The sequence below is a fragment of the Lonchura striata genome, chromosome Z (assembly GCF_046129695.1).
Source record: "Lonchura striata isolate bLonStr1 chromosome Z, bLonStr1.mat, whole genome shotgun sequence".
NCBI classification, from domain to species: Eukaryota; Metazoa; Chordata; class Aves; order Passeriformes; family Estrildidae; genus Lonchura; species Lonchura striata.
Window position 1 is genome coordinate 22,220,554 of NC_134642.1, and position 144,179 is coordinate 22,364,732.

General features: G+C 38.0%; 1 protein-coding gene across 2 annotated transcripts; it reads left to right on the forward strand.

The window, feature by feature from the left end:
• Positions 1-18,571: 18,571 nt before the first annotated feature.
• Positions 18,572-109,382, forward strand: SH3GL2 (SH3 domain containing GRB2 like 2, endophilin A1). 2 transcript variants are annotated; one of them, XM_031507295.2, is made up of 9 exons: positions 18,572-18,757; positions 89,883-89,951; positions 92,165-92,237; positions 97,339-97,482; positions 99,281-99,414; positions 100,467-100,625; positions 102,028-102,131; positions 105,348-105,478; positions 107,886-109,382. In XM_031507295.2, exons 1-9 carry the CDS (start codon positions 18,713-18,715, stop codon positions 108,083-108,085), a joined length of 1,059 nt encoding a protein of 352 aa, XP_031363155.1. In that variant the 5' UTR covers positions 18,572-18,712; the 3' UTR covers positions 108,086-109,382. The 2 variants fall into 2 exon arrangements, with proteins under 2 accessions (XP_031363155.1, XP_031363156.1); XM_031507296.2 differs by lacking the exon at positions 18,572-18,757 and adding an exon at positions 18,853-18,875.
• Positions 109,383-144,179: the final 34,797 nt, after the last annotated feature.

Consider the following 144,179-nt stretch of genomic DNA (forward strand, 5'->3'; position numbering starts at 1 on the left):
AAAAAAAGTATTAGATAAAATTATTTGACCACAATTATGTTTATCATCCATCTTATTATTTACTGCTTACTAGTATTTATATTAAAATTTTATGACTGTAAACCCAAGAAAACAATCATCAACAGGAAATTTTTAATGAATAATAGGACTGAGCTCTAGATGTTGATTCCTAATCAAACTCAAGTCACAGGATAAATAATTGTATTAATTTTGAATATTGGATAATGCTAAGATCTTTGAATTTAGAGAATCAAAAGCACCAATGTATACTTTGCTAGTTGTTTGGAAAGTGCCAAGAACATAATTAATTTATTTAAATTCTGGTGGTATTGCTACATTAGGATAAACTCATCACTGTATTTTATTGTCCTTCTTTACCATACTTTCTGGTTTGCTGTGACATTGTTTTTACCTCCAGTTCTGATGCGTAAGTGCCACAATTCAGCCTTTTCCATTGACAGAGCTCATCTGAGCACATATACGTACAGTCAACATGCTTTGCTGATGCTTGTAAATTTATGAATTTTATTTCTTGGTTGATGATCTTGGCTGATGAGATTGAGAGAGAAAGAGGGAGCAAGAGAAAGTTATCGTGTATTTTATCTTCCCAAGTCATGGCAAAATGTGATGGGGCCTTTCTTTCCTGGGGATGACTGAATACCTGCCTACATGGGAAGTAGTGAATGAATTCCTTGTTTTGATTTGCTTGTGTGCACAGCTTTTGCTTTACCTATTTAACTGGTTTTGTCTCAAGCCATGACTTCTCTCATTTTTACTCTTCCAATTCTCTCCTTCATCCCCCCAGGGTGGTAGTGAATGAGCAGCAGCTTGGAACTCAGCTGCCCATCAGGGTTAAACTCAGCACCTGTCTTCTTCAGATACTGTTTCTTTTCAGACTGGATGCTGAGTTACAGAGTGCTGTGAACTGTTGTGTAGCTTTGTTACAGACTCTGACTTCCTGCCCCTGACAGTGTCTTTTTGTTCTGTCAGAAATTCATTGTGTTCACCCCGCCTCACCTGATCCATGATGTCTCTGACGTTCTTGTCCCAGAATCTTCTCCTGATCTGCTCTCTCAATAGTTGTTCAGTCCTTCAAAATCATAAGACTATTTATTTTTTAATGAGGTTAGCCACATGCTCTTTTTTGCACTTTCCTTAAAAAATATTTTTTTTCTTATATTTCACTTCTTGTATAGAGTGCTATTGTCTCTGGTTTCATAGAATTCAGTTATCATTGCCCAACAACTAAAAGGCATTTAATTTGTCATGTGCTTCAAATCCAAATATCCCTTATTCTGCTTGCAAATTGAGGTTTTGTTTAAAATTTTTCCAACAGCCATGTCTACAGCCCCAAAGTCTCTGTACCCATCTGCACAGAGTTTAAACTATATTTGGGGTTTTAGCTGCTCCATCTTTACAATTAGGGTTTTTTTCCTCTGTAAGTGATGACCAGGCAGGGTGGTTTAACAGTCTCCTTAAACCAACAGAGTAGCTGGCTGCCATTAAATCACTCCATTACTTCCCTGCTTTGGCTGCACATCCTGCTACTGTCTATGGCCTGGTGCTAGCAGCTATTTAAATAAAAGAAAACTCAACCTTTTTTCTTTCTTTTGGCACCTTTTCAGTTGTGTAAGTTTCCTGATCCAGACTCTTGTACAGATGCAGAAATCCAGCGCTGCCATAGCAAGCCTGGGAGGAGGAAGAAGTGTCAGAAACTTTATTTTTATATCTTTATATCTTTATCTTAATCCTTCTGCTAGAAATCTATTTACCTTGTGTTCACCTTGTATAAGCAACATGCCCCATCCAGATTCAGATGTAATATTGAGCTTTTAAATTTCAGTTTTTTCTGTGTGGCAACAATTAGAAAATAGAGCAGATTCTATTGATATCAAATGTGAAATCTCTTTTTATTTAAATATAATAAAGATGTCACTTTGGGCAACACAGAAATCAATGTAGTCCTTTTTGGTTGTTGTGTGCCTAACATCTTTCAAGCTGCTTGGGCACGTTTAGACTGTGCAGGTGGGAGAAGATCCTGCAAGCAGAATTAGGAACCTGTAGAAAACTAATTATTTTGTATATGACATGGGCAAAGTAGTAAAGGCAAACTGGTCCCAATGTTAAAATACTGAGCTTTATAAACACAGCCCTCAGTTTAGCTTTTGGGTGTGCAGATGGCTCCACTCTGATTCGGACCTTGTGGCTATGTCTACACTGCAGATTTTATAGGTCACCTCACAGCAGTGTAATGGTGTGCTGGGGGTTGACTCTAGGTGAATACCTGGTGCCCTCCAAAGTTGCTCCATCTCTCTCTCTCCTCAGCTGGACAGGAGAGAGAAAATGTACTTAATGTCTCATGGATTTGGATTAGGATGGAGAGATATCACTCACCAATTACTGTCACAGGCAAAATAGACTCAGCTCAGGGAAACTGACTTAATTTGTTGCCAATCAAGTCAGAGTAGGATAATGAGAAACAAAAACAAATCTTAAAACATATTCACCCTATCCCTCCCTTCTTCCCAGGCTCAAATTTTCTCCACTCTCCCCAAGAGCAGCACAGGTGCACTAGAAATGGAGGTCATGGTTAGTTCAAAACTTACCTGTATGGCTCCTTCCTCCTGTCTCTTCCCTTCCTCCAGTGTGGTGTTCTTCCCATGGGAAACAATTCTCTATGAACTTTTTCAACATGGATCCTTACCACAGGCTGCAGTTCCTCACCAACTACTCAGTGTGAGTCCCTCATGATTTGCCATCCTTCAAAAACAGGCTGTTCCAGCATGGCTTCCCTGTGGGGTCAACAGTCATGCTGCATATCTGCTCCAGCCTGGGCTCCTTTCCATGGGCTCACAGCTTTGGTGTGGGATTTTGCATCAGTTGTAGCTGAGTATCTCCTCCACCATGGAGCACAGAGCCTCATCATGTTCTGCACCACGGGCGGCAGGGACATCTCAGCTCTGGTGCCCAGAGCACCTCCTGCCCCTTTCTCCACTGCCCTTCGTGTCTGCAGGGCTGCTTCTCGCTCATGCTCTCACTCCTCTCTCCAGCTGCAGCTGCTGTTGTACAGTTTGATTTCACTTCCCGCTCTGCTCCCCCTCCTCACACTTCTTAAACAAATTATCTCAGAGATGCTGCCACTGTCACCAGTAGGCTGGCACTGGCTCTGTCAGACGGGGACACGTTCTCAGAAAGCCAAAACCAATGAAAACCTTGCCAAGACAAATGGCAAAAGTACAGCAGGAGTATCACAAGACTTTTCATGTGCCTTCTGCAAGTGTACCATTACTAGAAATTCCCTGTGAGGTCCTAGTTCACAAAAGACAAATCAGTCTTAAATTCAATAGCAAAATTGGTGTCTCCAGGAAGTTTTGGATTAAGCATCCAAAGTGCTATTTCCGTAAGTTCTTAAAATAGTGACTGCATCATCTCATTAAGAAAAAACAAAAGCAAAAACAAAAAACCCCAAAAAACCCCAAACAAACAAAACCCACCAAAACTAAACAAAAAAAAGAAACACAAGAACAAGACAAAAAACAAACAAACAAACAAAAAAACCCCAAAAAACCCAACACTGTTGCTACAGCAATGTTTAAAAGTACTTTGTGACTTTTAGTTAATGATGTTGTAACATGTCTTAACTCAGCCAGTTGTTTTAATTTGAAATTTGAACACAGGACGCTGCTGCAGAATTTGTAAATATACAGGGCATAGAAATGAAGGAAAACTATTCTTCATATAATTGTTTAAAAAGGCAAATAGAAATGTTTTATTTTTCTATTTCCATCTGAAAAGCAAAGATGCTTATCCACTAATGAATAGTGTATTTGAAGTTGGCAAAGGATTTTTCCCTTCTGCTCAGTTTTCTCTCTGGTGCAGTGATCATAATCTGCATGAAGTCTCTCTGGATAATATTAAATTCCTTATATTTAAGGAAACATTTTGCAGTATTCAAAATCTCTCACTAATCTTTCTCTCATCCAAAATAAGGCAATATGTGAATTTCCATCTGAAGCCTATCCATATACTGGCTTTTATATTTAGAATTAAAAAAAAAAGTGGTTGGTAATTACATCTGATAGAAGCATATACACTAAATGTATTTAAATGTTTTACTCATGAGATGAAAGAGACCAGACATTACTGAAATCCACTTCTTTTAGATGCTAATGAGTTTGATGTCACGTATACCAGTCCTTTATCTCTCAAGGAATCATAAACATAGGGCATTATTTTAAAGATGTTTGTTTGATGACTTGGACATTAATTTTTCTAATTTTCTCTCTACCTACCATCAGAAAGAAAGGTATCAATCTTTCAGTCATCTATCTCAGGTGCAGGTAACTTCCTACTGCATCCTCATGACTGAAGGGAAAGAAACAGAAAGATCTAAGATGGCATACAGATGAAGTAAAATCTAACATATAAACTGGACAGCAAAACAGCTGGCAAGAAGAACCAAGACAAAAGTGTAACAGTGCACCAAATACATAAAATATTCAGGGAAAGAACAATTATGAAAGAACAAAGAAAAAAAGACAGTAAGAAAATAGTTTAGTGAATGAGGGTCAGGAGGAAATGTGCAAGGGAAAACAGATTTCACGGTTGTGAATTTGTCAATGACTGCTTTGAAAATGTATGGAAAGACTGTTCCTTGAATGACTAATACAAGTTGATGTCTGATATGATGCACATTTTTATCTTCTTTCTACAGTGGCATAACTGAAATTAAACATATGATTTAAAAAGTGTTAAAAGTAATGTAGTAGATTAATCACACAGAATAGTAATTGGAAAGATTTGGATTTGGGCCTCTTTGTAATACTTCATGGAATAATGATTGTGCTTGGTCTTTTCCCAAATGCTATAAATAACTTCTGAAAGCACAATGCTGAGATTTTGGAAGTGATTTTAAATAAGGGCTTGTGAATAGATGTAAGAACAAAGCTGAAAAATTTTTAGCCTAATATTCTTGGAGGACAGTATCACAATATACAATTTCAGTACTTGATTTCTCTGTGGCAGTTAGTCTATGCTATTTTTTGCCTTCTAAACTTCTCTACTAATTGTGATGATAAGAGAGTTTAATGCACTGAGGGTTTTTTGCTGTTAATGCTAATCCACTGACTTTAAGCAGCTTGAACTGAAGATATTTATAGTTTGGTACTGTCTGAAGTCTTGGATGTTGAATGGGAAAACAGTAAGTGCATCCTTCAATTGTTCATTTCTGGCTATCAGCTTAGACTCTTGGCATTCCATCAACATCTAGGAGCAGGTGGCCTGTTTTGTCTTGTATTCACTAATGTTGCTGAAGTATTTAAAATTACATTAGTGAGAATGGTGTGATGACAGCACTGTGCTACATGACCCAAGATCCAGGGTCAGTTTCCAATTTTCAAGCATTATGACAGGGGCAAGTGCAGCGCAGTTCCACTTTGAGCAGTTCTGAAGATCCTAGGGGGCTCTGAAAGATCAAAAAACAGATGGAAAGGAGCATTTAAGCATTTCTCTTTATAGCAGGCCTAAGGCAAGTCTTATTATTTTTCATTGTTTTTCTTTAAAATAAAATCATTAATTTTTAATACTTGGATACATTTATTGCAGATTCTGCTTTTTTTTGTTGTTTCATTTTGTTTCTTGTTTTTTTCCATTTAACCTCATGAAACCAAATGAAATTTTGGGAGATAAAAGTGATTCTGCACAATTTCTATCTCTTCTGCAGCCGGTCTGACTTTCTCACTAGTCTTAAATTTCAGTTTGCAAATGAAACTGTGCACAAAAATATATCTAAGTTTTAATATGGCTGTTTAATTTAAGAAGTATAGACCAAGAAGTAGTAGGAGAGTTTGGGGTAGAATGTCCATAATACATTATACTTAATGTGTTGAATAAGGGCTTCAGCCCTGAAAGTTTAAAATCATCTTTTAGAAGGTCCTTCAAGTCTGCAGAGAAAGATATTCCCTTATATTAGATTTCTGGACTGGCATACTTGGAAAAAGAAGCCTCCTGCAAAAAGTTATGGACACTTTAAATGTACCAAAACCCTGCCTGTTATCCTTTGTTCTAACAACCTACCTATAAAATATGGTCTGTGTGTATTTCAACAAAACATTATAGGTACTTAATTAAATACAGTTTACTTTTTCAGTTTACATACACATCTAATGAAAGTTTCATTGGGACTTTAGCAAAGCACACCTCTATTTGTTTAACTGGGAGAGGAGATACCTCCCATGTAGCCAGATATCTCCTTCCTTTTGTTAGTTTATCTTCCTCATTCCCATATGATATTTCCTTTAGAAAATATTTTCAAAACAGTTTCCACCAAAATTATTTTTTAAAAATGCTGAATGTTTATACCAGCATATTTTTATTGATTCTGGGCTATTGTTTTGGCAGTTTAGCAAAGCTTCAGTGTAAATTGCTGCTACATTTAAATTGACTCATTGCAGTGAATGTGATATTACTAGCAAAGAGGTTATGTTGCAAACATAACAAACCCACAATGATCTTTCTTTCAAACCATGAGGAAAAGATATGATTAGAAAGAGATACTTGCTTCAAAAAGTGTGTCCTGGGTTGTAAGATAAGCTTGTATTCTATTTGCCATCTGTCGAAGGTTGGGCAGGTTTGTTATCTCTCCCAAAGACAATGGTTTGCCCCGTAGAGGCAATGGTTTGTTTATACACTATTGACTGACTCACTGCCGGGCTGGTAAATGTAACACCATCCCATTGTGAGATGTCCCACCCAGAGGGGGAAGCCAAGCACTATTTTATTGTATAAAGGGGTAGCTCCTTGGGGAGAAGCAGCTTGCTCTCTCTCTTTGGGGGGATTCAGAGAGAAGCAGCTCCTTCGGCAGGACTCCTGAGAGAAGCGGCTGGAGCGCGCTGAGGTGGCGGCGGCGGAGCACGGAGGCAACCCCAGCGCAGAGGAAGACCAGCCCCACTGCCACCAGATCTCCAGAGAAAACTATACCCTTCTAAAGATCACCACTGCAGCTGCAATTCATCAGCCACTGCAAGAGGAGCAGCTGTCATTTCCACCGACTACCAACACCCCGACTCCTCAGGTTGTGGGCATTATCACTAGTTTTGTTTGTACCGATTGCATTTGCCTTTTTAAATTGTTATCTAGTTTTCTCCTAGTAAAGAATTGTTACTCCCATTCCCATATCTTTGCCTGAGAGCCTTTTAATTTAAAAATCCTGGTAATTCGGAGGGAGGGGCGTTTGCCTTCTCCATTGCACCGGAGGCTTTGCCCTCTTTCACAGACTCCTGTCTTGTCAAACCAAGACAAAGTGTCATAAATGTTTAAGTAATTATCTTATTTCAAGATTTTGTCTTCTAGAAGGCAGCCTTCAAGACTTGCCGCTCCAAATTTACTATTAAACAAAAAATAAAGGTTACTTATAAGTTAAAAAACATCAAAAAAAGATTTTTTTTCTACAATCATCTGCAGTCTTCTAATGGGACATTATGAACACTATCTGAAATAGATGAAAACTAAAAAAAAGTATTAATGAAAAAGGGGGAGGAAATTTCAGATTACAAGGATTCCTCAAATATTATAAAATAGGCACCTCAAACTATAATGCTTCTGCCTCTATTTCTATAATTAGCTATTCAGTTTCTTTCTTTTTCCCTCCATCTTTACGAAGATTTAAGGTTATTTTTGTAATGAATTAAATAATCTCCTTATAGCAATTTACAGTCTCTCTAGGAAAACAATAGCATTGGGAAAATCCTGTGCATTTATCACATAAGCAGTGAATTCTGTGTCTTGAAAACCTAATATTATCTGCTATGTGAGTTTCAATGACTGGTTTAGTTATACAACCTTCAGTTAGTAAGAAGTGGAAATATCTGTCTATATCTATCCCAATGTAACACTCTGCCTTCTGCATATCTTTTGTATATTTAATACAATAAACAAATGTTCTTCCCTCCCTCTACCCAAGAGAAGAGTCTTCTCTTCTACTCTGCCCCCAGCAATACTAGAATTAGCAAAATGCCTAATTTTAGGCATTTAATTACTAAAGAGTTCCTATCTAAGGTGACAATCTAGTTATCTTTTAGCAACTATTGACAGAATGGAAAGCAGTCCTGTCATGTGAAAACAAACAAATGAATCAGCTAACTTCTGATTTAGAAGTAGATCTATCTCTCTGTTGATTAGATAGAGAGATATGGAGATAGCTTAGATGTATCCTCAGTGACTTTGCAGATGACACCAAACTGCATGATGTGGGTGATACTTTAGAGGAAAGGGATGCCATCCAGGTATACAGTGACAGGCTTGAGCAGTGGGCCCATGTGAACCTCATGAAGTTCAACAAGAGTGAGCGTAAGAAACTGCACCTGTTTTGGGGCAAACCCAAACATGAATTAAGACTGGCAAATAAGTAGGTTGAGAGAAGCTCTGCAGAGGACTTGGGGTATTGATGGACACAAAACTAAATATGACCTGTAAAAGCACTCATAGCCCAGAAAATCAGTTGTGTCCTGGGCTGTATCCACAGCAGTGTGTGCAGCATGGCCAGGGAAGGGACTCTGCCCCTCTGCTCTGGGGAGACCCCCCGGATATATATAATGCACCAATAACTTGTAAAAGACAATTTTTCCCTCTTTTTTTTTTTTTTTTTTTTTTTTTTTTTTGACTATGAAGGAATAGAGAAATGTGATAATGGTGTGTGGAAAAAAATGCATAGTTTTCAAATAACAGGTGGAAGTGGTTGTGAATCCCTGCAACAGCTGGATATTAAAACCTCTGGCATAGGTTTTTAACTATGCCTTAACATAACCTTGAGATCTAGCTAATTTCTGAATTGTTCTCAAAAATAGCATTATGGCTCTTTGGGATAAAGATGATTCTTGTGGGTCTATATGTTGGTGATAAAACAGGAAACAAAAAACTGTACCGTTTGGCTAGAATCTGGACAGGAAATACTGAAAAGAGCTAGCCAGTGCTTCAAAGAAACCATCGCAGAATGCCAGAGATGATGTAATATTAGAGAATATTGTTTACGCAACACTGATGACGCCTTTAGGCTACTCAGAAAGAGATGGGTTGAGGAGTTGGGAGAGGGTTCAAGATTCCTTCTTTTCTTGTTGATATTCTGCTCCCACTTCTTGTGGGGAGCTTTCACTTATTGCATTTTAAATGCTAAAAGGCTGAAAATTGTTGTCTTTCTGAAAAGATATTGTGCTCTGACAGGCTCTGCTGCCTGCTTTTATGATGCTCTGTCTTGCCTACAATGCAGTGCAAGCTTAGAAAAAACACCAGGACCCTTGCTGGCTTCGCCTTGTCTTGGCTTCTGAGGTTGCATTGAGTTCCTCATGCAGGTATAAAAAGGTTTATGAGAAAATACAGCTTGATAATCCCACAACATTTTTGTGAGTTAATTTGTCATTTTTTTGGGGAAAATGCCTGAGAGGTCCTGCAGCAAAGAAGCACAAGCTACAGAGAGACAAGTAATTTTTGTTTCTGCAGGGTAAGACTGGTTTGGGGGTTTTTTATAGTCAGTGGAGCAAGGGGAACAAGTTTTTTATCTATTTTGTGTTTGTAGAAGCAGAAAAATTAATTCCTTTTTCGTCTTCTCTCTAGTTTAAGCCTTGAGGTTAGTCTAAACAGTGGTTCCTAATCAATTAAAATAAGCCAATTTCATTAATATTATGACTTAACTTTAGCCAGAGAGGCTTTGGCAGTCAATCCGTCCCTTTCTGTACAATTGTACAAACTCTGTTACAACTCAAGCCTAGTCATACCAATGATGGACAAAAAAAATCTGCATAGGAATTCTGAAAGCCCCTTTTGTGTAGGGAAGAGAAGGAATATGAATCATCTTGATAGCTGAGAGAAGCATAGTGGTTACTCAATTAACAGAAAGGAATCTATAAAGTGAAAGCCATGTGGGTGATGCCAAGCTGTGGCTTGGATGCTCTCCCTGTTTCAGTTCCTCTTACTCAGTGAGGGGATGGAAGCACAAGGCTGGGAGCCTGGGACATTCTATGCTCATATTAACACTAATGCTCGTACAGTAGCAAGCCTAGAGAGTGTAGAACAGTCCACTTAATAAGGGCATGATGTATACTGAATAACACAGGCTTCTTTCTTTCCAGCTTGAACATCAAGGCTAAAGAACTCAAGGCACATGTGTTTGTGACTGAGGTCCCTGGCTCAGTGCTTACCTGGGATCAGCTACATGGTGCAGTACATAGCATTATTAGTTGATAATTATTGCAAGATTTTTTGTGAAGCTATTAATCTTTGCATAACTAGTGGAAAGAAAAAAACCAAACAACATGAGCTTAGAATGGAGGGAGAGGGATCTGGATGTAACATCCAAAGCAACAGGTCAAAATCAAGATGTTCAAGGATCGTTTTATTGCAGCTGAAGCATTTGAGTGCACCAATCACTCTTGCATTGTCTCTTTTGTCCATTGTCTGGCCTCTTTGATCTATTCAAAAGTCTCAGAAAATATCTTTCTGCAATTAAGCCAAATCCATATTAATTTCAAGCTTGTGGAGCCATGGACTTGCTTTAATGTCTTTCAGTAAGGACCTCTGGGAATAGGTTGCAACATCTGTGAACTTTGTTGCTAATCTCTGTCAAGGGTGGCAGATACTTCTCAGTACACCAAATGAGCACAGATGGGGTAGCCTCTAAACTCATGGACAGCAAGATGAACAACTGGACACAAGACTCACAGTTATTGGATATTCCATAGTACAGAAACTCCAGTTGGTGCCCAAACCTCACACAGATTTGTGGTAATTGAAACAAAATATCTGGGCAAGAAAATGTTATGACAGAGGTTAATGGCACATCAATGAATCAGAATTAATTGCTTCAGTGACTGCTGCAAACCTGAAAGATCTATGTTATTTAAAACTCATGTTCTAATGCAATTGTTGTAAAACTTTGGCTGTTTCATGCTGACAGCACTGGTTATTTGAATCTGTGAGTATTATTTTCACTGTAATGAAATCCCTAAGAAAGGATACATTGGAAGGTTCTGCAGTTTCATCTAGTATTTCTGTAATTCCCTCCCAATACATCTTGTCTGTAATGCTTTGTCCTTACCAAACAACATATGTTTCCATAAAAGAAAAGAATTTTGAAAAGTGAGCAGAGTCATAGACTTGTTTTGGTTGGAAAATACCTTGAAGATCATCAGTTCCAAATTCCCTGCCATGGGCAGGGAAACTTTTTGCTAGACCAGGTAGCTCAGAGCCCTGTCCAGCCTAACCTTGGACACCTGCTGTAATGGAGCATCCAAAACTTCTCTGGGAAAGATGTGCCAGTGCCTCACCACCCTCACAACAAAGAATCTATTTTTAATATTCAATCTAAATCTACTCTCAGTTTGAGGCCATTTCCCTTAGTCCTATCACTACATGATCTTGTAAACAATATCCATGTTTCTTGTAGGTTCTCTTCATGTATTTGGAAGGTTGCAATAAGGTTATCCCAACCCCTTCTCTTCTCCTGGCTGAACAATGCCAATTTTCCCAGTCTTCCCTCATACAAGAGACGCTCTATCCCTCTGATCAGCTAGATGGCCGTTTCTGGATTCACTCCGACAGTTCCATGTCCTTCCTGTGCTGGGACCCCAGAGCTGATGCAGCCCTGCAGGTGGGGTCTCAGCAGAGCAGAGGGGCAGAATTCCTTCCCTGCCCATGCTGCTCAGGATGAGTCCAGGACACAATTGGCTATCTGGACTGGGTCATGTCCAGCCACTCATCCCTCAGCACTTCCAAGCCCTTCTGGGCAGGGCTGCTCTGATCTGTTCAGCCCTAGCCTGCGTTGGCAATAGGGGTTGCCCTGACCAAGGTGCAGCACCTTCCACTTGGTCTTGTTAAATCTCATTAGATTACCTTGAGTCCACTTCTCAAGGTTGTCCAGGTCCCTCTGGATGGCATTTCTAGTGTCCTAAGGTGTTTTTTTCATCAAGAAGAAATGGCCTGTCACTGATTCTCAGGCCTAATAGTCTCAAGAGACAGAATTTTCTTTAGAAGGTATGCACTGGCTTGTTTTAGCTGCTTGTGCATCATAATGAGACAAAGACAGTAGGCTAAAAGTATCTAAAGGTTGAGACACTTAGAAACATCTCAGATGGGATTAAAAAATAAAGTAAATATAAAAAGTCATTTCAGTACAACTGGAATTACAGCACAGAATTGAAAAACTGAGTTAAAATTTTTCAACATGAACATAATTGTGAAAAGTTCTCACTCTGTATGATCTCTAGATGAACATATTGCTGTTGTACATCTATATGTAATGAAGCTGTAATTAAGCAAAGAGATTAAATATATATCACTATGCCCACATTAGAATAAGTAATCTGAAATATGTCTACCCTTTCTGCAGTGCTTTGTTTATGACAATCTTGCTGATACAGTATTGCGGGGAACTGCTTACCAACACAGAGATCAGAAAGAGCACTCATTAATTTAATGAAGAACAAATGATGCTTACCTTTTCATGTGCTCGGTTTCCTGGGAGTTGGAGATGTGGCCATGCTGGCATCTGTGCAGCTTAGTAGCTCATAATCTGTTGCAAGGAGATAGGGACAGAACATGAGCATTTTAGCCTAACTGTTCTGCTGATTAAAATTTTTGATTCAGAAATCCAAGTTAGCTGATTACCTAAGGCATGCTTCTTGTTCTTCTGTATGCACACAAACACAGGGATATTTGTGCATGCATCTTTTCTGCACTAGAAACAACCTGAAGATTTCCAAAACCCACTTTCAGGATTTCTGGTCTACTATGACACCAATGCCTAGACTATGCATTAAGTATATAAGCAACTGTGCAAGGTGCTCCAGCATCTCTGAAATTGATCCAAGTTATTCTGTGCTGCTAGGTGACCTGGCTGTAAACTGGTGCTAAATTCATTGGCCAAAGACTGTGTCTTGTCTGCAGGTATTTTTCTGATATTTCTTGGTTGTTATACTGAAGCAGCTGCTTCTAAAAAACATAGCTAAAAATTGCTATTCAAAGAAATGAAGGTGGCTGAAAATGAATTTTAGATGTGATTCTTAAAGATCTATTTATTACCCAGACTAGGCAATATTTAGTAAATGAGAGATTTAACTACTTATTTAACTTCTTGCAAAATTCAAATTATAGGAGATTTGAACCTTGGAAAGAGACATTCTGTGCTCTTTCTTCATAACTATTGGAGCAGTTATCAAAAACTTACTAGCTTACTGCTGGTGGTTAACCACAAAGCCAAGATTAATGATTACATTATCCTGCATTTTTTAAATGTGTAATTATAATGGACAAGGCGCAACATTCACGCAGGACAGCAGGATTAATAGCGGACCTCATAGAACATGGACTAGAAGTAAATATGTATCTTTGGGAACAGACAGGACAGAGCTCAGCAATAATCTTATCAAAAGTATCCTGTCAGAAAAGGCTCTCATCAGTCAAGAGCTCAGCAATAATCTTATCAAAAGTATCCTGTCAGAAAAGGCTCTCATCAGTCAAGACAAACAAAAAAGTGCTTGTTACTATGTTAAGAAACACACTTACTATGAAAAGAAATACAGACCTTGTTTTCTTTTGAGCATGGGGACCTGTTGAGCTTTAATGAACTGTGTTTGAGGAAAAATACTGTGAGAGTAATGGTATTGTGTCCAGTCAAGCTTTTTGTACTTTTATAAAGAGGAACTCTTGGACATTGTAGGAAATCTCATATATTGATCATCTATTAAGAAAGAAAAGAGATGTCATGAGTCCATGAGACTGGAGATAGATAATTTGGAAGGGTAACTCTACCAAACCTGGATAATCTATGTCATGCTTGACACACACAAAAATTCAGCCATTCAATCTGTATCTTCAGTGGTTGGAAGAGTAATACTACTTAACTGATAAGAACAATGCTGTTAATTCTTCTTAATTTTATTGGTTTGTGTGAAATGAAATTAAAGGGTTCCTGTAATTCAAAAAAAAGGATAGAGGTTATTGATATTTTTCTACCTTGATTCTTTCCTTTTTAGGTGTTTCCATCTTCCCTTACTTGTAACTTATTGTCTATGTCTTGTGCACCTTTTTATAGTCATAAGCTGACAAAATATTTCCTAATCAGTGAATGAATTAATTTTTTAAAAGATAATTAAATAACAATTTTTTTGCTTGCTTCCTTTATGCCTCACACTTAAATGACCATCTTTCAATCTTTTTTAAAGTCAGCACTATTTTAATGCTCATGCAATTATTCATTGCCTGCTGATTTACACAGCTTAAATTTAGATGTCTTTGCCACCTGACCTGTAGTAGTGTAGCCCAGATTAGATTTCAACTGAGTGGTCTGATTTTTAATTTCTGGCTTAATTTCTGTTAGAAACACAGTTCCTGATCAGTTGTGGGTGAATGACCACACCTTCTGTGGAGCCTTTCCTATTCATAAGGATGTTTATGTTTTTCTGTCTTACTCAATTATTGTGAAAATATCAACAAATATTTCATGTAAAAATATTGACATAGCACCATAAGAACTTAATAAATACCCAAATTCTTCCCCAGCAAAATATGAATGAATTCTCTAAGAAATATTTAGGGGGTTTTTCTTTTTGGTGTTACTTATCAAGAAAAAAAATTGTATTCATAATCCTGTCTGGTTTCTTCTTTTTTTTGTTTGTTTGTTTGCTTCTTTTTGTTGCATTATATTTACTTTTGGTTTTCAACGTGATTTTATTACCTGAGTGCTAAACAGAGTGATTTGCTTCCACTGCAACTTCTGCAAGGACTTATCATCTATGCCACCTTCTCCTGCAATTAGATTTTTGGTTTTACAAACACTTTTTGCTAATGTTTAATTGTACTTTTAGCATTTTATTTTATTTTGGTTGACAACTTATCAAGTGGATTTTATTCTGCTTTACATGACTGTGTGCTGTTGAAGTATTACCTACCAGCTTTTTTAAGAGAAAAAATCTAAAAAGCTGTATAAATTGAAGTATGAATCAAATTCTTGAAGACATATTGAAGTGAATATTTCCACTTATTTCACTAAATGACTGTCAATGAGAATGCAGTTCTAAGTTTGCAGAGTCAACTGTATGTTATGTAAGAACTATAGTGATTTACAACCTAATGTCATAATAGTCCATGAAAAAAAAGGACTAGGCTTGCACCTACAAAAGTCTTTGTCTTTTCTGCACTTGATTATTCCTTGCAGCTGCAACAATGGGGATATTTTAAGTTACTGTTAGAATTTCTTTTGTCTGTGTGAAATAAAACGAGGTGCTTAGCCTATCATACTTACTCATTTTAAAATGGCATTTGGACTTACTGATATAGATCTCATTATTACATAAAAAAATTTAGAATCAGATGTAGCACATCATAGGCAAATATTTGTTGTTTGCTATAGTTTATTAAAACCAGAAGTCATTTCACTAAAGCTGATTTCAAAGCATTATTTAGATACCTCCAGGAGAGGACATCACAAATGACATGATATACTGAAGAGCAGTCACTAAATTAATTTCTCTTTGTCCAAGAAGTGACACTATTTAATTTACAAAAAGGGGTTTTAAGCCCATTGACACAAGCAGGATACACATGAACTGTGCTTTAATAAAGATTAATAAAGATTTCCACTCCCAGAAACATAGATATTCTAGAAGAAAAAAAAAAGAGAAAGAGAAAGAGAAGGAGAAGGAGAAGGAGAAGGAGAAGGAGAAGGAGAAAGAGAAAGAGAAAGAGAAAGAGAAAGAGAAAGAGAAAGAGAAAGAGAAAGAGAAAGAGAAAGAGAAAGAGAAAGAGAAAGAGAAAGGAAAAGAAAAGGAAAAGAAAAGGAAAAGGAAAAGGAAAAGGAAAAAGAAAAGGAAAAGGAAAAGGAAAAGGAAAAAGAGAAAGAAAGGAAAAGGAAAAGGAAAAGGAAAAAAAAAAAGAAAAAGAAAAAGAAAAAGAAAAAGAAAAAGAAAAAGAAAAAGAAAAAGAAAAAGAAAAAGAAAAAGAAAAAGAAAAAGAAAAAGAAAAAGAAAAAGAAAAAGAAAAAGAAAAAGAAAAAGAAAAAGAAAAAGAAAAAGAAAAAGAAAAAGAAAAAGAAAAAAAAATGTATGAGCAGAAGTGAAAGTGCCAGATTAAGTTGTGAGAATATACAGACAATAATATAGGTGAGTCAGGGAATTCAACTACGATTTGGGCTGATTTATAGCCAGGTATCATTTCAATCAACAGGCAGTGGGAACATCAGAGTTTCTAATACTCTTGAAAATGAGAGATACGTTGTATCTCCAGCTCATCACCCTGACACTGAATTTGGCAGACATTTATATATTGATTTATTTGTTATTTATTTATAAAATTTTCACATAAATTTGTAGTGGAGAGGAATGTACTCTTGAAATAGCCAACAAAAGTTAGATTCTGAAATGTTACCACTGAAAGCCAGTTATTTAGTAACATACTTAATTTTATAAAAATTATTCAAAATTATGGCTTTTATCATAGGTTTACTGTTGTATTGTGTTTTTAAGTGTCATGTTTTTGTATCAGTTCTCTAATGGTTCATCCCTTTAGACCCCCCCCCCATTGGTTTTACTGCGAACTACCCCTTTCCTTGTATGCCAATCCCCTCCTCCTTCCCTGATGTCAATCCCCCTCCCGTTTGCTGGATAATTCCCCTATCCTCTCCCTGGTGCCTTGTCCATCACTCAACTCCCCATCCCACTCATTCAGAACCTTCCACAGAGAGCATTGAGTGATTGGACAGGGGCCAGGGGTCCGTCCTTCCCACCTTCCCCGTTGAATTCCTCACCTGTCTCTCTCCCCACCTTCCACTCCCCCGAACATTCCCATAGGTGGCTGATCTCCTTCCCTGTTTCCATCCTCATTTATGTTGTGCCACACAGCCTAATCCGGGGCTTCAGTTGCTTGGTTCCCCTGCATTATGAATCTCCACGGAGATGTCCTCAATAAACCTGGACTTAACCCCTGATTGGGGTCGACTCCTTGCTTCCACCATCGTTGCAACTGTCTCACCCCACCAGGACAAAAGCCTTAGCTGCCCTCCCGACCTCCTGAAGCACGGGAGAGCATGGGACGGTCCCCCACTGGACACAAGGATTGGCACAGTGATAGTTGACTTTTTAGTTCTCACTGTGTTTCCAGACTGAAATTCCTTTTCCCAAGTACTAGGTACAATGGAAGTTTTCTATTAAAAGTACAATGGCTGGCACAGGAGACACCCACTCTCTCCCTAGTATCTTCATATGATCATATTTTTCATCCTTTAAAACAATATTACTACTAGAGTGGATGGAAGTGTTTCTGTGCAGACCTGGAACTAGCCCAGAAAGCAGTGCCTCCTACTTATGCTCAGGATGAGGTTATTGCCATCTCACACTCTCCAGGGAGAAGAGAGGTATTCTTATTTTGTCATTCTTGATGATGAACAACTTTGATAGCGCTTCCAAAAGTGCCCACAGGAATTCCATTTAAGATTCTTTTCTTCTCTGCAAGTAACTTCCAAGAACTGCACTGTATCAGTGATCTGGAGGCCTGGCTCTGCCTCTGGATGCCCAGAGGTGTGGCATCAACCCTTTCCCCCATATCTGGTGAGGTTGATGGTATGTGTGCCTGAAGCCTGCAGCAGTACAGTTTGATTATGTGCAAAAAGTCTGCGTGAAGCACCATGGCAAGCCCTCACAGAGTTTATAAACAGCTTTAGAGGCTTCTGAAAATGCTGTCTAACTAGCTCATGTGATGAGTGTTTGTTGTGATGGAATTAAACGCCAATGTAGCATGGCTGCCTTCAAACAGCTGAGGAGCTGTGAGTGTGCATCTCCGTTGTGCCAATTTGCAGCACACATATGCAGTGACTGGTTCAGCCTGCAGAGAAGGATCATTGTGTTTGGATCACATTGCTCATGTTGTTTAGTCTTTTGCTGGCAGAGCCTAATAATTGCTAATTACTGTTCAGCTAGTATTTGTAACACTAAACTGCTAAAGTACATGACTTTTAGATGGGTTCTAGGCTTTTACTCTCCAGCAAACAGCCACACCAGAAGGCTGGAACAGGCGAAATTTAGAAGTGCTTTTCTATGCATCACTGACAATCTGACGGATGAAGAAAACAGCACTTGTTGAGAGAATCCCAATTAGCCGGGGTTTGACTACCAGCTGTGCTTCAGTGAGGCACGATCAGGCCCAAATAAGCTGGCGTTGCTAGAAAGGTTTTTTTCAGAAAACTGGCCAACACTGACATTCCCTCTCCTACTGCTTTCCTCTCTTGCCCCCATTACTGCTCCGCCAATTTCTTTTCGGGTTCATTTCCCCGGATGATGTCCCGCGGGGACGAGTATCCCGATCCCTGCTGGGAAGGCTGCTTAGGCAAGACCGAGGTCCGCGGAGGGCGGGGAGGACGGAGAACACCCGTGCCCGTGCCCGGGACCGACGAGGCGGGGGCGGGTGCCCATCCCGGGGGTGTCCGCGCCGGACAGCGCTCGGTCCGCGCAGCCCCGCGGCGCCGCTGCCGGCGCACCTGCGGGGCGGGGGCGGCCGGAGGCGGCGCGGCCCGCCCTGACGTCACGGCGCTCCCGCTCCGCCGCCGCGCCTGACAGCCTCCGCCGGGCGCGGTGCGGTGCGGGCAGGCAGAGCGCTCGGCTCGGCTCGGCTCGGCTCGGCTCGGCTCGGCTCGGCTCGGCTCGGCTCGGCTCGGCTGCTGCGCGCTGCCCTCGCCATGTCGGTGGCCGGGCTGAAGAAGCAGTTCCACAAAGCCACGCAGGTACCGAGCCCTTTGCTCGCGCGTGGAGCGCGCTCGGCTGCGGCCAGCGGACGCGTGGGCATGCACGGCTGTGCGCCGTGCGGGATCGTGCGCGGGGCTCCGCTCGAGTGCGTGCGGGGTGAGTGGGTTTGCGCGGATGCTGTGCCCGGTCGTGCGTGATGAGTGAGCGTGCGAGGGGCCGTGTGTCTGGCCGGGTGTGCGCGGTGCGCGCAGGGATGTGCACGGAGGGTGCAGGGTCTGCAGGGGTGTCCATCTGCGGAGGGCCGGGGCTCGCCGGGCGGCCGCGCCTCCCCCCACTCGCTCCGGCCGCGTTGCGGCAGCGGGCAGGGGCTGCCGGGGTGCGGGAGTAGCTCCTGGGCTGCCCCGACCTCCGCGCTTGGAGCCCGCGGGGGCAGCTGCTGCAGCAAACACCGGCCGTGGGCTCAGACCTTCCCTGCCCAGGTCTCTGCACCGTATTTCCATAGGCGTTGTTTGTTTTAGCCTGACTTTGGGAAAACAGCAATAAACATGACCTTTTTGTTTCGTGGGTCTAGACCACAGCTGAAATCCGAGTAATGAGGTTTGGTTCTGTTGCTTTAGGCATGGTGTGATATTGCAGGAAGGTCAGTCAGGGTGAGTGTTTCACCAGTAGTTGAGTTGTTTCATAATACAAAATTTGTGTGTTACAGTCTGCAAGTCAATTTCTGACTTAGTGTACTTTGGGGACAAATCTAAAAATCTAATAAAAAATGGTCTCATAAAAGTCAGAGGAATTGATTTAGATCCAGAGAGCTGACACCAAAACCCATGCAGTGTGGGCGGGGTTTTTTTGGTTGGTTGTGTGTTTGTTGTTTTGTTTATTTGGGTTGTTTTGTTTGTAACTAAATACAAAATCTCCAGTTATTTCCTATTGCTTGCCATTGCAGGCATCTTCAGCTAGGAATCTTGGTCACTGCAAGCAATCTGTAGGTCCAGGCATACAAGATGTATTAACCTGTTAGACTTTTCAACACCTGTGTATTTCCCCTTCTCATGCATCTCATCTCTTGAGCACTATGGGGAAATATTCTGTAAAAATTATCCTTCATCCAAATATTTGTCCAAATTCTGATTTTCGACACTTTGTAGTTACACCGGTACACACTATAACTCTGAATGCAATGGTTTTATACCAAGTCCTGCATGGGTGTATGAAGGCATTGAATAACACCATGTCTCACCTTTCATGCCACATTGTGCTGCATCATTGGTAAAATAATCCTTGCAAGAAAACGGCTGCACTCAAAACAGATGCCATAAGGAGCAGGTAAGGGTGCCTGAGCCCATCCAGCAGTGCCCATCTGCTGCTGCTTACTTTGTTGTTTCTTCCCCTGCTGCCTATGGTGCTATGAGCAGCCTAGGAATCATCATTATGGCAATGAGTTCTGGTACTGAAAAGAAGAATTTCAGTGTCTGTGGTGTCCATGTTTAAGAAGCAGGCAAGCTGAAATTCACTTTTTAGTACTAGAAATCTCAGTTCTCCATTATTGTAAGCTAATGAGAATGCATCTGCAGCAGCAGAGGTAAACTTCTTTTTTGGAGGGAGAATGGTGTGAAAGGTCTGTGCATGCTGTTTTGTCCTTCAGATGACACTTTCACACTGATTGTCAGCAGTACTGTCATTCAGAAGGAAGGAAGAGTTTTAGTTGTCTGGAACCAAAATATTTAAGTCTCTGTTACCAGATTTAGCTGTCTGACATCTGATGACCCAGGGATTTTTGGCCCCAGCCTTGACTTTCACAGTTTGTTTTCATGCAAGCCATGAAGACACATTCATATATGAGAATGACTCACAAGTATGTTGAAGAGTGATCTGCTTATTGGCTTGTTTGCATTATGAGTGAGAAATCTGTGACATAGTTGTGCTGACCTTGCTCCAGGGAGTAATCCTTTTGGCTAGCAGTTAAACACCAGGTGAAATACAGATTGACATTGCTGGTATGAATTAAGCTTCCAGATAGGACCAGAGAAATAGGAAGTTTTAAGAAATCTAAATTACTGATTTGATTCTTATTCATGTTTATTTATATGATGTGCTATTTTAATAGTGTCCTAAGTCATAGAAAGGGTATATCTGTTTTATACAATGTAACCATTTTATTTAATTTCATTTATTGTTTTCTGACATGTGAAATGTCAAACTAACCTGCATCAAGTACTGCCAGTTTGGCAGCCGTGCTGAAGAACTTAATGCTTGTCAACTTTCATGGACCAACTGCCAACAGCAGTGAGACATTGAAGAGCAGGATACTTTGCACCTTCTGGAATGAGTCGAGTGTTCACCCTTTCAGAAAAACTAATGGATTTACCTGTGTGCAGCATATAAATAAAGTTTAGAGAAGACTTCATGAGTTTATAAAAGCAGTGTGAGTCTGGAAGTCCTGATATGAATACAGAATTGCATTCATACACATTAGACTGACCACTGTGGAACAGGTTAGGTTGTTAACTTACTTCTAATATCCACAGAGCAGGAGAAATAGCCCCATTTGAATGTTAACATGCTGCTGCAGATCTGTCATACATCCTGAAGCTAGGAAGATCTAAAGTGTGTTTTTCCAGAAATGGGCAACAAAGTGCTGTGCCACCTAATGGTCTCTTTTCCTTAGGCTTGCAGACTCCTTTGCCAGTAGTGTTATGCCAGTTTGACTGATAGAATATTGCTTCCTCCAGGTTTACGTACAGTTATAAAACTACCACAATCACTTTGGGTGATGGAGTTGACAGTCTGGGGCATTTAAACAGACTTGTTTTAAAATAGCTTGAGCTTTGTTTCCACATGACTGCATTCATTGCATAATATGGCTCTTGTGAGGCACAGCCAAAATTAAGCTTTCAGAAAGTAATATTTTCATAGGGTAAAAGATTAACAAAAATTCTGAGAGTGGTCACATCTGATGTTCCATTTGAAACAACTGAATAAATGTGACTGACATTTAAAGTACAGTATGAATGTGGTGATTTGAACCAAAAGCCTGTATGGTTAATTTTCTGCCATTGTATTCTTCTTTCATAGTTAAATTTACCTCAACACTAAGACCAAATTAACCAGTTTATACAGTTCTATAGAGAAATATGTTTGATATTGAAAGAAACATCTGAAGAAATTACTTCCACTCCACTCATCATTGTCAGTGGCTTATTAGATGCCCTTACTTTAGATGGAAGGTACTAGGCTTCTGTCTTTAATGAGGTAACCTGTGAATGGCGCAGTTAGAGAATGACTCTGCTGGTTAATAAGAAGCAAGTAAGACTCCTGCCTAGCTATGCTGTTGTCCACAAAATTCTGTGGTCTTCTTAGGGATTCTGTGTGAATTCAGAGCCTGTCTACACAGGTTCTCTTGTAAAAAAGAGAATATTTGGGTTCATCTACCAGAAAATTTTTTAAATTCCTTGGTCAGAAGTATGTAAAATGTTTTTATCTGTAATGTATGATGCAGTCCGCTTACTAAACAAACTGTAGATAACCAATTTTTACTGTTCTCTGTTGATATTAGTATTTTCCTTAATCTCTAGCATACTCTGTATTCATCACATGTTCCTGACTGTCCTGCAGTGTTGTGTGAGAACTGTTTTTTGCTTTGCCAGTGATAGGACATCACCTGTCTTTTCCAGCTGACTATGCTTGAAGCAGGACTCACAGTGGTCTGCTTTGTCTCATGTAAAGGTACACGTGGGAGCTGGTCTGGAAAGCTGGGCAGTGTTATGTTTTCCTTAGTGCAAATGCTGAGCTAAGTCTTGCTTATGTGGAACTTAATGAGCTCCCTTCTCATGTGGTGTGGAAACTTGTGAGCGGTCTGAGGAAGGCAGAAGGAGAGTAATTTGCAGGCTGGTGTGGCTCTGACGATACAGCCCAAGAAGGCTGCTAGAAACCTCTGCCTGAGAGGCATGCACCACTGACAATCTGCTGGTTTCTCTCAGTGTGCAGTGCTACCTTTTGAGATCAAGGAAAGGGAGCGAAATTTTGATCTAGAATAAGGACTATTTTTAGAAAACAATAGTTATTTAGCTGCAGAGGGGATTATTTCCACAGCAGGTAGGGAAATTCCTTCTGTTTGTGCACTCTAGCTTGATTGCCAGATACATTATTCACATTTGGCATCATTCCCATGCGCCCTTTTATTGATATTACATAATTGAAAGGGTGAAAAATTGACTTTAATCTAAATTGCTCTTTAGTTGGATACTGTGTAACCCTTCTCAGTTGTTGATAGCTTAAACAGTCTGCACCAGTTTCAAACACTGTTTCTAAATCTGATGGGAAGAACTGCTTCTTTTTGTACTAAAAAGATCATGCCTTTTTTTTTTTTTAAGATTGCTCAAACATCTATTACTGTAGTAACTTTCCAAATGATGGATACATTTTCCATTTTTATCTGTGTATATAAAAGCTGGTGCACTAAATAACACCAATCTCTAAGTTTTCTCTCAGCGATGTCTGGAGGCAAAGAAAACCCATGGATGCTGTGCTCAAAACACAGCATCCACCAAATTTTTGTTTCATGTCTTGACTTCCATCTTAACTAGAATTATAACATAGCAAGGAAGCACTGGATGCTCTTGGTCACTCATGCAAAACTGTCTTTGAATTTTAAATGTGTCCTCATGACTAGCATATTGATAGCATGCTGCATTAAAGTGCTGGAGCAGCATAACCAATTTTAATTGATGAAGATTTTGCAGAGGTTACTGCGCAGAAAATTCAGTAGTTTTATATAGCTCCTGATTGCAAATGGAAGGGATGTGCTGGGTTGGTCTGACGTATTTCTTGAGAAGGAAGGAGGCTTGAGGAGCTTGAGCATTGACTCTCATGACCTAGTAGTGTGCCAGTGAAATCTTTGGCTTTTAAAAGCTCGACAAGAGGGATGGAGTTGAAAATCTGCTTTGTGGGCCCCAAGGAGCTGCTGCCACTCTGTGAGGACATGTGAAGAGAAACTGTATGGACATCATTTAGTGGGAAGTGCCCTGATGCAGCAGACTCATGGCCCTCTTACCTGTGAAAGTCTGTGGTATGTTCAGGGACAGGCAAAACATCCTCCAAACCTCTTACCTTAGAACTAAAAAAGGTCTTCCTTCTTCTGCTTTTCAGAAACTTCTGTGGCTCTGATTCTCAATTTATTCTCAAGCAGTGGCCCCTGATGGAAAATGGCAGTGCTTAACCTTTTCTTAACTATATGTAGATAAGCAGACAAAAGAAAATTGAGTTACAGCATGGTATTATTTCAATGATGCCTTGCTTTCAGTGCATATCTAATCCTGCACTTAATCTTGGAGACAAAATAGTAGCATTTTTATAATCTGAGGTTATAGCACATCACAGGAATCCATCCAATCTGTCATAGAAGTGCTAGGAGTTTAATTATTTTCTTTCTTCCAAAAGTAGATAAAAAAAGAGAGAAATTGCTATTTACTGTGCTTACATTTTTTCATAAGATTTCCCTTTATGGAAGCTCTACAGACCTGCATGGTAGAAAATTGAAAATTAGAAATGGTTGTTCGGAGTTCAGCATATTTTCAAATTGTCTGTAGATGGAAATCATTGTGATGCACTTGGACAGAATGATTTGTGGGTATGTAGTTGCACTTGATGTAATGGTGACGATGTTCTTGTGTCTGTGATGGAGGATATGTCTTTATAAATAAGCATATTTCATTTTTTTTTATTCTGTAGACTAAAATTTGACTGACGTAGTTGTTGCAGCATCATACAGTTCACAATGAATGCAGCAGTTTTCACTTGCCTTCTTTGCCAATCATAATTTCTCCACAGAAATGGAGTGTTACTTGATCCCAGCAAAGGTGCTGCTGAGGCAGCAGCAGTATAACCTTGTGGTTTGGTGTAATGCCAGAGGACCTTCTGAAAGAACAAGAAATTCAACCACTCGTTTGGCTATTGCACCTCTTACTGGAGGAGAATAGAAGAATTTAATGCATATCTATTTCAGAGTAGATAGGGGTCATTAGCTGGGATCCTTGTCAGCAGTGGTGTGATTTTCATCAGCCTGTGTTATGGTTTTGTGTTCCTTGGATTTGTTATCACTGTCAAAAGGGGTTGCTATGCTGATTCCTTTGTAAGCAGAAATTCTAAAATAGAGAAAATATATTGGCTTTTCCTGCCTTTCCCCCCACAATTCTATGGTAGCAGAACACTTCATACCATTAAAGTGTTTATATTCCCCTCTACCTCCATAATATTTTTTGTGGATTTCAGTTTGAAGTTTTTAATAACTTGTGCTATTTATTCACCAATAGTTAATCTTTCTGATTGTCTAGTTTCCAGTTTCTATTGGCTGCAAAAGGTCTTTACATGTGAAAAGAGTTTATCTAAACATTTTGATATAGAGCTTGTTCACCTTTGTGTTATGAAATTTGGTGACTGTTGTGCAGAAACACCAGATACTGTTTATCTTTCAATTTAAAGTGCCATTAAGCACTAGACATCACTTTTGTTCTGCATCTTTGGGAAAGAGAGAAACTACAATGAAACAGAGTGGAAGGCGAGCAAGTTACATTAGAGATAAAAATTGGGTTTTTTTCTCTAGAAAGAAAATTTTCCTGCAAACGTTGATTTAGTCTTTTATGACTTTCAGTAGACTAACAGGATTTGCTCTTTTAAGCAACACTCAGACAGATTTTGCTGAGTTCTTTTCCAATCTGTACACTTTTCAGCTTTAAGGTCTGTGCCAGAAATTTCTTTTCATGCAAAATCATTCTAGATGCAAAAAAACAATTAATAATTCATAAGGTATAAATGTCAAAAATAAATGGTGTTTGCCTTTCCAGATGAGTCACTTAGAGCTTGTCTGCCTTGGAAAGTTACGGCATCGTAATCTAAGGGCTGAATTGGAAATGCTGCAATTTTACAAGTATAACTCTGCAATGGATGGGTTTCTTTCTGCTTGTAGAAGAACAGCTTTTCAACTTAACTATTTTTTTTTTTTTTGAAAAGGGAGTTGAGGGCATCAGACTGAGACCTGTCCTTCCACTGTAATGAAGATGTTTGCACAGACCTGGCTAAGGCATTAGAGATGAAAAGCTAGTGTATTTTTCTCTACTAATTCACCCTATTATTTTTTTTCCTCTGGGAATGTTGTCTTTGTCATCTAAACACAGCTAAAACAGTGTTTTGCTTCAGTTGAAGGAAAAGGTAGTTTTAGTACTTATGAGCAGGTCCTAATTGAATCTTCTGTTGGTTGCTTAATCCCATTTCTTTTACTGGTCAGGAATAGATGGAATTTGTTTTTATTTTCTACTGTTATGAAATGAATTAAGAACTTTTGAAACAATGCCGAGGCATGAAGAGTGTTCCAACCAAATGCAAACATTTTTAGGAATCGGAATATTTGAATGTGGAAATGTGCCCTGATGTGCAGAATAACCACGTGTCCACATTTACTGACTAGACTCCATCATCCAAGGAGACTTTCACTAGTATTAACAAATCAAAGTTTGTCTTTCAGGAAGATTAGTTGGATCTTATGTTATTCTTTGCAGTCTAGATTTGGGTTTTAAATATGCACATGGTATTTTGAGGCTGTCAGGGAATCTTCTTTTCTCACAAAATTGCTGAAAAAGATATTGTCAAATATGAGGCAAATTCACCCCTGTCAGAAGTGGATATGACTGTTGCAAGCAGTAAACATAATATGCTTTTCTTCTATGCCTTTCTCCTTCTAGTGCTATAATTATAAACAGGTAAAATGCGAATTTTTGAAGCATGGGAAGATGTAATTGCTTAGGCAAATTATATAAAGCTTTAGCTTTTGAATGGAGAAAAGTATTTTTTCCTCTATCAGAGTCTTTCTGTTTTGTTTCACCTATGTAAGCTGCTACAAAAAAAAAGCACATAGGAACAAAGTTAAGCTTTGCATGGTAGGAATGGGATTTTCTTACTGGAGGGAGTAAGAGCCAAAAATATATAAAATATCAAAACATACAAAACATCAAAAGGTAAATAACTTTTTTGTTTTGTTTGGCTTTGTCATTCAAAATATGTAATTCAGGGTGATTTTGGACCTGTGACTTTCTAACAGTCTGAACTGGCATTTTTTAGGAGGCTGTGCTTTTATAGCCAAAAATCTGTAACACTTGAAGCAGAATAACAAAAGCTCTGCAGCTTCTGGAAACTATCCTGGTTTTTTATTTAACAGTAGGCTTGGATGGGAGTAAAATACTAGAAAGGAAGATGAGTGAGGATGAAAGACTGGAGAGGTCCAAACAGGGATCCTTGAAAACTGAGCAGAGATAAATTGTCTGCTCTGCTATGTATGGGTGGGTGATTGACTAGAGGGAGAAGGAAAGGCAGAAGTTTGTGAGTGAAGCTAGCGCTTGCTGTTTCCTGCTCCATTAGCCTGCTATTTCCAGAATTCCAGTTCCTGATCTGGACAGAGTGATAATGAGTGTTGTTCCAGCCCAGGAGCAAAGACAACTGTTCCAAAGACACATACAGCTTAAGTATTACCAATAGGTTAATGAGGTCAGCATGAATTTAATGGTGTCCGTCAGTATAGGTGGAATCAAATGTGACTAACAAGGGAAAAAGCCAGCATTGTTTCTAAGATGACAACCCCAGCTGTTGCAGATTTCCTGTCTCACAGGGAGAAAGAATAAGAAAAAGGCAATACTCCTCTGCTGCTCTGATTTCAGGATAGTCTTTTAATAAGAACTGTTTGTCAGCCACTGAAAAATAAGCTTTCCATGACTTAGTGCTTTATCCTTTCCCTAGGGAGAGTTTACTGTTCAGAGTAGACTTGACAGAGCCTTTATATTTTGTGTGTGGAAAGTTTCCCTAGCACTGGCTGCCAAAGGTTCTGCTAGGTTTTGATCAGCCAAGTCCCTGCATCAAATCGGTGACTCATTCAAACATTCTGGTGAAGCTCAAACCCCTCCTAGGCAGAAACTGAGCTCTGGGCTAGTGTGTTCCTGAGGCTCCCTGCAGTGCCATGCTGCGCTGAGGCCTGAGGTGCTCTTGGTGACTAAAAGTACCGAGCCAGGCTGCAAAGGCAGAATGCAGTAATGCATATAATATATTATATGTAATAATATATGGCTATGCAGATGTATACCTTTCTGGGATGAAAGGCAAGATTGTCCCAGTGTATCTTCCTTCTCCATAACCATAAGGAGGGGGAAGACCCTTGTACTTCAACATAAGAAAAATATTGCTGCAGACTCTCAAGATGAGCAATATATCTGCAGAAAAGGAGCTGTCCTCTGTGCTGTTCAGTGCATGTCTTAAGTGACTAAACCACATATGATCTGGTTTTCAGAAGAACATAAGTCTTTGGACATGTGTGCAGTTGTGGCTCTTGAGGTCTAGAGAGTCTCGATGGCAGGAGTTGGGGTTTGACTGTCTTGTTTCTTGATATGCAGCCTGAATGTACTAGCTGGGAAAGAGTGCCTGGGTTGAGCTTTTGACTGGGGCCTGCTGGTTCCAGTGCAGAATCTATTCTAATAATAAAAATTAGTTCCTGAGATAAAAGCAAGCTGAAGTGTGGGTGGACTTCTATTTGAAAATGTCTGCCAGACTATAGGAGAAAATTTAGGTGATGCCCAAGGACTAGATTTACACTCATTTCTTTTGGGTGGATAGGATAATTGCTGATTTATCCCTCTCACCTTAAGAACAAGACCACTTCCCAAATGTGTTAAAAACAACTATATGAGATTTCTAGGAAGTTTTATAAAATGCAGGCAGTCTTCCTGAGCAGATCTGAAAGCTTCTCTAGAGACATACAGACACAATGCTGTTATATCATGCTCCTTGTAAATCACTCTTTCTCTCTTTTCTTCCACAGCACTTTGGAGCAAGAGAGATTTGAAAATTTAATGAAGCTGCAATAAAACTGCCTATTCTAGTTCCATATTTTTCTCATTTCTGTTTGCAGATTAACTACATGTGTGTTTTGGGAAACTTCTTGACCTACTAACAGATTGACTGCTGTAGACTTTTTTTTCCCCCTATTTCCTCCTGGTATTTTTTCAAAACCTTGGAAAGTATTGTTACAGTAAATTGCATTTAATTTAAATGCTATATTAATTTTCTTGCAGTAAAATTAATGTTGAGAAGGTAAATTAAGCAGCTGAGGGAGAAGCCATGGATGTCAAATGAGCGGTTTGTTAAGGAATGAAGACAAGATCAAGAGTTTAAGTGACAGCCTTGTGGATGGCTGAGCCAGAGGGCTCAGGGATAGAAATTTAGGGCTCTTTGAAGCATGTGGTGGAGCAGATCGCAGGGAGCTACAGTAAGTGGGGAGAGTGGGATCAGATGTTTTCTTTCTATGCTGTGTTTTAGCAGTTTTATTAACACTACACTGAGGACTTAGAAGAGAATGTGAATTTTTTTCCCCCTATTCTCTATTGCAATGTCGTGTATGTAGTCATGATATCACAGCACACCATGCTGTATCACTATCAGAAGTCATCAGGTGTCTGGTGTGCCCATTTCCTGGCCTAAAGTCCCCACTGTTGCCCTTGAAAGTGACTGGGTTTGTGGTTATAGGTTTAAAGATGTGAAATATTCAGGCTTTAGAAGCATTAATAACCATGTCTGAGATAATGCCAACTTGCTCCTTAGTATTCCCAGGTGAGAGATGAGAGTGCTTTAAAATGCTCTTGCCCTGTTTTTGCTTTCATGGTCTTGCATTTGAGGTTACTTCCTATACATTGAAGAAGAAAGTAGTAGTCATTTCTGGTCATTTCTCTAAGCTACAGAGAAAACTTGTGAGAAAGGTATAGGAATTCTGTTCTATCATATCGCAGAGAAACATAATCTGATAGAAAAGCCCAGGGAAAAGTGGAAGTGGCAAGGGGAAAAGATAAAATAAAGTATGTTACAGGTACTTGGTTTCCTGCCGCAACCCACCTGAACCAAAAGAAAAGCTCTGCAGTGTCCTTTTCTGCAACCATTCCTTTTCCCACATTTCTGTGCAAAGTGACCAGGAGGGCAGAAAAAAGTCTTTTTACTCTTTTTCTGTGCCATCCTTTGATATCTGCAGAATTTCTGGTAGGCCTAGTTTTGGTGGGCCTAGTTTCCTCTGCAGCTGGTCAAGGTGATCAAGAAGCTGAGACTTAAATGATTAATTTACTTTTTCTATTATTTTGAGTCCTTGGCTCTACTGAAATAATGTATTTGGTTAGCAGGCTGGAAATGTTGGATTTTCTTTTTATACCTTATTTGTTTTTAAACAGCAAGAGTCCTGGCATTAACTATTGCTCTAAATTATAAAATGATGTAGTGTAGCTCTTAATTCTTTAATGTAATATTTTAAAAGGTGTATAAAGCAGTTTAGGAAAGCAGAATGCATTTATGTATTATCACAGGTTTTGCAAGCAAGCAGTGCATGATCAAGATTTATAAAGATTTTCGTACGATTTTGTTTCCAAAAGAGACTTGATGCAAATGTACGATGGAGATGACCTTGCTCTTAGTATGAGACATTCACTAATGCATGTGGTATATGCCTTTACTCAGCAGCAAGAAAACATATTGCAGACTAAATTCTACAGATCTGGGTATTTTTGCTCATTTATCTTAAGCATTCAGAAATCGTTTTTAAGCAAGCTTTTAGCAGCATATAATTCCAAATATTAAGGAGACATTACAGAACCCAGGTGTTTTAAAATTAGTAATGCAAGAGCAAAGCCTAGGGTTTTGTTGTAACTATGTGGTTATAAGACGTAAGAGTTTTGAGGGGGAAACAATACCTAGCAGCAAAGAAATGACAGATACTGCAAAGAACCATCAGCAATTCCTCTGAGCCATTTTATCTTCTTAAAGTTTACCTCCTTTGAGAGCTGTTGCAGTTTAAAATGTGTTCCAGATCTTTGACAGTGTGTGATCTTGCTTTCTTTCAGACAGGGTGATGTAGCAGCTGACCTGAACTTTTCAGGCAGTGTCTATATTGGAAAGTCACACAGTGCAAAAAGCTTGTGAAAATTGCAGGAAATATTCCAGTTCCAGACAGATTTTTCTATGTCACACAAATATTTTAAGTGGGTTTTTTTTTCAGACAGGTGTGAAGAGCTCTCTGTTCTGCTTATGGGTTGACTTGAGTTTTAAATTTAGTAAATTGATTGGCTACTACTAACTTCCTTTGCAAGCAAGGGGGTGGGTAGATGCAAGAAGAAAAGTAACATTATCCACACAGAAATCATGTAGATTTATAGACTAAGAGGGTTGTATTTTAAGAAATTGTGTAATAATTAACAGATGTGGCAGAGCAGGTTTCTTTACCTTCATCTCATTTTAAAGAGCTTGATTGTATTTTCTGAGGCACAGGACTTTAAGGAGACCAGGGTGGAACTCCTGAAACACTCCCTGTCATCTCTGGTGGTCTGATTTGCCATCTAGGAGTGTCATCTTCAGGAAATCTGAGGTACTGTGTACCCTTGCTGCAGCACTGATCATTCACATCTCCAGGGTCTAAATAATGCAAGCCAGGAGGCTGGGAAGGAACCACTTCTGTGCTCCATCATGAGTTTTGATGTTGGTCATAGTTGGCCTAAGTGAAGGATGCTTAACCACTTTTTTTCTGTGCACCGAGACATAAGTAGTAGATGGTTGTAGTAACCAAGGGATCTGTACTGGCAGTGCAAGCTTTGCTCAGAATTCCTCTCCCTGCTTTGCATCACTTTTGTCTTGCCAGCGTGCAGAAGTTGTGACAGTGGAAAAGCAGCTGTAAACTCATCAGGAAACTGTGAATACATTATCTCCGGGTATGCCAAAGAGGGTAGTTACTGTAAACGTGGCACTGAAGGCAAATGTCTACTTATTCTGCTTTTTTTCACTTGGTATTTCTTTGTATTTTCTGATCTGAACCATTGCTCTCATTCAGCCAGGACCCAATGACTAGAGTGGTATATGATCTTGGCTGATGCTGGTCTCACTGAAGTATTTCTGACTTGCTAATTTACCCCAGTGTACAGCGCTAGTGAGGAATGGTACTGCCATACCTGTTTACTGTCAGTGTTTGAAATAACGTTTTCTAAAACCTCGCTCAGCAGACAAAGACAGACCTGTGATTTCTCCTTGACGTGACAGCTGGGGTTTTGTGGTTGATCAAGTAATAAGTGGGACTGGAAAATCTGATTAATTTAATCTACACTCAGTAGGCAAAGCTCATTGTAGAAACTGAAATATTTTAGGTGAGTGTGGGAAGATCCTGGATTCTTCATTCCTCTGAAGAGTCAAGAATATGATACCTCCTGACTTCTGGAGGCTCATCTTTCCATATACTTCCAATAAAGTAATGCACTTCATCAGAGCCACGTGCCATGAGTTTTAATCACCTTCAAATTCTTTATTTGCACCTCAACCTTTTTTTGTTATGTGATAGAAGATGGTAGGAGAAAGATGTATATTTATGTTACTTTTAAGGTCTTTTATTTAATTTGTTTGAAGAATTAAAGATTTAAATGAAGAGAGTGTATTTGGAAAGGTAAATTTTTAGCACTGCTAGTGAGTTGATCATAATTCATAATCTTTTTTAAATCTAGGCTGTTGAGCTACACTTCCCAAAGTTCACACAAAAGCTTGATAAATTGTAATAAATACCATTTCTCATGAATAATATTTTAATCAATCAGGAATTTATATTTTTGTTAATATACATGGGTGAGAGCCATTCTATATTTAAACTGATTGGTGTACCCCCTATTTAATCATAACTTTGCTTATGTCATTATGTATCTGTCTGGTTCTGTAGAGTCATTGCATAGTCTCTGCAGTCTCGCTTGCTAGGGGCATGTGCATGGCAAAACTTCCAAGGCTGCATGGACTTTTGAAGTTTTCAGAAAGCCCTCTTTGTTACAGAGAGCAGTCATGTAAAGTGGATAGTCTGGTTTCTTTCCTTTAAATCTTTCTAAGGCAAATGTCATCATTGGGGTACTTTACTGTCATGCTGCGGAAAGAATTCTTATCTGTACTTATGCAAACAGTCTTTGTGAGTGCTCTGTTCCTTCTGTTTATTTTTGTTTCTAGGGCTACTACAACTTTTCTTCCCATAGGACCTAATGACACCACTGAGCAGCATTACAAGTGATCTTCATCCTTCAATATGAACTAACCAGTAACACAGAATTGTCCAAGGAGTAGACCACAATCTGAATAACCTGTGCTGTACTTTTTTGGTGGAGTGTTCAACAGAGTTGCACACAGCATGGTCCAAGGTCATGTGTCTAAATAACAACACAGAGATTGTTTTGCCTTCAGACTGCTATAGCTGATGCTGCAAATAACTGTAAAGATTGGTATATCACAGTGGAATCCTACTTATACACCCAGCCTTGCTACATATACACCTGTGTCCTTGCTGCTGTGAGGACGAAACTAGACAGTGACAGACACCTTCTTTATACACTTCCTTCAGACTGAACATACATACATACATACATATATATATATATATATATATACATATACATATACACACACTAACATGGTATGCACAGTTTTATATTTTGATTTCTTGAGTGACATCATGAAAAGTAGCTGTCCCCCTGAGACTAACCCAGCTCTGCCTGTGTTCAGATATCTAAGTATTTGTCTGCTTCTGGTGATGTGTATGTGGCAATTGCTCTTCCTGTCTTTTGGTCCTCACCTTCTCTCAGGAACTGTGAAGGTCTTAGGAGCCATATAGATTACTTTTACTTGCTGTTTTACACTACAAATGTGTTTGGGTTTATAGCATTTCTTCTGCCCACATAACCTGAATTTTTCCTGCTAATTTCACATATTCATTCTCTGTGGAAAGACCTATGAGTCAGTCTTTGCTTTTCTGCATTTGGAGATGAATTTGAAGTTCTTGAATCCAATTAGAATCTCCCTGTAGACATGCAAGCCTTCTTCATTTTTTGTTCTTCTGGTTTACTTGTCCTTGTGGAACTAGCAGTGAAATTATTATGGAGCATCCCTATTCACATATCTGTATATGATTATGTATCAAGCAGCCGCAGCCATTAGGGATATGAATGTAATATTTAGACAAAGGAGATAGGTGATTTTGTGTATATGTCCATATTATTTATACATCAGCATAGGAGATATTTAGATATGGACACCCACTCTGGTAATCTGAAGTTCCTCTGTAGGTGATGAAGTGGTACGTCAGAGAAAATTACGAGACATTGTTACCATCTGATGAGAGCAGAATATCTGAAAATGGTGCATCCATTGTATATATGTGTGCTGCAAACATAAACAAAAGGGAAGATGTGGATACTGGTAGAAAAGGGATCATCAAGCTTTTTGTACAATCTCAAGCTTCAGTATTCAATTTGAGGGATGAAAGTGCCTTCTGAAGTGATAATTAATATTTTATGTTTTATATCCAAGTAGAAAATCATGGTAGTTTAATGAGGCAAGCAGTAGTATTTTTACATTTATAGTGTAATCAGCTGTGAACATTTAAAAATCTTGAGGTGGGCCATTATTATACTGAGAGACTGAATTAAAAGCATGATTTAAAAAAATACACCAAACCGGGTTTTCATTGTTCTTGATTTGAAACTTTATGTGTTCGTGATTCTAAACCTTTCAAAAAGTGCAGGGGCTAAATGTTTAGTTTAAAACTCTGTGAAATAGATATTTTCAAGTAAGTATTTGCCTCCAAGTTCTAAAGCTTTTATGAAAACAGTAAATAAAATTGCAAGATTTCAAACTTTAAAAATCACAGACATTTCATAATCAAATTAATTCCTCTGTAGACTAAGTGTAATATGTGATCTTTTCTTCCCAGCATTGGCATTGGGATAATGAGCTTCACAGTAAAGTGACATCAGCTGATCTTTGTAAGTCTTTCTCTGAAGATATTTCACCCCCTTGGTCACCTTCCTCTGGACATGTTCCTTGAACTGAGCTCCCAGAACTGCACACAGAACTTGAGGTGAGGCTGCACCAGCACAAAGAGGGACAATAATTTCTCTTGCCCAGCTGGCAATGCTGTGTTGAAGGGACCCCAGAACACAGTTGTCTTCCTGGCTGGCAGGGCACTGCTGGTTCATATTCAACTTGCCATCAATCCAAACTCCCTCTTGTTTTTCCATGAGGCTGCTTTCCAGGCTCTTGTCTCCCAGCTTGTATGTATAGCCTGGATTACCCCATCACAGGTAGAAAATCCACCACTTGCTGTTGTTCAATTTCATGTAGCTGATGATTGCCCACCTCTCTAGTTTTATCCATATCTCTGTAAGGCCTCTCCACCTCTGAGTAAGTTCACAGATTTTCTTCTTTTGATAACATCAGCAAAGTATGTAACATACTTTCAATTTCTGTATCCAGATAATCTAAAATAAAAACATCAAAGAGCATGGCTGAGAACTGAGCCCCATGAAGCCCACTGGTGACTGTCTGCCAGACTGATGTGATGTTATTTACTACCCATCAGTCAAATCTCACCCAACACATTATAGACTTTCCTAGCATTTTGTCCAGCAGGCTACTGTGAGAGACGGTATATTAATCATGCATAATGAATGTTTTCATTAAGTGCTGTATATCACATCCTGTCCATAACATAACATGTTTTATGTATTTATATTCACAACAGAGCATGAAACTTCTTTAGCCATTCTTAAGACTGTTAAATAAAGTTTTCTTGAGTCCTCTATAAAATTTACATTAAATCTCACCTCATTAGTTCTACTCTGTGAATCGTTTTCCTGTGTCTAACACTGCAGAGATGACTCACCTATGCTGGATGATATTTTGACCCCAATGAAGTAGTTTTATAAAAACAAAAGTATTACTTTTTTTTTTTTTCTGCAGTGAGAGACAGACAGCTGCAGATGCTCTGCTTGTAGGGTGTTGTTCAGCTGCAGAGGGAAAGGGAGACTCTAGCAAATGAAGGGTCACTGTACCAGTATGCAAATGTTAGCATGTGGCACTGATAAATAACTGTGACTGCTCTACTAAAAACATGCTGGGATTAAAGCCATTATGAAGCTCTTATAAGTAAAATGACTGTAGAAGAAGAAATTGCTTTGCTGCTTCTGTGTGAATGGATTCTTTCGGCAGAGGTCTGGAGATCAAGTGTCAAGTCAGTTCCCAGCCAACACTTAGCTGTGTTATGGCAAGTGTGCAGTGTACATATGCCTGGATGGTGAGTGTGAAAAAGGAAGAACAGGAGTGTGGTCACACAGTGTTACACATGCTGGCCAAAGAGCCTGAAGGAGTAATGTGTTATGAGACCAGGCTGAAGGAGGCTGCTGAGGGCTGCTGTCAGCCTGTGTCGTGGGGATCAACACAGATCTTCAGGTTCTTGGAGGGTACATGGTCTGGTCTTCAGGTATGATTCAGCTAACAAAATAGGAGGCTTTCTGAAACATTCTGTTATCCTTTCAGATTTTTCATTTAGGTTTAAGGTTTTGATTTAAGGCTAGGAAGACAGATGTAGCATTGAAGTGAGTAGAAACTTGTGACATAGGTATTTATACATAACATATCTAAGATTTATATATAGGCAATTTCTTGAACTTAATTCAAACTACAGAAAATGTGGATGTTTTAAGTTGCTAGTATCCTAATTTTATTATTAATTTATTTTAATTTATAATTAATTACAACATATAGGACTGCTATTTTACATAATTGGGGAAAGAAAATACATTATTTTTCTAACTCAAGTTCTACACATTGATTTTCTTTGAACTTGAATTCTTCAGTGAGTGGTTCTTAAGCTACTTCAGATATGTTAAAGAATATTCAAAACCCAAATACTTCTAAAATTCAGTGAGGACATGAAATAATATATCCAGTAATGGTGCCAGCTATTGTGATTGTAATAGGAACAACTGACTGTGCTTCTGACAGAAAAGATAAGTGAAACGGAAAGGTTTATGATATCTTTCACTATAAGTGAAAATTGAATAATAATTAAAGCCTTGTTATCTTGTGGTATATTTAAAGCACAGGTATGTACAGGAGATTAAGAATGCTTTTTTATGTCTGTGTGAAATACAAGTTGACTGTTAAGTTCCTTATTCAGTGTTTCTGTTTCTGGTGGAGCCATTGGCTGATCTGTCCTGTAGAGATGGTTCTTGCTAATAACTGATCCATGACACAGGAGTAATGTTTTAACACCATCTGTAGAATGGAGCAGATTGTATTCTTTTTGCAAAGAAATACAAATTTTCACAAAATTTATGACAATTATGGATAAACTGTAACATTTATCAGAGATCTAGAGGATGTAGAATAAAATCCATACAAGAATTTGATCGGGGAGCAGAAGTTTCTGTTTGTGTTTCAAGCAGTTTGTAAGCCAATGTTTCTGTTTCAGGTTTTCTGCTCTTCTTTCTTAAGCAACTTCAGTTTCTTAGAGTAGAAGAGGTAATTTATAAGTGAAAGGCTCTGAAGGCAAGAATGACCTCCAGTGATACAGCCTACTTGTGAGTAAGTAGGGCTGTATTGTTGTAAGAGAAAAGAAGCTTACCTGCTGAAAAATTCTGTCTCTCCTTCCACAGTGGCAAAGAGGACCCTATCATCTGGGCCTTTGCCTGAAGTCTTCATGCTGCTGCCATCTGCAAAGTCAGTTTTGGTTCAGATGCTCAAGTGAGGGACCCCCTCACCATTAGGGATGCAAGTGGCAGCAGAATCATTGTTGGGAGAAAAGAAGGAGAAGGCTTAATGGAATTATCACTCTGGAAAACACTTGTCAGGAGACAAACTAGGTTAATGATGAGCACAACAGTGAGGATTAGTGGACAAGGCTGGTAAAGGAAGCCTCATTGGCATTTAAAACTAAATAACAATATTTATTATCCTTATCAGCACCTCATGGGGTGCTGTCTAGTTGTGCAAATGTGAGAACTGGGGATTTAATTCCACTAAAAAAGAGATATTGAGTGAGCCCTTTCATGTAAATAGCAGCTTTCTCATATGAATAGAAGAAAGACCTCTTTTAAATTTGTGTTTCCATTCTAAACTGACTAAAAGGGCAACACAGACATTCTAGAGACAAATGCTAGGATTAAAAAATGCATTTTTATGCATCTTTTTGGAGTCTTTTGAGGGAGGAAAAATGCTGATGCATTTCGAAATGGGGATGCAGTTTTTATAGGAACTTCTGACACACCACAATAATCCCCTTAATGCTCACACAAGTAACTTTAGGAAATGGTACTAAACAGTTAGTTAAGAAATGAGTAATCTGTGGTAATAGACAAATAGTTTTGACTGTACAGTCCAATAACAATTGGCCTTTCAATAGCAGTCTTGTTTTGTGAGATGAGAGTGCCTTTGTGACGTGATGATGGCTAAAGTTCTGACACATACCAGCCTTGAGACAGTCAGTGATGCTCATTATCAAAATGCCACAGCACAGCTAAGTCACAGTCTGCAACAGGCCCAATCCAACTTAATTTGGTAAATTACTGTAAACTTCTTTTGAGTACTCTGCTGAATCAAGCACTGTCAAAGGGGTTGTTCAAGGCTCTGTTATGTGAACGAAAAAAATCTTTAGAGGAAATCTGAAGAAAGTGGATGAGAGATTCAAGATAACTATGTTTTGTAGGAATGGCATATCTAATTAAGACATAAATGGAAATACTTTGCTGGATATTTTAGATGTTCAACAGTGTAAAAAAAATAATGACTTTGTAATTGAACTATATATAGCAAATTCCATTTGACATTTCATTCATATTCAAAATACCTATTTCTTAGTGTGCATACTTAAGATTTAGGTAGTTACTATGCCAAATAGAGGAATTATCAGTGAAGTAAAGGTTAAATGAGCTCTGATTTATTGCAGTCCAAAGGTAGAGAAAGACTAAAACAGTTACCACAATTGTCACAGGAGTTTTCATATGAGATGATAAAATAAAATACATTGATTTGTTGGGTTTATGGACAAGACTATAAACATGGGATTTTTATTTTATTTTTTTCTCTTTGGTAATTGAGAAATCACTGCAAAAGATATTCAGCAGAAAAGCCAATACTGACCTGAAAGGTCATCATTATGGTAATGATCCCTGTCTGTGGGACATTTCAAGATCACATTTCTTCTAGGCTTCCCCAGAGCATTGCTGATTTGAAAATTGAGTCTTCTACTGTTTTTTTCCTTTCTGCTTGCTTGTGCAGACATCATGACATTGGAGTGATGCCTTTTCTGGCACTCCTATCAAATCTGTGGTTTCCAGAATAGAATGTGCTGTATGTTGGAGTTCCAGAGCACATTGCTCCCCTGTGGCCACTCCTTCAAATAAGTTTCACTTACTTTCAGCTGCTGCTTTTATTTATTTCACCCTAAGGAAAAGTTCGCTGTGGAGAAGTTTGTCTTTAGTCTGTTTTTTTTTGCCTTCCTTGCAGCAGAGCACTATTTATTTTACATTCCTTTTCCATTCAGATACATTTAAAATGTCCACTAAAAGAGGGACACTCAAGGAACTGCTGTCTTGAATTTCTCTGTTCCATCTTTCCTTTGAACTCCCTTGACACTAGTCATGAGGAGGCACTGAAAAAGTATTGATTAGCAGGAAACTTCATGTGCTAAGAGAAGAAAAGTCACTTTTTGGGAAGTCGGTCTAGACACAGTAATGTTGCAACAGACTGGAGCTGACTACAAGAGTGGCTAGTGCTTTGAACAGCTATGTGAACTGGGGCTCCCTGAGGGAAACAGTGACACAGTCAGTGTTCAATATTGTTTTCCATTCAAACCTCACACTCTTGCAAAGGCATAGAAAGTTAATAACACTTTGCCATTCAGACATGGAATTTTCAGGCTACAGAGAAAACATCTATAGGTCCTTATCCCTGCTATTTCTTGACCTGCTTGGAAGCAGAAGCATTTGGGAATTTGCATATAAACTTGTTACAGCAAGGTGTCACTAAGATAAAAGGAATTCTCTGCAATACTTTTCCTCTCTTTGCATTTTTGGCTATAAATGGATGAACACCACATTCAAAACAATTTTTTGAAATGAAAATACCACTTTTTTTCAATGTTGAGTGGTCAATTAATTTTATATGCATCTAAACAGAAAGACTTATTACAGTCTCAGCCAGAAATGATGGCTCTGATTGCTACTTAAATGGTGATTATTGTTGTGGCTGACCATCAGGAACATCTGTCACTAAAGGTGCAAGATGGTTTAGGTTAATCTTGGATCTGTAGGCTCCGTGACCGAGTTTATTGTCAGTTTACATGATGCAGAGATAGAGGATAGGAAGGAGCCATTGTTATCAGGATCAGAGCTGATTATTCTGGTCATCCCTTCAAAAAAAAAAAAAAAAAAGTACTCTTTGTGGTTGGCTCAAGCTGGGATGCTGACAACAGAAAAAAAATTGACATTGTTTTTCTAAGATGCACAAGTCATTCAATTCCTGATGAGCTGTACTTAAACATATTTCTGCTGTAAAGGGTTTGTCAGCATCCTCATCTCCAGGCAGGCAGATATGCTGTTGAGGCTGTGTCAGTAGCACTAATTAACATGCTCTCTCCTGCTAGGAGTTACACCAACTATGCTGAAATCTTTTAAACTCACTTCTTGAAGACCCACATTGGGCCATTTTTAGAGTGTCAAGCAGCACATCAGCATTGTTAGAAAAGTTTTAAAGATGACATCTTTGGTGCCTGCAATGTCTGTGCCTGTATAAGATTTATTTCCTGTGTCTTGCACTGTGAGCACCGTGTTTGGTGTGAGGTGAGGCGGCAGGAAGCAGGGGCTGATGCTGGTGAGTGGCACTGCATTGCCTGGCAGCTGGGAGCTGCTTGGTGACTTCAGCACAGCATCGGTTCAGGTGCCCACTTACACAGTTACCATCAGATACGAGTGCCGAGGGAGAAGGGGGGCACGGTGCCTGGCCTTTTCCAGTTGATATAAGAGTATTACAGTGGTTACATAATGCAGTGTCCCGGGAGGCATGGGCAGCAGATTGCGTGCAGGAGGTTTCCTGATCAGAAAAATTCTGTCTCATGAGCCATTGTTGGCAGCCTTGTCCCCATCCTCCTGAACTGATTTATTGTCAACTCACAAAGCAGTACAAGCTACTTTTATTCTCTTGATTTGTGTGATAGGATGTTAAGATTGTATTTAGTCACAGGGTATGATAAGCTCTATATGGCTTATCTGTCAGTTATGTAATGCTCCACAAACACAGGCTGTGGTCTCAGTAGGTCCTGGGCTGGTTGTGCAGGGCTTGTGCTGTAACTCTATTGTCATGGCCCATATTTATCCATTTGTTTAGAAACAGCTCGTCCATTTCATATGGTCTTTATAAAAGATGCTAAAGACTATTCTTAAGAAGCCAAGGCATCTGGAATAAGTAATTTTTTCCATTTTTTTTAAGCTATAATGCTACATATATAGAAAGTGAAAAGGTGATATAATGAAATAGTTGTTGTCAGTGTTATGCCATTCATAAACTTCCATGTACCTTGGTGAGATCCATTTTTAAATATTTAAGAGCATCTTTGTTACCAAAAGCTAATACAGTATTCAGTAGTAAAAACCTGAATTTTTGAACAGGTGACTTAAAGATCATTATTGAAATTTAACCCTGATAGGATTTTTAAGCTGTTTTCTTTGTGCTTTATGAACACTGCTCTTTGATGTTTAAAAAAATCTATTTAATAAAACTTAACTCAAATCAGATATTGTTAATATTGTACTTAGGAACTTTGTATTCCTTCTGCACTTCATATATCTTATTTTCTTCATAAAGCACTGTTTTTTAAGGCAACTTAAGTATTTCCTTAAGGTATTCAAAGGCTGCCTAGAAGACTTTTGCTCTTAATTAAAAGAAAACGAATAATGGAAAGGTGTGGAAAGAGAACAGTAGGTATGGAATGATATTGTACTGTTTGGATATTGTTTAAAGACATTTTTCTGCAAGGAGCTTGTATATGGAAATGTTTTTCAATACATCTTTTTCTCCAACTTGATACACACTGTGATATAATTGCATACCTTTTGAAAAATCAGTTTTTGAAATATGTTTCTTGCAAATACAGCATCTTATGACATGGCACTACTGTAATGGTGATGAGGAGGAGGCTGTGGATGTTGTCTGCCTGGACTTCAGCAGTGTCTTTGACATCATCTCCCACAGCACTGTCCTGGAAAAGGACAGGTGCAGCCTTCATTTCATTAGGATGGCCAGGCTGGACAGCCAGGCCAAGAGAGCGGTGGCGAGTTCAGTTGGCATTCACTTGGCATCCAGGCACTGGAAGCATTTCCTAGGGATCAGTGCTGGGCCTGGTTAATATCTTCATTGATGATCTGGATGAGGGGGGTGAGTGTGCCCTCAATAAATTCACAGATGACACCAAGCTGGGCAGAAGTGTTGATCTGCTGGAAGGCTCTGTGAGGGGATCTGTTTAGGCTGGAGACCGACCGCATGCCATTCAACAAGGCCAGGTACTGAGTTCTGCTTTTTGGCCACAACAACTCCAGGCAGTGCCACAGGCTGGGGCCAGAGTGACTGAAAAGTGTCCCAGCAGAAAAGGACTTGAAGGTGCTGGTGACAGCAGCTGAACATGAGCCAGCTGTGCCCAGGAAGGCCGATGGCATCCTGGCCTGTACCAGCACTGGTGTGGCCAGCAAGACCAGGGCAGGGATTGTCCCCTGAATTTTGGCACTAGTGAGGCCACACCTCCAATTCTGTGTTCAGTTTTGGGTCCCTCAATTCAGGGGTTTTTCCAGGCAATTAGTGACAGGACAAGAGAATATAGTTCTAAGGTATACCAGGGAAAGTTTAGCTGGGGCATTCTCCCCAGAAAGAGTTATTAAGCATTGGAATGGGCTGCCCAGGGAGATGGTGGAGTCACTGTCTCTGGGGGTGTTTAAGGAAAGACTTGACTTAAACAATGTAGCATTCAGTGCCATGGTCTAGTTGAGATAATGGTGTTCAATTACAGGTTGGGCAAAGATGTCAGAGGTTTATTCCAGCCTAATTGATTCTGTGACAATACAAGTATCAGCCTTAACAATGTCCTTTTAAATCTGTTGGCTCTTGAGTCATTTCTCCTGTTCCTAATTTACTAGAAAATGATGCTTCAGCCACAGATCACAATACTAATGTGACTACTGTGAAAGATGAAAAAATGTGAGAATCTGCTCCTGTAACATTACCAGTTAACCAACTGTCAGCAAGTTACCTGTGTGCAGCAAACATTTATTTCTCCCAGGATTATTTCCATTGCAGCCATGAGCAATGATAGAGCAGTGGCCCGTCCTGCAGCTACTTATAGATTATTAGTAATGTTTCAAAAGCCTTCAGATCTTGTAGAAATTCTTTTCATCAGGTTTTTACAGATGAATGTTTGATAGTTGTAATGCTAGTGTACATTGGAAAAGTACAGCGTTTGAATGGAAATGAATTGCTTACCTTTGAAGGCTTACCTGTGAGCTTTCTCTGATCTGATTTTAAGAGCTTAATTATCTTATGAATATACTACTTTCTGTCTGAAAGAGAAAATTCTGTGTTGAAAAGCTTCTGTTATGCAGATGCTGTTAAAATCATAGTTTCCAGGGAAGTGCCACTAGACTTAAAATATGAAAATTAAGAATTTGTGATAAAAATTATTATTTTCCTGTAATTTAAATGATACTCAGATTCAGACCAGAAATTAGTTAATACAGAAAAGACTGTTCCCATTCCTGAATATATGGAAACTTTGCAAACAATAACTGCACTAAAGTGACATTCTAATTTGCCATGGACTCTGATTCTTAAGGTACTGGCTTATTAATTGATGCTTTGAATACAAGTTATCAATGTGCAAGCATGGAGGTATAAGATTTACAAATAAGATATTCCAAAAGTAGCTATCAGATTGCTTGAAAAATTAAAAGATGAGTGAGCAGTGGAAATGTGAAAAGTTAAAAAAGTTCAAGATGTCACGAAAATATTCTGTTCATATAAGAAAATGTGCCATCACTTAGGCTTTGATCAAGTTACAGGAGCCACATTTTTGTGATGAACTGTTGCTTTAGCCATGCAGTAGTTTTATTCAGCCAGTCCAGAATTTGTAATTATCTTCTACAAATAAATTAAACTGCAATAAACCAGTTGGATAATCTTTCAGCAGTCTTTATACTTTTCATTTCTCAGCTGTGTCAAAATATTCTGAGGAGTTACCTGTGATAGGATGAAGCCTACACACTAAAGTGGACTCCTGATGTGGCAAATATTTGGGGTCCAATATGTATAACCAATGAACACATTTTTCCAGCAGAATCTAGTGCCTTGCTTGCTGTGTTCAGATGGCAAAAGAAAAATCTCACTAAAATCAGAAATCAGAGGATTGTTGTAAAAAGTTGGTGGGCTCAGTAAACTCTAGGACTTGTACTTTGAATAAAGATTTTTTCAAGTAACCCACTGAAAATATGACAGTGAATCTTCTGCTACTTTTGTGCAAGCCAGTGTATAACCACTTGAGATTTCTCACAGGAAAGAACAAGATAGACATTGAAATTGAGAGAGCTAGAAAATGGAAGTACAAAGATTGGAGGCATCTATTTTACTTGATAGAATACATTATGATTATAGTGCTTGGGATGTGTCTCAAGTAAACCCATTTCCTACCAGAACACATTTTTGAACTAAATAAGAAAACAAATTATACCATTGACTGTAACAATTGTTCCTTCATGAAGTCTCTTCCCCACGTACAGAGATTTTTAGATGGGAAATAACAATCAGTTACAGAGTAACATATAGACAAGGTGTGCTCTACAAAAGTTGAGAATGTCAAATTTCTATGCTTTTAATTAATCTTCTTAAGAGAGATTAAAGTGGGTGTTCAGAATAGTAATTATTTTTGATACAGATTTGTTTATGAAATAATGTCTTTCTCCACTTTCTCAAAATATTAGTATTTTAGAAGTATTTTCTTAACATTCTAAATAGAAAAAAAAAGCTGGACATAGCAAAGGGGTTCAGTAATGGCAGCAGTTGTGGCTTTCACCAGCCTAACAGTGGTTATCTTTTTGTGTGTATGAGTAATCTACAACCTAAATTGAACCCAGCTGTCTTAGATTGTTACTTAACTGCTGCAGCTTCTGGAATAAGCATGTGTTCGGCAGAAGCTTCCTGGGGATTATCCATGCCAGTGAAAAGGAAATTGCAAAACTCTGATATGTGCCTCGCAGTACTGGAAAAATTAATTTTCGCTTAATAATCTGGGCCAAATAGGTAAAGTTGATTTAACTGCCTTCTAATTTTGATGTGTTATGAATATGCCACTCATTTTGCGAGCTTTTCTTGACATGTCCTCTTCAGAGGTCCTTAAATTTTTGGTTGCTTTTTTTTAGGGATTGAACTTTAAAAAAAAAAGCTTATTTACAAAAACCCAAACAAAAACAAACAAACAAACAAAAAAAAGGAAAAGAGAATAAACGTAGAAATCTCTGCAAAAGCAAAATTCCTGGAAAACTGATATCTTAAAGATGCCATTTCCTTCCCTCTCTGGTTCTCTGTGTCAACTGGTATCAAAATGGAACATTGTTTCCAAATAATTTGTATTATTATTTTTTAAATGAAAGCACAAGTTTTGGGAAATACCAGAAAGCCATGTTTTAGAATTATTTTGCATACTTTCTAGACTTAAAAATGTACGAATTTATTTTTTTTTTATTTTGAGTCTGTGAAACCTACCATATGTATAAACATTTCTCCAAACGTCTCATATCTCGCCTCCAGTATATGCAGTTTAAAACAACATTCCTTTAGAATGGCTTTTGTAGTCTTCCTAATCTCCTGTCTGTTAATTTCATGAAAGGATTTTTCCCATGGTTGGTCTTCATTTTAGATTTCTCAATGGTGCTTCATTTTGAAATTATGTTTTATAGCAGGAACTGTGTGGATTGCATGCCACTCCATTATCAGTTAGTGATGACTTCTAGTTATTGGCAAAGTCTGACTCTTCCACTCTGTTAAATTTTTAACCTGCATATAAATCAGAGCCACAAAAGGATGTTTTCCCTTCTTATTTTCTGAGATTCTGATTTATGTTTCATCTTAATTACAACCATAGCCAGAGGAGAATTGAGAAGATGATGACCCATACAGGTTTTCCACTTTATAGTAGTACAGTTTGTGTTCTTTATTTGATAAAATGCATGGCAATTATAGACCTTGGGATATGTATCTTTTACAGACACAAGCAACTTTCTTCAAGAAAGATTGGTTATTTTGGAGTTTTTACCCCCCTCAGCATGTGAATAGAGGTGGTATTTTGGACTTTTGGGCTAGTAGGAGGGCAGGATTCAGGGTTTTTTTTTCACTTAGTGCAGCGTCAGTAATCTACTCTGAAAATTAATTCACAGATCATCTTCAGTCAAGCTGGTAGATGTGATTAAACAAGCGGAGTTGACATGCTTGTGGTAAAATTCCACTTCTGCTTAAGTTTTTTTTATTTTTCCTGAAAATAAAACTACTAGGTCAACTTAACTTTGACAAGAACTCTCAGCTTCTTAAGTGAAACTTTAACTTCTTGTATAAAATATAAAAATGCATGATCAGAAAATTTCAGGGAATTTAACTCCAGGAGATATATTTCAGATGTGTTTTCTCCTCTATGGGTTAAGTTCTCATGTGGGACTAAGTTGTGTAAAAATGGGTATGGTCTGGTATCCTGTGAGTTACTTTACTTAAAGAGCCTTCCAGAGAAGGTGGGGCTGTATGAGGCTCTTAGATTTTATTTCTTAAGGACACCATGATACTTTTTTCGAGTTTTCTACCTAGAAAAGTGTAAAGATATGACTATATTTGGTTTGATGCTAATAAGAACATCTAAGGTAATTATCAGACAGTAAAAGTAGTTTCATTCCTCAAGTCTACTAGTTCTATTAAATTCAAGACAGGGAAAGATGAAGATGATACTTTGAAAATTATGTAGATGTTACTTCTTAATGAAGTCCTTTGAATAAAAGTATTCATAAATCTTATTTTTTTTTCTTTTTGCCTTTTATCAACCTTTATACAGGAAGCAAATCAATTTGCTTCAGTAAAACCTTGCCAGTTAGTAACTAAGAAAAACTCAGGACAATTTATTCAGCCGGGTGCGCAGCTCTGAGTTTAAATCACCTGGTAACATGGTGGAAACACCACTTTTGTGACATAGTATTTGACTGTATTTTCTTCTCCTTGCTGCTGACTTGTTTCTCAATATATGCAGACAAGTAATGACTGTGTCGTCTCTGCTTTCCTAAAATATAATAGCTGCTAAAATAGTGTGTCATGTAGATGTCTTTAAATGTCTGCCATCCTGTAATTTCTGCATTTATCTTCTGCACGGTAACAGAAAGAGAGACATAAAAAGAGACTAGCCCATTTTTTTCTTTTGCACTGTGGCTTTGGATTTACCCACAAAAGTCACAAAGTCAGTGTGTGTATCTTTTATCTTTGCATTCTCATACTCAGGTCAAGTGTATTCCAGTACTTGGAAACATGTTTGATTGTTGGAACCTGGGTCATTTCAAGAGATGTAGTGTTGAGTATAGAATTATTTAAATTGCCCAAATGAAGTTATTTGAAATCTGCTACTAGCTACCTCTATCTGTTGCTTTATTCAGACACAGGTAACAAAGAACCCCAGCTGATGGGAAAAACTTCTTTTTAGCACTTAATATCAGAATCTATTAGTAGCATGCTCCTGATTTTTATATCCAAGAGCAAACGAAATCATCCATTTTTCCCCCACTTTCCCACTTGGAAAAATAGTGGGATGACAGTAATTCATTTTGAAATTCTATTTGGACATCCTATTTGGCTGTCATCCACAGTACCTCTAAAAAGAGGTACTTTTACCACTTTCTGCAAAGAAAAACATAGACAGAAATAATACTAATGAAATTCCTCATTATATAACACAATGTGGTGATACAGTTAAAACATTAGGGAATACAGCAAGGTTTATCTGCTAGAAAAGTAATTTTAATTGCTTATACAGCTAAGCATGCACTTCCTTGTAGTTCCTGAGAACTACAGAAAAACCTTTTGGACTTTTTGTCCTTAATTTTTAAATTTTGCAGGTTATTTGTTGTTGTTTGTTTGCTTGTTATTTGGTTGGTTTTGGTTTTGTTCGCCTGTTTGTTTGTTTTTTTAAAGGGGAAGTGGAGACATAGTTATTTCCTTGGGCTTTTTGTTCAGACACTAATAATAGTTGAAAAGCAAGGGAGAAATAGACATTTTTACTGCAGTGTTGTGAAGTTTAAAAATGTAAAACATCCTAGTATCATCTGATACAGTCTTTTCTAGTCTCCTTTGAGATCCAGGCTTTCTACCATTTAGAGACTTTGATAAATATTTATTTTGAATTAAGAAAAAGGAAGAAAAAGTCTGAAACATTAAGGTTACTCCAGAACAGATCTCTGCGCTGTACAATAAGAAACTTTTTGCCATAGCTACTCTGTTAGGAGGGAACATGACTTACCATACTTGTAAGTTATATTAGAGGATCCATCACTTGTTATGAAGTAATTAATATTTTTGGACTAAAAAATTGAGTGTGGTTTTGAGATATTTAGAGTTTTATCCAGCAAAATAAAAATGTGCTATGGAGAAAGTGATACAGAGTTTATTGCTTGGCTGATGGCAATATTTCTGCAAATAAAAAATAAATTGAATAAAAATGTTGTAACTCACAGTAAATTATTGTCTCACTACAAACTAGCGTGTTTTGTCTCACAAAAAGCTTTCAAGTTTTTTTGTTAGCTGCTATATTGAGCAGACAACAGCTGCTAGCTGAGATGCATATAGGTCTGTACTTACGCTCGTAGTGAGTCATTCTGATTATGCTTACCCTTGGGTTGATTAAAATAAATCATCTCACCTATTCATTCCTGTATCTGACACTCATCTGCTTCATTTCTTCAGTCTGAATTTCTCACTAGAAGAGACATTGTAATGGCCTCATAGCAATGAATCTTCTTAAATTGTTATATTTTTAATTTCAAGGTTTAAATGCTTATAATTCTTTCTCCATCTAAGTTTTCTCCATCTAAATTATTTTACCATCTAAGATGGTAAAAAATCTGCTTTTCAAACTGCTAATATGAACAAAATGTCCATTTAAGCATAAGGTTTGACTAAAATTTAGGATTCTTAGCAATTTTATAATACACAATGGTTTATAATACAAATTCAGTGGGATCTGAAGTAATAGATACTCTGGATATTTTGGTACTGAGGAATAAGAACAGAAAAAACCCTGTCTCAATGACTAGGCTGGTTCCTCTTTGGTTTTTCCCCATCTGTTTGGATGTAGTTTGCACTAGTCTTGGTCATAACTTCTTTTGGGTGAAATCATGTCACTTTTGCTTCTTCCAGTCAGAAGATGAGTCAGCCACAGTTGCCTGACAGTTGATGTTTGGGTACTTCTTAGAATAAGGTCAGTCTTATTTTCTTTGACTGAAGAGCTTGTGCTCAGGCATTGATGAGCACAAAGATCACTAATGAAAAGAGCCATCTGTTATTTTTCATTTGAGGCAGATCAGGGATAAACAGATGATTAACTTATAAGCCAGTTTTGTTTCTGAACAGGTTTATCCTTCTCTGAGTGTATGGAAGCATCTTGAAATTCTCTATATAATGTAACTTCTTTGCTAGATTTTGTGAAGGTGCTGCATGTCAGTATTAGGAGATGCTTACAGTGTAGTTGTAGTTTGACTTTGTAAGGTAGCTAAAATTGTCTTTCATAGTTTGGATTTTTTAACATCCTAAAAGCAGTGATTTTTCTTACTTAAAAGTATTAGACTTATTTTGATACATTCAGACAGAAAGTCTTTTCCAGTACACACGTATGTAGGTACTGTTACATGTTTTGAAGATCATTTACCTTGCAGCTATATCTGAAAGCAGGTGTAGCAGTAAGCTGTCTCTAAACTTTCAAAATTTAAATCCTGAAAAATTATATTCTGCCTACTCCTGGGCAAGAATGCCTGCAAAATTTTACTGCTTTTAAAACCTTGTCTCACCTAGTCTTTAGTTTATTGACTACAGACTGTCAATAACTTTGGTTCTGTTTCTACAACCAACCAGCTGAATTTTAAACTTTGGGCAATTTAGTAGTTGAGCACTTTGGTTATAATTCAGAAGAACAGAGGTTAAAAAACTTGACTCTTATCTATCTGAGTTAGTCAATGCTTCATGCCTTCCATGCAGTAAGAAGATTTGGTCTCACACACAACTAGAGAATGTTATCTCTCTTTTTGTAGTGGATTCTTTGTACACTTCTCTTGCCAGGACATAAAGTACTCATTCAGAAAATGAGAGAATTCTTCTTAGGACTAGTAATGTTCATCGTCTGTGCCTCCTGTTTTTGTTAGCAGTCTTTCAGTCACCAGAGTGTGAATATTATACTTTATTTCTGAATCAGATCTTACAAACAAGTGATCTTTTGAGTGACTGGAAACATGGCTGTGAAATGTAATCTTCTCCTACCTGGTTTCTCCATACTGGATTTGGAAGATTTGTCTAGGGACTGAGTAGGGCAGTGAGTCAGCATTTGTAAGATCTCTGCCTTAAGCTATTTTACTGCCATATAAGTTTTGTTATACCAAATTTTAATTTAATGCTAACGAAGACTCTGCAAAGGGTCTTAAGAGTTAGTGTTATAATTAAAAACCTAACATAAACTACAGATGTGCGCAGTTACTGAAATTTGTTTTCTGTACTCCCTTCCCTTAAGCTGAGGGTTTAGAAAGCTGCAAATGGAACAAAATCCTGACTGTAGGTGGAAGGTGACATGTGGGAAGAACAAACAAAAAACTATAGTTTGAAAATTGAGCTTACTCTGGTGGGTGTTAGTGGAGCTTCAAATGGTCTCCAGATCTGTGAATCACTACATTTTCTTCTTCAGTAAACCATAATAAATAATTCATTTCACAGGACACTAGGACCTGCTGGTATCTGTAGGGGTAAAGCAAGCAGGTTTTAGTAGCAAATGCTGTAAGAAAGGGAGGATTGGGGTAGGGGAAAGGAAATGTAATGTTTTGGCTTCCTCACAACAATATTATATGCTGACTGTGTCCTAGGCCAGCTGGCTATAGTTAAGCCTGTGCATTGAGAGCAATTGTGTCAAACATGTTCTGGAGACATCTGCTGCAGGACAGTGGGACATGAAGGGAAGTCAGTTTGCAGAATATGCATCAGTGTGTCCAGATCCTGTGACTCAAAAAGTACCCCGTTGGACAAACAGTCAAGCAAGGAATATATATATATCTTTCCTATGCTCTTTTATCATGCTAGTGTAGCAAGGCCTCAGAAGTAGAACTCAGCTTCTTTTCCTGAGAGGAAAGTGTGTAACATAGGATCTGCTGAGTCTTAACTTCACTCACACTTTGCTTTACCTGAAAGTATTTCCTGTATTTTCCACTGCTTCTGTGAATATTTGTGCATGCAAAGTTCTAGAAATCATGTGCAGTAATTTTTGTAAAGGCTGTTTTTAAAAAATGAGGAGAAACATGAAGAAAATGGCATCAAAGGAGAGTGGGAGATTTAATTGAGCCACTACTCTTTCATAGAACAGTATCACTTTTCTCCTACAGTGCCTTCTGTGACAGTGTCTAAAAGATTTTTATCTCTTTTCAAAGATGAGGAAACTGAGGCAATGGTATAGGCTATTTATTTGGCCCTCCTGTGCATCATTTGTATGGGATGTGCATTTTAAATGAGTAAAATCAAAAGCTATTTTGTTGATGCTTTTAGTGGAAAAATGGGTCATGCAGACCTCTCTAAGGATTTTGGACACAACCTCACTGAGATTAATTTATGTGTATGTAGAATACTCTAATAAACATGGTTTACATAGCAAAGGTACATCATTACTACTGATGTGCAGGCAGAGAAAATGCTTCACATGTAGTTATTGCTTTTACAGTTTCATCCGTAGAGTTAAAAAGCAGAATAGGTTAATGACATAAAGACTACTAGCATGCTAGTTTTACCCTCCTGGACTTGTGAAGACCTTAACAGGGAAATTGATGTTGCTAATAATGTTTCAACCTTCAGTTTAAAGAGACTGTATATAGCGGAAGAAAGAGAAGTACTCCTACTAGTTCTTGGTTTTGTTAAAAAAATGAGCTTTTCCATTCTGATACTGCTGTCATGGTCACACAGACAACCTGCACATTTATCACTGTTTCAGTTAAGCTGCATAAACTTAGCACCAAACAGAATCACTCTAACAGAAGTTTTATTTAAAGAGTACCGTGGGCCTGATAAATTCTGTTTTCAGAGGAATGGGACAGACATAAGAATACAAGTGGAGGTGTGATTATCTGACAGTTATTTACATCTGTATTAGTCAAAATCCCTGGTAAAATGTCCAATCGTGCTTGTTCCTTTCCAAATGAACAGACTTTACATGTAAGTGAACAGCTTGAGTTAAGAACATCAAGCTGCTAATTAAATTCTGCAATAGTTTTCACATTTATTTCATTTAATTACACAGTGAATGTAATCCTAAGTATCTTCCAAGAAGGAAACTGTACTTTGGGAAACTTCATATCCCTGACAGAACCAGAGCAATAAATGGTTCTTGATATCCATCTCCCCACCTGCTTTAAAAAAATTGCATTTGCAAGTACCTGACCTTACATTTGATTATTTATGTATCATCCATAACAAACAGAAGCAATAAAATGTGTCCAACTTGGATGATTCTTCATAATATTTACAAATTCTGAACCTGGTTCCTATGTTAAAACTTTCTAAATATAACCATTCAACAAGTGAAAGGAGGACCACTCTCTTTTCTGTGGTTTTTCTTTGTGATCATGAACTGGATCAATGAGATTGAAATTAACGAATAGGTGGCACTGAGAACTCATTAAGAAATCAGTCTCTTTGAAATTTAACAGGAGTAATGTCCAACCCCTTACAGATTGTGCCACTTGAGGACAGTAATTACAGACTATGATCATAGGAATTACCTTATGATGAAGACATATTGCTGTGTAATTGAAGACTGTGTCTCTCTTTCTTAAGATCAATGGAGAGTATCAGCACCCGTTACCAGAAACTAAATTTCCACTTGTTATTTAAAGATACCAAATATTCCAAAACAAGTCTGTTATTTAAAGAGACCAAGTATTCCAAAACAAGTCTGTTGAGTAATTTTATCACATGGAATATCACAGGAGAGCATGGTACGAAGATAAAGTTATGCAGACAGGGAGTCCTGGTAAGTATTCAGTTTCTTTTGGATCTGTCTTTAGCAGAAAGATTTCTTCTGTTTCTTTTCAAGTAAAAATTAAAATACCTATTTTCTGAAAAACATTAAGGACTAGTAAGGGGTGCTTTTTCCCCATCTTGCTGTTATAGCTTGTGTCCTCAGAGTATTTGTTTTTCCCTTGTTGCACTGTATTTTGAGTGTGTTATTCCAGAATAAAAGGAAATTTATGGGAAGTTTGAAAAGCATCTTCTGTCTCATCTTTAAAATGTAACCAAGTAGATATGGAAAGAATATCTGCTATTGTGGTGTTGTACTATATATCATAAATTAATTATATTTGTACTTCATGCACTGGCTTCCATTATGGCTGGCTACTATAATGAATGGCATGCTTCCATATGAATCCATTAAGAAGGAATAACTGTGAAATAGGTATTTTGTCATTCATCCTTCAGAAAGGAGATCACGACATCAGATCTCCTTGAGCAAGACATCCTTGGGAGCTGTATCACACCAGTATAAGTACAGTCTTTCTACAGCTGCAAAGCACAGTGCCCTACACCTGCAGGCTGCAGATGACTTACCTAGATGGCCAAGACACATTTTAATACGTATTTCAAATGGCTGGCTGGCTGAAAACTCAGCTGAACAGCAATTGGCATCCTTGATGCTGACTCAGTTTAAATGAGGAGGACAGCAGTTTTCCTGGGCTGAATGTCACTAGATTCTGCTCCTGGCCGTGAGTTCCAGCTGCTTCATCACTTTGCTTTGTTGTGGGATTTTTCCTTTAATGAGGAAGGGGACCATGGCCAAAATGATCTCTTTCTGAGACAGTTTGCCTCAGTTGAATTCTTGACATTTTTAATAGAAGATAATGTAGTTGTATATAATAGCAAGAAAATGCACATTTCGTGGAGTAACTGCAGATCTACCCGCACCTTTACCACCAATAATAGCCAATATGAATTGGCACATTTTTGTCCAGATTAGTTGCATCTGGAAAGAAAACCTATTTGGTTGATAGTGCTTCCTATCAGGACGTTCACAGCTATTTAGGATGTAAACTCATCTTAGTGGGTTAATTTATGTGTCCTGAAGATGTGGGTTTGGTTTTCGGTGCCTTGTTCATATTTGTTCTGGTGGTATCCTGAGAATGACAGCATCTCTATGTTGATATGGTCTTAGCGGATTTAAAAAGCAGTTAAGATTTTAGTGCTGCAGTAGGACATTTGGGACCCGTAATGCACTTCACAGTAGCACTGAAGCCAGACAGTCTAATGGGACATTGCAGTGCAGTTACTCTCACTAGGACCAGATGGAGCTGCATGGTCACACTGCAATTGCCAAGGGTAACTGCAGTAAATCCAAATTCAATCTTTGGAGGCCTGAGTTCCGTATCTCAGTATTCCTATGGGGTGTCTGGACCCAGTTTCTCTGCTGTCCTCTTCCTCCTGTGAGCTGTCACTCATTTCCTGTGCTCTATATTCTTACAAAATAATGCTTTAACTCACTATTACAGTCTTTCAATAGTATCTAAAGGTATTTTGCACTGATTTGAAGAGCAATACCAAATCATTTAAGATAATGAATGAACGTTGCACAGTGCTGTTGAAGTTGTGAAGAACATCATAGGTCAAAAAGAACTTTGCTTTGTACCCTTTGCCTTCATCCAAAGTCAGGAGTAGCAGTTGAAGTTAGCGCTTGGGATTCTCATTTGCTGTTTGCATCAGGAGCATTTATAAGGCTAGCTTTTGTTAAAGCTGATCAATCTGAAGCAAGATGTATGCTGAGCAGGCTACTCTTTTGATACAGTATCAGTTGATACAGGTATCAACTGCAACATCCTAATCAGAAATTAATATATACAAGTATTAAAATTTATCAAGATATAAGATGCTAAGAGTCTTAAACCAATGAATAAATAAACCTTTACTGTGCCTTTACTTAGCATGTCTCTTTTTCTGTGCTTTGGGCATTGTCCCCTAAACCAGAAGAAAACAGAACAAGAAAGGAAACATAACTTCTTCATGGAATATTTTCAAGCCTCCACAGCTTATAAAAACAACTAGTACAAACACTTTATAAAAAGCATATTGCATTATCTGGTTAATAATTCCATTAATCATATAATTAATCATATTCAGAAGTGCAGCTTGCTTTTCAGCCCTTTAATGGTGAAGTTAGATGGTTCTGTAAAGACCTTCCTGTAAAGTCCAACATACATCTACCAAACCTAACAAAACCTTGACCTCAAGTGATTTGTTTTCACCTCAAAATATCAATCTTCTTTTTTGAGTAGTAGCTCTCTGGCTTTTCTGCATGTCAATATTCAATATCTCTCTAAAAAAAAGAATGGTTACTGCAGATGTCTAGCAGCCATAATATCCTAGTATGTTTCAAAGATTGGTAGTTTTGTGCTGCAAGCAACATCCATTGAGTAATAATTATGTATATAAACTTACTGCAAATTATATATATGTATAGTTACAGATCCACAATATTTCTGGAACATACTCTCTTTTAAAAAAGGCTTGTTTTGGTTTGGTTTAAATAATTGTAACTTAGCTAATTTAAAATCCCATTAAATGTTACAAATACTGCAGCCACATATGGTACACAGACTCTTCTTAGAGCTAGATAATCTTTTTGATTTTGGTTTGGAAAACACTGCAGAGAAGAAATGTCTTTATTTTCCTTTGATACACAAAGATAGCCCCCCAAAACTCACAGAAATGCTTCTGCACAGCTCTTATTGTTCTGTGGAACATACCTTCAGCAGGTAAGGCAAGGGAAAATTTTAGCAAGGAACAAGAATAAAATAGCATAAATAGTAACCAGCCTAACCAAAAAAGTGGGTTTAGGTTTTCTCCAGCTGTGACTTTGTTGGAGTTCAACTGATGCAGAAATAGTACAACTGAAATGGGTATCACAAGAGATGGAGTCTCACAGAACTTCAGGTGGGAATTGAACTCTTAGATTCTAAACTCTAATTTTACTGACTGTGGATGTGCTAATATCTTTAAGAGGAAGAAATGTGCATTGAAAAGAGTTGAAGGTAAATTAGGGTCAAGACTTAGGATAGAGTAACGTACCTCAGTGCTGTATTGAGTAGCAAGCTTTTACATATTCCATTAAAAGGTAGGCTTCAAAATTGGCAGTTCCATAAGGGAGACATCCCCATGACTCATCTTGCATAAGGAGAGCTGAGTCCTCGTGCCAAAAATAGAACAAAGTACTCCCATTCTATGAAGTGAATGCAACATAGTTGAGAAAATATAATTTTTTCCTTTTTTTTTTGCCCTTTAGCTTTATTTTAGTTATGATTTTGTTGCTCTTAATTAAGCAAGATTTTCACAAACTCATAAAGTCTCAACATGGCATTAAAAAAAAAAAAAAATCAATCAGATGTTCTTGTATGTGTAAGAAATTGTTAGCTCAACCAGATCATTCAGTACCAACTATTTTAATTGTGATAATTTTAAATTTAGAGGGCATCTTATTAAAAATGGACATCAATTGCCTTATGTTCCATCATGATTTTAGAAACTCTATCTTTTTAAAGACATTAAGGAGTGCTTTTGTTATATGCATGGGAAAATAATCCAAGTAAGTTTTTTATATTGTATGACTGTAAATGGTTTAGATTTTAAAAAAAGTAATATTTTGACTATATTTTCATAGCACCATACCCAAAGATGTATTTTTATCTCTTATATATTTTGTCATAATACTATTTTTAAGCATAAGATGTTAGTCATAAGAAGTCAAGACTTTTGAAGTAGCCGTAGCCATGACAACCTTCACTCTTAGGGGTGCAGTACAGGGTTTGTCACTGTGTGGCTGGACGTACACTGCATGTGACTGGATGAAATATTGCTATGTACAGTAAAATTACTTATGACTTCATTAAAAACTACTTTTTCTAGGTCATGCAACAAATTAGCCGCAAGCTGCAATTCAAGAAATTAGTTGTCACTGCTCTGCTTGTTCCATCAAACAGCGATAAAGACTCTCTTGTGCAAGCAAGGACTATTAAACAGGGCATGTTTTGTGAATTATTCTTTTTATTTCATTCTATTTTCAGTTTTCCTCTCACATTCTGCTTACTTTTCTTTATTTCCTCCCTTTGTTTTGCTTATTTCTCAGTTTTTTGGTTTTTTTTTTATTTTCTGTTTCTCTGTTTTCTACTCTTGATCATCTTTTGTACTGGTGAATTTGTAAAACAAGTAAATAGACCTTTTTTTTTTAGCTTGCTTGGAAGATGCACATGTTTTTAATCTCATCTGAGTTGTACTGATCTTTAACTGCATAATTCTCACTGCAGCCAGTTGGAATAATTGAGATGTCTTGTAATAACTATCTTTAAGCATTTCAGAATTAAAATACAACGTGTTTTCTGAAGATGTGTTTTTCCTGAGGACATGTGGGGCTCACCAAGGCAATATTTAGATGAGTGATGTTCTCTTGAGCATCATAAGTATTCAGCAATGCAGTTAGAGATATCTGAGTGAAAATCTGAAGCTGTTGTCACTACTAATCTATTGCAAAAAAAAAAAAAAAAAAATTGTGAGCAGGGTTTAAGCTTTGTAAATAACAGCAAAGGTGTTTATGATAATGTGTGCTTGTCAATGTATAAATACCAGACTAAAATAATATCCAAACTGTATATAGCAAACACTGAAAAAATAGGCTTTTCTACAGAGATTTCATCAAAATAAATTCAAACATGTTTTTTTAGCTCTCAGGTAACAATTAATATGGTGGAAAATTATATTATGAAGAATTTAATCTTTATGCAAGTTACGCTTTTGTTGTAAGACGGTTCTGTAGAGATTGCACAGTAGAGCTAAAAAAAGGAAAACCCAAGGGTTTTTTAAAGTAATGCTACCCATTCTATATAATGAATGAGAAAATGGTAATGAAACTGCAACTAGTTCAAAAATAAAAAAAGTTTATATACCTTAGTGATATATGCAGAAAGCATATTAGGAGCTAAATTTAAGTTACTTAGAAAGTCTAATTCTGCCATTTCATGTATTTCTGAATGCATCTATAAAACTTGCCTTACCTTCAAAATAATTTTATGCATGTGATTTAGTTGATGTTTTTATGTCTCTAAAATACAGTTACATAGATAGTATTTTAACAATAAATATAGAGACAGTATTTCAGATATAATTTTAGGTTGCAAATAACTTATTAGAAATACAATTTATTATTAAAGATACATTCATTATGGTTACATACTATTATAAGCTTACAAACTCTTATCAGTTTAAAATATTTATTTCATTTAAACATATATATAAAATCAAAGAATTAATATCTTCAAGTTAAGACAACTGCTGTGTTATTTCTCTGAATGTTAAGGAATTTTTATTTTTCAGACGGACAATTAGAACAAAGCTAGTCTAGATATTTTATAGAGTTGCTTGGGAATGAAATAGGAAAAAATAGTATCCAGGCAACGCCACCTTAATAATTTTACAACATTGTTGCAGTGTGTTGCAACTGGCTTCATCCATCGTGCCCAGGGAGGGTGCAGCTGCTGGCACCAGGCATGGGAACAGTCTCCATTTCAGAAACCTTGAGAATCCATTTATTACCCGCAGGAAGAGGGAGGGATGGAGAAGAAAGACCAGGCAAAGGCAGGGTCATGGGGTTTTATAGGGTATTGCAGGGCTAGAGTTAAGGTTCGGGTAAAGGGAGGAGTTATTAAACAAGACAAGAGGGGTAGAGATCAAATTCCTGTCTCTTAGGAACAGGGGCATTCCACAAACATCTTAGATACACTTATTCAGTATTGAAACCAATTTCTGTTCAAAAAATAACTTATATAAAGTACTTGTTTTGTATGCTGTTTATGTGTCTGGATTTCTGGTAAATATGGGAGTTCCTCAGCTAGCAAGAAGATAACAATTAGATCACTTGTGCCTGTATTTTCACAGGTGTGCACATCAAACTTCACTGTGTAAAGTGAGATGTTTTGACAGGCAATGACCTCTGTATATGAATGTAAATATTACATTGGATTTCAAACAGCAGGAGGAGGTAGTGTAAAAACTGTCCTCCCTTTTAAGGATCTGGTGGCACCTGCTTTTTGAGGAAACCAGTGTAAGGATGTTCTATTTTTTTCTCTGTTGAGGTAGCAGGGACCTGGGGTCTCCTGTCCTTGAGCCTGTGCATGGTGACCCTGACTGCTAAGAGGGAGGATGGTGGGGCGTTTGCTCTAGTCCTCAGAAACAGTCTTGGAGGGCAGGGGGCAGGGTAGTAATGTACTATGGGCTATGACATTTAATAAAGTTATATGTGCTAAGCAAAATACTTGGGAAATGCCAGACAGGAAGGGACAAAGAATTTGGAGAAGAGTTAGGTTTCACATTATGTAGCGTGGGGATGGATTTGGCATGGGAGCTCTTCCCCACAAGGGAAATGAAGGAGACTCTGGCAATTTAGGGTGATGGTATCCAGTACCAACTTCTCCTTTGACCTGGTCAGTTTGGTCTCTAATGCAAAGAATCACAGAAGCAACAATCTTGATTGTGATCCAGCATCTTCCACCAGTTTGCTTTTCATTTTTGTTCATTTGAACAAATTAAGAGATAAATCTGGTCCCAGCAGAGCTTCTTGTGATCAGCACAGAATATTCTTATGCATAGGCCAGTTACATGCTGCATATTTGTATCTCAAATGGCCCTGCAAGCAAACTGATCAATCAGATGATAATAGTGGTGCATCTGGTGTATTAAATTATGTAATAACCCCTACTTCTGTGCTGAACTTGGACATAAGCATGTATATTTGACTTTTTACATTCAGGACAGATCAGTAATTTCAGTATTTGAAGAAAATCTTCTCTAAGGTATACAGTACTTGAACTTATGGAAGGTGAGCATGGACTACGGTCACTCGAAAAGGTGATAGTTCGGGTTTTCTTTTGACTTGTGGCACGTGTGACTACTCTGTTCCATTCTCTTGGCATTTGAACTTACCAGAAAATCAGTGATAGCCCATGTCTAAATGTATCTGTGATAGAAGGATTACAATTGCAATATTCCAATATTACAGTTTGTCAGGACTACCCACTTTTTGTGTTTCTTCTGAAACACTTTGATAAAGTGATATATTCTTTTTTTTTTTATTTATTTACAAGGCTGTCCCTTGGATTTGGATGTGGTAGTTTTAATTTTTTTTTTCTAAACTATAAATCCAGCTGAACCAGCATAAAAGAAACCTGTTTTATAAGCTAAACAGAACATTAATCTGGAATGCAAAATGTGGAGAAGGATAAGTATAGGAATACATTGACATCCTATGCTTTGTGGTGGTAAAAAGTTCATTATTTCTTGAAAGGAATACTGTGGGGTTTTTTTTGTTTGTTGATTGTTTTTTTTAGCCTTTATTTTTGGTTGTTGTTGTTTTCAGTTAATTTCTTGAAATAAAATGCTCTGAAATTTTTCTAAATGGCTCAGGAAGCTTATTAAACAGCCTAGAACAATGCTGGGATACAACAGTGTGAAAAAACTTGCTCATAAATAAATTATATTTACTGACAGGAAGTCAGTGTACTTCTTTGGTAATGATTCTAGCATGATAATGGAAGGTATGCTGTAGTTCTTAAAGGATACTGGAATTTTTTTTTTTTTTTTTTTTTATAGCTGCTTGAGAATACCTTACTTTATAAGAATTCTTTATTTTGGAAGAATTTATCTGTGTCTTAACTCTTGTGTGAAATATTTTTTTCAATTTCCACCTCATTAAATGCTTATAACAAATCTACACAGTACATTTAAAACACAAATGATTTATTAATGATCCATTAATGACTTCTATGTAAAAGCTGGTAAACCTTTTTCATGGCACAGCTGGTAAGGTTGAAGTTGCATGTCTATATAGACATATGCTGTGTGCTGCACATAGCAATCCCATGTTATTTATTTTTAATTATTCAGAGAATAAAAGAAAGGCAGTGGAGCTGTTGAAGGGTCTGGAGCACAAGTCCTGTGAGGAGTGGCTGGGAGAGCTGGGGATGTTTAGCCTGGAGAGGAGGCAGCTCAGGGAAAACCTTATTGCTCTCTACAACTGCCTGAAAGGAGGCTGTGGTGAGGTGAGGGTCAGCCTCTTCTCCCGGGCAACCAGAGGCAGGGCAAGAGAAAACTGCCTTAAGTTGCACCAGAAGAGGTTTGGATTGGATACTAGGAAAAGCCTGATCACAGAAAGGATGAACAGCATTAAAAAAGTCTGCCTGGGTTGAATCACTATCCCCAGAAGTGTTCAAAAATCATGTCGATGTGGTACTTAGGGACATGGTGTAGTGGTGGGCTTGGCAGAGCCAAGTTAACTGGTTTGGACTTGATTGTGGTATTTCTTCCAACCTAATCAAATCTATGATTCTAAGATTACCTGTGAAGATGTATTTTTAGTAGCAATTTACCTAAAAGCATGGAAAAATGCTGATAAAAGAAGCTATTCAAAACTCAAAATTGACTTGTGGTTATCTGTGTCTGCCTTCTCACTGTTTTGAAGCATCTGTCCTGGGACAGACAACGTTTGCTTCAGAGACTCCCAGCACCCACCTACCATCTCTGCAGCATTGCACTGCACTGTGTAGGAGACACATCACATGAGATTCAGGCCTGCTGGATTAATTCTCAACCTCCATGGGCCACATTCTTGTTTTGCAATGTGTAGAGCTCTAGAGCAAGAGCTTACTGGATTCTATATGTTTTATCAGATAGCCTACTTGTGACATGTATGACTCCTATGAAACCATGCAAAGTTATGAGGGAGTTGTGGGACCTCCATCACTGATAATATCATAAGACAATGATTTCATCTTAAAGAGAATTCAAAACTTCAGCAGAAAAGAAAACAAACCTGACTTGCTGTTCTTGGTGAGGAGCTGATGAGCTCTGTTATGTATAACTGGGGCTTTTGGAAGTCCCTCTGAGCCTTGGAAATACTGAATTGCAGTAGCAAATCTGAGAAATAGCAGGCTGTCAAATCACTGTCTCAGGACAGTGCCAAATAGGCACCACAGCTTGAAAGCATTCTGCATTTGATTGAAGTGCTCTGCTCAATGCTATTCTAGAGAGCTATGAAAAAGCAGATACTTCCTGCAGAAAACAAAGCAGAATTTAATACCTCTTTAGGGCTCAGAATTCAGCATCCCTGTTATCTAAGTCAGAAATGTTTTATAAGGTGAGAACAAGGACTGAAAGTTTATTGAAGCAAGAATCTATTTGATATAAAGAAAAGATTATTAAAGACTAAAAGGCTGTACTATAAAGAAACAAAAAAATGCTTGTCTGTTTCAGCTTTTATGTTATCAGCAGTCACAGTGGGTCTCTGTAAGCAGAATAACTACATTCTGTATATAATGTGATCATACTTATTTCTCTTTCTCAGATAGTGGTAGGAATAAAATTGAGTTATGTTTCTGATTTTGTGCTTCAGAAAAACACAAAGGATTTCATTCTTACACTGATATGGAAGCAATATTAATTTACAGTATGTAGAGGAAGAAAATATGGAAAATTGTTATAAGTTGAATTGAAGCTTACATGTTTGAAGAAAGTACTTCAGGAAGGCTATGTTATGAGATGATTTTGTGTTCTGTAAACTGGGTGTAGAACAAACCAATTAATGTAACCTAGGATGACATATGATCTGTGAATATATTGTTATATGAGTGATTGAGGTAGTTAAAGGACTTGTCTCAAGGTACTTAAATAACTCAGTACCAGTTAACAGAGTTTGATCTATAAGTCACTAGCTTGTATCAAGATGAATTGTGTAAGTGGAGCTAAAAGTAAAAAGGCTCCTGGTCTGCTGCAGAGCAGTTCACTATCCTGCTTTAAAACAAAACTGACCATGTTCAGGAAATTAGTCTTCTAACTCCAAGGGATGTTGCTGTGAACACTGACATAGCATCTTATAAACAAACTTCAGCTGTTACCAGTCCAGGAATTCATGGCCCCAGAAAAAAACAAAACAGTTTTTCTGACAATTTATATAAATTTTCAATTAAATAATTACAAAGTGGTGTTTCTAATGGGTTTAGTATCTCTGGAATTGTATGTTCTGCTGTGTCAAAAATATTCAGTACAGGGTTTTGCCTGGGCTTTGTTAGAAATAGAATGAGGTAGTGTAGTATAATTTCATGGCTACTTGTGGCATGAATTTGTTTTGCATGATAAATTAATGTACAATTATATCAATAACTTGATTCAAAATTTACAAAACAAGGATGCTAGTTTTAAAGTTATGTTCCCTCTGGGCCAGTTTAATAAATTGAAACCACTTGCTAATGACTTGACTTCTTGTGGTTTTTTTATTCAGCAATATTGTGTATAGATCCAAGGTTTCTCTGCTATGCAAACAGATTGGCATTAGCCAGAAGCATAGTCTAATCTTTTGTTTTCACTGCAGAATTCAAAATTACACCACAGAATTCAAAATTGTTCACTTTTGCATTTTTTTCACATAGACCTTCTTACATTTTTACCTGGTGCTAGAACTGACCCTTGCTGAGTTAATTAGTAAGAGAGCCAGCATTTGCTAGACTTACTCTAACAACTGAAAAATTAACTCTTATTAAAGCTAATATGATTTAGGAAAATTAATCCAAATGAATATTTAGTTGCCAAAATACATAAAAAAGTTTTAACCTTAATATTTATAAATGTAACTGAAGCTCTTTAGTTGTCTTGGTTTGACAAGACAGGAGTCTGTGAAGGAGGGCAAAAGCCTCCTGTGCAATGGAGAAGGTAAACCCCCTCCCTCCGAATTACCAGGATTTTTAAATTAAAAGGCTCTCAGGCAAAGATATGGGAATGGGAGTAACAATTCTTTACTAGGAGAAAACTAGATAACAATTTAAAAAGGCAAATGCAATCGGTACAAACAAAAACTAGTGATAAAGTCCACAACCTGAGGATTCGGGGTGTTGGTAGCAGTCCGGTTGAAATGACAGCTGCTCCTCTTGCAGTGGCTGATGAATTGCAGCTGCAGTGGTGATCTTTAGAAGGGTATAGTTTTCTCTGAAGATCTGGTGGCAGTGGGGCCGGTCTTCCTCTGCGCCGGGGCTGCCTCCGAGCTCCGCCGCCGCCGCCTCACGGCGCTCCGGCTGCTTCTCTGGGAATGCCGCCGAAGGAGCTGCTTCTCTCGGGAGTCCTGCCGAAGGAGCTGCTTCTCTCAGGAGTCCTGCCGAAGGAGCTGCTTCTCTGGGAATCCCGTAAAGAGAGAGAGCTGCCCTGTCTCCCCAAAAAAAGGTACCCCTTTATACAATAAAAGAGTGCTTGGCTTCCCCCTCTGGGTGGAGCATCTCACAATGGGATGGTGTTACGTTACCAGCCCTGCAGTGAGTCAGTCAATGGCCCATAAACAAACCATTACCTCTTCGGAGCAAACCATTGTTCTTGGAAGAGATAACAAACCTGCCCAACCTCCAACAGATGGCAAATAGAATACAAGCTTATCTTACAAACCAGGACATCAGCTTTGAGTAAAAAAATGCCATTAGACACTTCAGAATTAGAACAGAATGCTAGTACTAGAAAACTGGTGTTGGTCGATGTGATGTGTGGAGGCACTGCATCATTTTGTTACAAAGGTATCTTTTTTACCTGTCAGTAGGTGAAGGAAGCATTTATTGTGGCCATTACTTTCCTCTCAATTTTTTGTATTAGAGTAGCAAAGTGGAACCACGAGGTTTATTTTCTGAACTGAAATCCTATGGGCTTGCAGATTGATACAGAGCTTGCAGGTGCTTTCTGCAGGACAAGTGATGATAAGGCCAGTTATATAGGTGATACTTTGGAGTTATTTAATGGGTTAGCAGACAGTTTTTTTGGGACATTGGTATGAGCTAAAGTTTCTTGCTAGCATACTCTGGGATTGAAAATACTCCAGAAACTATAGGAGAGTTGTGAGGTTTCAAGTATGTAGGTATGTAATAGAGAGAAATCTGGGGCAGGTTTTATGGTGTAATAACTCTGGGTTGGCATTTTTTCAGTTCTACTTGTGAGCTGCATGTGGTGCTTTATTTGTGAGGAAACGTGTATACTCTTGTGGGCTGGTATATGTTAGCTGCTAGTTAACTGCTCATCACAATAAATACAAAAACCCACCAAGGATAAGGAAAAGATCAGAGGAATAATGGCAGGTTCAGGAGCCCTTCTAACCTACTGCAAAGTACACTGAATCAGGGACTTGTCATCATAAAATACCAAATAAATACCATCAGAGGGGAAATGTGGGATCATTATACTTAGTGCAAAATCTAAGATGATTTAAAGAAAAAAATACCTCACTACACTAATGACATGGTGGACATTCCCTTTGTGGTTTGAACTGACAGCAGAGAAATCCTTTGTTTGGAAACTCTTGCACAATTTAGTTTGTTCCAGTCTATGTCCCTTCAAAAGATGACACTTGTTTCTTTGACCTGGAGACTTTCCATCCATTGCATACATAATTACTCCTCTTGCTGGAAGTCTCTGAAATCAGTTAAAATGTGTTGCTAAAACCATTGCCAAGTGCTTAGATGAAGGTGAGACTGCAGATGTTGAACTACTCTTCCAGTTCATTGTCTTGAAAAATTGTTTTTATTGACAGAAGGATGTCGTCCACCATGAGAAGAAACACAACAAAATATTTATATTGTGGAAAAGACCTAGATAAATTTCATTTCATACTCAAAAGGAAAAATGTTGTATGTAGTGGTTTATTTGGTTATACATTCATGCAGCTACAGGAATTACTTTGGTAACTTCTCTGTGCAAAAGTCCTATCATTAGTACTGCAGAAAGACGTTGCTGTGACAAACACCTTTTCTTGCTGTTATTCAGCCAGCCGCTGCACATGGACATTAATCTGAAGCAGAAACAAAGTTGAATCCATCCAGGACATTGAATATTTTCTTGGGATATAATCCTTGGTTTGAGTTAGTGTGAGACTGAGGAAAAATAGTAATTTGAAATTTGGTTTAAGTGGTTACTAAGAGAGGGTAAGAGTTCTGTTAAGAGCATTATAAAACATTTTAATATGGTATTTATTCCTTTTAGATCCAAGTTAAAAGAATTAAATAATTGCCATTTGTTCAACATGTACTCTGTTTTATGTGACTACAGTAATAGCACAAAAAGATTCTGATCTCTGTGGTTGATAGGTTCCGATCCTAGAGACCTAGGGATTTTTAAAATAATAAAGCCCCTTTTTCCTGACTCTCTGTCAACATAGCTTTCCCTTTTATTTTCTTCTTAATAGAATTATTTTCATTCCACTGGTGCCTGTCTGAAAACCTCAACTCAGTCACAAATGAATACCAGAGTGGCTCTCCCATGCTTTTGAAAGTGTTGTGTTAACTCCTGAAAGGATAAGCACTGCATCTTTCTGTAGGCAGGTGTGACTGGGTCATGTCCGTGGTGTTACAGGTCTCAGGTCAGGCTGCTTGGAGCTATTGCTGTCTGCCTCTAGCTCAATTCCAGCCAATCTGTCCTCACTACCCAAGGCATTTTGATGCCTGCTACAAAGGTAGATTTAACTTCTTACTGAACTGTGAGTTGGAGTATAGACCTTCAATTTATAAAGAGAGGTACAATTCACCCCAAAAAATTCTCTTTGAAATGTAAATACTTAAAATTCTTCCACCTGTCCAGTTCACCTGAAGTGTAAATCACAGAGTGTATTCACCTGAATTGTAAATCACAGAGATAATTGTGCATAATCTCTTAATCTAGCAGAGATCTAGTTTATATCTATGTCCATCTACCTCCAAATCTAAAAGACACCAGTTGTAATTTTCTACACTCTCTGGGACCTTTTTTCCTTGTGTTCAAACCACCTGGCTGGTATTTTTTATGCTGATGAACAGGAGCAGCATAGCTCCATGCTTGCATTGCAGTTTCAGCTATTCTTTTCCATTTCGTATTTGTATAGCTGAAAAATCTCTGCATGCACTGGCATTCTTTTGTTTCATGTCAATTGTTTTATTCTTACATCCACTAATTTTTCTTCAGTTTCCTGTTTCTACATTGGTTTAATTTTTTTCACCTGTTTGAGACTAAATGCTTTTCTTTTTTATGTGTATTTTTGGATGTTGTATTTATTGCCTTTATATTTCTGTTCAATGTTTTTTGCTCCCCAGTAAATCTATATTTTATTTCATAAGTCAGAACGGGTAAAATTTGAGCTTGTGTTTCTTAGAAACAATGTTACAGTGACTTTACTTACAGTTCAAGATTAGTATAATGACATTAGAGTTTTGAAAAGTGTTGCAGAACTGTCCTTGAACCTAGTTTGAGATGCTGCATATGTCTTTAGTTGTTTGTTACAAAATGACATTTAAGCATCTACTCCTGTTTTTAATTTTATTTTATAGCTACTCTCTGAAAAGTCTGTACGTGGGGTTTTCAAAGTTCTAAAAAACCTGTGAGTTTAGTAGTGTTAGATGATAGCAGTGTGGTGAACTTCAGATGAATCAGTGGCAAATCCAAGAGTTAGATTACCTACCACCATCTGTGATGGGGAAAGAGCCGTGTCCTGATTATGAAAAAAGGCTCAATGCTAATATTCTCTGAATCATAGCTCCACCAAAGTTTTTATAGCTGTGTACAGAGGTGTATCTACAATTTTTTAAGCAGAGGATTAAGTTTGCCCTAAACCCAGGTACAAAGACAGCATCTTGCAAGACAAAACTGGAGCATAGTTCGTCCTGAAGAGTCTTCAGACATAAAGACTTTTAACATGTCTCTAATATCTACATCAGATAATAGCAAATTATGATCTGTGTCTTTAAAATAATGGATTGAGAACTTCACATAATGGTGGTACTGTGCAAGAAAATAAGGTCTTCACTATCATCATCTTGAATATCAAAGAATGCTTACAAGGTCTCCCTGTTGCTAATAGTAACTGGTAAAATTGACAACAGCCATTGCAAGACTGTACATCCTTATTATGCAATTTAAAGTTCAATGAACACAGAGTTATTTTGAGAAACTGTCTGTAACAGAGATTCATGGTAATGGTGTCCCTGTAAGAAGGGAGGAGTCAGAGCTACAGTCCTGAAGAATGCAAATCAGGTAAGAAATAAAGTTAGGCCCCTGAACTTAAGAAAAGTAGAATTTATCTCTTTAAGGAGATAGTCAATAGGATCCCCTGGAAAACTGCCTTCAGGGAGAAGAGGGCAGAACAGAGCTTGCAGATCTTTAAGGAAGTCTTCCATAGAGTACAAGAGCTGGCAATCCCCAGGAGCAAGAATTCAGGCAAAGAAGTCAAGAGACTGGCATGGCTGAGTAGGGAACTTCTGGTCAAACTAAAGGAAGATAAGCAAATGCAGACAGTGAAAACAAAGAACTGGGAAGGGTGTAGAGATCTCTAGGTTCAGTTGTGGAGGGATGGGGTGAAGAAGGCCAAGGCAATGCTGACCTGAAATTGGCAAGAGACATAAAGAGTAAGAAGGTCTCATTCAGGTATGATAACAGAAAGGAAAGGGAAAGAAAGGGATGGAAATGGAAATGGAAATGGAAATGGAAATGGAAATGGAAATGGAAAGGGGAAGGGAAGGGAAGGGAAGGGAAGGGAAGGGAAGGGAAGGGAAGGGAAGGGAAAGGAAAGGAAAGGAAAGGAAAGGAAAGGAAAGGAAAGGAAAGGAAAGGAAAGGAAAGGAAAGGAAAGGAAAGGAAAGGAAAGGAAAGGAAAGGAAAGGAAAGGAAAGGAAAGGAAAGGAAAGGAAAGGAAAGGAAAGGAAAGGGAAAGGAAAGGAAAGGAAAGGAAAGGAAAGGACTCATGATCACATGAGGAACCTGAGTATGCATAAATCTGTGTGACTTGTTGAGCTACATCTCAGAGTCCTGAGGAAATTCACTGATGTAGTTGCCAAGCTGCTCTCCCTTACATTTGAAAAGCTGTAGCAGTCATGCAAAATCTCAGGGGACTGGAAAGAGTGAAAGATTTTACTCATCTTCAAAAAGGGTAGAAATGAGAGCCTGACACCTTCCCCTTTATGCCTGTGAAGATCATGGAACAGATCCACCTAAAATCTGTGCTAAGACACAGGGAGGATCAGGAGGTATTTGAGACATCAAGCATGGCTTTTCCTACGGCAAGACCCCACCTGGATTGCTGTGTCCAGCTCTGGGGTCCCCAGCACAGGAAGGATATTGACCAGTTGGTGGACTGGCACCAAATTGATCAGAAGGATGGAGCACCTGTGCTGTGAGGGAAGTCTGAGGAACTGGGATCAAACACCCTGGGGAAGAGAATGCTTTGGAGTGACCTAATTGTGGCCTTCCTGTATCTGAAGGGAGCTGCAAGAAACACAGAGAGAGACTCCTTACAAGACCATAGTGACAGGACAAGAGGAAATGGCTTCAAACTGAAAGTGAGAGTAGGTTTAGATTAGATATTAGGAAGGGATCTTTTACTGTGAGGGTGATGAGACACTGGCACAGGTTTCCCACTGAAGTTGTGCATGCCCCATCCCTAGAAGCATTTAGGGCCAGATTGGATGGAGTTTTCAGAAGCCTGTTCTAGTGGAAGGTATCTCTGCCTTTGGACTTGATTGGAACTGAGAAACTAATATCCACAGGTGAAATAATGTGCCAAAGCGATGAATGTAGCACTGATGATTGGCTGAGACTTGACACAGGTATTAAAACATTTCAATATCATCTTGCAGTAGGTTTCTTAATTTCCTCTGTGCACATGTTTCATGTGTAAAACAAACAACTAGGGTGATGTAATATTGCTAAGTAAGGTTGCTAGTTACAGCATGTTTGATGCTTACAGTACATGTAAAAGTTTCAGATATACAATTACTATGTATGTTTTTATGTTAATTTATTATTCTTTCTTTATGAAACTAATTTATATTAAGATATTATGCTATGATTTAATAAAAATCATTCTGTCACATCTTTGCAACTCTCTATTTGGAAATCATGTATAAGTATGATCAAACAGCACAGCCAATTTGAGGATTTCAGTGCATTTCCTTCTGTGTCATAAGAGCAGCAAATTGCATATTTGGAGCTTCAGTGTTTGTGATTTCTCTTTCTCTAGGGTAATTTCTGCTGTACATAGATTGTTCACCAGAATTGTAGTTAGTAAAATATTTCAGCAGGTGGAATCAGTGGCAGATAACAATATTTTTTTCACCCATTTGTTTTAGGGAGAAAGATCTCTGAGAGGGTGGGAGAGAAATGTCTGCAGTACAGAGCAGCAGGGATTCCAAGAAAGGAAATATAGGCATGTAGAATGGCTGAAAACAGAACAGTTACGTGTAGACAGTAAAAAAACTACAGAGGAAGCTCAAGGGGAAGAGTAGAGTTCCATGAGAACTGGACACTGGATTGTTATTTTGCCATAGGCCAGTGGTACAGTATGGACAGCTAAGAGAGCTCCTTATAGCTGGAACTTTATGGAGCTGAATGTCAAGTATTCTTATAGTACCTGCTATTTTAAAAGATACCTTTTAAAAACACCCTGTACCTCCTGCTTGGAGTAAGAAAAAGTAAACAATTACTTCAGCAGTGGAAAGGTTTGTGCAGAAAAACTATTTCAGTATCCATTTTGTATTAGTACTGGGACTGTTCTAAGGTGCTTCAAAATTTATCCACAGAGATTAAGAATTTTTGTTCTTTTTCCCCCCCTTAATCCTGTTTTGCTGGAGTTTTTTTCACAGCATTGTATAATATCTCTTATATGACTCATGGCTTATCTGACATCTTCCCAAACAAAACTACAACAGCTGAGGCTGACCTGTCATCATACCTCAGAGAATATCCCTCAAATCCAAACTTTGGTGGGAAAGCTGTGTCAGAATGGATCTATACTTGCATCTCTTCTACCTGCATACCTGCAACTTTTCTGCTCTTTAGCTGCCATTGAGAGTGCTTGCAGAAAAACAAAACTCAGTTGTGATGTGGATAAAGGATCTAAACTTCTATAAACTTCTATATAAACTTCTATATTCTTCTCTGAGAGAGTAATAATCATAAAAAATAAAATTGTACAGGTGTAAGAAAGAGTGAAACAAATTTTGAATCATGACACATTTTACTTCTGAATTGTTGCAATAAAACTATGGTGAATTCTGTGCAGTAGTGGTTATTAAATACATGGTTAAAACGTCTATATGATGAATACTGTCTCCTGTCTTTGCAATCCTGACTTAAATATAGCTTACATCTATATAGGAGTGTTTTGTTGTTGTTTTGTTTTTTATAATATAAATTGATTACAGGTAGATTTTGAAAATAAAGCATATGTTCCTTGCTTTTCTTGAATAAGAGTGTTTGCATGATTTAGGGAGCTTTCTGGGCAAGACTTCACCATTTCTTAAAATAATTAGTGCTCTTTTAAGAAAAACCATGAAAAAGTTCACTCTTCACTCATTTGAGGGACCTGTCTTATCTCCTAGGGTTTATAACAGGCATCAGTATTAGGAGTGCAAGTATTAAAAAGGCAATTGTTTTCAGGATTTTTCAATGCCCATAGTTTTGAATCTTAGAACTCCTTTCTTTTTTGTTGTACTTTCAGTTTATAAATTAGTAAAAATGTACTGTTTTTCTTAAACTTTATATTAACCTGTGGTGCGTAGTGATTGTCAGCCTTGAAACCAGCAGATGTCTATTTCTGCATGCATTTTGAGGTGATGCTTTTGTAGCTCTGCATTGCAGCTGGGGCTTAGTTATACACCGCTTTCTTAAAATTTCTCCTTCTCTACATATTTAACTACTAATATTTAACTAATATTTAATTATAAAAATTTATAAAAAGGTGATTATCAGATGGTGAGATTCCAGGAAAGACCCTTGATCACATCTAATTTTTGTCAGCCTATAGGCAGAGTATGAACCATTAGCCTCTGTGACTGATGGAACCATTTTTTCATTCATCTGCTTGATCATGTAGACAATGGAATTTCTTACAAAATACTGGGATAATATAAAAAAGTATCAGTACCAAGATTAGGAATGTTAAGCATTCTGGCCTTATCCACATCCCTTACAGTTGTTACCACCCTGGTCAGCAAGGAGTCTCCATTTGTCTCTTTAACACGATGAAAGAAGCTTTTCCTTCATGTCTTGGTGTTCTTTGCTAGTTCTGGCTTCAGCTGAGCTCTGAAGAGTTCCAATGGTGTCCCTGTATATGGAGCCAAGATTCCTACATTCCCTCTTTGCAACTGCCTATGTTTCATAGCAGCTCAGCTGTCAGTACCTGCTTAGCCAAACCAAACACCTGGTGTGTTTGCCTGTTCTCAGTATGGAAACCCTATTTGTGCTCTGAGGTGGCTGCCCTTCAAGGCATGCCAGGCTTGCTGCACCCCTCTGCCTTCCTGTAATGCCTTCTGTGTGATCACCTCTACCATACCTCGGCTCTTATTGATGAGCCAGCTTTCCCAGAGACAGCGGGGTATGTTTGCCTTGGGGCTGCATTATGCAGTACAGACGTTCACATGTGCCTCAGTGGTGTCAAACAGGATATATTTGATACTAATTTCAATTTCACAGCTTTGTCAACACCCTTAACATTTTAACATTTCACATAATTAAAATTTCATTGCCTCTGTTGGTGAAAGTATTTCAATGGGATAATTAGGAATATAGAATTGAAAAGAAAGCATGTGAGTGGGATGTCTAGACAAAAAAGTTTCACTAACTGGCTTAGTCATTAAAAATTTTTAGAAATACTGTCTGGGATAAAACCCAGCAGTCCTTTGCACTGCACTGAATCAATTGTCTAAAATATCCACAAAGCAGTAAGACCTGTCTAAAAACCCTTATTACCATTTTCTCTGTTGAGAAGACTGACAGATTTAATATGAAATTACGATTATTACTTTATCTTTTTCAAAATAAAACCTGTAATTAGGTAAGCAGGCTATCATACATTTCAGTACAATCAAAATACATAGTTTATAGCTTTTAGTTACATACAAAAGAAAGTAAGATTTGATGGGTCTTAGCAGCAGCAAAGTCTGTAATGACAGCCAGAATGCCTTTAACTGAGTAAGAATGGTTGGTCATTTACCCTATCAAAAGCTATAGATGAATGGATTTTTAGTATTCTGAGGTAGCAGAGAAATTCTGTGGAAAAAGCTGAGAGTTACCTACTTGAATATATACTGTCCACTCAAATTTCTCTTATGCTTTAGCTGATCTTAAGATTTTATTTTGGACCTCCTCCACTTTTAGTTCCTTCTTCCCTTCATTTGCTTCAAAATTTTAATTCAAACTGTTTGAGAAATTCTTAAACATACCGAAATATACTCTATAGTGTACTGGCAGTTACTGTTTATAGGTATTGCTCAGATGCTCTGAACTAACGAAAGTCTTTCTGCAGTTATTAATGGTGCTGATCTTGTGGGTTCCTAACTGTCTTTGCAAAGGACATCTGAATCAGAAACTATTACATAGAAGAGATGCAGGGAAGAGATACACAGAAGAGATTAGGTAGGAGAGATACACAGAAGATAGATATTACATAGCAGAGATACATCATGCTGTGTCATTTGACCTGTTTGAACAGTGCTCAGATCAGTCATTTCCTTGATTGTATCACATGAGATGGCCAGTGTCCTAAAAGCTTCAGTTTTATTGCTTTTGTCTGAAGCTTCCAGGAGGCTTTATAACTTCATAAAGAACATGAGAGGTTTTTAGATGTATCTTTTTTCTGCATTTTGTATGTCAAAATTGAGGTACACCTCTCCTAAGCACTAATGCCTCAGCAGTGGCAAGTATACAGTCCTGACAGATTGAACTGGCATGATGATGTATATGCTGTGTATAAAAATAGTCCCAGTGCTCCCCAGGCAGACATACAGCTCCAGGATACAAAAGAGAGAAAACTTGAGGAAGTAGGTACTACTCTTCACACAAAGAACAGTGACATAGAAAAATTAGCAGCCTCATTTCAAGAAATGGATAGCTCTGTAATTTGTATATAAATAGATCTGGTCCCAGTCCTGCAGTATTTAGAGGTAAAATTTTTCAGAATTTTAAATAGGAATGTTTGCTGTGTCAGGATAAAAAAAATGTAACTTTCTTATATTGTTTTGTGTTGATTTATTTTTCCAGTTTCCAATTTTATGATGATTGTTAAATTTGTCATTGATAAATTTAGTGCATAATGTCTTTATTTTAGGGTGTTTTTTCATACCTAAATCTCCTTCTTTTTTTTTTTTTCCCTGACACTCCCACAGTATAAGAGAAGGGAGCACTCATTTGAAATTCTCACTTTTCATTTTGTTCTGCTTGACAGAGGCAACATTGTATGTTAAGAAAAAGTCTATTGGAAAAATCCTAACTTCACAAAAGAACTTCATACAGCAAATGAGGATTAGAAACTTATCAGTTACCCCTAAAGATAAGTAAAATGTTTGTTTTAAGAGCAAATTACATGCTCTTTTCCATTAAGCACAGTAATTCTTTCTTCAATTTCCTCAGTAATTTAAGGTAGCATTATCCCTCAGAATGGCTGTGGTGTGGTAAGATAAGCTTGAAAATGAAATATAAACTGTAGAGCAGAAAAGCCTTTTCATCCCCTCACTTTTCACTAAATAAAATGGGTTATCAGTCATGAGAATGGAGTCCACTACCAGGTTATCTCAGCAAAGGTTGTACTGCTGCTAAAACTGTAAAAAAATAAGTCAGGTAACTTATGGCAAACTATCACATGAACAGATTCTGCTGTGGTATATAGCAAATGGTTGGGTGGCCACCAGGACAAGAGCTTGTAGTGATTTTTCTGACATCTATACAAATAGATGCTGCCTCAAGTTTGTGAAGTACAGGAGATAGTGTATAGATAGGGGTAGTTTTTCTTCTTAGAAAAAAGACTTTGGGCTGTGCATTTTTACCATCTTTTGACATCTTCAAAAGGAGATCCTAATTCCACCCCACCCTCTGCACACACACATACTACTGTCCCCATTCACAAGGCCAGAACCAGTTGTACATTTCTGTGGTGCTGGAAGGAATTCCTCTCCAAGCTCCTGTTTTCCCATCACTGCAACAGCCCCAGCTTGCTTTCCCATATGTCTCTTTTGAAACTTGTAATACAAGCAGGATTCAATGGATCATGGTCCACATAATCATAGTAGAATAAGGGTTGAAAAATAAGAAGTGAAAAGTATGTCTTGAGAGCACCAAGAGTCCGTGTATCCATAGAGTTTTTTGCCTTAATTTGTCAGATTGTGTCTAACAAGCTAATTTTCACAGTGTCCTTATATGTGATGTTCTTTTAGCTTTTGAAAAATGCTGCTAAAGTTGTGTGTCAATAATCTCTTTTTGTACCTCTTGTTTAGCATTTGTCCATGTTTATATTGGCATAGAGTGTCTGGATATGAGATTCTTGGACCATAATCAGGAGGCACAACATGACAGATTTGTAAATCCATCACAACTCCTGCATATTTTAAGAAGATATAAAAATGGTTTCTTTTTCTGTGTCTCACCAGTCACAGAGTAGCTAAAGAATTGGGTCACATGGAAAATGTTATTTGCAGTTCATCCATATTCAAAACTTAGTATATTTATTGTCCGTCAGTCTACACAACTTCAAAGTGAGTGACATATTCAGCATAAATGCAATATGAAAAATGAGGTATTGCAAAATCCAGTATGATTTATCTGTCTCTGTACAACGTAGTTTCATTTCTAGATAGTTTTCTACCACTAAAATCCTTCATTTTGAATTGCCATTAGCTAACAGTAAAAGAGAGAATATTAGCACTTAAATGTCTACATTTACATATATATTATATATACTAGTTATGTATTTTTTATAATTTAAAAAAATTTATCTGTATTGATATGTATTCTAATGCCTGTATTACTCTGCCCCCAGCCTGTGGTACTGCCTGGGATTGTTGTAACCAAAGGATGGGACCCAGCACTTGGCCTTGTTGAACTGCATCCACTTAGCCTTGGCCCATCAATCCAGCTGTCCCAGATCCCACTGCAGAGCCTCCCTTCTGCTCCACTTGGTATCATCAGCAAACTCACTGAGGGTGAACTCAATACCCTCATCTGTCATTAAGATACTAATGGTCCCCGTTCTGAGCCCTGAGAAATACCCACTGGTGACCAGCCACCACCTGGATTTAACTTCCTTTCACCACCATTGTCTGGACCCAGCCATCCAGCCAGTGTTTCACACAGTGAAAAATGCACCTATCCGGTTTCTCCCAGAGAATATTGTGTGAAATTGTGTCAATGACTTTACTAAAGTCCAGGTAGACAACATCCACAGCCCTTCTTCCCCCATCCACTAAGCAGGTCGTATGTTTAACACTGCATCACTTCTGCTGCTTTCCTTTTGTAAAGCCAGTGAGAACTTTAATTCTGATCTCTGTGGTAAAAGATTAGTTCTGGCAACTACAATGTGTTTCCAAAAAGCAAGTTTTGCTAACTTTCTGCTGAGAAAATTTGCACTTTGCAAATATTCTTACTCTAAGATGAAGTGGTGACTGGGATCCTACTTAATCCATTCTTCTACTGATGTGGTGTAGGGAAGAATGTGTGTGTGCTGAAATCTGGTTGCAGGTGATTGCAGGACTTGGCTTAAGTTGTGCTCATTCAGTGAGTACACCTCACTGTAAAAACATTCCAAACACAGTGACACCCACCCATATATGAGAAGAAGTGGTGTCTTTAGATATTTATATAATTTCAGCTGTAATAGAGGGTTTCCTTGTTTACTGGTTTTCTGAAGACTGTGAGGATAAAGGAGTTTAAAATATTTTTTAAATTATGTGTAAATGAGACACCATCACTAGCGGATTACAGTGCAAAGACTGTGCTCCTCATAGACTCAAGAGCCATCAGGTGGCACTGGAGAAGATGCAAAGGGCTTCTGCCTGTCACTGAATGGTTTGTGCAGGCTGGTTTAGGATTTTCTCTAAATGGAAGGTGCAATAAGGCAGTTCAAGACCAACAAAGCATATTAATATGTTCAAAGCTGACCATCTCTGAATATAATTTTTGCTTGCATGTTTATTTCAGAAACTAATTTGAATGTAGTATTTCAAAGCAAGAAACAACAGTGTAAAACATTTAGGACTACTCAGGAATTGTTTTTTACTTCAGATTGTGTATACTGCTAAGCAACTTCCAAGGCAGAGTAAACCAATGAAGTATTTAGTGGCCTTTCTATGTCTGTGTTTCTTTTAAGTCAACTACATGTCTCAAGGCTGTTAAGAATACAGTCCAGCTTATTCTTCCACTCACCTCCACAAGCTGAAACTGTTTGGGCGAAATGAACATGTTAATTGTCTGCAAAATGGGCAGTAGCTCTGAACACACTGATAATCAGGCTGATTAGTCTCATTCATTAATTACATTAAGAGGCTACTGCTATATTTTTTTGTGGTTGTTGTGTTTGAATTCTGACATTGGAAAGCCTCATCTGGTTTGCATTTTTACATTACCACAGAATAACATGTGGTAAATTTCATATTGAACATAAATGTTCTCTATTTAATTAGCAGATTAACATAAAGGGCAGAAAAAACATACATGTTTTGATATCCCATGCAGACTGTAATGTGTTTTTATCCTAAAATTCATAAAATATTTTAATACTTGCCACTATGGAAAACATGGGGAGGACAGAGAGAAGAAAAAGTTTTACTTTCTGCTGTAGTAAGCAGTAAGGTGATTGTCTTCTAAAACATTTCTCATTAGTTTATTTCAAATGGAAGGGGAATCCCATGCATTTAAGAGCTTTATTTTGCATGTCCCCTTCATCTTAATCTGTAATTACAAATATACTTTTTGCTGAAATGTAATACCTGTGGGATAGAACCTTGAATAAAGCAGATCAGTGCTTGGCATCCCAATGTACATGTTTTTAAGGAAACAGATGAAAGAAGAAGTGAGTCTTCCACTGATAGGGCAGCATAGAGCATCTGTTAGAATAACTTGCGTTGTAAAATGGAAGCTGATTCATGTGTGTTATATATTACCTGACTGAAGGGCCTGTCTCCATTATGCTTTGGTTTCCTTGCTTTTTCTCATGCCCTCTCTTCTCCTGCCAGGTACTACTCTGTTGCAGGTAGCACGTAGTAACCTCCATGTGTTTTACAGAAGCTGTAAAGTCTCTGTGCATGTGGCAAGGACTGTATGATGTGTCTTATGTCAGCTGTATACTACAGAATGGAGAAAATAGATGTCACTGAGCTGCCTGTAGATGTGGAGGCAGAGTCCATAGGCATAAATTAAATAAACTAATCTAAATAAACTATTGCTATGTAACTAAACTTGACATTATTATACAGCTGTCTTTCTACAAAGACTTGTAAGATAGCTCTTCACCTGCATTAAATGCTGAAAGAATCAGGTGGGGCTTTAGCATCAAACAGTATATTCCCATGTCTACATTTCAGTGCTCCTAGTTGAGAATATTGTTCCCTTTATGGAGGTATGGTTTTGTTCAGTGTGCACTGTCTGAAAGGTGATTGCTCATTTTTAAGAGGAACATGCTTCTGGTGTGGCTTAGAAAAGATGAAATGGCAGCATTTATAAAATCTTACCTTTTTTTTTGTGAAGACTTCAGTATTTTTCAGACTTATTTTCTCTCATCTCTGAAAGTAGCCTACTTACATGTGCATGTGCACATTAGAATCTGCTTTGTTTGTTTTGTTTTCTGCATGTGCTAATGGAGTTTGCAAACACTTTAATTAAGGAGTTTAAAAACACTTTCATACTGGATGGAATTCCAGACACTGAAAGCAGGGAGTGGCCATAAAAATGAATTAACTGTTAAAGGCAATTCTGAAAAGAATCTGTTGTCACTTTTCATATTCTTGTAAAAAATAAGAAATGTAAGCAGTTCCAAATCCATTTGCATCTTCCAAAACAGTTTTTAGAATTCAAGGTCCTTCCTCACTTTTTAGTGAGCTTACACAGCCAGGTCTTGCATACTTTATAAACTGCCATAGTTAATTCTCATAAACAGTTAAAATTACAGGCAGAAGGCAGCAACTGAATTTGTACATGAAGAGAAACATTCCTCTTTTCTGTAAAACTTCAGGTGTGTATATAATTAGATCTGCAATGGCACAGAGGTCTGACTGCTATGTAAGCCTGGTCTCAAGACTGATTGTAAAGGACTGCAAATATCTTGAGATACTTAATGGTGTAAATTTTTACAAGGTTTGAGCTTGCCACAGATCCTTTGAGCAAGGACCTGTGTCCTCTGTTGTTTGGGTTATTAAAAATTCCGTTATTTTTTTAAAAATCACATTTTCATCAAGATTCCATCAAATTGTTAGCTAAGATTAGCAAAAATGTCTTTTTCATTTTATCTTTCAAAAATCTGTATATCCCTTGTAGTAGTAAAAGTCTGCTTTGTGAATTAGTTAAAAACATAGCAAAAGGTTCTAATTTTCCTGTCATAGGAGCCTTCTTAGAGCACTGATATCTTGAATACAAGCTAGAACCATAGACTCATTGTTGCAACTAAAGCCGAGTTTGTTGCATTGTGATCAGATGTGACGGTGGTCAGGAACCATTCAGTAAGATCAGTGCTACTGTATAATTTATTTTCAGATGGATTTTATGGTCATCTTTCTCATTCCTTTGGTACCTCTTAGGGAGCAGTACCTATCAGAGAGCAGCAGACTCAGCTCTGCTTTCACTTAATGCAGACATTTTTGTGTAGCTGCATGGATGTCAGAGGTGCTTCTGGTTGATAGTAAAAGGGTTTTAAAACCATGGGGATTTAGGGTTAAAAGGAAAATTAAGCTTAGTAGGCCCTGGAAAAATAAAAACCCTAGGTACATGAAGGCCTCGTACCTTGCTAGAACTGCACCTGTGTAGCTAGTACATGATAATTGATATGTTAGATGTGATGATTGTTTAGTAATTAAATATAATTACTGTTTAATCGTAAGAATAATCATGAGAAACTGTGGTCAGGGACCTAAGAAAGATCACGAGAAACCCATGTCAATGTATACAATAGAACAATATAAGTTTAATAATTAATATGTAAGTTATATAACAATAGAATATAAAATATATTCAGCTCGAAAGCCATGTCAGAGTCAGATTTGGGTCTGTACCCCTGATTCCCAGAGCTCTCAATAAAAGCACCTGCATATAATCATATCCCTTGATTATGTGTTCCAGAATGCTAACATGGTGGGTCTCTTGTTTATTTATGCAGGTTTTGTTTCCTTACATTTTTACCTTGATCAGTGGTAGCTGATACACACAGTGTTGAAAGGAGAAAAATTAGCATCTTCCAATTTGGATATTAATCACTGAGGCTGTGGTTATGCCTTCATTTTGGTAGGAAGGGTATGCTCTTCCTCCCTGCCAGGGATACTGATAGGATTCCTCTGCTGACCTTGCTGCAGCTGCAGAAGAAAAGCTGCCTCTGCTCTGCTAGTGTGCTCATAACACAATACAGTGTCAGGCTAGGTGGTACCTCCAGTCACTTTCTTCTTATATCTGGGTATGTTTCATCCAGTCCTAACTCACTCAGTGCCCCTTCTCTTCTTTTTCTCTTGCATACATCTCAGAAGCACAAAAAGGCACACAACCATTTCAGTCCATCAGGGGATCACCCCAGAAATGCCCAGTGGCTAACAGAGCATTACTGTTATATTGTAGTGGTCTCCAGCCCCAAGAAAAGGCCAGTGCTATGGGATATATTGCTTTTGCATTGTGAGTTGAGATAGAGGACAGCAGTTTAATGGGAATGCATTAAGTTTAATTTAAATAGAGCTCATGTAGAAAAAAAAAAAAAAAATGAAGCTTAAAGCAGATATCAGCAATTTCTAAATGTGCTGCAATCAAACTGAAAGTGTTGGATGGGTTTGGCTTGTTAAGTATGTAGTTAATAAGCTATCAACACTGCCTGCCAACAACATAAGAAAATAGTTTGGGCTGGCACTTTGCTGTGCTGTGTAGACTGCCTTTTAGATGCAGTGACAATAGGAAAACCAGAACAAAATATACTAGCAACAGCTTACAGGCAGGTTTTTCCTCACAAACTTCTTTTAATGTCTTCTCTTATAACAATTAATTCAATGAGACTTTCCAACAAACTTCCAAATGTAGAAGGAGCAACTTCACAATAGCACAGTTTGTATGGCTGCTAAATTGATGAATCATATTTAAGCCATGTTCTCTTATCTTCTAGCAGCTTCCGAATGTTCCCTGCATTCTCACATTTCCAGATGTTAGACTAAGCTAACTTTTACCCAGAAGAAGGCATGCAGACTAATATACATTATTCAGAGATGTAAAATATGCCTTAAATTTGGTTGCTGTGAATTTGTCATCCTGTTATTTTGCCTTCTCTTTTTCTTTTATTCCTTTTGCTTTTGCTTTTCCTTTTCCATGCCCTTTTTTCCTTTTCGTTTTCCCTTTTTTTTTTTTTTTTGGCCAGGTCATACCCTATTTATTTCTGCTGGGCTTTAATTCATTGCTGTATTGAGAGAAAAATTACAAAGCTTTAATACTCTAGAAAAATGCGCTGTTAATTGTCCTAACAAAGTCATATCTGCTTTACCAATCAATATTGTTGCATCACTACTTGCATAATGCTGGTCAAATATTTGGACATTGTATTGTGGAGATCTTAGCAAGCTGTATACTATGCCCTAGCACTCTTTACCTGCTATGACTGTTTCTCACTGCCTGTGAAATACTCCAGCTTTTTTCAAAGTTGATGTCTAGCACATGTAAGTCTGCTGGATCAGTAGCCAAAACGAAACATTCTCATGAAGAGTGAGCATGAGCTCAGCCTCCCAGCTGGCAGCTTAAACCACTGCTGGAGAAAACAGAGTTTTGTGCTGAAATGGAGTAGGTGAGGACAAGCAGTCTGGTGACATAGTTTAAGAAATCATGGGATTATTTAAATTTCCTGTCACTGGTGCCCAGATTGCCTCTGCTTTGTAGTAAGGTCGGCATGTGCCAAGTGAAGCAGTGGGATGGTAGCAATCATTGTTCTTGCTGAATTTAGAAGCTACATAGATGAAGCAAATGTGTTATTTTGTGTAGTTTAGCTAAGATGGATCATGATCCATAAACATGCTCCAGATTAGGATGCTATTTATCTGGTCTGTGTTCTTTTCCTCTCTTTTTCCACTCCATATATTGTCACATTGTACATGTGCCACTCATCTGCCCTAAAGTACGGCAACAAAATTTAAAGCTGAAATTTTGTCCACCTAGAGGAAGCAGTTTCGTTTGAAAGCCTCATAAAAATTGCTTTGGAGACATGAGAGAGTTATGGAAGTTTGAGTGAATATGTAATTTTATATAGCATATTAGCATACTGTTATTTTCAGGGATGTGAATTCCTTATGGTGTACACTCTTTCAAATACAAACCCTATTTACACCTGATAATAGAGCATATGGTAGGTCGGGAGCTGGCAACTGGTAGCATTCCAGATGGGAAAGCCAAGTGCTGTGTACCTTTCAAAGAAAGAAACCTGTGAACTCCAGAAATTTTTAGTGGCTTTGGACTAGTTTTGCCACTCTCTTAGAATTTCCTTATCACCACCCAGTGGAATGAGCTGCCTACTTCAAAGAAACAAGCAGCTACCAAATTTTTTTGGCACTCTGATAAATATAACACAGATGTCTTCTTACTTTGTGCCAGTGCAGTACAGGGCAGGGTTTCCACTACTGATATGTAGTGAACTTCTAAGAGCTATGGGCCTGAATCCAGATCCCTTTGCACAAAAGTAAAAAACTTGTGGGCATTTTATTGCCCATGGGTTCACTGTAGAGTCTGGCTGAATCATGGTACTGTTGTCATCAGAAGTAGAGATATAATCTAGGAAAAGATTCTCTACTCCTTTCCTGTACTGCAAAAAAGCAGAGATTGGCATGTCTTCCACCTAGCACAGCCACCTTTTTAATACCAGTTTTTTTCCTTTCCTCATACTGGTGTCCTTCTGGGGACAAAGAGTGTTGAAAAAAGCACACAGTGTTCTGACTGTCTTCAGCTCTCTGTCAGGTTTTGAGCTTCTGCCAGCTTCTCTTTGTCAGCTCCCAAGGCCACTCTAAACTTCAGAGGTGCTGGGGTTGTGAACAGCTTTCTGGCTGAACTGGTCTGCAGAGACCCAGCCTCCTTAAGTGTGTATTTGGTAAACAGGCTAGACTTCAGTAGCAGTTTAAATAGTGAAATTAATTCTGTTATCAGTGTCTCTGCTGTCAGCTCACTTCTGTCACTGGAATGCATAACACTGATTTCCATTTTTTCAGCCATAGGGGTAGTACCTTCCTCATCTGTCATGGTGTAGGTACCTCTGGACAGGGACTTCTCTTATGGAGATACAGCACGGAGCAGTTCTGCACCAGCACTTCCTGAGCAGTTCCTGCCCTGCCCTCAGCCTGTTTTATTTCACTTAGCAGAGGACAGCCTCCAGTGTGATGCAGCAGCATTGCAGCAGAGTCTCTGCAGTAACTCCTGTCAGTGCAGAAGCTTGCGGCATACTTTCATATTGTGCACTAGCGCTGAATGTGAATGACTCCCCTGCATTGCTGGAATTGCAGAAATTTTGCAGTATGGTCCTTGGTAGTAGCTAGAAAGCAAAAGGATAGATCAGATTGAAGAAAGGATTATTTTAGCCACCCTCGTCCCTCTCCTTGGAATACTCTGGCTGAAGATGAAAAATCAAAAAAGAGATTGAATCTAAATGAATAGAGTAAAAACATGGGACAGATTCACAATGCGTATTTCTTACCATGTAACAATGCTGGAGTTTGGGATCCTTACCTTTGTGTATCCTTCTTGAGGAGAAATAGTTCGACTGAGATATTTTGCTTTTGCTCCACACTGGCATTACTGGACCACAAAGGGTTTAATTCATGGTTTGACAGGCTTTAGCAATGGCCTGTCTTTCACACTGACAATTCTTGTGTCTTACGTATGTCACATCTATAGCCAATGTCCCTGGCTTTCTGACCTGCCCTCAGACTGTCAGTGGAACTCGTAAACAAGGCTCTGGGCCCTACTACTAGCAGCTGTGAGGACTAGCAAGGCCAAGCTATTGTGTGTATATATAAAGGGTATTTAGACGATGCTTTGTGAGAGAAGAAGGCAAGCCTTTTAGAATCCACTCATAGCCTTCCCTGCTTGAGTTTCCAAAATTCAGTTTACTTCCTGGTCTTTGAATGGCAGACTTTATTGTTCACACTCTGAATCTAATAGCAGAGTCAAGGGAACTTTTAAGGGTGAATAAAACTAGCCAGCCTGTGGCTAGTTTGGTGTTGTGGTACAACAGGCCAGCAAACAAAGATTTTTAGCAGGAAGAAAGTTATTTCTGTGCCGTCAGGGGACAGAGTATATTATTCCCTGATTAAATATATCTACTGACTAACAGAAGAGAAAAAGAGAAGATAATCTCAGGCTTATCTGGCAGAAGCTTACCTAAAATACATCACAAACATTTTTCCTAAACATGTTTCTGATGGCAAGCAGTAGCAGGTGCAAATTGATGCTAACTATCTTCCCTTATGCTTTGCAAGTGCATTTCTTCATTTTGCCATGGGGAAAGCAAAGTCTCCATGGCATGATCAGAATCTCAGTGAAAACGACATAAAAGTTAAGCTCTCCGGAGAGTCTTACATCTCTAGTTTCTTTTTTTACTTTTGTCTTTCACACTGTCTTCATGACCTGTTACAGCTTCTCTGATACAGTGGTGTCACTGCACTCCTCAGTTGTGTATGGGGAGGATTTTCTGGTGCTGAGCTCCAGCTGGCATGGTGGCTTTCCATTGTGGCTCTACAGCTGAAGAAGAGACATGTACTAGTGAAGTGTAAATGGACATAACTGTAACTTAAATGTATGTAAAATTTGGATCCTGTTTTCAGTTTACTACTAAGGGTGTTTTTTTATATTCTCATATTCTATTGATGGTCTCTATTTTGCACAAGTTGCTTACATACTTAAAAGAAAAACAGAATAAAATTAAAATAATTTTAAATGCAATATTGAGTGTGATAAACTTTCCTTGTGAAATCTGTTGTGTTTAATGTAACTGTAGGGTTTGCTCAATTTCACTGAGGTTTCACTCAATTAACTATAGTTGTAACTCTGGCCTCTTGTGAGATTTATCATATTTGTTGAGTTTCCTGAAGCTTTCCAAAACTAATGATACTGCATCATTTGGCTTGTAAACGAGGACTACCCTTATCTAGATGGTTATTCTGGAAAAATTGAGTGAGATTGCTCTATATCAGCTGAAATAATTTTCAGTGTATAAGGTGCTGTGAATCAACACTGATGTTTTCTACAGCCTCTTAATGTTTCTGAGATAAAGTATTAATCTGGAAAAGCCCTTCTTTTATTCTATATATTGATGCCAGTTGAAAAAAAAGTCTAAAATGCAGCTAATTTATGTATGCTTTTGTGGTGGGTTTTTCTTACAGTTCCTGTTCTAATTTATCTGAATAAGCAGAAGAGCTCCTCTCTTGCTGACTGTTATTGCTGAGAATGTGATTTGCTGTGAGATGTTTCATAATCTACAGGGAACCAGGGTCATGATCATAAATCTAAATTGCAGATGTCACATGTTTTCTGTGGTGGCAAATTCTGATACCATAAATGCCAAATAGTGCAGGATCAGCCAGATTCAAAAATTGCCCTGCAAGTGGCAGTTTTTTTCTTACTCTAGTGTGTCCAGTGACAGAATTAAAAAAAATAAAAAATAAAAAGAGCCTGCAGTGTTGGAAAACCTTCACCATATATACATAGACTTCTTCCCATTGAAATATGTACTTCTTCCTTGTATATGAAAAGCTCACAAAGCATTATAGCATTTTAGACCCTATTAGAAAATTTTTAACAACTCTGAAGATAATTCTGTCACTGTGCTTCCTTATTGTGACAGAAAAAACTCAAAATGGAAAAAACAGCATGGAAGAACTGTAGAAACCTGTGGAAGAAGTACTGAGTAATCAGGAATGCAAAATCAGTAGGGTGACTTGAATTTAATGATCATGAACTACAGAGAGTATTTTCTTTCTCATTGTGAATTTTTAAGCTTCATTCATTAATCTTCCCATAGCTTTTATATTAATACAAATTTTCTTTCTACCAATGTGTCACAATTTGATAGGACTGTGCTGTCAACAGGCTTCCTCTGAGGAATAGAAGAATGTGCCATGGATATGTATTTGGAGTTAGGAATGTGTGCAATAAGGATATTGTTAATTTTCAGTCTTACTGTGGTATGACCACTTTGCAAACATGGGATCCAATTTGCATCGTATGGAAAGACAGTGTATTGTGTTGGTAAACTATTTAAAACTGTTTTTCTCCTTCTCTACAGAAACAAAGCTGCTATCTAAACTTGCTGCCAAACTAGTATGTCATTAAATTAATTGATCTGCAAACTCAGGTGACTATGAATGTAGTTTAATGCAGATATTGCTGCATTTTCAAGTTTGGTTATGTCATATCATGCTCTTCAGGATTTTCTGGTAGTGGTTCTTTGACCTGTGAATTGTTCAGACTTCTGGTACAATGCAGTTTCCTGGAATACCTCTCTAATGTGTGTTTGATTTATATTAATATTTCTGAATCATGAGAGATGACAGCATCAAAGAAGCATCTTTAGAGGACTGCTGCATGAGATATTAAGTGTTATCACTATATTCTATGAAAGGTTACTGGAATTTTCAAGATACTCATAGTGACTTGCACAAGCATTCTTTTGTCCTTTGGCATGCTGCAGCATAACACAGCAATACACCAAAAAGATAAAAAAAGGTTGCTTGCACAAATATGCAAAAAAATGGAACAAATTAAGTCATAACTATGATTTAACAATTTTTGTTGTTTCACATGAAATCCATTTATCAAACGTCATTCCTGTTATTGTGGCTTAGTTCCAACTCCTGTCAACATTTAACGAAATCTGTGTTCTTAATATTAACTGCCAGGGAAAAAGAAAAAGGTAAGTGTAAGAATCATGCCAATTTTTTTGTTCCTACTGAAGCCATTCTGACCAGCAGATGTCAAATTCATATTCTACCTGGGTGGAAATAGTATCATTATAAAATTAGAATTTACTCCAAAGGACTGTATAGCACTGGTTTTCAGTCAAAAAAAGTATGAAGATACCAACAGTAAAGCATGACATTATTAGGGGTAGAAGAAGTCTGTATATTCTTGATTCATAAAAGTTTTCAGGATATCCCGTCATTCCTTTAAAAAGTCTAATTTTAAATCTGCTGTAAAACTTGAACCAAAAGCTTGATACCTTAGAATGACATCGCCAGGGAGACTTACAGTTTCTGGCTAGCTGTAGCTGTTAGCTGACGAAGTTCCTGAGAGCTTCTTAAATCTTTGGCACAAGAGCAGATCCTGATCTGATGGAAACTGGCATGGCTTCATGACCTATGATAATCAGATCTGACAATCTTAGATACTGATGGAGTAGTAGCCTTAGTGAAATGCTTTAACGGTTGATTTGGAGGATGAATATAAACAGGCTGAAAAATATCTCTACATTTAGTCAATACTGCTACAGTGACATAGATGTGGGCCATATTACAAATGCCTTTCTCAGGTCCAAAGGTCCCACCTGACCACTTTGATTTTGGCCTTGAAAAGGGGGTGTGAGTCCCTCTTTTGAGCAATTATCCCCTTCTGCCCCAAGGGACAAGAACTGTTGAGGGTTTACTTTTTTTATTATCCTTCAATCTGAATTCTTAATTTGAGTTCTAATCTCTGACTGCTTGAGTGACTGTGGTCTTCAAGGAAAAAAAAAATCAAAACTAAAGAGTACTTAAATTTTTAAGTGGGGTTTTGGTTCAGCTGTTTTTTTTCTGAGGTCTGTCAGTGTTTCTCCAAACCTGAGGTTTGTCTGGATAATGGAGTTGAACCCAGTTCCTTGAGGGCCTGTGGTGTAACTATCCTGAGAGAAGAGACTCCCAGGTCCAGAAGAGCTGAAGACGTAACAGCTCATCTCTCTCTCCCCTTTGACTTACCTGTTTGTAATAGTACTTGTCACAGAGCTTTACAAATGAGTTTTCTGTTTAGAATATAGTATTTTTAGCCACCTTAAATGAGTGACTGGATGGTAACTGTGATCCTAATATTGACAAGGTAAGCAAAAACTGAAAGCAAGTTTAGAAGAGAGGGGTGGCCTGCCTTTTGGCTGTGCAGTGACCACTCCAGAAAACTGCTGGGCTGTGCTTTCAGGAGTGTCATATGTTCCTCAGATAGAGTGGTGGTGAATGTGAAAGAAAGGAGCAACTACTGTGTTTTATAAATGTGAATTAGGACATTTAGGGCATCTCTGGGGATGAAAATACATGTCTTTGCAAATCCTCATCAATCATGAAAATATTTCAAAATTATGAAATTTAAAGCTACAGCCAAAAAGGGCTGGGAGATTAATTCCTTTTGAATATTATGTAGGCTTGGAGTTGAACTACAGGTATTAAAAATCTATTTTAAATATTTAAGTGCTAGCATATTAACATACTGTTATTTTCAGGGATGTGAAATCCTTATAGTAGATAGCTTCTGTGCAGATTTAACCATATTATCGATAGTAGTATATCCATTTGCGGAAGATTCATTCATGAAGCTAATTAATAAAAACTTTTAGAACACTGAAACTATCCCTTGTCCGCCAGTCCTAACAGTACTGTGTTTGATTCTTTTGTGGTGCTTCACTTATCTCTGTAGAGCACAAGTTTAATAATACAGACCACACAAATTCATTCATTTTCAGATTATTGATGAGGCTGTCTGTATGTATGCACATCTCTGTTGTACAGAAAAGACGTGATAAATACAGTTCCTTGTTTTTGTCATAGTATTGTTCTTTCATTAATGCACCATTTTGGCTACTAATTTGTGAGATGCTGACAGAAAATAAACAGAGCTGATAGCTGTTTCCTATTGCACAGATAATTACAGCCTGCATTAGGAAGTGCTTGGCCATCATGCACTTGCAGCTTTGTGGTAATGAAGTGAATTTAAAATCATACAGATGTCTGGATTTTACTAAATGCATGTGAGTGACTGTGGGTATTCCTCCTCTTTCTACTAAATTTACCACAATAGTTAAAACTAAGAGGGGGAAAGTGAATTTTTTCTTTTCTTTATTCTTGTTTATTGATGGAATCACTTCACTGAAATCAGTAATTAATAACTTATATGGTGATTAATTTCTTACGACAAAAACCATCCCAGTGAAAGATTAATATATTCACTGGATCATATGCACCTGATTTAATTGAGGGTTTATAGCAGTAAAAGACTTTGTGACTAACAATACAATTGTTAAAATACATTTTGAATTGTACTGTATAGCAGTTAACATTAAAGTCTGTTATTGTCCATACTACTGACTGTAAAGGAAAACATATCTCAATGTATTACATTGTATCAGAGAGGAAACAGTAGCACAATTCAAATTTACAATTAGTTTTCAAATTGAATATTTTATAAAAAAACCAGAATATTTCCTAAAGTCGTACTAACAGAGTTCCCTTTATTTCTTTCTATCTAGGTAAGTGAGTTGAGTATTTTATGTACAACTTACATAATACTCAAACTCTTTCGTGGTGTGAATATAGGGGGTTTTTTTTAATCAATCTCTCTATCTGTCTCTCTGTCTATCAAGTTTGTATACAAACTCTTGATTTTTACTGATGATCTACTTTGGGTTGAGTCAATATCTCAAAGTTCTCAGGGTACCTCTTGCCTTCTGGATGGCTAGAGCCACGCCTTGGGAGCTTCTTACTGCTTTGTGCTTAGGTATGTCTTCTATCCTTGGTCAAAGACTGGGTCCCTGAGGCTTAAAAGTACTATGTTATTTCTGAATTTTAACTTTAGAGTGTGTATGAAACAAGTTTTTCAGAAGGAGTAATAAATTTTAGTGTTGTGCTGATTTAACAGAAAAATATCTAGCATTTCTACAAGGAAATGTTGTAGCTAGATTTTTTTCAGTTGTTGCTGAATCTGTTGTTATTTTTTTAATTGCAGAAAGTGAGTGAAAAAGTAGGAGGTGCAGAAGGAACAAAACTAGATGATGATTTCAAAGAAATGGAAAGGGTAAGTCTAAATACAGCATATATTCATTATTACCATGCATTTTTTTTCTTTCTAGGACAGGAATTTCAGTTTTGGTCCCAGAATCACAGCGAGAATTTTGAAGCATGTAGCTTTTGTTCAGCAGGACTGTGTTTTCAGTTTTCTATTTCTTTTTGTTTTCTAATTAAGAGATATGTAATGTATGGCACTCTATAATGCAAATACTTCATTCAGATATTGAGACTGAAGTAATCTACAAATTAGCTGCATTTAAACCATTGTAGAGGATCTCTGAAAACTGAGTCAGTCTACAAGACAGCCATTTCAGTGGGGAAGGATGCTGGTAATTCTGGGCCCCTTGAGGATCAAGGCTCTAGGCATGATAGTGGCTCTGGGGTATTCATTCACAGGTTCAGAGGTCCTCTTAGGCAGCCTCCACTGGCAATGTGCTTCAGGTAGATGGAGCTAACCCTCCAACAAGATGTTTGGTGAGGCTGGCAGTGATAGTACTGAGTGTCTCAGTGGAGGGGAGAAAAAAAAAAATAGAAAAAAAGCCACTGCTCTTTGTGGCAGTGATAGTATGTAATCTGAAAGGATCAGTAGGGGCAGCGTTTTTTCAGGCTTCAGCTTTCAAAGGTACTATCAAATCTTGTAATAAAAACTTGTGCTAAGAAATTTGTAAAGTATGTATCTAGCTCTGATTAAGTGAAAAAGAAGCTATTTATCTGTCCATTTGTATAATGAGTTGGGGAAAAAGTTCTTGTGTGGGAATAAAGGGCATATACTTTGTACTTCTTACAAAGAAAGCACAGAGCTGGTTTCTCCCTCTCAGCTTCTGTTTAAGTGGGTGACCAGTATAGGCATTCCTACTGGAAAATGTCAAGGATTCAGAAAACTGGGGTACAGTTTAGAGTGAAAACCAGGAAATGGCAACAGCCAGGTGTGTGTCCCATGTCATGCTTGTAGGCAGGATGGGTTGGCAGCACTGATAGGAGCCCTGAAAGCTGTGGAAGGAATGGAGGAAATCTCTCTGTTGCCTCTATACTCCCCACCTGGCCCTGTGTCCACTGCCAGCTTTCCTGCAGGCAGTCGGCATGATCCTCCTGCAGGCAGTGGGCATGATGCTGTCCCTGGCCTTCTGTTCCCTCACCCCCACTATTCTCTGCAGCCTCCTAGCCATTTCTGAGTTTCCTGCCAGGCAGTTCAAGCTACTTATGCACCCAAGTCTGCCAGGCCTCTCTTGCTTCTCTGTGTAAAGGACAGAGCAAGACCCGACAGATGGCAATGGCAACAGGAAACAGGAAAGACACCATGACAGCATGATGCAACCAACCTATCTCAGGTGTTCTTTTTTAAAATAGGAACTTGCCATTATGATAAAGGAGTTCACTCTGTGGGATACAAACTACCCTGCAGAGAAATGCAATGTGTCCTCATAAATACAGAGTACAGGACATTATGGGGATCCCCCAGTCTGCCAAAGCAGCATTTTTTCTCTGAGACCTGATCTGAGAGTAGGAATTGTTGCATACTTTGCTACATTCAGTCTAGGATGTGGACAGGGACTGCTTCCTAAGAAAGGAAGACTTCCTACTACAAAAGAAAGTAGAAGAAAGTAATGCTATTCAGTTCTAAGTTTTTTAAAATTCTAAATATGGAAATCAGCCAGGGAGAAGTAAATGGTCAGTGCATTCATGCTGATAATTGAAACTGAGAACTGTGATATTTAGTCTTCTTTACCCCAGATTTATCAGAGATTGCTCTGGAAGTGGTAAACAGCATATTTTATTGTTAATGGTTGATTTTGAATGACTTCTGCTTTACTCTCATTTTGCCTGTTATTAGGGAATCAAAGATAGTTTTCCAAAAAGCTGTCTGTCACTGTTCTAACAAAAGTTTTCCCTGTTGTGAAATGTTCCCATGGTGATATAACAAATTAACTCTGTACAATAATGAAATGCATCAATAACACTCTACAATGCATCAAATTCCTAACCCATTCTGAAGTACTCTGGCCTTACTTGAGGATGGACCTGCTATAAACTGAAATGGTAGACTCATACTTCAGTAGTTTTTGAGATATTACCACCATTCTGGTACCAAAGCTGTTCTGAAGCACATAAAAATAAAATTATAAGAAGACTTAAAAAAAATTATAAGAACAAAATGAGAGAAAAACTTATTCCTTTTGTGTAACTTCCGTTTTTCTTTTTGTTTAACCCTCTGTCCTCTAGAAAGTGGATGTTACCAGCAGGGCAGTTATGGAAATAATGGCAAAGACAATAGAGTATCTTCAGCCAAATCCAGGTAACCTAATTTCACAATTTTAGTTTTTCAGCACTTCTTGAAAACCTCTTTTTTTTTACCAGTATAAAGTCTGACAGATTGTCACAATCCGCTTGTAGCGGGGTGTCTGATGGTTTGTTAGCCAATCCCAAAGTGCAAAAGACAAACAGCAGGGGACTTACCAGTTTAATCACAACAAATGCACCGTTATTAGGGGCCAAATACAATAAATGTGATAGTGGGGTCAGAAAAGAAATAAAAAGGATAGAGAGAGAGAGAAAGAGAGAGAGAAGGGGGGATGGGAATAGCTACCAACACAGGCAGGGTCCTCAGTGGTCTGGACGATGGGGATCCATCTTGCTGTGTTGGGGAGAGTCTCCAAAGTCCTACCTAACCCAGGGGTCCAGTTATAGTCCACAGAGGGAAAAGGGGGGAACAGGCAGAACAATGAGAGTCTATTGAAATTGCTATGTGGGGAACAGGTGTATCTACAGAAAATCATCCAGGCAGAGCAAACACAGTGAAGAATAAGTCAATTGAAGTTACTGGAGAAGAACAGGTCACATCATCCTCCCACCCCCACTCTTTGTGGTAGGGGTCTCAGTCTCAGTCCTTGGGGAGAGGGTTCTTGATCTCCGTCTGTCACGGTGGTAATGAGGTAGATGAGGGGTCTTCAGTGAGAGACCACCAGAGTCACCCCAACAGTTCATTCAGCTTAAAGGTGGAGAGTGAAGCAGGAATTGCAGCAGGCTGCTCCATGCTGGGTCCATGCTGGTTCTTCGCCAAGTCCTTGCCAACTCCTTGCCAAGTTCTTGCCGGGCCTCGTTGGGAGCAGCAACGTAATGGTGCAGCGGCTGCACCTGCACTGTTGCCTTCTCCAAGCTGGAACTGCAGAGGGGGAAGGGAAATCCTGCTCGTGGCAATCGGCAGGCAAATGAGGGAGGGTCTTCAGATGGCCTCTTACACAGATCTCATCCTCGCTGGTGCAATCAAGGCTGACACAAAACTGGAACTCAGAAATTGTGGTAAAGTGAACAACAGAGATGAGTACAGGCCTCTCTGTTAGGCTGTCAGTGTGAATGGAGACTGACTTTGGAAGGCTTTTCCCTTCTGAGTCTTCTTTCTTCGGGTGAGTGGGCAGCACATGCCCACAAACTGTGTGCACTGACTTGCAGGAGGCAGCGTGTCAGCACTGTGAGCGTGGGGCTCCCCTGGAGCTGGTGATGGCTCTGGCTGCCCAGGGCAGCAGGGCAGGGCCTGCACCCTCCAGGGCTGGAGCTGCAGCTGCTGGGGCCAGTGCCACCCTGGCATGGGGCACAGCCCTGGCATCAGGCACAGCCTTGGGCAGGGGGGACAGCCCTGGCATCAGGCGCAGCCCTGGCATGGGGTACAGCCCTGGCATGGGGCACAGCCCTGGCATCAGGCACAGCCTTGGGCAGGGGGGACAGCCCTGGCATCAGGCACAGCCCTGGCATGGGGTACAGCCCTGGGCATGGGGCAGCTGAGGCTCCACCACCAGCCCACACCTGAGGATCGGGGGAAGCATGATTGGAGTGTCTGCATGAGACTTTCCTTTACCTTCCTAGTCATTTGCCACATGAAGGAAAAGGACCAGGCAGTCCTTGCAGACCATGGAAATGTAAAGTTCCAAAACAACTTTCTTCATGGCACAAGAAGAGATACCACTTTTCCTGTGGTTCTGTGGCAATTTCCTATCCTTTTTACAGAAAAGGGATGGTGTGAAAGAGCTGTTGATGTCCTACTGGAGAAAAGAACAGAAAATCAAACATTATCAGAAATGTCTAAATTGAGCCCTCAAAATAGAAACCAATGAGTCTTTTACATAGGGAGATGAAAGAGCAGGTTCAATTGGGCAGATGGAGAACTACATGTTCCTCTTTTGCCAAAAGTTTCTCTCAGGGAGGGGTGATCTGGACCTGCAATAAACAGTAAACCATTACATTGAATATTACAGAGATTTCTGTAGTAACATAAGTGTTTTGATACTAGCCTAAGTCAATGCCAGCATCACTGGATCATCCTGTCTGCATCACTGGGGTCAATGGAGTTAGCTTATGATAAATCACAGAATATGCAGAGTTGGAAGGGACCCTCAAGGATTATTGTGTCCTGGCCCTACACAGCACCATCCCCAAGAATTCTACCATATGCCTGAGAGCGTTGTACAAGCACTTCTCAAACTCTATCAGGCTGGTTCTGGACCACTTCCCTGAAGGCAAAATTAGGCCTTCTGTCTACCATAAGTATCTTAGAGTTTCATGGAACTACAGACCAAATTCACACATTTACACTGAGAAATTTTATTCCTAATAGCTAGAAATAGATTTGAACTGCTGTGAAATGTTTCAACTCCAGTGCGGTATGCTGAAGGACTATTGCTGATACAGATTAATTGGTGATTTTTTGATGTTAGACCACAGAAGACAAGATAATATTTTGAAAATGCTGACAGTGGATTAAAAAAACAATAAAAAAAGGAGGAATAGTATTTACAAGTTCAAGGACTGCTAAAGAGAAAATAATGATGACCAGAACAGTTGCTATGTCAGCTGATTGAGTTTGGCTTATGAATTGAGTCCACAGCTTCATTGCTCGTCGTAATGTACTCTGCAGGAAAAGCAACAGGATTGGCAAACATTATGAGGATAGTGATAAAATTGTTAACTGCTATCAAACTGCTGTTAAGAAACACTGTGTAGACTGTAATAAGCTTTGGCTATTTAGTGCTTCTCTGACTGCCTTCTTGACACATCTGAGTGGTTATGGTTGCTGTGAATCATGAAACAGGCTCACGGCAAAAGCAGACAGCAAAATTTCTTCAGATAGCCAAGGGTGTGATTTCAGGCATTTCAGGCAGTTTTAAATTTGCAGTGCTGCATGAAAGAACAGTTTCCATAGTCTAGCTACATATCCCTTCCTCTGCTTGTGGCACATGCAAGTAGAATAAAAAAATTAGCATGATAATAGGCAGGGGGAAGATCCACTTTTGTCCCTATATAATGAGATCATGTTGTTCATTCCACAGGTGAGAGGAAAGGAGGACTAAACCTTTTCAGCACTCACCTGATCTTACATTGTTTTGTGTCAGTTGCAAAAGGGCTCTCTATAGTGAGAAGAATTCTAATTTATTTTTTCAATAAAATAAAATTTTTTCTCTTTCAAAATTCTCTCTACAGCTGTATTACTTTTTACATAGGTCACCAAAAATGCCAGTTTCTAGTATTTTCCATTTGCTTTCCCATTTTCATAAAAATTAGGAATATTATATTGAGAAAAGGGAGGGAATTTAATTTTAAAAAGGAAAAAAATCCAACAAAACAAGCCACAAATAGGAAAAAAACCCACTTTAACAGCAGTATTTGAAATAAAATTAAAAGTTTACCTGGGTTTGATAGGAAGAATAGGAGTTGAGAGTAGCACACCTTCCTTGATAATGGAATGTGCCTGGAAAACACTTGGATGACATAGTACTGTGATGCTACAGATCACCTGAATCCATGGTGTTTTGAAACATCAATTATAGAAGTATGCATAATTGTCTAACTTTTGCTTTCTACTCTTATCTTGCTGTCCAAAATATAGCCACTTCATTTTTTCATATTGCCTCTTATAGTTCTTTCTTTGATTTCTGAAAATACTCTCATTTTCTCCTGATTTAATTCACCTTGTTGCCTCCACTCACCTGACAAATTTTGTTTATGCCTTATTTTCTTTTGTGCTTTCGTATTTTCTTATTGCATCATTTCAATGACATTTAACTTCATTAAAATGCAGTTTCTTATACTGAACAACAAGTCTGCTGACTGTATTTTTGTAGTGGGTAGAAACAGAAGACATCAAGAAATTCAGATGTTGAAAAACATAATCTGATGGCACTCAAGGGTAGTGGGAAAACAAAAAAACCATAATTATTAAATGTTAAAAATACATTGCCCTTTCATTACTGCGATCAGGCAAAATAAATACTGTGAGACTTGCCTGATTTTCCTGTGTGTGTTTCCATTTCTGTATCTGTGTGAAGAGATACAAAGCCTGAAAAGGGAAACATACTCAGCAAAAAGATCTCTCTCTTGATATATACTTTTAACAATAAATATATGAAAAACATTTGTTGACTCCAGTCTGCTAATATTTCATTTTGCAGAAGTTACATGTGTAAGGCTGAGTTCTGTTGACAGGAAAACTAATTTTCAGAGGAGTTTACAAAGTCAACCATTTGCAAGGAGGAAGGTAGAGGGATTCATAGCTGCCCTCCAGTAGCACACACAGTAATGTAGATAAGAAACATGCTCTGCGTCTGCATTGCTGGCAGTAGGATGTAACTAATTCACTCTCTTCAGGCCACTCACATGTTGTAGTTGCAAAAATTCACTAAAGCACATCAGCAAACAAATTAGTTCTTTTATATTTGCTGTCTTTGTTTCCATTGATTACATATTTGTGTTGTGTCTTTCAATATTTGTTCTTCAGGTGTGTGTCTGAAATAAAATGCAAGCTGAAGTACAGTTGAAAATCTTATTGAAGTAGGAGTTTTCCTAAATCCCCATAAAAAGCAAAAAGTGTTGCAAAGGTTGCTGCGCATCATGTTTGGGGACATAGGCTTTCCTTAACGTTCTACAACCAAAAAGCTTTCAAACATTTAAAAAATAGGGCATACCACATTTTAATCTTCACTGTACCTAGTCTGGACTTTTCCTTGAGGGTGAGGTTGGCTCAATCTGGTATCCATCTGGTACCTAGGGATTTTAAGATTAAGACAAATTTGGAGATAACTTAAAGACTTGCTTGTCTGTCGCATGTCAAACATGCTATCTTGGGAGTGTTCCTGGGCTTACTTCTGTCCAAGTCATTTCAAGGGAAGCTTTGTCTTAGGAGTTCAGGACAGAGACTCCTCTCTAGTCTGCCAGCAAAATAAAAACAGTATTGACCAGCTATTTCATTCCTTTGCTCTAAAAAGAACTGATGAAAACCAGGGCTTAATACTAAACTTATCTTTAAAATACATTTTAAGTTGCTCGAATAATTTAATCACAAGAATGAATTTATGCCCATGTAGGCAAATGATTGCATGCTTGTAACCTCTGTCAATTGCCTTCTTCAGCTTCCAGAGCTAAACTCAGTATGATCAACACCATGTCAAAAATTCGAGGCCAGGAAAAGGGACCAGGCTATCCTCAGGCAGAAGCCTTGCTGGCAGATGCGATGCTGAAATTTGGCCGAGAGCTTGGTGAAGAATGCAACTTTGGTAACTTGTTTACTTCCCTTTCCATTATAATGCAATAAAGTGTGTAGGAAAATTTAATGTAGCTTTCATTATTAAAGGGCTGCACTCTTATAGAAGAAAAACATCTGTAAGAAGCATTAAGAGTTCCGCTTCTCTGCAAGAAGCGTTAGAATTCTGCTTCATCCGATTTTCCTTTAAGGTTGGTCTAGGCCTGTTTTGAGTATCTTTTGGAGATTTCTACTAAAGAAACTTTTTCTATAAATGGAAGTCAAATTGTTTCCATTTTGACCCACAGGCTTTAGCTCTCTGTCATAAATTGTGATACTGTGTCCGTGTGGGATTGAAATATGTACATGTATAGAAATTGTATTATTGTCTATGCATAAATAGAACAAAGTGCTTTTGTCAACAGAATCCTTAAACCAACTGTTACTGTCATCATTGTAGGCAAGGAATAAAAATGAATAGATTTTTAATAGGCTTTGGCCTTTTTTTTTTCTGACCAAATTCCATATTTAAGGCACTAATGAACACTCCTGTCTTATCTGTTAACTACTCTTCCCTCTAAGCCCAAATGAGTTTATAGCTGCCTGAGTTACAGATGTCAAATTGACTCTTAAAAATGTTCAACAGTAGAGTTCTGATTATAAAAGGATGACATTCACAACATACTTAGTCTTTTTGTCTTGTTTGTGTGGACTTCTGTGTGACCATTTTTTGCATGACAACACACAATGGAAAAACTACTTTCTTACTTGCTTTAGGTAATTCACTATTAAGCTTGACAGATGTAGTTTGATTTGTGCTAAATACTACTGATTTTTTTAAATTGGTTGCCTCTCATTTATTAAGTTTCAAACAAAATTTTAAAAGGAAAATGAAGAACTAATGTAATCTAGTTTCTGCAACTTGCTTTATATTCTGTGACAACTGCACTACCATGCAGCAGAATAGATACAATAATTATTTTCACATTCTTAACTAATATCAGCTATTACAGCTATTTGTCACTCTGTCCAAATCTGGGAGGCTCTCTCATTTTGCAGTGCATGGCTGGCATCTGCTGCTTGGGAGACAAAGCTTCTGATTTTTCACATATTTTGGTTTTCAGACACTTCATATTCTTTGAAAGTGTTTTTTTTATCCCTAACCTATACCTCAAACCAGGAGGTATGTTTGAGCTTCTTGCTTTTATTTTTATGGAGAAGAAGTAAAACAGAGTGGTAATTTTTGTGGCTTTCAAGTTAATCTTGGAGGAAATTTCAAAATGCTGTTTAGGGTTATTGAAGTTTATGAGCTTCATACACCTACACTTGAGTAGTCTATGTAGTAGACCTCTCAAGTGTAGTAGTACTATGAAGTCTATAGTCTCATCAAAAAAACCTTTTATTAAAAAAAAAAATCTGTGAAATTGTTAAGAATTTTTACATTTGGTACTATCACCAGTGTCACTGATAGAAATGGGGAGACCTAGACTCGAATTAAACTATTTTTTAATGCAGTGTGGTGATGATACCACCCAGTAAATTCTGTTCTAGCATATTTATTTCAACAGAGTGAGGAATGAATGGACAACAAGGGATGTGGAGGAGCCTCTCTTGACACATGATAGAACCATAAATTCAGCTGTATTACATGGCATGAACTCTGGTGGCTGCACTATGTAAAATCTATGTTGCTCTTTCACATAGTGCATCATCCTCTGTTTCCTAAATTTGAGACCTAAAATGAAATACTAACTGTAGTTGCCATGAAGTTTCCATGACTCAGTTTCATTCTGAGTCATTCAAACTTATTTTGACTGCATCTTTTCTTTCAGGACCAGCACTTGTTGATGTGGGAGAAGCTATGAAGGAGCTTTCTGAAGTCAAGGACTCTTTAGACATGGAAGTGAAGCAAAACTTCATTGACCCACTTCAGAATCTCCATGACAAAGATCTGAGAGAAATACAGGTATTCTCCTCAATGTAACATTTTAATAATGCCAAGTGTGTGGACTATCTATATGTTTAGTATTTTTGTTAGTTGTGTAGTTTAAAATGGGTCATTCGGGTTTGAAAATTACCTGACTTTTGTCTCTTTTGGCTTGAATTTTACTTTCAATTCTGTATCTCTTGATGGTGCTTTAGAAAGGGGAAGATAAAAAGTTGAACATTTTTTGATAGCAAAATTTTCAGTCTTATGCAGGCAAGAGCACAGTACTCTAATCTTGCCATTTCACAAAAAAGCTCATTTCACAAAACAAATGTACTGATGTTTACATTCCATTTCCTAGTGCATGGCAAGTGCTTATCTGCATAAGTAGCTGCTCTTCATGGTTCAGTAAGGCTTTCATACTGTTAAATGGATGTGGATGAAAGATATCTTGGGCTGTTTGATATAATTTAGAAAATGGGTAGTTATAAATATTGTAGTGCATGATAAATTTATTCTTCTGAGAGACAGTAAACACCTCAAGTAATCATGGTCATGCTGGTAGCATTAACTTCTGGCCAGTTGAATGTGGCAGCTACTAAACAGATGAACATGAATGTTACCTCAGGTAACAGTCTAGGAAATCTTTAGTATAAGATAGCATTAAGATAATTTAGTGGTATGGTAGAAATGATAAAAATAAATAGTTTATGAATGCTGTTACACAGAAAAAGTGTAATAAATTGTGCTTTTAAAAGTATTTTCTCCTGAACATCTAGGGAAAAAACATAGTGTTCAGGTAATTCTTTATCAGAGTTAAAAAGCAGGAAACCTGCATATCTTTTATAGAGATGGCTATTGAAGTCGTCCATTCTGCATGGCCTGTTAGTAGTCTTGGTCTGTCATTTAGATCATTTGCTTCATGAATGGTATGTAAACCCACGTATTTCTCTCCTTTGGGAAAGGGATAGTGGACAGCAAACAACATACTTTTCCAAGGGTTCATGGACTACCTGCTTACAATGCAATATTAGGAAAGTTGGGGAAGGTCCTTTATTGTCTGCTTGCATTTGTGTTTTTTTGTTTTTTAGCATCACCTGAAGAAAATGGAGGGTCGACGCCTGGATTTTGATTACAAGAAAAAAAGACAGGGCAAGCTCCCTGATGAAGAACTTCGTCAGGCTCTGGAGAAATTTGATGAATCAAAAGAAATTGCTGAGTCAAGCATGTTTAACCTTCTGGAGATGGATGTGAGATAACCCTTGTTAATCTTTGACCAAAATCTTAGAAAGATAGTGAAGGCACTTTCCTCCTTATTGGACACAGTGGAAGGCTCAGAACCTGTAGTAATGTTCTATAGTACATTCTTGCAGGAACAATTTTTTAGGCATTTTATAAGTAACAGAGCTAGAGAATGTGAGTCCTCTGTAGCATTGTTGTGCTTCCAAAATGCAAACCATTACTTAAAAAACCTAAATATCTTTCTTCTTAGAATTTTGTAAATATAACTACTTATCTTTACTTGTGGTTATAGAGTTTGGGCCAAGGCTTTTGCTCAAGTGTGTGGTCTCTTCAGAGGACTGTAAAGATCAGAAATTATGAACTCATAACCCTATGGTCTCTGCTGTAATCAGATGTAATAGTGAATGGAAAACCCAAAGTTACTGTGACTGCTCATATCTGACTCTGCAGAATATATTTTGCTTATATATTGGTTCAAATTGAGCATTTTCTAGGTTTATCTAATGTTCTATTTATAATTAATGTTGAAATTGTTAAAATTAAGCAAGAAAAAACATCTCTATAACATGTCAGCTGAAGTTGGTCTTATAGAATATGTAGTCAAAGGAAATTAATTTTAAGTATTTCTGTTGATGTGAATTATTTAAGTACACACCTATTCTAACTATTCATTTTGTTACCAGATTGTTGTAGAGGAGCCATAAAAAACCTGAAAATATTTACATATAGAACTTAGTATTTCCATAGGAATTAAATATAGCTGCACTGAAATGAAGGAAATATAACAGGTTTGTAGTTTTGATCTTTGTAGTAACATCCATACCTACGTATGCAAACAGTGCTTGCAAACATTACACCATTATGGCATTGTGCACTATGAAAACTCTAGCAACTGCATTGCCCACAGAATGGGGATCTAGGTGTTTTTTCCTTCATGAAGTGGAATGCTCTCTGCCCCTCATCTCAATTATTCTGCATCCCAGAGTCTGTAGTAACTTTCTGTTTCGGTCTGCTTCACAGGTCAGAATACAGTAGAAGCATGACCATATCCCTGTGGTCCTGCACCCTTCAAAGGCAGGGAGAAAGAAGATGTATTATATTCTCATTACAGTCTAGTTTTTACTTTCATAGTGTTTGCTGGATGTGGTAGGTCTGTAGGCAGCTGTTCATGCAAATCAGCCATGGAGAGATGATCAGTGGGTAAGAGTTGCAGTTACCATTCCAGATCAGGTCATAACCAGACATGGTAATGAATAAAGACTAATGTGTAAATATTTACTGCTAACTGTGAAGCTGAATCAAGGTTTTAGAGAGATAAGTTAAGCTGCCTTTGCGGTGGACAGTCTTTATTCTCTGTTGTCTGAGCTTTCAGTATTTACCTAAGATCTGATGTTTGATGTCAATCCTCAGATTGAACAAGTGAGTCAGCTTTCTGCTCTTGTGCAAGCCCAGCTGGAGTACCACAAGCAGGCCACACAGATCCTTCAGCGAGTTACTTCTAAACTGGAAGATAGGTAATGCACTTTTTGTAAGTTTCTTGAATAGTTTGTTAAGTTTTACAGAGGTAGAAAACCTATGAGTAGAATACAATGTTGTTATCTTTCTCAACTTGGTACTTGTACTTTTATGAAATCAAGGACCATTTCATTAGATGATTGCAAGCTGAGATTTAAATGTTGGAGATTTAATGTTGGAGATCTGTTTCTGAGTTCATGAAAGCACTTCATCTCGGTAAAGCTATTAAATGTGAGTCAACTGAAAGTGTTTATATTGAATTCAGTGAGACTCACAACTCTGGATTCCTTACACTGTATGTATTCACAAATGTATTCTTTCATTCTGAAAGATGTAAGAAATGATTTTGCAAAATAGTATCTTGTTGCATTCTTATCTACCTGAAGATCTTCCTGAGCCAGTAGTGAGAACCTCATTATTAACCACTTTTTAAAATATTCCTCCTATTATCAGGTCAAACTTCATACAGAACTTGAGCTGTCTCTTCCATCCTTGTTAGTATAACTACATATGCTATCAGAATTACTATATTTTTTAAAAAGAGTTTCATAATTTTTACTTTAGAATTTTTCTTTCATCAAAACAAACTGATTAGCTTCTCACACACACATCCTTCAAAGAAATTTAACATTCAGGAAAGGTTTCTCTACTAATAATGTTCTAGCAGACTCTTAGAAAAAGCTGGATATAATTCCCAAGAGGAGATAATGTTCACATACTGTGCAAAGGCAGCTGTTTTCTGATGTCATTAGTACAGATCAAGTTGCTAATACTGCTGGGTCTGTCAGTATTAATTTTCTCAGAGCATGCATCCTGAAAACCTCATTGAGCTCTAAGTCTTAAAGTCTTTGTGACTAGGAGCAGCACTTATTTTGGTAGGCAGGCTGTTGGGCTGACTGTTCCTGAATACAGTTTGCAGAACTGTCTAAACAGCAACAGAACAATTTTTGGCACTTGCAAAAGAGTTCTACAATTCTTCACAGAAGCATTAAAAATTCCTCAGGAACAGGTTTTTTATCTGGTACTCCATAAATTATGCCATTAAGTGAACATACACTACAACAGACTTCTCTTCCCGTATCAATTCAGATGATCCTTTGCCCTTTTTTAATTTCTGCTAACAGATCAGTATTTTTACTTCAAGTTTCAGCCATGAATGATTTTAGCTTTGCAAGGACCTTGTATCAGAATGCTACGGTAATTCAGTTGAAATAAATCTTTTCCATCCCTAATGGTAAAGAGGCTGCTGGCTAAATCATACTTTATCCACACTGCTGGGCACAAATTGAACGCTGTGATGTGTTCACGCCAGAGATGAGTAAGGGATGTAGAGCTGTTACTGTCCAAACTACTAGTCTTTCACTGTTGGTGATAGGCAGGTAGCAAGTAATGCATAACCCCTGGGGTTTGGTTGGTTTTTTGGGTTTTTTGGGTTTTTTTGTTGTTTTTTTTTTGACTATACAGATCAGAAAATAAATCTTTATTTTTAAGCTGTGCAAATTTGTTACTGTTCACTGTCAGCAGTGTCTGCAGCAGATACTGCCCATTTTCTAGGTACTCTTTAAAAGAGTGAATGAGACTTGTTCATGCCAACTTCTGGTATGGACAATGTCTTTTAACTACCAAGACTCTCCTGTGTAAAATATTCACAAAAGAATGTTTTAAAAGTATGAGATAAACTGCAAAAACTAGAAAAAAATTAAAATGCACTTGTCTTCTCTTTTTTCTTGGTTGTTTAGATTAGACTTCAAGACTTTCTTCAGAAAGTGAAAGAATTTAATTTGTTTTCTACACATTAGTGGAAGGCATAAATATCCTTAAAATGCCATGATTCCAGGAACTGGGAAATATTAGGCACTTGGAAAACATTGGGAAATTTTCAGTAAAATTAATAAAAAACTCGAAGATCAGCAAAGACTATTTTAAACTCCCTTTTTCACCAAGTGAAATGAGGATGCACCCAACACAGTATCATGACAGAGCAGCTGGGAAGCAGGAATGGTCTTCTTGGAGATGTTTCTTTTCTTAAGAAAAATGGCTCATGCTGAGCTTTTGGGTAATTATTAGCAAGTCAGTAGAACTGTCACCTTATAGTTCATAATCTGAAAAACATGGTGTTTCATGAAAGCATTAAGTGTAACAGAACTAGTTTAAGTATTTCTTAAAAATGTTTCTGTCTTGAAATTTGCTAATAAGTGAGACAAAACCACTTCACCACTTGTTTTGACTCCTTCAATTATTTAAGGGTTTTTGTTTGGTTGGTTGGCTTTTGTTGTTGTTGTTTTTTTGTTTTTTTTTTTGCTTATAGGTTTGGTTTTTTAATGTGAAAGAAAAGCACTCTCTAGGAACTGACTTATATTGGTATTTTGGATGGTGAGGAAAACCTTATTATAAGGATCAAAAGTCACTAAGTTAGATACAGGTTTTTACAATAGATAAATCAAAATGTGCTACTAGCAGCATGTCTAGGGCAGATATAGAAAAGGTTAGAAAAATCAACTTGTCTTGTAAGTACATATGAAATGTTCTTTCATATGTGGAATTAGAAATACATTTGGTAATTGTTCTGCATAAGCTGTTCTGATTCTGTTCATCCCTTCCTTGGATTTTACCCTGGAACCTGTAAATAGACCCTTCCCTGGAAGCTCTACATTTCTCAATTAGCAGCAATAGCTGAAATTAATGATAAATAAATGGTTATTTTGAGAGTCATGAAGACTGGACTTTTGTCCCGTCGTGAAACAAGTATTCCAGATTGCAAATTAACCAAGTCTGCAGTTGAAATCAGTACATTCCCACAGTCTTCTTACAAAACGACAAGAGTTGGCATTAATCAACTGAATTAATAATGCTTGCAAGGATTAGAAGCAAAAAGTCATGCTAAAAATAGGATGTTTGTATAGCCCTTCTCTAAGCATTGATAGTCATGTAACAATTTTTTTCATTATGAGCTCTTTGTTTTTGTTAGGCGAAGGGAAGATAGACAAATTGTTAGGTTTCTAAAAAGAATGAAGAATTAACAACTTCATGGTACAGTCACATCGGCTGACTTTGGTAATTTAAACTACTGTTGTAAACAACAAAAGCTATTCTAAATGATTCAACTTGTTTGCTGTGGATGATTGGTGGATGAGAATTTCAGCCTTGGAAATAAAGGTGTTTGGTGCGTCTCGTCTGCTAACGAGATTTGACATTTAACCTTGATGTTTCGGCAGAATAAAAGAGGCATCATCTCAGCCCAGGCGAGAGTACCAGCCCAAGCCCCGTATGAGCCTGGATTTCTCAACTGGTGACAATACACAGCACAATGGAGGAATATCCCATGCCACCACACCCAAACCATCAGGTAATGGCAGGGTTTTGTGTCCTTGCAGAAGCTGCATGCTTTCTTCTAGAAATGAGTTTTTCCATGAGGGAAAATGAGAATGGGGATAGTACATAGAAGAGAGATGTTTGAACTGTCGTTTCTTTGGAAAGTGTTCATATCCTCAGGCAAGAGAACAGAGATGGATTATCCACTGCTTTAAATGTGTCTTTTGGTCAAAAATTTATTTTGTCCTAGAAGATTACCCTGAAATACAGATCTTTACAAAATAGGCATTTAGAAAAACAAAATTACAATTGAAAGTTTTGCACAAAAATGCAGAAACCTGAGGCCAGCCAGACCTCCATAACCATATTCAGCTTTTTAAAATCAAGTATTATAATACAATGAACCTAAAAGTAAAGATGACCGAAAAGAAAAATTAAGATATATGAGCTATTTTCTTTGTCCAAGTAAGAGCAGCACAAGCAAGATTAACCTTTAATTACTATCTTAAAGAATGGTTTATTTAATATCAGCACATACCATGGAAGGCTTATTGTTTGTTCCTTACACAATAATGATCTGTTATCCCATGGTATGGTGAGGGCTGGCCTCTGTCCAGACCCTGATTTTAGTTATTCCAGTTTACCTCAGTGACAATTGCTATCACGTTCCACCTTGCAAGACTAGGTGTTTTTCACTAGATCTTTAGTCAGGATTTCCTTTCTTTCCATCACATCCTGATGTTTTGATTTTCTCCCACATATAGACAGGAACAGTATCTCCATTTGGTTCTGACAACTGGAAATTATCTTACATAACCTTGCAAGCTTCTAACAATCTCCTCACTATGCTAACAAGGAGAAGGATGTAATAGAGATTGCTAGTGCATGAGTGTGGCTCGAGTCCTGCATGCTAGAGCTCTCTTCATTCCACCAGTAATTTTATTCTTTACTTCTTTCTTGTAGTGTTATGAACACTTGTCTGTGCTAAGCCAGAGCAGACTGATGCTCATGTATCTCTCCAGCATTTATATTTCCCTCTTCAGAGAGCAGTATTTAACATTTTCTTCAGTTTATTAGTTTCAGAGGTATTTCAGAAGTGTTTATTGGTTTCAGAGAAATGCGTTCTTTGAAAATTCTTGAATATATGTTTGGAGTGATTAATTCAAAGAGTTTATTTGCTAATTCTTCTAAATTTCAGCTGGTAGCAATGACGATACCAAACATGCTGTAAGGCTTGTTGATGTCAGCACAGTAGTCTTCATGACAAAGAAACCAAAATACACTCTGAGCAATATGTAAAGAAAATATTTCACTATAGCATTTAATAAATTAAGTCTCATATTTGAAAAACTTTCTCTATTGAGATCTGTAGAAGTGGAAAATTTTTGTTCTAAAATAACTCAAGCATGGGCCTTCTGGCCAGAGTAAGTGTTATAAACGAATATGCATAATGTTTGAATCTAAAACTTACGCATCTTAAAGCCAGTATTCATGAAAAAGTAGAATATATATTTTTAGAACTATCAGTATGGTGAAGTGGCATGTATTGGTTCATTCAGATGACTGAAAGTGTATTAACTTTTACTGTGAAAATTCAGGTGTGGATATGATTTCTTACAATTTAGTGCTGATAAATCCTAAATATTTTGACAAGTAACAATTTTGGTTTTGGTAGGCTTGAAGATATAGTGACTTCAGAGGGAGGGAAGAGGGAGTATATTTGTTAATTTCATATAACATATGAAAATTCAATCAAACTAATGACTTATAATAATATCCATTAGCCATCCTAAAGAGTTTATGGTCAGATATTCATGAACTAGCATATTAGAAAGCTCTCAATTTCAAACTTTTTCTGAATCTAACCTGATGGCTCTTCAATAACGTGTTTTGTGGGAATGGGGAATAAAAGTATTTTGAAGTGTGATACTGAAATTCAAAGTATTAGGATAATATACAGTGTGTATAGCGGGTACCAGCGAAATTTCCAAATAAATGGCAAACACACAGTTAAATTTCCACTGTTGTTTTAAGCTACCACTTACACTGCTTATCTGAGGTAAACAGTCAAAGCATCTCTCTGCCAGTAAAGCTGGAAATATTTTAGGGCTTTTGCTTAATTTTTTGTGTTTTATTAACAAATAAAAATTAGGTTCCAAATTTATCATATTTGTGCTTTCAGGTCTGGGCTTGACTATAGCTTGGATCTTTTGGGATTCTCAGACTTCTACCAGCAGGCACTTAGAGTATCTGAAGATTGTCAGAAGCCAATAGTTGTCTTCTAACAGAGTTTGGCAGTCCAAATATAGGTATTACCAAAGAACTGTCATCAGAATGTTAGTGAGAACAGAAACAGTAAAATCTGTCATAGGTACAGGAGTAAAATGAGTACTCTGAAGTGTTGAGATTTTTAAGCATGTTTCTGTGTTTCCTCTCCTTAGGTGTTCACATGGATCAGCCATGCTGCCGAGCTCTGTATGACTTTGAACCAGAGAATGAAGGGGAGCTGGGATTTAAAGAGGGTGATATTATTACCCTCACAAACCAGATTGATGAAAACTGGTATGAGGGGATGCTTCATGGCCAGTCAGGCTTCTTCCCCATCAATTATGTTGATATTCTAGTTCCATTACCCAATTAGGAATGCTGATCCGCCACCTCTGACGCAGATAGCTGTGTCAGCACCACTGCTTTCAAAATGCTGCTTCTTACACCTTACAAGTGCAAACTGCAGTGGTTAGAGTTACCAATTCCTAATGAGCATCTTTGGTTTACGTGTTGTCATACTATGTGGTGGTGATGCGTTGTATCTTCTGAGCCAGCATAGCGTGGGTTAGTTTATTGACTGTGCTGGCCTGGTAGTAACCAGAGCCATTAGTGAGATGAAATGGGGAAGATGATGGCAAGCAAAGCAGGTAATTAATTCATAGTGAAGTAGCCCGAAGTGAAGGTGGTGTTGGGAAGATAATGCCTATCACCACCGTATTACTTTTTCAGTCTTAGTTCTCAATAAAAAGAGGGAAAAGTTCTTGCCATTCCATCTTTCCCTTCCTAATGATACAGTTCACACAGGTCTAACATTGACTAACCAGAATTGTATCTTGCAATCAAATTGGCTGGCTGTTCTCACAGAGAGAGCATAAGTGTAGATCCTCTGGTTTCTCAGAAAGTGAACCACTGTACTGTGTGTCCTGCTGCTCTCTGCTAAGTTTTATATTCTTAATCATTGTTAAAAGACCTATTTCCCTCCAGAGGTAAACTGTAAGCTATCAAATGGGGATTCCTGTAGTAGAAATGTTGGACCACAAACCACCTGAATTTGCCCTTCAGGAACTTTTAGCATGCTCACCAAAATGCCAGTAAATGGGCAAGATGGGGAATAAAACTGGCATTTATTTAATGTTCTTGTCAAGTCTTGGCACAAAACCTTGCTGCTTAAGCACCAGATATCCTTTGTAAACTCATTCAGTGAGGAATACAGTAACCAACCAAACAGAACCCTCATTTCATTTGTTTCTGTCTGCCATGTGTTCTTTGAACATCATTTGTGCATACTCTCTCCTCAATGAGGACAAAATAAAACATGTTATTTTTCTGTTGCGCAACTGAAGACATGTGGCTGTATATATAAAAACATTTCCCATCTGTTTAGTTGGTTCTCCTGTGTTCCTCCTTCCTGCACTTGGTGTGTACAGTGCTGTGCCTAGCTTCTTGGCATTCTTTTGGTAACAGTTGCAGAAGTTCTGTTAGTTTAGTTATCCAGAGTTCTATTTATCTAAATTGTACAGACTCTATCAGAGGTTTAATGTGCTGCTTTGAATGTGCCACTTCAGTACTGGATGATGTGAAATAAAGACAATTCCCTACTGCTTAATGTATAAACTATATCATGGAAATATTGTTATTTCAAATAAATGCTGAGAGAATAACTAGAATAATGTTGTGGAGTATTGCTTTGTTGCTTTAAAATCTGCTTTGATAACTTCAGCTAACAAGAATTTTATTTTAGAAAGCATATTCTCATGTCCTGCAAATGTGAAAAATCTTTTTTTTTTTTGCATTATCATTTTACTTCAGTCAAATTCATCTCATGCATATAATGGCCTTTATAAGCAGGATGAACTTAACAATGACCACATTAAATTCGTCTCTCAGTGACTAGCAGGCAGTCTTGTATATACAAGTTATTGCTTATCAAAGAACCCTGGCATCCACAATGCTAGTGAAGCTTAAAGACTTGGTAGCTTATAATTTACTTATGGTTTAAGTAAAAACAGGCATATGGTTACAAGCAAAACAGACTTGGAGAAAACTGATTTAAAACAATTCAAGTATTTTTGTGCAGTGAGAACAAAAAGACTCACTTTTCCTGTCCCTGTTCCCAAGCTCAAATCCCACCAGCTGCTCACTGGCATGGGTACTTATGGGTATACTGTATGTCCATGAAAGCTCCTCCCTGCTGCCTCTCCCTCCTCATTTTTTCCCCCTTTTCAGTTGTGAGTTGAGCATAGGACTCACTGTGAATATTTGCTGGTGTTTCACAAACTGTCTTCACCTCATTGTTATTCAGTGTTGGTGTTCCCTCTGCTAAGAGTGTTTCTCACTCTTATTTTCCCCCTCTTCTGCTCTCTGCCGTATGTTGGTGTCCCAGTGTGTGCTGGCAGAGACTGACAGAGCAGAAGAGTCTTTCAGAGATAGCACCTCATTCAAGGCTCAGTTCAAGGTCAGGCTGGACGGGGGTCTGACCAAACACATGTAAGATGAAGATGCTCATTGTGGAGTTCTTGGGCTAGGTGACATATTACAGTCCCTTACAACCCAAACTATTGAAAAAATACAGATACAGATACAATTCCTGTAACTTTTTATTACAGTTCAGTCCTAAATCCTATGGCTGGCCTCTAAGGAAGTTTCTGTCAGTGATTGGAAGAAATCTGTTTCAAACTCAATGGACCTGAAGCATTTTAACAGATGCATTAATGGTACCATATTACTGTTAGTATTGCTATGACCAGTTAGAGAACTAATAACTATGTTAGTTATCAAGGCCTAGCAGTCACTGGTATTGCACTGGCATACCTCTGTTTTGTCAGATTATAATTCTGTAGCAATTCTGGAGAGCATGCAACCACAGGGCAACAAACCTTAGAGATAAATTTACATGATTTAGAGCAAAAGGGTGGTATGCAGTACTGCCCCACCCTGCTGATGGGCCCTGGTTTTTAAGGTATAGGGGAATGGTAGTGTCTTTCAACAAATGGGGCCAGAAGGATTGTAGAGAATAGGTGGTAGGATCAAAATCTGACTTGGCTAAGAGAGGAAATACCAGGCTGACAAAAGTTTGTATCTAAACATTCAGTACTAGGATAAAGAGGGTGATCAAGACAAAAGCAGGAGGAAGTTTGCTTTTGCACATCAGATAGTTCACAACTTTGTCTATGGTGCTCCATGACTCTGATTCTAGAATCACATAAGATATGATGCTGATGGATGAAATCTTTTTTCTCTGGGAAACTTGCAGCTCCTGTCATCCTGCTTCCTAAGATGTATGTTTTCAGAAATATTGTAAAAATATGACATAGGTTCCTGGTTACCAAACTTGGCTGTAGAACTGCTTGTCACAGGAAATTAGGAAACCTGCCAGCACTGAGATATCAGCTGCGAGATATAGCTGAATGTTTTAGGTTTCATGTTGCTTTCTTTTTTTCTGTTGAACTGTAAGGTTCTTAGCCTGCTTTATTTATTGCAAAGTGAATCTATGTGAAGAACATGGCAAAATACCCCAACAGTTCCCTGAACAGTTCTCCATCTAAATAAAGAAGTGATTGAAAATGTGGAGTTTTTCTTTTAAAATTGCCTCTTCCCTTCAGAAAGAAAGAAGATGGCAGTCACATCCAGAATTCGAATCTGGCTTACAGACAATTCACCCTTTGAAGATAGTCATACTGCTTTTCCCACATGAGCTACTCTGACAAGACTTGAAAATTGCTATGAGGACTTCTTTTCTGGTTTCACACTTGTAGGTCTTGCAAATCCTTGTAGCCACTTGTATTATAATGGTTCTGTTTCAGAATGCATGCTAAGCTTCTCATATATCATGAAGGCAAGGATTCAGGTGCTTGTAGGCCAGTGGATATGGTTCTTCTTCCCAGCACAGGAGTAGGCTGACTTTATGATAGGCAAATGATGGAATGAATTTCGGTGTATACTCAGGTAACACTGTTTAAAAGCAAGTACCTTCTATAGATATGTTTAATTTTCTGTAAAGCACAGTAGGTTGTCTTAAACTTAAGTTCAGAATGTCTAGAATGTTCTGTAATTATGATTTTATAATTTTTAAACTTTTAGCACTCTGGTAGTTCAAACACAGACTCAGTGAAATTTCCAGAAGGCTTTGCTGTCTTTCCTTACCATTTGATCTAACGTGTTGCAGAAGATAGGAACAGATTTGTCATACATATACCTGCTGTGCACTGTAATGTACAGAAAATTTCTAAGCTGTTTATCTTTGTAGTATTTCCTTGGAGATGTAGCACAGTGGAGCAGTCAAAGAAACAGCAACTTCTGCTATGCCTTCCTCGAGCTGCTGGTTCTTGAAAGCTCTGGTAGCTCTGGGACACACAGAGAAAGCACCTTTCAGGTGCCTCTAGGATAAAAAGTGGACAAGCCGAAATCTTTGTAATGAGAGCCATCTGGCCCACAGCTCATTTAATGGGGTATGGCAGCCTCCCTCATGCTTCTTATTCTCCCTTGCACTGTCCTTAGGGCTTGTATCTTCCACTTTCTCTCCACCTTTTGTAATGCATGGAATTGAAGCACTAACAATCCAGGGAAAGATAAAGGGGTTCAAGCTCCTCTGTCTCACCTCATCTGTGAATGGAGAGACTCCAGGAGAAGCTGGGCCTCTCTCTGACAAGATCTGCTTAACCAGCACCTTCAGATACAGCTGTTACTTCTTCTGGTCACTGTCTGAAACGGTAGGATTCAGCAATTTATCCAACCAACATCAATAGTGCTTATCTAGGGACTTTCCTGTCCTTCAGCAGTCACTGACATGGGATGTGTCATGTGCTCAGAGCCTTCCCAAGGGCAGCAAAATCCTTCAGTAGGCACGCACTAGCTGTAATGCGTATCACCAAGACAGCTGTTCTAGTAGAATTTCTAATGAACATATATAAGCTGGAGGTGCAATTTTCCCAATTTTTAGTTTTTTTCTCTTTAGGAGAGGTAGAACATATTTTTTTTTCTGTTGGAAATAGTAAAATCATAGCATTATAAAAGCTGTCATATACTATGCATTTTGACTCTTACAGCTATAATGGCTGACTGTCTGAAGTATTTGAGGGATACTGAGGCATCTGATGGTGGATGTCACAGTATATAACTTGCATCAAGCTGACTGCAGAAGAATAATTCCACAAGTACCTTGGCAAAATTTCAAACATTCAACATACATTTGAAGTGCCTGTATTTAAAGTTTGGTTTCTGGAAGTGCCCATTGAGTTTTTACTTAGCTGAGTTACCATCAAAACTCAGGTTTATAAGGTTTCTCAAGTATTTATTATTCAGAAGCAATGAAAGCATGGCAAAAGTCATTTGTGACCCTTTGCAATTGATAAGATAGATAATCTTCTATCAATTCTGGAAGTAGAACTCAGTTCAGTATGCAGTTAAATTTTCTTGATTTATGTTGAGATCTGTTGGGTGATTTGATCTTCAATACATCTAAAATGTTGAGTGAAAATTGGAGCACTTAATCTAACTGGGCAGTCCTAGTCAAACATTTCATATCTGCACCTGCATGGATCTTCCCCACATCACCAGAAGATCCTGGGTAGGAATGTAAGAGGTATCATATGCCTGAAGCTTATGCCCATGTATGGGGGTTGCAAGACCTTCTTAGTTTTAGAGGAAGAAAGGAAGTTCAAGCTGCTAGTAGGAAATTTCACCAGAACCATCCCCTCTTATTGTTGAATTTTCAGGTGATATTTGAAATGAATATTTCCTAAATCATAAGGGAGCAGCAGAGTAAGGAAAAGAGGGAGGAATTTAATTTCTTTTCTGTTCTTCTAGGTAAAGGATGTGTATTCCTGGAATTTCTCTGATTTTAGCCTGGAAGTGAAACATGATCGGAAATGACTCAAAGATAAAAAGTCATAAATGGAAAACCTTGCAAGCATAATTTAATTCTTAAGCTTAAAAGAAAAAGATGGCCTCTCGTAGTTCTTTTACATTAGGCAGCAATATCTTGTAAGCAGCTCCAGTTACTATAATACAAACTTGAACCATGAGGAAAAGATACAGTGTGATGATAGCACCAGTGATGATGTCTAGAGGAAGATGCAGATGCATCAGCTCCATCAGTCCTACAGTAATCTTCAATTATCTACAAATGATCTTCAGTGATCTACAAATGTTGTACCCAGTTCTTCTGTGGGGTAAAGGGAAGAGTGGTGCTAAGGCAGCAGATCAGTTTCTGCAACTCCTCTAAAGCAGGTACTTTAAAGTGCCTTCCAGGAGCAGAACAAACTACAGCTATAAAGTAAATAGAAGGCAGCTGGCATGTTTATATAATAATTTTAACACTTCTGATCAAGAGGCTAAAAAGCCTGGTGCACCACAATGTCCAATATGACAGAGCAGAACCGGTATCTTGGCTTTGTGTAAATCTGAGATAGCTGTTAAAAATGAGTAAGCTTCCAGAGGTAGGGTATTATAGGTAATTTCATCACATCCTCACTATTCCTTCTCCCAGAAACTGCTTCTTGCTTTGACTTTGAAGCATCATAAAGTTACTCTTTCCTTTCACTTTGGATCATCATGAAGTTATTTTTTGCTTTGGGCTGGAAGTCAAGCAGCATCTTATGGTTCCCAAAATCAGGAGTTCACATGCTACCTGATCAGTTTTAGGTTCTAAGATGGAACTCAGAATAGATTTGATTTCCCATGCTGACAGAGATTTGTTGTCTTGGAAATGCATTTATATTTAATTATCCAGCTGTACAATAAGGATGATAATAATTCGTATTTCATAGAGTGGTTAAGGATAGATGTGAATGTGCATAAAGCTCTCAGAGCTTTCACTATGGACTTGAGAAAAAAATTCTGTTGTTTTATCAAGAAACAAGTTCTGCTTATCTGGCTTTTGTGCATACTTTGGGAGATACTAATGCTAATATTAATACTAAAACCCTGGTAGAAACTGGACTCACAGATACATGTTAAAATCTTCCTCCCCATGTCAGACAATGGATGCTAATGGTTACCAGTAAGCTGCTGTCACATTGGAGCAAATATTTCCAGTTTGCACAATAAGGCCTTTAACTTGATATCTGAGGCATCTGTTTACTTGATGTTTGTCTCCCTTTTGATAGTGTGCTACTGTCAATCTTTTTCTAAGCTTAACACAGGTCAGTAGCCCATTTTTGTCACAGCTCCTATGGGGAACTAGAGCAGGGAAAGATCGTGGTGAAGCAGGAATTTCACAGTAATTGCTGAACTTGTAGGTTCTCATGAGATGTATAAAATTTAACTATTTTTCATGCCCTGGAAAGCATTTTGCCAATTGGTGATGCACAGCCTTGCAGCCTTGTTGATGTATTATGATCCTGGTTCATTCTGACATGCACACAGCAGCCACTGGAGAAGACAGTCTGTTTCTTCAAACTGCATACAGCCTATGGTACCGCCACCTTTTCAAAACGTGGGACGGATATAAATCTGTTTTTAACGAGTGCAAGACGTTTGAAACTAAATGCAGCTGTCGATCTTTTGGATTTTGGAGCACGGTGCGTTACAAACGCCCGAATTTTGTCACTGTTTGGTGCCACCACTGTGAGCCAGCAGAGGGCAGCCTGACATTTCATTTTAGTATTGCTAACTTTAAAATACATGCGCTGTCTTTCTGAAATTTAAAGTTTTAAAAGATACTGTTAACAGACGTAGAGACTTCTATAGATAATGGCTATTGTACAAAGATAATTTTGAAAGTCTGCTTTTTCTATATCATCAAAACCTGAATATTAAAATTTTAAATTCCCTAAACAACACAGAAGCACAATCTGTGGAAATTGCTAAAGCTCACCCTATTTGCTTTCATCTGTCACATTTTCATAAGGTAGGCGATTTTTTTCATATAGACCTTCAGAATCAATTAATAAAATACACCTAAGTGTTGAAAAGTCCTGTAAAACAGTTGAATAGTATCCACATGGCCAATCTGTTCTGTATAAACTTATTTTTAACTGTCAGATCATTCCAGAGCAAAATTTTATTATTTCAGTCAGGCACACACACACACTTAGACTAAGATTTTTTCTGCCCTCTGCCCCATATAATAATAGAATTGCAGATACTCACCTTCAGAAAACATAAAAATAAAAATTTGAATAGGTTTTGAAATTGTTAATTCAGGCACAAATTATTTGTCACACAATCCATCTGTCTCAAGGAATGTATTAGAAAGTGAATATTCTGATAGGTCATAGCATCTTTCATCTGAAGTTTCCTAAATATTTCACATATATTAATTGAGATTCCTTCTAGTAGCAGATTTTTTTTATTATAACTATTTTATATTTGAGTCCTTGAGGAATAAGTGATTAAAACCTGTTTTTGCAAAGTGTGTTTTGAAATCATTGTTTCAGTGCTCACTTTGAGTGTAGGGTAATTTCAGATGTGTTTTGTTTCTCTAAAAATGCATTGAGACTAAGAGGAGTTGTGGGAACTAATACTGTCTAAGAATTTAATAAATTTGTAACTTGACTGCCAGATATAAGTGAGAGAATAAGGAACAATAAGTGTTTTTAAGAGTAATGTTTATTCTTCAGGGACATTAAAAAAATTATTCCTATTGGTAAACAGCAAAGCTGAAAATACCTCTTAAAAATGCTAAAATAGGTACTCTTTATGAGGAATCTTAAAACCATCCACATAACTAGAATGTAATCATACCAACCTTATGCCAATGTATAGAAGCAGAGAGTGCACAGAGCAAGAAGATAACAAACTAAGGTGCTGGAAACTTGGTGTAGATGAGGCAGAGAAGAGTCAGGATTTCAAAGGTACAGGAGGAGTGATGGCAAATCATTGCCATGTGTCCCTGCATGACTCCAGCTGAGATGTCATCATCAGTCCCAATGCTTTGTAAAATGTGTCTTTGTCCAGCATCATGCACAAACACACTTTCCTTAGACTTTCACTATTCCTAGCTATCATTTTGACCATTTATAATTAATTAAAAAGAAAGGAAAACAGCTGACAAAAAGAAACTAAATTTTTTTATGTCTTTATTGGAACAGAAAAATAAGTGAAGAACACAAGGGTGGGGATAGATCTCCATGGATACTGGCTTCTGTTTCCACCAGCACACCACTGTAGGAGGGAAGGCTTACAAGCTCTGCTCCAGGCATGACAGTGTCAGCACATTTCTTGCAAGTATCGTGAATGTGCAAAGTAGAAATGTTTTGTTGATGAGATTTGGAAAATCCCTTCTAGCAACCAATCTTTGCTGTCTTTATCCCTTGGTCCATTCAAAGCATCATTAGTGACAGCAATTGTATCAGCTAGTTCTTTGTTGCTAAAGACCTAAGGGAATTCCCTACAGTTAAATCCATCTGGATTAGAAAACACAAGGTTTCCAAGGAATGTGGAGTCTCAATGCCAAATTATTTGGATATTCTGTGCTGTGATAGGTGCTCAAAACTTCTAGACAGTATAGATGGCAAAATGTCTTGTGATGGCTAAAAGCAAACCCTTTTCATAGGGTGTTTAAATTTTCATTCTTTTCCAAATATTTTATATTTTTGTCTCAAATTATTTTTATTTGCTGCAGGATTATTGCAACCATTTCCCTAAGGTACTTAAGCATAATAAGCCACAGGTGACAGGCAAACAAGCAAGCAAGAACTGAGTGAAATGAGCCATAATATGGACCATGGATCAAAAAGTGCCAGGAGAACATCCCTGAAACAGCTGGAAAGGCCTAGTGTGATACCACTGTGTGTCTGTTTGAGACAGCATATGGCTATAAACATCCCCAGCAATAAGGGCTTGGGGAAGCTGGTATGTGGACTTCTGGCACCATGAAGAAACAGAACATCCAGAATTCAACTGTTAAAGCATTGTCTGCCATGCTCTCTGGCACAGCCCATCATGGAGCAACTAGACAGAGTCACTTTTCCTGCATCGTCAGCATTCTAGCATGAAACTCTCTGCACGTCCACAAGTGTGCAAAATCCTTTGCCTAACACACCAGCCCTGCTGGTTTGATCTACTTAATAAAGTATCAGCTCATCTATGTCATGTTTTCTGGTGTTCTTGTTCCCCCATGAGATTATGTTATTATCAAATAATAGAAGTTTCCTTGCTTCAAAATATTTTCTCCCTTTTTGTGAGAGATAACTTTTTTCTTACATTTAAATGTAAATTTTAATTTCTTACATGTAAATGTCTCAGTGGTGGAGAGATTTCTTTTCTTTGTTAAATTCATACTTTTGACCCAAAGGAGAGTGAAAAGACTTAATGTTCTGCTATCTTGTTTTCAGGTGTTCCAGTGAAGCAAAATGACTGCTGTTTTTTCTTGCTTATGCATTCTATATGCCATATTTTTCCTGTGTTTCAGTCGAAAGAACAAACAAATAAACAAAACCCTTAAAAAGCTACTATTTCTAGCTTTATAAAAGGTATTTAAAACCTGTATTCTCTTTATTCAGATGTTTTACTCTGAGTCAGTATTCTAAAATAAAAAGGCCACTGGAGACAGTTTGTAACTAAATAAGTCATAACTTTTTCTGAGAAAAATAAGCTTTAGCAAATAATTTTCAATAGGCTCTTGAGTATGTCTGTAACTGAAGATGTGACCTACACCAAGACTTCCTAGACCCAGTTAAAATATACAGGGTCTTATAGAACTGTGAAATCATAAAATGTCTTGGGAAGGGACCTTAAATATCATCTGGTAGCAGCTCTCTTGCAACAGGCAGAAACACCTATTACTAGACCAGATTGCTCAGAGCCCCATTCAGCTGAGCCCTGAACACTTCAAGGAATGAGGTACCCAAACTTCTCTGAGCAACCTGTCCCAATGCTGTATAAGTAATTTCTCCCTGATATTCAGTCTAAACCAGCCCTCTCTCAGATTCACACTTGTGTAGTTCAAAAAGATAATATAGAATGAAGATCTTTCTAACATATACAACTATGTAAAGAATTTTATTAATTTTATTTATTATAGAGACAACCAGCATTTCACCTCCACAACCCCTGTATTGAAACCTTACTTCATCCATTTTCTTTGATGACATATGTATATTTCTGTATTACATGAAGAACAAGGCAGTTCGTATTAATTACAAGTAATTCAAAAGTTTTTAATGGATGCTTTAGCCCTATTGAGACCTGAAGAATGTTCCACTGTGTTTGAGTACTTGTAACTGCATGCTAAAACAGCACAGTGCAAAAGAAGTATTATCACATTGAAAATCTCTGCCTAGCTGGCACACAATTACTTTTTCTTTCTATTTTCTGTTATAGAAAACATTTCTAATGTCAAGCATTACTATCACACCTCTAGATTCCCTGCATATTTTCATTTTACAGGAGAAGCTGCATTGTTCTCTATTTTTTTAATATAATGTTACATAAACATTTTTATATATAACAGAAGGAGATTAATTCCATGTAGAGTACCATAAAAATAGCTGAGAAAACTTTGAAATATATCAAACAGCTCCTTCAGATAGTGTGAGTGAAGTATATCATGTAAGTCTCATAGAGGCATTTAGCTAGAGATACAGAAGACAAGCTGATAGATGACAATGACATGTCATTTAAGAAATTATCTGTGGTTTCTTTTTCATGCACAATTAGGAAGGCTTTGTCTTACTTTCAGCTCTTCAACAACTTTGAGCAATTTGCATCAAGCCAAGATAGATACCTGCAAGTACATTTAATCCACTGAGAAAGGGTTGCATAGCATTCGGGGAAACTGAGAATAATCTTGGTGATGAAGAGGTAAATGCTGTTTGCATTTGGAAGTGTTCAATATATTGCTTCATTTTTTCCCCTTATTCTTAGAAAGCACCTTTTAGTGGATTTTTATTTACCTCATCATTAATATCTTGCATCCAAAAGGGGTTTGTGAAAAGGTCAGTTTGAGTTGTGAAGTTTGGAGGTAGATACATCAACAGAGAGGAGGAGGAAAATAATGCCCAGAATTTTTGCCTGTTTTAATGGCTGCACTAAATTTTCTGCTACAGCCTATATGACAGTAACTGTTGTCTAATTATTCAAAATTTATTGTCTATCTCTTTGAAAGATTTTTAAGTTTTCCTATGCATCTTAAAATCATAATTCATATTTAATCGCACGGATAGTAAAAAGTAAAAATCCACATTTTGACACTTCACCATTTGATGTACAAATTTTCATCTACCAGCACTCACAAGTCTTTCTTGACAGGGCTGTTCTTTTTCTGTCTATTTCGCAGCTCCAGCAGTATTGGTACTGGGGATTGCTGTGAGCCAGGTACAGGACCTTGCTCTTGGTCTTGTTTAACCCCATGAGATTCCCACTCCTTAAGCTTGTACAGGTCCCTCTCGATGGCATTCTGACCCTCAGGCATGTCAACTGTGCCACTGAGCTTGGTGTTGTCTGCTAACTTTCTGATGGTTCATTCAATCCTACTGTTTATGCCATTGATGAAGGTATTAAACAGTAGGTGGACCCAACAAAAATGTGTAAGTGATCATTTATCACTGATCTCCATTTGGACATTGAGCTGTTGACCACTGCTCTCTGGATACAGCTATCCAGAAAATCCCTTACATACCTAGTAGTCCATCCATCAAAATCTTCTCTATTTAGAGAGAAGGATGTTGTGGGGGACCATGTCAGAGACCTGATTACACAAGTTCAGATTGGTGACATTTGCAGCCTTTCCCTTGTTGGATGGAGCTACTCTACCATAGAAGGCAAGATCTCTCCACACCATGTTGGTCAGGCAGGATGTGCACCTGGGAAAAGGCTGGCTGTCTTGAAATACTTTATTGTTCTCCATGTATAAATTGTATTTGGAGGCTAGTAGCTAGCAAAGTACCTGAGGGGTCAATACTTGGTCCAGTCCTGTTTAACACCTGCATAAATAAGCTGGATCATGGAGCAAAGTGTGCCCTCTGCAAAGGTACACAAAGCTGAGAGGAGTGGCAGATAGACCAGAGAGTCATGTTGTCATCTCACATGGATTTTTTTCTGGCTGGAGAAATGGATTTACAGGAACTTCATAAATTTCCACAATGAGAAGTACACAGTCTTACACCTGCGCAGGAGCAGTCCAGTGTGTGTCATTGCAGTAAAGAAAATAAATGGGATCCTGAGCTGCATTAATCAAGGGATTTCCAACAGGTAGAAGTAGGCAATCCTTCTCTACTCAGCACCAGTGAGGCCATACCTGAAGTCCTTTGTCCAAATCTGGGTTCCTCAGTATAAGAGAGACATGGATGTAGTGGAGGCAGTCCAGTAATGGACAGTAGCAAGGGAATTCTTGGGCAGCACCTCACAAACCGCTCTCCCACCCTATCTCGTGAAATAGTTGGACAAAATGTAACTAGCCACCTGAATGTCCCTATTCCTACATTAAATTAAAAGGAAAACAAGGAAAGAAACATGGATGATGAGTGAAATAGCCCAAAATTTTACCACCATGTTGCACCCACTGGACTGAGAAATTATCCTGGTTTTCAGGCCTCCTGCATTCAAGAGAGTACAGTGTCCGAAGTGGAACTTCTTGCTTTAGACATTGGAGTTTAGATAATGTTAGAGATAAATGACTGTAGGTCCATCACTTTGAGAATTTGCTGCTGGAGATGCAGAACAGAAGTAAGCAAATATCCCCGTCACAAAGACAGGTTTCTGTGTTTAAGTATTTACTGGAAGCTGACTGTGTTTTGGGTTTCAGGGTGGAGGAATGGTGGCTCCCTTAAAGACAAACAGAAGTCGGAAGAGGAGGGTTGTGCCTGTCTCCAGGCTTAAGGTGCCATCTGAATGGAATGGGCCAGTGCTTTGGGGATTATGACTGTCAAATATTGCCAGGCTCTGATGACTCTTTCCTGGGGTGAGATGGAGGGAGTACGTCCCATGCCAAAGAAGCAAGGAATTCCTTGCAAAAGCAAGGAATTTAGCCAGGGAAAGTGAATGAAAATAGCATGGTCTTTTGTGCTGCTACCAGACTATGTGTGCTACAGGTCTGGAAAGAGGAGAAAGGCTCTTACCATGGAGAGCTCAAGTCAACTGTAGGCTGCCCCAGCAGCATCTGAAAAGAACAGATTCTTTACTTGAGTACCAGAGCTGCCAGGGTTTTTCACAGCTGGTGACTCTAGGAAGGCAAGACAGCTGCTGTTTCTGCTTCTTTTGCTCACTGCCTAGGACTGGAAGGACAGGGCAATTTACCCACCCATCTCCATCAGTGATCCTTTGTGGGAATTTCCTATCCCAAAATAGCAGTCATCTACCTTTGGGATACATCCTTTATCTGCTACATCCATATCTACATTAAAGTGCTGTAACAGGTACCAGCTGTAATTCACATCACTGCAAGAATTCTAAATTCAAATAAAATTAGATTTTCTAATGATCCCTACACAGTCTCTCTCACATCAAGATGGCAAGAAGTTTACTGAGGATATAGGGAAATTGAGCACAGAGAGGTTTTAGCTCCAGGTGGAGACATTTTCAAAGGGCCATGGGGCTCTGCATAGCCCTTGTTTCTAGGCATCCTTGACATCCCACCATTTCACCTGCTTGCTGCACTAGGCAGCGCGTGTTTCCCTGCCTCAGCTGACACAGAGGGGCAGCAGCTGGGAGGGGAAGGAAGAAGGCCAGGCAGATCCCTTCACAGGCAGAGCACTGACAGCATTGCCTGGGAAGGAGGGCAGAATAAACCCTGGGATATCCCACAGATACTGTGGTATCCTGCAAAGGCATGGACAAGGCAGCAAGCTCCCTTGCAGCAGGATGGTCTTGGCTCTTCAGGCCCAGCCAGACAGGCAGGCTTGGTGCAAACAAGGCAGCTGAAGAGCAGCTTACCTTCACTCTCCTTTTCTGCAGCATGGCTGCAGTATCCTTGCTGCCTTCTGTCCTGGGACTCCTGAGACCCTGCCAGGATGCTTTGGCTCCTCTTCCTGCCCAGGCAGTCCCTTGTGATCTTGGAGAAGCCTTTCTCCTCCTCCTCATTATGGGATATGAAGATCTTACATGCAGTTGAAGATCTTACAAGCTTACATGCTCTCCTTAGGCCACAGAAATATTGCCTGTCTGGCCTGATCTCCTCCAGGAGTTATCCAAGAGAAGAGTGTCTGACAGGTTTTCCTATCTTCCTCTCAAATTTGATTTGTCTTGTGCACCTGTGCAAAATGTGTATTTCCTGCAGTCCTCAGTAGATAGTCAAATGTCATTAGTATTACCCAACCTGGCAAAAACCTGCAATTTTATAAGATAGTTACCACAGCATTTATTCATCTTGCTCTGAGGACCAGCCTGATATATAAAATTATTTTAGCGGCCATAAAAACACAGACATTTTTAAAGTATGCACCAATTTATTAATTGTAATAAACAATTTAATAATACACAATTATTAAATTATTATTAAATTTTAATAATACACAATTAATTTGAAATATTTAAGAAAAATGTGTATATTTATAATGGTAAAACCTAAACTGAATCCTAATGTAGTATTGCAGTTGTTTCAATAGGCATTGTATCAGAACTGAAATCCTGTAGTGACCAAACTCATGGCTTCTTCTATCTCCAGCAGCTTTAAAAGGAAGAATTAAGCATTGTCAGTGAAGTACTTGAAACACACTTGAAACACACTTAAAAACACCAGTAAAATCATCTCCCATAATCTTCCAGTCAAAATCCTCTTTCATCTGCTTATTATATTTCATCTTCTGGTTAGGCAAAAGAACAAATAAGTGAAGAAAAATGCTACATGCTTCAGCCAACATAAATGAGGAAAATACTTCCTGTGTTTCTGTTCTGACCTGATAGAGTCTGAAAAGAGCCTGGATTACTGATTGTTTGTAGTCTGGCTTTGCTCTATTAATATGTGCTTTGAGTTTTCTGCTAGTTGCTATGGAGGGTAATTTCTTTGCCAAGGAAAGAAGACTCTCTTCTCCTCCCTTTTTCACTTCCTCCCTCCCTTGCCTCATTCAGTGAACACTTAAGAGATCAACTGTTGGGCATTGTCAGACTTCTCTGAAGCTCTGCACTGAAAATCAAGTAAATGTAGACCAAATGTGACTACCGACAATAATTTTTTATCTGGTGTCTGACTGATGAAACAGCTAATATCCTTATGATTTAACCAATTCTGAAGTTTGGAGTAAAGAAATAATTCTTCTTTAGATAAAATTGGAGCAAAAATTATAAAATTATGGTTTTTCATCTGGGAGGTTCACCAAAGTGCCCATGTAGGAAGCTGTGAGATTTGTAAGACCTTCTGTCCTTTCTGCTTACTTCCTATGTTTCTTTATACTTATGGATTTTCATTTTCATGTAGGTTATTGAGAAGTTTTGTGGGTTCAGTGGTGACACATGAATAGAAATCCTATAGCTGAGCCTTTTTTACAGTTACAGTGTTTGTTTTTTTTTTTATTTTCAACAACTAGACTAAAACAGACTTATTTTTGTCTTACTGACTTGCTGCAACCATGGACGCTAGGGCTATACCTAAGAGTATGATTGAATCTTCAGTTTCTAATCATAACTTTCCAGTAAGACTGTTGATTAATTTTGATTGTTATAATTGATTTGGAACAGCCCTGTTGTTTAGCTGTACATAGCAATGTATCTTATTACCAGGCCTGTGAGATTTGAGCTTTTTATTTGACATGAACTGAAGAATTTATTCCTGCTGCTTGCTTAAAGGTTGTGATTCTTTTCAAACAGAATTTATTCCTTTTCAAAATTAAGTGGTTGCAGAAATGAGAGACATTCACTCCCTGACCGTCCCTCTCTTTTCTGTGTCCACAAAGCAATCTAGGTAGAGAAATTTAATGGCTAGTTACTAGGAAACTATCTGTTTTACCAACACCTTCAGTGGGCCAATATGAGGAGATCCCTGCCAGTGTAGACATCTGTTCTCTTACCTTGATTATAATTAATGATGATCTGGATTTCACTTACCTAAATAAAGCTTCAGTGCAATAAGTGTAAGTGATATCCCATTTCCACTTCAGTGTGGCTATCAACCAGTCTCTTGAGCTGACTGAAAATCTTTGGAAGTGAAGTAGCTGGTTCATTGCTCTCTTTTAAGTCTCAGGACTGCGATTGCATTTACTCACCTTGGCTCACACCAAAATTTCACTCTATATAAGATTCAATCCATGTGTTACATAGTTTACATATAGAGCTCCCTTACACTGTTTTTAACTATAATTCACAAATGTGTGATGAAGGATGTGTAAAAATTAAGAAGGCAGTAGTGTGTTTAGGATCCAATTTTGCACTGCTAATAAAAACTTCATCTTTCTATAATTACTCATAGTAGACACAGAGGAGTGAAACCAGAATTAAATTATGGCTTTTAATGGCTTTTTGCATGGCATTGTTTCAGGTCTCTTGACCAGTGCAGTCAAAAGGCAAAATTCATTAAGAATTTCTTGCAATATCTCCAGTTTGATTTAAAAAGATCTAATACTTGCACATGACTGGGTATATAAGAAGTCTGTCTTTTAATTATGTTTTTTGCCCTCATAGAAGCTTAAAACGTTTGTTTTTGCCCTCATAGAAGCTTAGAAGAATTCCAAATGCCTTTTAGAGTATTAAAAAAAAGTGGAGGGGACAGCTAAAAAAAAAGGAGCATTTACAACAATAAGTTTAATTATTTTTAAGAATCTTCTGTTTTTGAATGGCCATTATGACTAATTGCCTAAGTTATGCCTAAGACAAGAAAATACCCTGTATGAAAAGAAAATTCTACATTCCCAAATTTTGCACTGAGAGAAAAAAAAAATAATATTTCAAAGATGCTTCGAGGTGAAGCTCTCTATAACCAAACATAGATGCACCGAGTTTTTAACTGCAGCTGGCCAGTTTTAGCAATGCATCTCTGCAGTGGAGGTGTCATTCAGCCCCCTGCAGAGCAGCGGTAAAGGGTAGTTTCACTTCTATTTCTGCTACTAGTGAAAGAAGCTATTTCTGAATCACAGGTTCTGGATGAGGTGAGGCACAGGTACAATGTGTGTAGTACCTAAGGAAAGTGGGCTAGGGCCCATGCAGCTTTGGGGAATACCAGACACCGGGAGGATTTGTCAGATCTCTGGATTTTGACAGATGACTTTTTGTTTACAGAGAGAGGGAAACAGGGAGTGGTCAAGTTGGGGCAGGTTATTTTTGGGCAGGCATAAAAAGGAGGGAGAGAAACAGCAAATAGTAGTATAAGCAGATGCTGAGCCTTGGTTTTGTGGCAAAAACTTGACCTTTTCTACTGGTCCTTTCCTTGGCCAGTTATTTAAGTCAAATTGTGTGCTTCTACAGGTAAAATATTTATTATAGTGGGGCTCAGACTTTGTTTTGCAATAATTATTCTCTGAAAAACTGCTGTCAGGTCATTTTTGTCTTAGTGTTTTCATGTCACATTATATATATGGAATTGTTTATCTTTCTGTGGTACAAAATGAATTGATGTGTGTGAGGCAAACAAGGAAACAAGGAAGTGTTGCTTACTCTGATTTTTAGTCAAACAAAAAAACCCCTCTTACGTTTAAAGAGAAAATATTCTGATGAATACCAGAGAACTTCAAGACTTCCAAATCACTTAAAAAATGTTAAGAATTCTAAGTGACATGTAAGAAACCATGCTATGAAGAAGTGAGCAGTTCAATAGGTGGTACTTAGTGCTTACCAAGCAATGCAATACTGTATGCAAAAAAAGCTGATAAAAAGTATTTTGTTGCCTCTTAAATGTCCAGTACTTCTTTGTCATATAAAAGGTGGAACTTACAGACACATAATGCATGCATATTTTGTGTGACTGGTTGAAATTTTACCTAAGTGAATATGCAAATAAGTTCTAAATAAGAAGATTTAAAATTAGATGATCCAGTTCCCTAACATGGTGAAGCACCTCTTAACATATATTTCAAAATGTTTTGGTTTTTACAGAGCTCAATCATTTTACTTGCTCAGAAACATGCATGAATTGTAACTCAGCCAGAGCTCCAAACTAAGGCCCAAATCCAAACATCTTTAAAACTCGGATATGATCAGATCCAAAGTTTTGGTTCAGCTCATTATAAGACAGCTGCAAAATCTGGATTCTGATGCAGTAACTTCCGCAGAGTTTGTAGTGTCCAGATGTTTGGTGGGGAGTGTTGCTTGATCGGGTCATTCCAGCATTTGTTCTTTGTCTTTATTTTTTAATATATTCTTATATGTTTACAGTCATCTTTTTTTCTGACATATCTGTTGAGACAGTAAGCTTTATATTGAGTTTGAAACACTGAAATACCTTTATTCCTGGTTTGCTTTTTTTTCTTCTGTAATACAAACAGTGGATAATCACAATACTGTAGAGAGGATATCTTGCACAAATTTGTTGTGAGATCCTGCTGCTGGATACTGTCTTGGATTCAGCCTTGAAGTGAACCAATGTATCATTTCAGTGGCTGGAAATTCTCAAGACTCTGCTACTTCCTTGTAAGACCAACTAAGTTAATCACTGCAAATTTAAAACCATGGAGTTAAGGAACTTTAGAAGTTTTATCTCACTAACACAATGGTTGTCATGTTCTTACTCAGTTAATAATGTAATTTAGATTGTAATATCCAAGACAAGTTGTTTTCAAATCCAGCACTGTATAGGTGGTGCAAACCACAGTGTTTGTAATACACTGGTAGATCAAACATTTATATTTATTATTATGAAGTTTTTGTTCCTCCTTTTGGAATTGCTTTACTCCGACATGTCAACTCAACTCCCCCATTGTTACTGATTTTTTGCTTTCTTTACATATGATAATCATTCCAACGAGTTGAAAAGTGACATTGTTCTTGAATTATTGTATGTTCTCTGAACTGTTCATGGACGTGAACCTGGAGGGGTAATGCTTTTTGATTTAAACTAACGATATCACTGAAGTAACTACCTTAATCACATCAGAATACACTGAGAGACTTTGTTTCCCTTTTTGATGAAATTAAGCCCAGAGGCCAAAAGCAAGGATGGACTTCTAGGTCAGTTTATAAAACAAGTATCCTGTGACAGTAACTAACTGGCACTAAAAATAGTGTCTGTTCTGACTTTATATTGTAGGCTGTGCAATTTGCAAACAAAACATTTTAGGAGGGGCTGTAGGCAAAAATAATTTGCTCTGTGATCATTTTATCTAGATATAAAGAGAAAATGAATTCTGTGTCCCATAAACATACTTCCATTCTGCAGTAGTGTGCTGCAGGTGGTGACCAACTGGAGGCAAGGCTGGCAGTACCTCTCAGCAGAGAGCTGGAACATGTGACACTTCTGCATGTTCTCCCTGCTAACAAGCCCTGGGCTGTAAAATGGTGTGTGCAGGGGTGGGGAGGGCAGGGCCATTCTTTGTGTGTCTCCCGTGCCCTACGACCAGTGTTCACTTGGAGAGTCTGTGTTCAGTCAGTATGACTTCATTAACAGGGGACAGTTTCAGCATGTGAAGGAAGGAGGAGCAGTGCCTTCTAAGTCACAGGGATGTTGTCAAAGCTGAGCTGCACAGGAACAGCATGCAGACAAATGTTTGGCACCAGAATTACACTTGGGCTCCAGCAGTTTAGTTTCTCAAGTCCGGTTATGCTTTCCAGCCAAAATCACAATGCTCTGATTTCCCAATTTATAGAGACCTTTGTGCCTTTATATGAGGCTTCAATCTCTGCTCAGTTTAACCTACTTCAGGGTGTACTAGGAGTAACTACTTGCAGTACCCTGAAAAGGTATAAATATTTACTTACGGGAACAGCATAAGATGTGTATTTTTCATAGAAAAATTTACAAAATTATTGTACTGGGAGATGAGGAGGACTTCCAGGTTCTGCAGCTTGGGAAGGTCTGAAAGTATGTATACTGGCTAAGCTCTTACTGAGCTGTCTAATAGCAAGAATTTTAAAGGGAGGGCTCAGGGACTCTTTTGTGTGCCATCTTTACTGGCAAGATTGTTTTATTTCATAAGTAGCCTTATCGATCTCTGAGGTAATTCTTGGATGGTAAATTACTGCTTAAAACATGTAAGAAAAGCAAAATTAGATCGTAAAGCAAAGTTACCTTAACAATCATGGTGAATTGAAGCAAGTAGTTTTATAGCAGGGCAATGAATTGCTGACTTTTTTTAGATCTCTGCTCATCTAATCCATTTCAACAAGCAGGGCTCACTCTCTGGCATTCAGCAACAGTATCAGGGAGTGTACAGAGTGTACTTCCAGCCCCAGAGACGAAGTTGGAGGCTCCTCGTTTACTTTCTTTATGGTTCGTCCTTAAAGAGTGCTTCTAGTGTATCTGGCAATTTCCATTCACCTACATATAGAGACAGAGTCATGTTGTACTTCTTCATGTACCTTTTCCTGGCAAGCTGCTCAGTAAGCATTTTTATGTTATTTCTAGCACATAAACAAGATCAAAGGTGACATTTTCCTTATTTCTTAAATTAACTTTTAACTCCTGTAATAGTATATGTTAAACATGTTGCAGAACAATTATATATACATGTTAGTGCTATGAAAAAAGGATCCTTCCTTTTCCTGACACATGTTAATTACACAAAAGAAAGGATGGAGAATTGCTTTGTGTGGTACCATGGAGTAGAGCTGCATGTACTGGAGTCAGATGATAATAAAGAGAAATTAGCATAGGCTGAACAACCAGAAAAACTTCTTAATGAGTTCTCATCCTGAGAGGCATAGGGAACACTCTGTTATATGAAATGCTTAACATTTCATTTTTAACATTAGACTGCAAAATGCATTGAATGAGGGACTAATCCTGCTCTGGCAGAGGAAGGTACTTATAATGCAGCTAATAATTTCAGGGCCAAATTCTCTGCTTGCATAAATAAGCCAAACTCTGCTGAAGTCAAAGGAGACCCACCCTTTCATGCCAACAAAGGATATAGTCTTCCCGGCTACTCTGAATGTAGCACAGTTTTGAATGGGGATAGTTAATCCCCACGAAGCAAGAGGCCTAGTAGAGTACTTGGCTTTCCAGGAGAGTTTTGGGGTTTGGTTTAGATTTGTTTTGGTTTTTTTTTTTTTCCTCACTATGATGAAGGCCTGAATAAGAAAAAGAAATGTGTGGCATGCTTTCTTTTACACCCAGTGTGTAGTGTTTGTTGACTCTCATAGAAGTCTTTGTCACAGGAAGCTGTGTTATTTTTTTCAAATCTGGTAGTGCAAAAAAAAATTGTATTGAACTAAATATTTATTTTTTTAATAAATATGTTTGATGCATATAAGGGCATCAACCCAAAGAACAGATATTCTGGGTTTTTAACTTCAGCATTTTAACTGCAGGCACATTACTAAACAACCTTTCTTGTTTTGTTTTGTTTTGTAATTTTTGGGTATTTTAGGTTTTGGTTTTTGTGGAGATTTTTTTGTTGTTGTTTTTTTACTTTTTGTGATCCTGATTCATCAGTACTTATACTTAGTTTAAATAGCTAACTCTCTCCCATCTCACTTCCTTCTTCCACTAGCTTCATTCCAACAAATAATAGGCTCAAATGTGGTATTAAGATGTATCCTGGGAAATCATCTAAACTCTCACTTTCAGACCTCCAAGTTTCACATGCCTAGCAGTAATTCACAATTTATTTTTTCTGCTAACTGATTGTCAAAGCCTGAAAAAATTATCAAGACTTACTAGCAATTCCAATGGAGAACTTTTAGGCCCAGAATCAAAGTTGTTGTCATCGGATAAAAAAAATTTGATAAATTTAGACAGAAATAAAAATAAGGATGGCATGAAACTGCTGGACTGTGATCCCCATTTATTCATAAGAGCCATAGGCATTTAGACCCCATCAGAACACTGCTTGAAACCCCAGAGTGAAAGAGCTAAGTGTAATTCTGTGCATTATGTGGGCAGAGGAAACACAAAATTTTTGCAACCATGTTAGTATGTTTTTACCTCAAGATCTGGGATCCAAATGGGCTTGACTCTTTCTTCTCCTCCCCTTCAGTCTGGGCAGGGCCCCGGCATTTAAGAAATTAAGAGAAATCTTGCCACAAACACCAGCAGCAATATGCAGAAGTGTGGTAGTCCACTATTTTACAGTTTGTTCTTCTGTAGTAAGTTTTAATATTCCTTGTTTTAAGTTTGTAATGGTTCATTCTATGTACCCCACTTGGCTTCCCTAATGTTTCAATCCTAAGTTGTTTACCACAGTTTTCCCCACCAAAATGCATGTCAATCCACTTGTCAGTCTCTGTATACCTGCCTTGTTCCCTTGTCTCGCCCCATCTGTCAAAGGTAGCACACTCCTTTGGTTCTGGAGTGTTCCCTGTCTCTCATCCCTTCCTCGAAGCAGGATTGGGTTGTGAGGTTTGCTCCCTCCCCACGTTGGCTTCTACTGGGAGCCCTTACCCTGCACCCCTCCCCTGATGCCTCCTGTTGGTCCCAGGCTGTGTCCTCCCGTGTTCCCTCTACCCTTTCAAAGCAGCCCCTTCGGGTTCAGATTTGCCACTTGCTCTGCCCCGCTTTGGGATTAAATCCTTGGAGACTCACCCAAGTGCCCTTCCCTCATTCCCGTGCCTCGGTTTCCCCGTGCTCTGTCCCTGCTGTGCTCCTCACCCGCAGCGATCCCGGCCCCGCTCCGGGCTGGGCTCAGCCTCGGGGCGGCCGCTCGGGGTCTGCCCTGGGCCAAGCGGGACAGCCAGGGAGCCTCCGGCCCTGGGCACGGACAGCCGGACACGCAGAAGTGCCCTGCAGACGGACTCGATGGCAACCGTCCGTGGCCTTGCAACAGGAGTTGAAGGGCACAGATTTGCTGCTCAGGCTTTTGGCATACCTGCAAACCTTTTTCCGTGTGTGTATCTCTTGGGCTGTTAATGCAGTGCTCATCTTCAAACATACTGTGTTCAGTTTCAGAAATGGCCTCTATCAGATCATCAGAGGTAGTGTAGAATATGCCAGAAGATGGACTGATTAACAGGTCAAGAAGGGACAGATCTTGTGATATCCTATTTCTAAGTGTGCACTGATAGCAACACACAAGATGTCAGTCCAGGTTCTCTCTATTTATGGTTGAACACCAACCGTTTTTATTTTCAATGTGTAAAGAGCTAGCTGCTCTAGCTGGAAAATACCATTTCTCAGTCTGAAATCTTCTGGGCTGGAAATATTTAAATTGTCAACCAGATAGATATGTGATAACTATGTAACTTCTTCAAACACTTTTTAAAAGAACAGGGCTTTGGAGGATAAATCTGCCTAGGGGCGGAGCCTGGAGGTATTCTCTGGGATTCTCAAATAACACCATACTTTTTGTTCAGAGTGACTTTTACCCTGGCAAAAAAACCTTCTGGATGCTGAGATTCCTGTGATTTGCATACTCTGTAAAAGCTTCCTCAGATTCTGCTCTCACAAGCAGACTACATCATTGAACACAATGTTATTGTTTTATTAGAGAGAAATAAATGTTTGTCCCTGAGACTTTCACATGCAAGGTGGAGAAATTTGATTAAAGAATATTTACAGTGTAATTCCAGCCCGTTGTTCCAACAGTCAGACCACACATTTTCCTCAGGCATTATAGAGAGGCAGTGATTTGCGTTCTCCAAAAGACATTTTACAAAATAAATAACAGGGATGTTAGGTCATGACACAAAAACAGAAAAGGGGTTCTTCCAGCACGTCCATGGTCAAAAACCTAAGGCTTTTAAAATACTGTTAAGCACTCTTAGTCAGAGACTACTTCTGCATGTTCTGAAAGGGTTCTGGTTTCTATTGCTCACTTCTCATTTCTCATGATAGAGCACTGCACTATTACACTCTTCCTAAAGTCATCACTGGCTGGATTTATAATGCAGTTCATCATGAGACACCTCAGTGCCCCAAATTTATATTTTTGCTGTTTGTTGCAGTTAGAGTGATGTCATTAACCTTTAAAGAAGACTTGTCACCAGACTACAAGTAGCCACTGAATTTGGAGTCTGATGACACAAATTTCATAACGTCCTCATCTGGAGACACACATAAAAACTTCCTGACCAGTTGCATCCAGTGCCCCAGGTGACTACTCTCAAATGTCACAGAATCTGTGTCATGATAAAGGCAGCAATATTGAAGGGCATGTAAGCAATTGTAAAGTTGGAGGCCTGATGCCATGATGCAGTACACTGTGGAAATGTTAGTGCTGCATTTCACAATCACACATCCTTTGGCAGTGTTCACAACCTCATTGGTAAAATTCACATGGAACACATGGCAAGCCAGAGAGGAGATAACCCAAGTCATCTGATTTTCTCTACAATGCTAGTATTGGTTTGGTTGGATGTCTGTCTCAATTTTTAATGTGGAAAATTTAAAAATTGTTTTGAAATTCGGAATTTGGTAAAATTTTTCATAATATACTCAGGACACATCTTCTTTCAGCCTTAAATCTGCAACATATTAGCCTTTTGGCCATCATCTGTTTATCAGGCTGTGTAGCCTGGAGCTTCCTAATTCTGTTGGAAGTGTAGTTTTTAATAATCTCTGGAAAGACTTCTACCCACTGATGAAAATGTCAAACCCCATAAATTTACAGCTTTTTTTCAGAGACTTCTTCAATTCCAAGGAATATTAGGTACCCATAAGGGCTCCTTCTTCATTGCTTTGGATGCAGAGGCTGTGGCAGCTTTCTCCTGGAGCATGGTGTAAGGGAAACAGTAGCTTGTCTTTTGCCTTAATGGGAAGCACAGGGAGAAAGAGTCCAATGGGTGAGTAGATTTTTACTTTGAACATCCAAAAACAGGCTGTCAGGGTGTAGAAAAATAACTCTAGGGTGTTCAGGAGGATAATGGGGTTTTTTTGCTAGTGAAGAAGTAGAGGCTATCAAAATCTTACCAGTATATTTTTTTGTCAGTGTCTGGTTTGTAATAAAACCAGAATTTTTTCCTGCTACCAAAAATCACTTTTCTGGGGCCCAGCAGTGTAAACAGTTTGTCTGAAAGTTTTCTACATGACTTTTTTCAGTGATCTTCTCATGACCAGTTTGGATCTGATGTTAAAACCTAGCATTTTCAGGTAGTCCATCTTTCATGATGTTGTGTAATACACATATCCAAAGCTGGCCCCTGACAGAGCATTCCAGTTATTTTTATGGTAACATTCTATGCAGACGTTGGTAAACATCTGTTAAATTAAAAAGTAGTAGGCACTATAGGACTGGATGGACATCCAAAAAAGTAGGATCCTACTTTACATTCATCATATTGTAACAGGTGAGAGATTACTATTTTTTTTTTTTTTGCCACATACATAAGTGGCCAATGAAAAGGGTTGAATGCCTCTTTTTTTCCCCTCTGTTTATAGTCATCTGGAGGGAGGAGTGTAACTATGTTATCTTTAAGGAACATAAACTAGGACATAGACTTGCAAATAGAGGCCAGTGTAATGTTTGGCTCCTGTACACCAATAAACTTTTGTCTTTTCACTGTCTTTTTTTTCAGAATCTACAATAGGTTATCACTGTATTCTTATTTTTGCATGATCTACAGGCATCTCCAAACATTTTTACATCTTGTTTGCAATAATAAGTGTTTATTTTGCAAGTCAAAATCCCTATTGATTAGAATAGTGCCATGCCAAGAATTGCTGAGGTTTTTTTTTCTTCAAGAATCATGCTGTTTCCTTCATAATAATCCATTGGTGAAAGTGGGTCTACATAAGTTATATTTTCAGCAGTGTTGGGAAAAATGGGGGAAATAATAGTTTTCCTTAGTGACTGAGAAAGGCTACTTAGCTTCACAGGTAAAAAAAATTAAAGAATATATGAAATTTATACTCATGCTGGGCACTTTGGTGCATAGAAGTTTACCACCTTGGGTGATTAATTGCCTATGCATTTTTCATTTAGAAGCTGACTAACAATGAAGTAGCCATCACAAGCTTTGGCATTATGTGCTAGTAAAATATAGTCCTAAAAATTTTTGTCCACAGACAGCTGAATGAATTTGCTGCAATATTTGCAGCGAAAAAGAGATTATTGTCACTGTTGCTTAAAGCAATTAAATATTTCAGGTTTTTAGTCCATTATTTTGCATTAGGGGATAGGTTGCAGGATTCTAAAAATGGTGTCATATTTTTTCCACAAAAATGACAGACCTAAAGAAAATTTGATAAAAGCCTTGACCACTTTGCAAGAGAGCACAATCTAATCTCACCCAATCTAAAAAATTCTGTTGCATTCATTGTGTAAATAAACAGTGGGAGAAATAAAGACTAACTCATGCTGACAGCTTCAAGATAAATTTGAGCATAACTAGCAGGTTCAACAATGAACAAATGTTTCATAAGCTTCAAGTACAGATTTTGCACCTAAAGTAACAAGTCTGTATTGTTCTACATTATATCCAGCTCCGAGGTTCTGAACTGTCGAGAGCCACAGCCCAAAATGTTTCCCTTTGTCACCACCTAACTTCTTGCTGCCGCTTTGTGATTCAGAATAAATAAGCATGGTTTGTGCATGCTAAATCCTTTGTTACTATCTATTTCTGCAGCCCCCACAAACTGGCTTGGCTGCCCTTTTATCAGCAACATCCCGCTGATGTTCTCTGAGAGCATGGGAACTGGGGCCTTCAGACAGCACGTTCAGCCCTCCAGTTATTTGCAACATCAAACTACAGATATGGAGAAACATATCCTTAGATGAAGACCCAACCCCCACCCCAAAATGGTATTACAGGTAGCTGGAAGATCCATCACAGCTCAGGGAAAGAGAGCTTTCCACCACTACCATCCTTTCTGCATGACACTGATCTTGGAATCAGTTTGTGGTTCATGGGCCTATCGGCCATTTTTTCTGGTCCACCTGGTCTTCTCCTGGATCACTTTATGTCTTTGTGTTATTGCCTCCTCCTGCATGTTCTTCCAAAGGTTTTTGCTCTGTTTTCCACTTTTGCAAACAGCCTTGCCTGTGTCTTGTAGCACTGAGCAAAGTCCCAATCTGCCCTGTTTCCCTGTGTGCCCATCCTGCTGGATGAAATGAGGGCACAAAAGCTTCTTGGCTCATTAATACATATGTATTTCTAGATAAGTATATGCTGGATATAAATGTGTGTATTTTTGATCTGACCTCTTTATGGCCCAAAGGACAGAGGCAGGCAATCACAGGGTTGCCTGAGAACATGTGGGTATGATGGTGTCAAGAAATGGCCACCAGCCAATCCTGGTGCAGTATGAGAACATGTTAAACACACCATGTTTAACTACAGGTGCCATAAAATGTACGAAAACACATAATTTTCCTGTAACTGTTCTGGTACTGTCAGGTCCCTTTACACTATATGTTTTTATCCCAGCTCCTTGAATTGGGTGTTGACTTTGTGGAACGTGCCAAACACACATATATCTATATATACTCACCTTTTTTTTTTTCTCTTTTTTTTTTCTCTTCTTTTTTTTTACATTGGAAAAAAGCAGAAAAGTATGGAAAGGTTTGACACAAACATGCAAACAACATCTCTCTCAAATATTCTACAGCCTTAGGAAAAAAATGGGGTGTAGAAGTTGAAACTGCCTCCAGGCAGCTTGAAGTTTTAGCACTGGCACTTACATAACATACCAGGCCTTACTTGAATTTGGCAGCCATGTAGGGGTTGTGTTTTTCACATGGATGAACTGTTCTTGAACAATTTCTCCAATGTATTCAACACAAGCAGGCTTTTCTTCAACTTCAAACATGCAGGTCTCTTCTCTCTCTTTCTCACCTGTTCCTCCACCCCTCTTCCCATCCTCCCACTAACAAATGAAGTTATTGTGACCATAGTGGTAGTGGATTCTGTCTAACAAAAAAAAAAAAAAAAAAATTATTTCTGATAGCTTAGTGCTGTTAGGAATGAGGAAATGGAAAGAAGTAAATTCACTTTGGGCTAGGTTGCGACCCATGCCATTGTGCCAGAGAGGGAGCACACAGCATTATTGCTGCATGCTCACATACTTTGCAGATCAACAATAACCACAACCCCTGTGGATGAGCAATGCTCCAGAACCAACAGCTCAAATCTCTGACACATTGTGGGTTTCTCACCTGCTGTGCGCTGCACTCTCTAACAGAAAACACAGATACTCCTGATCCATTCCTGGGAATTGGGGGCTCTCTGCCCTCCCCATGCAGCATTAGGATTCAAGCCTCCAGAGAAAATGGAAAATCTTTCTTGCTTTTACATCCCAGAACACAACAGGCACAGGAAAGGAGGGGTAAAATATCTATGATGTGCTGAGAGTGTCTCTGTATCCTTGACCCACTTTTTGTCTAGCTTTTGAGTTATTTTCAAAGTGTTTTTTGTAGTTTCCATCATATGGACAACAAAGAGATAAGAAAGAGCTTTTTAATTTTTAAAAAAGGGAAACCACTCTAAAACTGTTACAGTTTTAGAGTGAAATATTTTCTAAAAATATGCCAAATAGCTATTCTAAGAGGAATAGGGAAACTGGTATATTCAGCAATGATATTAAAAAAAAATTAAAATAAATTTCCTTTTTTTTCATTTGAAGTCATATCAGGAATACAGATTGGCAGAACAATGATGTATAAGTTATTTGTTCTTGCTGAGTTAGTCTGTGAGGAAATAAAAATTAAGAACCCCCATATATTACATTAGAGTTAACACAAATGGTAAAAAGCCTTATAGTTCTATCTCTCAGAATTTCCTTTCAAATGTTTTTATACTATTTTTTTACTACCCAGGCATATGTGAATGAAATTTTGGACCTATGGGTGCTTCATTTTTGTTTTAGTCAATATGATTTTTCTAATGTATTAATGTTTTATATACCTTGTATATTTCTTATGGGTGTCTTTTTAAAACTCAAAGTTTAATGTAAAATCTGTTTAAAAGTGATGATGTTACTTTCTGTGTTTGTGTTTTAGCACTTTCAGCAGTGTTTACTTTGAATGCATATGCTCCTATTTTCTGATTCTGAAGCATTAAGGCACCAAACTATTTCTTAACATATGGATAATCTATTTTACCAAATCCTACAACCATTTAACATGGCTATCTGGTTTCTCAACTTGTTGATTTTCTTTTGTTTTACAAAAAGCAGTAGCATTGAAACAGTGATGAACCAATTATTTGATTATCAGAGACGTTAGGCTAGGCAAGCCACTTAAAATAAGAGCAGCAGGTTTTTCTGTACTTTTGAAAATCAGATCATAAATGGGTGAGAAACAAAGCACATCAATTTAGAAAACATTCTGAAAGCCAACTGAAAGCAGGGAGACACTTCCTAAAAAGCCCCATGCAGTTGCGCTTAAATAAAACTGTTCCTCATTGAATAGTGAATATTCCCCATAGGACATTCTAGCAAGATGATGTAAAGTAGTTCGGGTGTGGGAGGCCATACCATGAAGCACAGGAAATAGTTGAAATCTTTTGATATGTTTATAATACTAAGTAAATGGGAAGTGGCTACAGCTGAAGTTGTCAACTACTTCACAGTCTGGCAGATGGTCACATTTCCCTGTCAAAAATTCTCTGAAATTGCATACAGAAGCAAGGTGTGCAAGCATTTCTGCAGTCAGTGCTCAGAATATTCTCTTAAAGCAATTTGCTTTCAACTTAAGTTTTGCTTTGTTATTCCTTGTCTCTTCTGTGAGGCTCCCAAATAGTCCACACACACTTGTGTAAGTGGGTTTTTCTTTTCACCAATAGGGTATGGATGCTCTTTACTGTACTGAACACGCTTTTAAAACAGTCTGCAGCACCACCCATGGAAATCTTAGAAGACAATTCTGCCCCTTCTGTTTTACTATTTGTAGGCGAGTTCCTTCCTTCCTTCCTTCCTTCCTTCCTTCCTTCCTTCCTTCCTTCCTTCCTTCCTTCCTTCCTTCCTTCCTTCCTTCCTTCCTTCCTTCCTTCCTTCCTTCCTTCCTTCCTTCCTTCCTTCCTCCCCCTTCCCCCTTCTCTCTGTCACAGTACAACAGAAAATGAAAAACATTGAGAGTCTGATTCAGAAGTGTATTCTTTCCATGCACTCTTATTACTCCTGAAACTAGTAGGCCTGAATACAAAATTCAAAATAAGGAGTTTAGAATTTACACTTCAAACTGAAGCATGTTTGTTTTGTTTTTATCCCCCAAAGATTGTATAATATCACATAATTTTTGATGTATTAAAAAAAGAAGAAAAATAAGGCAAACTAAACAAGAAGAACAAAAAAAAAAAAAAAAAGCCTGAACAAAGCCAAAGCCTTACTAAAAAGGCCAGGCTTTTTATAGTTATGGTTTTTTTTTATTTCACTGTTCGTGTGTCTTGTTTTAATATAGAGGAATGTCAGTTCCTATTTCTATTCCTGCTCCTATGGTAAGTCTATCCAGGGGAAGGCTCTGGGAAATCTCCTGTGGGGAAAAGATCCTGAGGAATCCACAACTCTCCTGTTTTTTCTTACTAAGAAGACTTCCCTACAGACTTCTGCAGATACTTAACTAAACAGGGAAACAAAAGTAAAATGACAAAATTAATTATTACAATAAAAAAAAATCCTTTAATAAAAGAAGAAACCCATCCTGTCAACCCCCATTGTCTGACAAGTTCATTGAAATTCAACAGAGTCTTAGAATCTTTGGGAGCAGTGGAGAGTCATCTTCTTCTGTAATGGGCATCTGTCTTTGCAGTCTTTTTCAAAATATGAAGGTTTTGTGAACAAGAGAAAGTAGGAGTCTGTTTCATTAATTGTTGTTTTGTTTTGTTTTGTTTTGTTTTGTTTTTTACTTGAGGGACTTTAGGCCTTGTTTTGTCCTACAACAGCTACAACACAAAAAAGCAGTACTGCAGATTTCACCAGAACCCTGAACAGGATGGATTATCACCTATGTCCCTTTTATTGTAATTGCTATGTACAAACTAAGTGGTTTGTTCTTGTTTGGCTGTAGTTTTCATCCCATCAAAATTGAAAACCCATCTAACTTGGAAAAAAATAGTTGGAATGAATAATATTTTCAGTACAATCATAACTTCTGTGCTACCCCAATTCTGCATGAACTTTGTATCTATAATGTGGTACTTGCTCATAAAATAGACTTAAGGGAAAGGGTACTATTCAGTACTCTTTAAAATACAGTAAAAATAGATGGTTATTAAAAAATGATTGTAGGAAACTTTACAATTATATATATAAAAATCTCTTAATGGTGAGTCTTTTTCCAGGCTGTAAGGAAACTTACTGCCCCAAAAAGGGTACATACATCTGGCCTCAAAGCTAGACATGAAAATGTTCACTGTTTATTAGAAAATTCCATGAAGGAATAGGAATAGGAATAGGAATAGGAATAGGAATAGGAATAGGAATAGGAATAGGAAGAAGAAGAGGAAGAGGAAGAGGAACTGACATTTCTCTATATTAAAACAATACACATGAACAGTGAAATTGAAAAAGTCTTAGGTATGCCTTAATTGAAGGTAGTTCTAGTCCCCCTTGACTACTCATTATAGAAGAATTACTGATGTAGGAAAACATACTTACACTTTGGAAGTTGTACATTCTAGTTGAAATATACTTATAAAATTTTAAAAAATTAATGAGAACTGACTTGCTTAAGCCTGCTGCCACACAGTTCTTCAGCCAAACCTGATCTACAAGCACCAGCATCCCCATAACAGCCCACTGCCACTGCTTAATCTCTTCTAAGACTAACAAAAAAAATGGTTCTTCAACATTTTTTATTATACTAGACACTATTCTCTTAAAACTATCCCTTAATGTCTTAAAAAAGACCTATTTTGAATTGTTAATGTATTCCATACTGGAATGATTCAGACATGGTCTTCTACTCTTTCAGAAATACAGTCTGAAGTCAGAGTAATATGTTAGAAGAGTATAGCTTCCTGGTATTAAGTAGAGTAGTATTTCTTTATAGTTGTTGAACAGCAAATGACTAACAAAATTTTTGAAATTAGCTATTTTAAGTCTATATATCAATACATCTCTCTATATGTGTTTTATATCTTGTCTTCCTTCTCCCACAAACTTAGCTTTGAATGAAGATAAACTAAAACTGACTGTTGCTGTGAAATCTTCTGGGGTTTGTTTCAGTGGTATCTGGAAAACAGGTATAAACTGGATTGACTGCATTTTTTCCCTTTCTTCCCATTTTTACTGGAAAAAAATCTTATTTCTGTAAGAAACTCTGATTCCTAGGAATTCCAAGTGAATACGGGTGAATATATAATACCCAAAACAGTTCAAATATGTAAAATTATTCCCATAGATGTAAAAATATGAATTCTGTCAAATAATTAGCCAAAAATTGATAAAGCCCCCCAAAAACCCAACTGAGGTTTTCAAATTGTTTTTATTTAGACTGATGGGCTGTAGGCCTTTTATGTATTTTGAAGTTAATATTGCTTGGCAATATAATTAAACATGTCTTTCTTGATTCAGTCAGTCTAAATACTAATTTTGCTTTAGCCTGAGGGGATTAGCTCAGGAAGAAGTTATGCACTTTTTGCATTATTCGTAACCTATCTTAGGAAAATGCGGAATGCTGCATAAACAAGTAGAGTCACAATGATTCCTTATCTATTTATATTAACCCTCCAAGCAGCCTCTGCTCTCATGTCCCCACTTGAAGTGTGGGAATTCACTTAAAATCAGGGAGATTTCCATTGCAGTGAGGTGTGAAAAAATTGTTTTAAGCATGTGCTAACTTTTGTGAATAAATGTAAATTCCCTGAGGTAAATTTTCTATGAAACAGTTTTAATTTGCAAGTTAGCTGTGGATGTAACAGCCTGGTCACAGAGTGAGAAAACTAGGTAAGTTTTCCCAGAATCGGCTTGTGAGACTTTAGGGAGTTGAAGATAAACAATGATATCTTGTTATTATAAACAACCTGCAGGTGTTGCTTTCTTATTCTCTTTTTTCCTTTCTTTCGCAAAGATTGTTCATAATGAAGACATTTTGTTAATTTAAGGTGAAATGTATTGATAATTGACCAATCTGGTCCGTCTCTATCAGAACAGTGTATAAAAGAGAGAATTTTGAAGTAAAGTGAAATGCTGCGCAAACCAGCCTTCTGCATTTCTTACTCAACAGCGACAGCTTGCAGATTTTGCAAATAAGCTTTGGTGCCCATACCTGTGAACAGAAACCTGCAAAGTGCTGGCCCAGTCCATCTTCAGAAAGAGTTCACTTTCCAAATTCAACTTTCATTGATCCTGTTCTTGTTAGGTAGCTGCAGTTAGATTGTAGGTTGGAAGTGACATCACTAAGCACAGAGGAAAACAAAAGAGATCAAATCATTCATTGTCTTACCAGTTTACTGCCTCAAATGCCTTAAATTTAGTATCATCTCTTGACATCCAAGAGTATGATTTGGGGTGTGTGTAGGGGGTCTTCATGCACAGACTTGTTGAAAGTGTGATTTTTAGTTTCTGCTTAAAAGAGGAAGAGTTCTTATTTCCTATAGATAAGCTTCATGTTTAGCCTTGCTTCACAAAGGAAGTCTGATGTGGGCATTCTGGAAGTCCATGGATTGTTTCTAAAGGCAACAGAGGTCATTTATAAATGTGGTTATTTCTTATGTGAAGGTGCTTCTTATGTAAAACTGAATACTGGCAGTATCCATGCAGTTCAAATTAGAAAAGAGCTCTAATAATAAAACAAAACAAAACCAACAAAAACATCTTATGTAGGAATCGACATTATAGTATATAATAGTTTTCTGTTATTACCTGAAAAAGTAAATGTCATGTAAAATGCAAGGATGATGACTCTTCTCTAGTTTCTGGTACAGGACTAATTAAAAATTTCATTGAAAACACCAGTAACAATATCATGCTATCTGTGCTTCTGTTCTCCAGATAGACAAGAAAAAGGAGCAGATAGCTATGCAGATAATATCTCAAAGGAAGAGGAATATCTCAAAGGACTACTCAAAGGACACTATCTCAAAGGATGTATTGAAATTTTTTCCTATTTAATTACTTGAAATTTTCAACAGGCTTTAAGACAGTTTTAATTCTTCTATAAAAGAATATTCAAAACATACACAGAGATCATGAAACAAAAGTTTTGTATAACAGAATCAGGGATTTCCATGTTTAGAATTTGATTTTGGGCAGTATCAGATCCTTGATAACTTAATTCAGTGAAAGAGAACATTTTTAGTTTGACTGTTATTTACAGTGTTGTTCCTCACAGAGTTTTTCATTTTCTTTTTCAGTAGGAAAAGTAGTTGGCACAAATTAGATCTATGCACTTACGAACAGCTTTTTTTCAGATGTTTGTGGAATGAACTATATCACAGATTGAAAATCAATAGTAGGTGGTTCCATTGTGTCCCAAAATGCATTTTCATCTTGGCCTGGAAGGGAATGAGAGAGGAATACACTACTGCTGCTTAGAGTAATTGTTCATTGGCATTTTTGCTGAGACCCTTAAGCAGTGTTGGAGGCAGGTTTCTTAGTGTGAATCCTATTTGGCCCAAACTACTCAAAATAGAGCACTTAAAACTAGCAACAACCTTCTTAGTCATGTGTGAAGACTTTTATAGGTAGTTATTGTTCCTCTCTTTTTAACTGAAAGTGGGAAAAATTGATAGAATCTGCGGAGTGCAGATTCAAAGCCACCTGCTCCCCTAACTTTGTGATTTGGGTTTGTATTTTGATAGAGATTAGAGCAGATTCTAGCACCTAAGTCCACATCCACTAAAATTGAATGTAGATCACTAAAATCTGGGAATTATTGGATACGAGATTCTAGTCTGTACTCAGCTGTGATTTGCTCCAAGGTAACCAGGATATATTTACCATAAACACTGGAGGCCCTTCCCTTCCCTTCCCTTCCCTTCCCTTCCCTTCCCTTCCCTTCCCTTCCCTTCCCTTCCCTTCCCTTCCCTTCCCTTCCCTTCCCTTCCCTTCCCTTCCCTTCCCTTCCCTTCCCTTCCCTTCCCTTCCCTTCCCTTCCCTTCCCTTCCCTTCCCTTCCCTTCCCTTCCCTTCCCTTCCCTTCCCTTCCCTTCCCTTCCCTTCCCTTCCCTTCCCTTCCCTTCCCTTCCCTTCCCTTCCCTTCCCTTCCCTTCCCTTCCCTTCCCCTCCCTTCCCTTCCCCTCTTTCCTTTTCTTTTCTGTACACAAAGCTTAAAGATTTTGCTAAAATATGCAAAATTTAGTTAAACTTAGTAGATTTGACCACTCATAGCTCTTTGTGTATTTCTTAAAAATAATTTGATAATATGTAGTAGTCAAAATTTAGGGTGGAGTGTGTATTTCTCATGTTCTAACTTTCTCTTTTCCTCTCCTTTTTGTTACACCTGGATGAACAAAAGCGACCTGCAAAGAAATTTTGGAATAAATGTCGATGTCTCTATTAGCATAACATCAAAAATATCTTGAGAAATTATGAGAAAAAAGAAAACATTCAAAATAGTGTGTAGTTTAAGTGCCAAGAAATGATTGTTAGGCCCTGTACACAGTCAAGAAAGTAAAAAGGCTGGTGAAGCTTTAGGCATGCAGCTGGCAGTCTCGTTCTGCAGTGCTCATGAAAGCAGCAAGCCCTGCAGCCTGGAA

What these genes read in the sequence shown, in the direction of transcription:
- SH3GL2 (XM_031507295.2), top strand. Translation starts at nt 18,713, where the DNA reads ATGTCGGTGGCCGGGCTGAAGAAGCAGTTCCACAAAGCCACGCAG. An exon ending in ACTTCTAAACTGGAAGATAG is followed by an intron (nt 102,132 to 105,347) that starts GTAATGCACTTT and finishes ATGTTTCGGCAG; the next exon opens with AATAAAAGAGGCATCATCTC. An exon ending in CACCACACCCAAACCATCAG is followed by an intron (nt 105,479 to 107,885) that starts GTAATGGCAGGG and finishes TCCTCTCCTTAG; the next exon opens with GTGTTCACATGGATCAGCCA.